This window comes from Musca autumnalis, unplaced genomic scaffold (genome assembly GCF_047663935.1).
Source record: "Musca autumnalis isolate F117 unplaced genomic scaffold, ASM4766393v1 scaffold_1, whole genome shotgun sequence".
NCBI lineage: Eukaryota > Metazoa > Arthropoda > Insecta > Diptera > Muscidae > Musca > Musca autumnalis.
In genome coordinates, this window is record NW_027411644.1 from 254841162 (window position 1) to 254985340 (window position 144179).

A 144179-nucleotide genomic window follows, 5' to 3' on the forward strand; every position below is an offset into this window, starting at 1 on the left:
TCTTGTGGTATACGATCAATTTCATCTTGAATGTTGTCCTTTAGTTGCTGCAAGGGGATTTTGGGATCCCCAAAATCTGTTGTTTTGTTTATTTAAATTTGATTAATTTTCATTTTGATCAACGAGATTTAAAACTGCTCTAGCATATTCAAAGCGCAATACGAAGTCCTCAGGATTTAGTTTTTGGACTAGTTGGATTTTGTAAGGGAAGAGGTGCAAATCGTGTTTTAAAATTCGCCGAAGAGTGCGGTCAGAAAGCTGCAACTGGGAAGATCGTCTTCTCTTGGATGTCTCCGGAATTTCTTCGACGCTCTGTCGCACAGCATCAATATTTTCGGCCGATCTGCCAGTTCGAGGTCTGCCCGTACGTCTTGAATCTCCGACAGTCCCATATTCAGCAAAATTATTCACCAACGAACGAATGGTTGGACCCGTTGGAGCAGTTCTTACACCATAAAATCTTCTGTATGCACGTCTTAGTTCTTTGCGCAATTGTATAGCGTTCCATTTTTAAATATTCTCCCAAGTTTAATTTCTGAAATAGGAAAAAAGAAAAAGTTAAATACTCGCAAGCAAAGAAGTTACAATTGTTTTACATCATATAGTAACTTTAGCCGCAATGGTATCAGTTGAGAACGTCTGGACCGATTTCAATAATTCTTTTTTTGAAATGTTCGTCATAACCCACCTTAGATTTTTGTGCAAAGAAAATTTGACCTCGCCTTCTTTTACGCCCACTTTTTCAATTTTAATCTTTTCTACAAAAACTACTGAACAGATTTTCTAGAATTTGTCTTTTGTTTGTTTTTATAACTCAGGTTTTTAGCCTTAAGACACGCTTATTTGGCCGTTGAGGCTTTTGTATTATGTGTGAATCTTGAAATAAATAAATAAATGTACAGGGATGACCCCCGTTTAAAATAGGCTACATATTTTGTTGAATTTCGGAAGGGGCGGGGTACTTCCCCTATATCCTATTTCTTTCAAAATGCTATCTAAATATAAACAAGTGAACCAAGTCTATAGTCGGGTCGGGGCTGACTATGTGATACCCTACACCACTACCCCTGTGCATAAGCTTTTGACTGGTAAAATTCAAAGTATTACAATTGGGATAGCTTAGCGTCTATGCTCTGAATGTAGTCAATTTTGTTGAAACGCATTAAAGTGCATCGACAGTACAACTCAAATAATACGATATACCTCTTACAGAAGGGAGATATTCCCTTTGAAATAAAACGTTGGCCTTTTCTCCAAATAAGTTTTTTTCACATTCCGAACCCTGAATAATATCCGGCCATTACCAAAATCAAAATCAAAATTTCGTGACGATCCAATCAAAATTGCGACATGTTGCGTGATTACAATAATATTAAAAAATGGGATGTATTACCGACTATTGTGATATCTCCGTTATTTGGGCACCTACGCCAACCTGCTTTACATCATTGTAAATATGGGATTTTCTACTTTCATAGTCGTCATTATACCCTCAGCCTTTAGGCTATGAAGGGTTTTTATAACTCATACGGGCAAAATGTGCCTTATCGAAATATTGGTTTTAGACCCCAAGTATGTTTGGACGAAATGTGTTTCAGACAATTTGGAGTCGATTGAGCAATGTCCGTCCATCTGTCTGTCTGTCTGTCTGGCTGGCTGGAGCGCATGATAACTCTCGAAGGGATGAACCGATTCGGTTCAAATTTAGGCTTTCGTAATATTTTGTCCAAACTTAGTTTAAGTTCGAAGATGAGCTATATCGGTCCACTCCTTCCGGTACCTCCCCCACAAAAGTTCGAAAATGTTCGGAAAATTTGTACGCACGATAACTCTTGAAGGGTGTAACCGATTTGGTCCATACTTTGCCCATCGTGGAGCGTGTACCAGACTTAGATCAGGTTTTAATATGGACTCAATCGGTCCACTCCGTCGGGTACCTCCCACACAAAATTTTGGAAAAGTTCAGATTAGGAACATCTCTCGAATCGCTTTGATTTTTGCTTTAGCAACTTGCATTCACTGCCCTCCATACGACGGTATAAGTTTCATCAGGGGCTAGTCCATACTTCCTGAGAAAATAGCCTGAAAGTTGCAAAAAACCCTATGACACCGTGTGAGGAGGTTGGAGGGCAAAATAACTCTCGAACAGGTCTGCCGATTCGGTCCAAAGTTTGGCCTTAGTAATATTTTGTCCAAACATAGTTTAAGTTCGAAGATAATATCGGTCCACTCCTTCAGGTACCTCCACCACAAAAGTTCAAAAATGTTCGGAAAAATTGTGCGTACTATAACTCTTGATGAGAGTGGCCGTATTGGTCCATACTTTACACATCCTAATATATCTACCAGATATAGATCAGGTTCTAATATGGACTATATTTGTCCACTCCATCCGGTACCTCCCACTCAAAATTTCGGATACATCTTCACTTTAAGACCTGCTTTCGAATCACTTTGATTTTTGTTGAAGCAACTTGCATTGCTGCCTCAATTGCGATAGTAAAAGTTGTTTCAGGGGAAAGTTCATACTTCTTGAGCAAACATCCCTGAAGTTCTAAAAAACCCCTATGGTACCATATGTAGTGGCTGGAGATGCATTCTTTTTAGTATCTCCTCCGCAAAACTTTTCATATTAAATCCTAATCAACATTTTTGTCAGTTCAAACGCCCACAATTTTTAAAACTCCCTAAATACATGCGTTTTTTGGAAAAAATTGTTTCAATATACACAGGCTGAGGGTATATCTCTGTCGGCAAAGCCGACTGATAATTTTTTACTTGTTATCATTAAAATCGCAGAAATGAAAAGTTGGGTTCTATTAGCGGCTATTGCGATATCTTCGTTGTTTGACCATCTACGACAACCTACGTTACGTCGTCTACTTTCATTAGCAGGTTTTGCTTTGATATGCCCCATATAGAAGCGGAGATATTCGCTTTGAAATAAAATGTTGACGTTTTCTCCAAATAAGTTTTTTGCCCATTCCGACCCCTGAATATTATCCGACCATCACCAAAATCAATAGGTTTCTTCCCCTTCAGGACCTTCATCAACACCCAAAATTTGGTAACTGTCGGATAAAAATTGCGACCTGTAGCGTGATTACAAAGTTTAGATGGACAGACGGACACACATAGCCAGATCGACTCAGGTCGTCGAGACATTCATTATACTCTCAGCATTTATGCTAACGAGGGTATATACACTTTCATACGGGCAAAATGTGCCTCATCGAAATAATGGTTTCAAACCCCAAGTATGTTTGGACGAAATCCCTTTCAGCCAATTTGGAGTCGATTTAGCAACGTCCGTCCGTCTGGCTGGCTGGTGCGCACGATAACTCTCGAACGTATGAACCGATTTGTTCCAAAATTTGGCTTTCGTAATATTTTGTCCAAACTTAGTTTAAGTTCGAAGATGAGCAATATCGGTCCACTCCTTCCGGTACCTCCCCCAACAAAGTTCGGAAATGTTTGGAAAATTTGTGCGCAGTATAGCTCTTGAAGGGAGTAACCGATTTGGTCCATTTTTTGCACATCGTGAAATTTCTAACAGACTTAGATGGGGTTCTAGTATGGACTCAATCGGTCCACTCCTTCGGGTAACTCCCACACAAAATTTCGGAAAAGTTCAGTTTAGGATCTGTTCTCGAATCTCTTTGATTTTTGTTGTACCAACTTTTATTCACTGCCCCGCTTACGACGGTACAGGTCTCTTGAGGGGCAAGTCCATACTTCCTGCGAAAATAGCCTGAAAGATTAAAAACCCCCTATGACACCGTGTGTTGTGGTTGGAGCGCAAGATAACTCTCAAACGGATCAACCGATTTGGTCCAAAATTTGGCCTTCGTAATATTTTGTCTAAACATATTTTAAGTTCGAACATAAGCCATATCGGTCCACTCCTTCAGGTACCTCCCCCACAAAAATTCAAAAATGTTCGGAAAATTGTTCGTACGATAACTCTTGAAGGGAGAAACCGATTTGGTCCATCACATCCTAATATATCTACCAGATATAGATCAGGTTCGAATATGGACTATGTTTGTCGACTCCTTCGGGTACCTATCACACAAAATTACGGATAAGTTACGGATCTCCTAATATTTTGTCCAAATTTAGTTTAACTTCTAAAATGGTGGTACCTTAGGGTACCTCCTCCACAAATGTTCAACATTTATGTCTAAGTGCAGTTTAAGGTCTGTTCGAAGATCTTTTGGAAATGTATACCGATGCTGTTCGTTGTTGTCCTGCTTACAGCGGTGTTATGTCTTCCTTGGACAAGCTCATGGTTTCTGGCATACTGGTCCATAAGTTATACGATGACCCACGATATCTATCGAAAAGATATGACTCCCAAAATAAGATCCCCTTCCATAATGGACTATGTCGGTACATTCCTTTAAGTACCTCCTCTGCAACACTTTTAAACTTTAATCCTAATTCATATTTTCGTTTGCAAGTTTAAATGTCCAAAAAAGGCCACAAAATAATGAAAATACCATAAATACATTCGATCTGACCGTAGATGAAAGTTTCAATTCACATAGGCTGAGGGTATATCTCTGTTGGCAAAGCCGACTGATACTTTTTTACTTGTTTTGGTATATATATATGTATGGGTCTACGACCATTATTCCGACGCGTTACAAACTTTTTGGCCAAAACCATGGTAGAACAATAAAAGGTAACAGCAATACGCAGCTGACTGAACTGGGCTGTAATGTTAGTGTCATATTCCATACGACATTTTATATTTTTATTTCAATTTTCAATGTATATTAGGGATATTTTTTTTTTTTTTTTGAGGAAAAAATATATCATTCGGAATAAAATTGATTTCAAAAACAGAAGATCGAAACAGCTTCTCCTTTTTCAATGAATTTTTTAGCGAGTGCAAACATTTTTGCAATAATTCTACTTTCTGCGTAAAATTATTCATTTAGTGGAATGATATGGATACTTTCACATTGAAAATGTAACGATTTTTCATTCATTTTTTTCAAAATATTCAATCAAATGTGAAAAAATATTAGTTTTATAAATTCCAATAATTTATAGAAATTTCCTTGTTTTGTTTTCATTTACCGGTGACACTAACATTACAAACAAAAAGAAATTCCTATGTGGTTGTTGTTGAGTTGTATTTGTTGTAGTATTTACTCTACCTTCTTTGTTCTACCATGGGCCAAAACCAACTTAGAGCTTAGTGCTGAGTGAGTGAGTAACTGAGGGACTGACATATCAGCGCCCAGACGAAATCGCTGAAGCTAGAACCTTGAAATTTTGGGTGTGGGTTGCTGTTGGGGTGTAGGGGTGAGATAAGGCTGGATGCTTGGAAATTCGAACTAGGAGGGTACGAAAGTACTTAAAGGTACTAAATATGGCAAACGGGAAGAACTAGATGCAGATTTATAAAGTTGTGCCAAAGGGTTTTTGGAAATTCGACCTATAATTGTACGAAAAGTACTAAAAGTTACTAAATTTGGTACCAATTGCATATTTTGAACGGATATAGCTAGAATCTTGAAATTTTGTATGGGCATGAAGGTTGGAAATGATTTTGGAATTTCGTAGTTCTGTGTACGAAGAGTACTAAATGGTACTAAATTTTGAACATCTTGGATTTGGGTGAACGGATTGGGCTGGAAACTTGAAATTTCGAATTAAGAATACTGTTGGAGTATATGATTGAGATATGGAGGTAGTTTTGGAAATTCGTACTTATGTGCACGAAAAGTACTAAATGTTACTAAATTTTGTTTGGGTGAACGGATAGAGCTGGAAACTTAAAATTTCGAATTAATATTACTCTTCGTACTGTTGAAGTGTAGTGTATGGGTACGAAGCGTACTAAATGGTACTAAATTTGGTACAATTTTGATTTGGGTGAACGGATAACCATGGAATCATGAAATAAAATTACGGTTGAGGTGTAGGTTAGAAATATGGATATAATTTGGAAATTTGTAGTTATATGTACTTATAAGTATTACATGGTTGTAAATTTGGTACAATTGAGAGCTGGAATCCTGAAAATGTACTAAAGGAATTTTTAAATTCGGTATTGGGATAGAAGTTGGTACCATTTGGATTGTAGAGAACGAATAGAGCTGGAATCCTGAAATTTGTACTAGATGGTACAGAATTTGGTATAATTTTTTACTGTGTAAAGGGGATGAACTAGAATTTTGAAATATTAGAACGAGATTTTGGAAATTCGTACTTATGTATATGAAATGCATTAAAAAGTACCTTAATTCCGGGGAAACATATAGAGCGGGGAAAGAGTGTCGCGGTTGGTATATAGGCTTTGTAAAAGGAGGCATTTTTTGAAGCTTATGTGTACGAATAGTACTAAATTTGGTAGTACACTATTAGTGTACTAGAAGATCTAAAGGGTAATAAACAATAAGTGTACTAGAAATACTAAATAGTACTAAACATTGATTCATTGATATTAAACGAATTTTTAATTCCAACGCTTTAAAATTTGTTATGTTGGAATTAGATCAGAATGGTTATGAAAATTCCCAATTGAAATGTATGAAATGTATGACATGTTTCTACATGTAATACCATAGGCATTAGTTGCACAAGTAGGGTAAAACTGTAAAATTTTAGATAAGGTCCTGGATTTGAAAAAAAAATATTAAGTATTGTACCATTGGTTTTATGTGAACACGAAGGCGTTTTCGGAGAAACATACTGAAATCAAGTATTGAAACGTAAATAATATTTTCAACAAAATGTTTTTTACTGTTCACGCTAAAGGTCGTGGGTTCGATTCCCCGGCCAATCAACATCAATCAGTAATGTTGGCGACATTTTCTGAGTATTTCAGCCTTGTACAACTTCTCTACAAGTGGTGTCTTAGACACGCCGTTCGGACTCGGCGATAAACAGTAGATCCCATATCATTGAGTTAATATGAATCGGGGTGCACTCATTGATATGATAGAAGTCTCCCCTGTCCCGCCTGGGATGTTTGTGGAACAATTATTATTATTATAATAGATTGATATTTTCCTAGGTTTTACCATTTTTGAGATATAGAAGTTCAGATCAAACTTTCAGATTTTGTTCAGAGGTCTTCAGGATTTAGCTTGAAAAATTTAACTCCTTTCGAAATGGGACTAAAGAATATGTTGTTGCCGTAACAATTCTCAACAAGATTGGCTTTCGTAGTTTTTTCCTAGGTTGTACCGTTTGTGAGATATATAAGTTTAAGTTGGGAAATTGCAGTCATGACATTGTTTTATGAGGAGGCGATACAGTCAATCTATAGTCCTAATTTGAGCTTCTATATCTCAAAAAAGGTAAAAACTACGAAGATATCATAAAAATCAATCTTGTAGAAAATTTTTTTTAGTCCCATTTAGCAAGAAATTGCGGTTTCCAAGCAAAATCGTGAAAACCTAAAATACCCTTAACAAGTAAAAAAGTGTCAGTAGGCTTTGCCGACAGATATATACCCTCAGCCAAAGTGAAGCGAAACTTTTACCTCCGGACAGATCGAATGTATTTCAGGTCTCTTCAGAATTTGGCCCTTTTTGGACATTTGAACTTGCCGACAATAATGTGGAATAGGAATTAACTGCGCTAAGACACAAATGTTGAACTTTTGTAGGGCAGGTACTCTTAGGGAGGACCTATATTGGCCATTTTAGAAGTTTAACTAAATTTTGATAAAATACTAGGAGATCCAAAGTGATATATTTTAAATATTGGGGAGAAGTACCGAAAGTTGTGGACCGGTCTTGCCCATGTGACTAAGTTTGGATATAATATGACGAAGACCAAATGTTGGACCAAATCGGTTGAACTGTTCGAGAGCTATCGTGTTCTTCGACCGCCACATATGGTGACATAGGGGTTTTTTACACCTTTCGGGCTGTTTTCGCAAGAAATATGGACTTACCCCTGAAATAACTTTTACCGTCGTAATGGTGGTAGCGTATGCAAATAGCTTCAACAAAAATCCAAGTGATTCGATAGCAGGTCTTAAAGTGAACTTATCCGAAATTTTGTGTGAGAAGTACCAGAAGGAGTAGACAAATTTAGTCCATATTCGAACCTGATTTATATCTGGTAGATATATTATGATGTGCAAAGTATGGATTACATCGGTCACTCCCTTCAAGAGTTATCGTGCGCAAAATTTTCCGAAAATTTCTGACGTTCTGTGGGGGAGGTACCTGAAGGAGTGGACCGATATAGCCCATACTCGAATTTAAACTTTATTTTGGTAAAATATTACGAAGGCCAAATTTTGGACCGAATCGACAGATCCATTCGAGAGTTATCTTGCGCTCCTACCACAACACAAGGTGTCATAGGGGCTTTTTTCAACTTTCCGGCCATTTTCTCGGGAAGTATGGACTTGCCCCTGATGAAGCTTGTACCTTCGTATAGGGAACAGTGAATACAAGATGTTACAACAAAAACGAAGGCGATTCGAGTGCAGGTCCTAAACTGAACTTTTCCGAAATTTTGTGTGGGAGGTACTCGAAAGAGTTTACCGATTGAGTCCATATTGGAACCTCATCTAAGTCTGGTAGAAATTTCATAATGTGCAAAGGATGGACCAAATCGGTTACTCCCTTCAAGAGTTATCGTACGCACAAATTTTCCGAACATTTTCGAACTTTTGTGGGGGAGGTACCGGAAGGAGTGGACCGATATAATCCATCTTTGAACTTGAACTAACTTTGGACAAAATATTACGAAAGCCAAATTTTGGACCGAATCGGTAGATCCGTTCGAAAGTTATCTTGCGCTCCAACCACTACACACGGTGTCATAGGGTTTTTTTTGTAACTTTCAGGCTATTTTCTCAGGAAGTATGGACTTGCCCCTAATGAAACTTACAGCGTCGTATAGAGGACAGCGAATACAACTTGCGTAAACAAAAATCAAAGCGATTCGAGACCAGGTCCTAAACTGAACTTTTCCGAAATTTTGTGTGGGAGGTACCCGAAGGAGTGTACCGATTGAGTCCGTATTGGAACCTCATCTAAGTTTGGTAGAAACTACACGATGTGCAAAGTATGGACCAAATCGGTTATTCCCTACAAGAGTTATCGCGCGCACAAGTTTTGCGACAATTTTTGAACATTTGTGGGGGAGGTACCTGAAGGAGTGGACCTATATGGCCCATCTTCGAACTTAGATCGAATCTGTACAAAATATTTCGATACCCAAAATTTTAACTGAATCGATTGATCCGTTCGAGAGTTATCGTGCGCACCAGCCAGCCAGCCAGACAGACGGACGGACATTGCTAGATCTACTCAAAATTGTCTGAAACGGATATCGTACAAACATACTTGGGGTCTAAAACCATTATTTCGATGAGGCACATTTTTGATCGTATCAAAGTGTAAATACCCTCTTTAGCCTAAAGGCTGAGGGTATAAAAATGTCAACTTGAATCGCGATTTATTTAAAAAGCGCTCCTGCGATTTTTTTAGTTTTTTGATTTTTCTCATCATGCGTTTCAGAATCCGCAAAAACTTCCCAGGTGTAAACACCTTCCTTTTAAATTTGATTCAAGAGCACCGTGTGTGGGTATAAAACATTCCCCCATAGACATAGACATAGACTATTCGGTACACGTCCATGTTATTTATATAGCCTCAATAGAACGGTACCTTCCGATCTTCGGTGATTTCAGGGTTTAAGCCATATTATTCAACCCAAATGGCTATAGTCTCCCTTGGAGTTATAAAATTTTCGGGCAGAGAATTGTCGATATAGGTCCACTTGTTGATACAAAGAAGCATCGGGAGTTTACCGGAAAACAAATTCAAAAATCTTATATAACAGCAATAATGAAGTTGTGTTTAGCACTGAAGAGAAGAAGGTAATATGGATTGAATATATAAAACAGCTATTTACAGACGACAACAGATCCACTTACGAATCCATTTCCCCACCACTCACAGGAACCTCAATTACAAAGCAAGAAGTTGAGTCTGCAATAACGTCCTTAAAATACAGAAAAGCTTGCGGTCCAGACGAAATTCCTTCGGAAATTCTGAAGTTGATAAACGACGACAACATGGACATTCTAACAGTACTGTGCAACCGAATTTACGATACTGGCCAATATCCTCGAGACTGGCTAAAATCAACATTCATAACTATCCCCAAGAAAAGTCATCCAAAATATTGCAGTGATTACAGACTAATAAGTCTAATGAGTCACGCGTTAAAAATATTCCTCAGAATAATTCAATCCCGAATTTATAAGAAATGTGAAAGCGTCATGGGCATGACGCAATTAGGCTTCAAACAATGCATGGGAATACGGGAAGCACTTTTCTTTGTACAGACGCTGGTTCAAAAATGCCGAAACGCAAAAGAGGATGTTTTCTTATGCTTTGTTGATTACGAGAAAGGCTTTGATACAGTGCAGCATGATAAACTGATGGAAATTCTTGCATCCATTGATATAGACCAAAAAGAGATCCAATGTATAAAGAGCTTGTACTGGCACCAATCAGCACAAATAGAAATAAGCGGATAACTGACAGAAACCATCATTATATCTAAAGGTGTCAGGCAAGGATGTATTCTTTCCCTTTTACTCTTTAACATCTACTCTGAAAAAATATTTCAAGAAGCTTTTAGCAACGTTCAAAGGTTTTTTTTATAAATACCAAAAAAAAATTTGTCAAGTCATGATATTAATCTCACAACAAAGCGACGATTTATAAAAACATATGTTTGGACAATTCTGCTATATACCGTTGAGCCATGGATTTTAAAATCAGCAGACATAAAAAGATTGGAGGCATTCGAAATCTGGATATATAGGCGTGTACTAAGAATATCATGGACTGAGACCAGCGTTGCCGACAGTTTTTGATCGGAAATCGTCAAAAAAATCGTCAAATCGTCAACAATATTTGAAAAATCGTCAACATGGTCCAAAACTCGTTTTGGTTACCGTTTAATGCGATTTTTCGCTGATATTTTTGTGAATGTGACTGACAACATAAGATATACAACCTACAGCAATAAATCTAACCCAATATCACTTAAATACTGCTATAAAACAGCTTTCAGAAGATGATAGTTTTCCTATAATTATCGAGTTTGAAGTAATGCAGCATGGTAAAGCTGGGTATACAATAAACGAAAATTTTCAGCCCATGTAATTTGAATGTGGGGCAGAAACTATATAATACCTGTGCCTAGATATGTCAGATATGTGCCTAAATATAGCCAACCCGTCTGGAAATTGCTATAAAACAGTAAAAAAGCTCAAAAATCGAGTTTGGAACATTGCTTTCCCTAAAATCTTTCGTGAAACTTTGGTCAAAATGTAATTATCGTCTTTTATTTCATGCATTTCTGGCTTACGTGAAAAATCGTCATTTTGGACCATAAAATCGTCAAATCGTCATTTTTAAATTTTGGGCCAAAAAATCATCAAAATGACGATAAATCAGCAAATTCGGCAACACTGACTGAGACTCATACCAAATGCCGAAATCCTGAGAAAAATGCACTGCGAGAGGGAGTTGATCGATTTGATAAAGAGAAGGAAGACATCATACCTAGGACATATTATGAGAAACCTCAAATGCAAATTGCTACAAAATATACTACGGACAACTATTGCTGGCAGACCGGAAAGAGGAAGAAAAGGAACTATATGGCTAGACAATATCCATGTATGGACGGGAATTCGGGATTCTGTAAGACTTCTATGTGATGCTAAAGAGATCCTAAAAAATTATAATACCTTAAGCATATAATTAATTTTGCAATATTGTTTTGGTCGCCTATAATTCGAAAACCGAATTGGCAAATAAAGAAGAAGAAGAGAACCGTGCTTAGTCATTTATTAACCGATTTGAACAAATAATAGCTTATTCGAAAGATGTTATTCACCTCTTTAAAAGGAAAAAGGATCAATTGATATCCGTTGTAAAAAAAGAAGATATGCCCGTTTAAATATGAAAATTTAAGAAACTCAGATTTTCACTACTTTTACCTTTATAAAGTAATAAAACGAAGTGATCCAAACGAACCAAAGGTAGTTTCGTTGTCCATGTACTCCAACACGATAGAAATTTGTAACAGAACGCTTCAATATTTTTCTGGCGATATACTAGAGAGGTCTTAATTATTGTGCTGGCTACAATTTTGGTCTTTGTGTTGGGTAGTAAATCTCAGTGGTTTGGCTGTTATATGCAAAAAATATACAAAAAACGCCAATAAAAAACTTCAAGTCAAAATCTCGACTTTCATCGTAGACATATGGTCCAGTGGACTTTTTTGCTAAGTTCAATGCCAGGAATTAGAAACGCGAAGGGCCCGTTAAGGTTTTTTCCTTCCACACAAATCGATCCGGCCTAATGTTTATACATACAAACATAAGTACAATAAAAACCAATTTGGTTTATATGTTACAAAGTAAATAAATTGCAAATCATTAAAAAATTTTAATAGAATTGATTCTCTTGGCTATCAAAGACGTAAAGGTCAGCAGAAATACATATAAATAAATAGAAGTGTTTGCAGAGATTTCTGTTGAACTTTCTTTTATAAAATATTGAGTATTGGCATTCATGAATTTATATTTGTTATAAAAATGTTGTAAACTATATTCAAACATTTACACACAATATTTCAAGAGAAATTTGCATACTTATAAATTCATGGGGATTAATTTGAATTTATAAGTATGCAAAACCAATTACCTTACGTACATTATCTTACTTAAATATACATATGTTATTTTTAATTTTTGTGTTAATAACAACAACCCTATCAATTTTATGTTTTTTTTTTTTCGTTTTAAAAGACCTGCAATTATTTTATTTTCCTATTTTTTTAATTGTTGTGGCTCCTTCAAAATTCTTGTGCTGCTGTTGTAATTCTTCTACTCGTTCAACATAATTACTGTAATTAAAAAGGAGGAACATGTTTTACATGTGTGTGTGTGCGTGGCGGTTATTTATGTATGTGTGGTCATTTTACATAATCGTTTTTGGTATAAATTAACCCATTCGTCGTTATATGAGGCACTCAGCGCCAAAAACGGCCTAACGCACATTCCCAAAAAAAATCAAACTGACTATAAAGATCTAACCGGAACCTTTTGAAATAACTACTCAAAAAACTCTATATTGCATTGTATAACACTAGGTTATAGTACCTGCTAAAATATGCAATATGGAGTTTTTAGTATTTATTTCTAAAGATTCCGGTTAAATCTTTATAGTCAGTTTGATTTTTTTGACATGTGGGTTAGGCCGTTTTGGCCCTGAGCGCCTCATATATGCATACATTTGGCACGTAAGGATGTTTAAGTGCTTGACTTAAAATATTACGGACACTTTAACTGACCGTTGATGTAATTAAGTTTGTACGAGGTGGTAGGTTGTTTTCTTGTTATATTATTATGTGTAAACTGGAGTTTGATAAAGAAAGAAGGCAATTGTGGTGGTACATATTTGTTTAAGGTACATGGAAAAAGTGATATGTTTTAGGGATGGACATTTGTTTCAAGTTGTGGTACAATCACTGGTTTAGCACAATAGCATTCCAAACATTAAGAACTAACAATAAGATCAGAAGGATGGACCAAAAGGGTATCGGATACCAACATTTTGGAAAAATGCTCTTTCCATAACCTAAATATCTGTATAAAACCCATCAGTTTGATGTTTCACTGCTTAATTGTACATTCGAACTTCGTTACGACTTCTGTACTTTTTAACACTCTCGCATTTCCATTTCTGTATTTTCCTTTGGCTAAGATCTTTCTCCTTTCTCACGTGCGCTAAGCGTTGTTAGTTGTTGCAAATTCGCTCTATATACTGAATTTTCTTTTCGGTAGCAGCACGACCCTCTTGATCATGCCATGAATTAACTAAGAAACTGGGTAAGTTGAGTGGAATATGATGTGGCTATCTGTTGTTGTAATAATAATCATCCCTGCGGGGAAATAAATTGGTTTAAAAGTAATTTGTAGCTAATTTAAAAATAACCACAACAGGTTATTTTTCGATTATTTTCCATTGCGCCAACTAACTATTTTAACATGGGGATGGGCTAGTCAGGGGATAATTGTCCATCTCTGCATTACTTTTAACCAGTTATAAACCAACTATTTTTGACTAAATTATATCTAACTATTTATTGACTTTTTATAGTCAGTTTAATAATATTGTTTTTGTCTTAAAGGGGGTGAAAAAAAAAACAATTTTTATACCCTCAGCCTTTAGGCTAAAGAGGGTATTTACACTTTGATACGACCAAAAATGTGCCTCATCGAAATAATGGTTTTAGACCCCAAGTATGTTTGAACGATATCCGTTTCAGACAATTTTGAGTAGATCTAGCAATGTCCGTCCGTCTGTCTGGCAGGCTGGTGCGCACGATAACTCTCGAACGGATCAATCGATTCGGTTCAAATTTTGGGTATCAAAATATTTTGTCCAGATTCGATTTAAGTTCGAAGATGGGCCATATAGGTCCAATCCTTCAGGTACCTCCCCCACAAATGTTCAAAAGTGGCCCAAAATTTGTGCGCACGATAACTCTTGTAGGGAATAACCGATTTGGTCCATATTTTACACATCGTGTAATTTCTACTAAACTTAGATGAGGTTCCAATATGGACTCAATCGGTCCACTCCTTCGGGTACCTCCCACACAAAATTTTGGAAAAGTTCAGTTTAGGACCTGGTCTCGAATCGCTTTGATTTTTATTTACGCAAGTTGTATTCGCTGTCCTCTATACAACGCTGTAAGTTTCATTAGGGGCAAGTCCGTACTTCCTGAGAAAATAGCCTGAAAGTTACAAAAAACCCTATGACACCGTGTGTAGTGGTTGGAGCGCAAGATAACTCTCGAACGGATCTGCCGATTCGGTTCAAAATTTGGATTTCGTAATATTTTGTCCAAACTTAGTTCAAGTTCAAAGATGTATTATATCGGTCCACTCCTTCCGGTACCTCCCCCACAAAAGTTCGAAAATGTTCGGAAATTTTGTGCGTGCTATAACTCTTGAAGCGAGTAACCTATTTGGTGCATACTTTGCACATTATGAAATTTCTACCAGACTTAGATGAGGTTCCAATATGGACTCAATCGGTAAACTCCTTCGAGTACCTCCCACACAAAATTTGGAAAAGTTCAGTTTAGGACCTGCTCTCGAATCGCCTTGGTTTTTGTTGTAACATCTTGTATTCACTGTTTCCTATACGAAGGTACAAGTTTCCTCAGGGGCAAGTCCATACTTCCTGAGAAAATAGCCTGAAAGTTGAAAAACAAAACCTATGACACCATGTTTATGGGAGGAAGCGCAAGATAATTCTCGCCCGGATATGATTTGGCCTTCGTAATATTGTTTCCAAACTTAGTTTAATTTCGTAGAAAAGCAATATCGGTCCACTCCTTCAGGTACATACCCCACAAATGTTAAAAAATATTCAGAAAAATTGTGCGCGCGATAACTCTTGATGGGAGTGACCGATTTGGTCCATACTTTACACATTCTCATAATATCTACCAGATATAGACCAGATTCTAATATGGACTATATTTGTCCACTCCATCCCGTACCTCCCACACAAAATTTTGGATAAGTTCACTTTAAGACCTGCTATTGAATCACTTTGATTTTTGTTGAAGCAACTTACATTCGCTGCCTCAATTACGATGGTAAAAGTTGTTTCAGGGGCAAGTCCATACTTCTTGAGAAAACAGTCCGAAGGGTGTAAAAACCCCCTATGGCACCCCCATGGTCTATGTCGGTCCATTCCTTTAAGTACCTTTTCTGCAAAATTTTTGAACTTTAATCTTAATCAACATTTTTGTCGGTTCATACGACCAACATTTTGACATAACATACATACTTTTTTTTTGAAAAAAGTGTTTCAATTTGCACAGGCTGAGGGTATATCTCTGTCGGCAAAGCCGACTGATACTTTTTTACTTGTTTTATTCCTGTTTCAGTTTCTCTTTTGCTTTTTTTGACTTTTTATTTGGCTTCTCAGTTATGCTTCCTTGTTGTTTCTTCCTTTGGTATGTCGAGTCTATCAAAAATAGATTGTATAATTGTATGTTGCATTTATATAGAAATAATTAAAAAAGTGTATATGCGAATTATTTGCGTCGAAAACACACTATTGAACATTCGACGTTTTCAACTGGTTGATCTCTAGTAGAATAATTGATTTGTAACTGACTATTTTCAAAAAGGTTGATAACTACTTGAAAAGTAGTGCAGAGATAGTCATTTGGCATTGTTTTTAGTTTGCAATCTGGTTGATCTATAGATGACTTTTCAACCAATTTGTAGTTAGCTGTAGAATAATGCATTTATAACTAACTATTTTTTCAATCGGTGGAGAAAAGTCCCGCAGGGATGGTTATAGTTTTCAATTATCTGGTTTTGGTTCTTTCGTGTGAATGCTATCTGAGCCTGCCTGATAGGCTCGTCGATCTAGAGGTTCCCGTTTGTGCCTTTGGACCTCTCTCATTAGATATTGGCGATCTCTCAAGTCTGAAGGGGTAAGACTGACCACAAGATTGTGGCAGGGATGGTCATGGCGCTAACACACAAGCAAGTACAAGATCGACCACACCTTTTTTATGTTGATGCACCGGTCAGATAGCCTGTTTGCAGTTCTCACGGCGGCATTTTGGCATGTGCATAAAAGCTTACCACAGAACGGCCTATTGCTTTACCCCAAGTGCTGATGGCCAGCAGTCGACGTGATTGTTGGAATGTATAAAGGTAGTGGTTAAACAATTGCTGACATATCACCCCGCCTTGGAAAATTCCCTGTTTCACTTTATGGGAATTTGACAAGCGGGAAACGTATCTTCGAACAGCTGATTGACCGTATCGAAGGTCTTTGATAGGTGAAGAGCCAACATGACTGTTGGATTGCATTGTCATTACTGGTTTATTTCTCTACTCTGCCGACATCCTTGCCTGGCTTTAGTAGCCGGACTAACATTCAAACTTTGATCCCGTTGTTTAACCATTTTGATTCCGTGAGGGCCCAACACTACGGATGATTTTGCGTTTCTGATGGCATCTGCAACATCGTTCATCGTAAATTGTGGTCATATCATACTTCTTTTCGGGATTCGAGAGTGATTTAACTTTTGCCCATAATTTACTCATTTCCCGCTTCAGAGATCTATTCAGTCCCTCAGATAATCGAGTAGCTGAGAGAATTTTCTGGGACGTTAGGTTGAAATTTACAGACCAGTAGTAGAGCACAAGAGAAAAAAGTGGAAAGATCAAAATCAGCTACTCGATTATCTGAGGGACTGAATAGATCTCTGAAGCGGTAAATGTACATTTTCTGAACCCTTGTCTAATCAGCATTTCCATGGTTCAGAGAACTACATTGACGACAAGATCGCAATTATATGCATACGTAAAGATCTCAATACCGTCTGTAGGGGCGGAATACAGGAAAGATATAGTTGGAACAGTTCCGGAGATATTACCCCATCTTGGTGCGCTCCCTCTTTCACACACACGTCCACACACATAATCTGCTCGATGTCCTCAAACAGCAGTATCGATAAGTCCAGCGCCACCAACACTCTCCTGTGGCGCGGCTTGTTCTTCCTGAGTCCTCGGCTAATATGTATGAAGATGGCGTGATGCTCTGTTGTAGTGCTGTGCTGCTGCCACGAAACTCATGCTGATGATCTATATCTATTTCTGATGCTGGGGGAGAGTAAAGCCTTAAGAGTACGATACACATTTGCTGCCATCATTGCTTGGGGTAAGCAGCGGGAACACCAGCCGCGGTGGAATTGGTAGCTATCTGTTGTTGCAGCTTTCCGACGTTCTACTTGTGTATGGTGTCTGTTCGTTGTTTATGATACGTTCTATATGCACGGTGCGCGTGAACTAACATTGAAGGAAAGGAGCTTACAGCTGGGAAGTTTTTGCGGATTCTGAAACTAGAATGTTCATAGACGAGAAAAATTTAAAAACAAGTAAAAAAGTATCAGTCGGCTTGGCTGACAGAGATATACCCTCAGATTATGAAACTTCCATCCACGGACAAATCGAATACTGGCTACAAAACCAAAATCCTTTTCCAAAAAAAAAAAAAAAAAAAATAATAATAATAATGTTTTTTAGGGGGTTTATAGAATTTTGTGGCCCTTTTTTGTAAACCATAATATCGCTGTAAACATGAGCACAAGGAGAAGCATCGGTATCATTTTCCAAAGGATCTTCGAGAAGATCCTAAACAGCACTTAAATAAATATTATGAACTTTTGTGGGGGAGACATCCCAAAGAGAAGACCGATATGACAAATTTTCGAACTTAAACTACATTTGGACAAAATATTGGTAGATCCAAATTTGTACCAATTCAGTTGCTCTGTTCAAAAGATATAGCGTGTACATCTATAGTGTCATTTTTTTAATTTTTGTGGAAGTTGTGGACCGATATTGTCCATCTTCGAACTTAAACTAAGTTTGGACAAAATATCACGAATGCCAAATTTTGGTCTGATTCGGTTGATCAGTTCGAGTGCTAAGTGCGATTCAGCCACAACATATGGTCCCTATGACATTTTTCACAGCTTTCAGGCCATTTGCTCAGGAAATGTGGGCTTGCGTCTCGAAAAATGTGTACTGTCGTAATATGGACAATGAATAAAAATTGTTACAATAAAAATCAAAGCGATTCGAGAGCAGGTCATAATCTAATTTTGTGTTGGAAGTAGCCGAATTAGTGGATCGATAGAGTCCATATTGGAACTTCATCTATGTCTGGTAGAAATTTAACGATGTGCAAAGTATGGATCAAATGGGTTACTCCCTTCAAGAGTTATCGTGTGCACAATTATTCCGAACATTTTCGAACTCTTGTGGGGGGGTACCTGAAGGAGTGGACCGATATGGCTTATCTTCGAACTTTAACTAAGTTTATACAAAATATTACGAAGGCCAAATTTTGGTTCATCGGTTCATCCGTTCGAGAGTTATAGTGTGGTCCAGCCAGCCAGACTGACAGTCGGATGGACATTGCTAAATCGACTCCAAATTGTCTAAAACGGATTTCGTCCAAATATACTTGCGGTCTAAAACCATTTTTTCGATGAGGCACATTTTGGCCGTATAAAGTGTTAGCATAAATTCTGAGGGTTTTAAAAAATCGCCGGAGGATTTTTATAATAAATCGCCGCCACAATTCGCATTTGTAGGTTTTTTTAGGTTTTCAGGATTTTGCTTGAAGATGACAAGTTCAATCAAAATGGGAGCAGAGAAAATGTCGTAGCTGTGAAAATTCTCTACGAGACTGACAAATAGGTTTTACTATTTATGAGATATAGAAGATCAAATTGGGACATTGCTTCTCCAAAATGGTACAATCTAGGAAAAAATTATAATCCCATTTCAAGCAAAATCCTGAAAACCTAAAAAACCCTACAAATGTGAACTTTGACCACGATTTATTAAAAAATCCCTTCGGCGATATTTTTATACGCTCCACCATAGTATGGAGCGTATTTTAAGTTTGTTTTTCCGTTTGTAACGCATTGAAATAATCATTTGCGACGGTATAAAGTATGTATATTCTTGATAAGGATAAAATTCTGAGTCGATATAGCCATGTCCGTCTGTAATCACTTAGCGTCCGCAATAATTGAGCTAGAACGCTATATTTCTATATTTCGAGTGTCTCTTTTCCATAGGCAGGTTAAGTTCGAATATGTACTATATCTGTCCATGTTTTGGTATAGCCCCCATATAACGGTACCTCCCGATTTTCGAGATTTTGACAATTTAGCTAGGTTTTTTGACACAAGTACCTGCGATATGACGTTTGAGGGTCCCTGTTGTCACAAAACGACTCTACCAAACATTTTCAACATAGGTCCATGTTTTGGTATAGCCCCATTTGAACGCCCCCATTTTCGGTATTTTCAGGGTTTTAGCTACATTTTTCTACCGAACTTCCTGTTATTTCATATTTGAGTTCCCAGTGCTCACGAACCTTCTCCAACAAAAATTGTCAACACAGTCCATGATTTGGTATAGCCCCCATATAAAGGTTCCTCCCGACTTTCGTTAGCTAAAAGTTTTAACCGAACTAGCTCTAATTTACCATTTGAGGTTGCCAGTGATTATCCACCAAAAATGGTGAACATAGGTCCATGTTTTGGTATGGTCCCCATGTAACGGTACCTCCGAATTATAAGTATTTTGAGAATTTTAACTACTTTTTGGCTACCTGTTATTTGAGGTTCCCATTACTCACAAATCTTCTCCACCTATGTTTTGGTATAATGGTAGCTGCCAATTTTCGTTTTTTTTTGAGTATTTTAGCTACAATTTTTAAACAAACTTGCCGTAATTTGCATTTGAGGTTCCTAGCGTTCACGACACCTCTCAACTGAAATGTTGTCAATATATGTAGGTCCATGGTTAGGTATTTTGAGAATTTTAAATACTTTTTGACCGAACTACCACATATTTGACATTTGACGTTCAAAGTGGTCACAAAACTTCTGCACCAAAAATTGTTAATTGTCAGGTGTTGACCGAACTATCTGTAATTTGATATTTGAGGTTTCCAGTGGTCACAAAATTTCTTCACCACAAAATTGTCAACATAGGTCCACACTTTTATATAGCCCCCATATAAAAGTGACACCCGACTGCAAACAAATTTTGGTACATTTTCTGATCATCAGCAAACCACTTCAGTATATTTTCAGATTTTTTTATGAAAAATTAAAAAAAAACAGTAAGGAAAGGATCCAAGTCGGGCTGGGCCGACTATATAATACCCTACACCACTGCACTATAGGTAATTTGGCCTGTTTTTGAGGCAAAAATTAATAGCGGTGGATATGTGGGCTTTTTATACATTTTTATTGCTTTATATGTAAAAGTAAGATAAAACAAAGAATTACAATGTAAAATTCGGATATAGCGAACATCGGTTATAAGAAACTACGTTTATAGCGAACAAAGTTTTATGTTTCCAAAGAATGTTTCTTAATATTTGTACATACATTGAACTTCTTAAAACGATCACGATTATAAAAAACAAAAATTGTTACCCCGCGAGTAGATTTTTTTACAATTTGTTTGGATTTTCAGGCCCGCTTTAAAACACAAGCGATAGCGACGAATTTAAGCACTGTTTCAAATATTTTAACATATGATATTTAAAAGTAGGCTTTAATAAGAATTTTACAGACGAACTCGTTTACAACGAACACCGGATATAGCGAACAACATTTCTTTTTCCTACCCCCTATTCTCATTTTACCTATTTTATTCGTTCCAACCCAATGAACGCGGTTAAAACAAAAGAAAAATGGTTACAATGAACTAAAGTACTGATCCGCCAAAAGATTTTTATAAACGTTGATATGTTTAAAATATTGATTCGCGAAAAGATTTTTATAAATATATTTTTTTTAAAGGACCAAATAAATCACGCAATCGTGATCCCTAGTTAGAACATATTACGGCTATAATTAACAAAAATGTTGACCACAACACGCCTGTACATTTTTAGAACACCTGGTGAATATTTCTTTAAAGAAAATGTCTTTTTAGTTCAAATCGTATGCTTTTTTGTGTTTAATATTTCCTTCACCAAACAAAAAATTTAAAAAATATATATTTTTCTGCAAGTAGGTCACCTTCAAAAAAGTGATATAACTCAAAAAACGCAAAAAATCGCACCTTGGTAATTATGTAGTTGATTCAGAACCCTTTGCTGAAGATATTCCCGGTAGCAGAATTACGGTCTAAGTTGGACAATTTTGTCAAAGTATATAATATAAAAATATAATTTTGTAAAAAAAATAATTCTTAGGTTGTATCCTATATGACGATTTCTTCTGCTGTAACAAACATTTTGAAGACAATTACTTCTTAAAACAGAAAGTACACACCACCACCATTCCACTGAATATCATATCTTTGTATTTAATTATTACCAAACTCTTACAAATTGCGTTTAAAATCTGCTCTGACTTTTAATCTTTTTTAAAATTTTTTATTTTGTCTTCGAAATTTTGATTTTAACTTCGAATTATACCGCGAGTTTTGAATATTTTTGAAAACAAATTGCACATCCATAGAATTTGACATGTTCTTTCTTCGAATCAAATTAGAAAACTCGCGTTGTTAAAAGTGCAAAAATTGACTTTTTGCCTAAAAACCTGTCCAAATTACCTATAGTGCACTGTGAATATAAAAAATATATATGGGAGCTAAATCCAAATCAGAACAGATTTTGATATAATTTTTCACATTTATTTGTAGACCAAACTCAGTCACATAGTCCAAATTTCATCAAAATTGGACATATATAGCGTGTTTCGTGCATCAAATACCTCAAATCGGTCGAAAATATATATGGGAGCTATATCCAAATCTGAACCGATTTCGATATGATATGCCACAGTTATTTCTAGACTAACCACCGTCACACATTCCAAATTTCATTGAAATCGGACAAATATAGCGTTTTCGTGCATCAAATACCTAAAATCTGCCTAAAATATATATGAGAGCTATATCCAAATCTGAACCGATTTCTAGGCCAAATCCCGGCAAACATTCCAAATTTTATTAAAATCGTACATATATAGCGCATTTCGTGCATCAAATACTTAAAATCGGTCTAGAATATATATAGGAGCTATAGCCAAATTTGAACCGATTTCTATATAATTTGGCACACTTATTTCTAGACTAAATACCGTCGCACATTCCAAATTAAATTGAAATCGGACATATAAAGCGTGTTTCGTGCACTAAATTCCTTAAATCGGGCGAAAATATATATGGGGGCTATATCCAAATCTGAACCGATTTTTATAAAATTTGGCACACTTATTTCTAGTCTAAATCCCGGACAGACAGACGGACACGCGTAAATCGACTCAAAATGTGATTCTATGTATATCCCTAAAAGGAAGTATGGATCTATTCGTTTCCTTTTGCATGTTACAAACTAATGCACAAAGACATAATACCCCTCACCACAAGGTGGTGTAGGGTATAAATAGTAATCATTCGAATCCCACTCCTTGATAGGACTTAACATTTTTGCAATTAATTGTAGTTTAATACAAATTAATACAAAAAAATCAAGAAAATTGATTTTAAATATTAAATCGCCAAAATTGCATCAAAGCCCACCGTGCAAAATGTTATTCTATTTTTTATTAGATAGCTGAAGATTTTTCTGTTTGGACCAATATGAGTATTTCTTTGCACATAGTTTTTACAGAATTCGACTTGTTCAAGGCGATATATCTCCGAAACCGTTGGCCAAAAAATCTAAAAATATACTGAAATGTTTTGCTGATGAGCAGCATCACCACAGAAATCATAAACCTCATCCTGAAAAAGTGTCCGAATTCACTCAGAAATTCCCATATATTCTTGACGACCATAAAATGCTGAGTCATTATGACCATGTCCGACCGTCCGTCTGTTGAAATCAAGATACAGCTCGCAATTTTTAAGATAGACCTTTGTAATTTAGTATAGAATTTTATACTACTCCTAGGATGTTTGGTATTACAAATGGGCTATATCGGTCCACGTTTTAATATAGCCCCCATAGAACGGTATATCCTGATTTTCTGTATTTTGAAGGTTGTGGCCTCATAATCCAACCGAAATAGGTGAAATTTGATACCTACATCTCGTTGGGGGTATACAAGTTTCCACATGAAATTTTTCGGTATTGCTCCATGTCTTCATATAGCCCTCGTATAACTAACCCTCCCACTTTTCGGTATTTTTATCATTTTAGCTCCAATATCCCACCGATGTTGTTTAAATTTGGTATTTAGTCTTTGTTGGGGTCATAAAACTTTCCACCAGAAATTTGTCGGCATAAGCCCACGTCTTCATATAGCTCCCAAAGAACGATACCCTCCGATTTTCGGTGTTTTGAAAGTTTTAGCCACATTAGTCAAACGGAATAACTGAAACTTGGTACACGGTGCTCTTGAACCAACTTTAAATGAAATGAGCTTAAACATGCGGTTTCTGAAACTACAATGTTCATAGACGAGAAAAAACAAAAAATCGCCGAAGCGTTTTTTAAATAAATCACATTTTTAGGTTTATTTTAGGTTTTTACGATGTTGCTTGGAAACCGAAATGGAGCTAAAGAAAATGTTGTAGCTGTGAAAATTCTCTAGAGGATTGACGGTTATGATTTGTTCCTTGGTTTTACAATTTTTGAGATATAGAAGTTCAGGTCACATTTTTAGTGTTTTGTTAGGTTTTCACTGTAAGTCTTATCGAAATGGGAGAAAATGTGATAATTGTAAAAATTCTCTACAAGATTGGCATTCATAATTTTTTCGTATGTTGTACCATTTTTGAGATATATTAGTTTATGTTGGGAAATTGCAGTCATGACATTGTTTTATAAGGAGTCGATACAGTCAGTGAATTGTCCCGATTTCACAGCTACAACAATTTCTTTAGCTCCATTTCGGTTTCTAAGCAAAATCGTTAATACCTAAAATAAACCTGAAAATGTGAACTTTGACCGCCATTTATTTAAAAATCGCTCCGGCCATTTTTTTTGTTTTTTTTTTCTCATCTATGCCATGTGTAAGCTCCTTTCATTTTAGGTTGGTTTAAGAGCACCGTGGGTATTTAGTCTTCGCTAAAGGTACATGAAATGTATGAAGATACAAAACATCCCTTGCAAAAATCAGACAGTATAAGTTCACGTTTTGGTAAGCCCCCATATATGCGTTGCCACCATTTAAGGTTTTTTGAAGATTTTAGTCAAATTTTTCTACCGAATTGTTCCCAGAAGATAGAAAACTTACTCCAAACAAACTCTTCATATATATCCAGGTTTAAGTCTAGCCAGTATTGCCCAATTGTATGTATTTTGAGGATTTTTTTTTCAAGTGTTTGAATCGAGATTGCTGAAATTTAATATTGTGTGTTGCCAGGAGTTCGAAGGCTCAATTCGGAAAATTGTAAATATTGATCCATGTTTTGGAAAGAATTACAATGACGCCCCATCTTTTAAAGTGAGTATTATCAGTTGGGATATATTACTTTGGCAAAAGAGGAAGAGCTTAGTACCTTCATAAACGAAACTAAATTAACTGCTCTTATTCACTTTAATGCAATTCGTGGTCGAGGATATAAAAAGTTAAAACTTAACGCCGTTCTTACTTTTTATACCCTACACCACTATGTGGGGAGGGTATTATAAGTTGGTTTTGCCCAAAAAGTTTGTAACGCATCGAAATAATGGTCGTAGACCCATACTTATATATACCAAAATGAATGTCTCGACGAGCTGAGTCGATCTGGCTATGTGTGTCCGTCCGTCCGTCTGTCCGTCTGTCTGTCCATCTAAACCTTGTAATCACGCTACAGGCCGCAATTTTGATCGGATCGTCACGAAATTTTGGGTGTTGATGAGGGTCCCGGAGGGGAAGAAGCCTATTAATTTTGGTGATGGTCGGATAATATTCAGGGGTCGGAATGGGCAAAAAACTTATGTGGATAAAAATACAACGTTTTTTTCCAAAGCGAATATCTCAGCTTTCATATGGGGTATACCAAAAGCAAGACCTGACAATAAAAGTAGAAAATATCACCTTTCTAATGATGTAAAGTAAGTTCTCGTAGGTGATGAAACAACGAAGATATTACAATAGTCGCAAATAAAACCCAAATTTTCATTCTTGCGATTTTAATTATAATGACGAATATCGCAGCTTTGGTTGGGGACTTTTCAAAAGCAAAGCGTGGCTATGAAAATAGAAGTTCCCATCTTTACAATGATGCAAACTATGTCGGCGTAGGTGACCAAATAACGGAGATATTGCAATAGTCGGTAATACATCCCATTTTTCCATTTTTTTGGAAATCACGCTACAGGTCGCAATTTTGATCGGATCGTCACGAAATCTTGGGTGTTGATGGTGGTCCCGGAGGGGAAGAAGCCTATTGATTTTGGTGATGGTCGGATAATATTTAGGGGTCGGAATGAGCAAAAAAGTTATTTGGAGAAAAAGTCTACATTTTATTCCAAAGCAAATATCTCAGCGTCTATAAGGGGCATATAAAAAGCAAAACTTGGCAATGAATGTAGAAAATATCACCTTTGATACGATGTAACGTATGTTGTCGTAGGTGGTCACACAACGAAGATATCGCAATAGTCGCTAATAGAACCCAATTTTTCATTTTTGCGATTTTAATAATAATGACGGATATCACATCTTTGGTTGGGGACCTTTTAAAAGCAAAGCCTGGCTATGAAAGTAGAAAATCCCATCTTTACAATGATGCAAAGTAGGTTGGCGTAGGTGGACAAATAACGGATATATCGCAATAGTCGGTAATACATCCCATTTTTCCATTTTTTTTGTAATCACGCTACAGGTCGCAATTTTGATCGGATCGTCACGAAATTTTGGTGGTTATTGGGGTCCTACAGAGGAAGAAGTCTATAGATTTTGGTGATGGTCGGATAATATTTAGGGGTCGGAATGAGCAAAAAAGTTATTTGGAGAAAAAGTCTACATTTTATTCCAAAGCAAATATCTCAGCGTCTATAAGGGGCATATAAAAAACAAAACTTGGCAATGAAAGTAGAAAATATCACCTTTGAAACGATGTAGCGTATGTTGTCGTAGGTGGTCAAATAACGATGATATCGCAATAGCCGCTAATAGAACACAACTTTTCATTTTTCCGATTTTAATAATAATGACGAATATCACAGCTTTGGTTGAGGACCTTCCAAAAGCAAAGTCTGACTATGAAAGTAGAAAATCCCACCTTTACAATAATGTAAAGCAGGTTGGTAATACATCCCATTTTTAATTGTTTTGTAATCACGCTACACGTCGCAATTTTGATTGGATCGTGAAGAAGTTTTGGGTATTAATGGTGGTCCCACAGAGGAAAACCCCATTGATTTTGGTAGGATATTATTCAGGGTTGGGAATTTGAAAAAAAAAAACTTATTTGGAGAAAATGCCAACGTTTTATTTCAAAGCGAATATCTCTCTTCTGTAAGAGGTATATCAAAAGCAAAACCTGGCAAGAAAAGTAGAAAATATCACCTTTACAACGATGTGAAGTAGGTTGCCATAGGTGGTTAAACAACAGAGGTATCGTAATAGTCGGTAATGCATCCCTTTTTTCATTTTTTGTGCAATCACAATACAGGACGGAGTTTTGATCGGATCCTCGATAAATTTTTGGGTTTTGATGGGGGTCTCACAGAGAAAGAGGCCTATTGATGGTTGGCGTACATCCCACTTTTGCATTTTTTATTTAAGTTGTACTGGCGATGTACTTAAATGCCTTTCAACAAAATTGACCTGTATTAATGAAGACATTCAGAACAAAGGCGCTAAGCTATCCCAATTTTAATATTTTGAATTTTACCAGTGAAAAGCTTATGCACGGGAGTAGTGGTGTAGGGTATCACATAGTCGGTCCCTACCCGACTATAGCCTTGGCTCACTTGTTTACATGCTGTTTTTGAATTTTTCTCATATATGAAGATTGTAGTTTCAGAATTCGCAAAAGCTTCTTTCGTTCAAAGTTAGTTCAAGAGCATCTTTATTATTTTATGTCTTCGCATCTGAGGAAAAAATTGCATTGAATGTAACTTTCAATACATATCAAAATGCCAAATGTTTGTCAAATATAATTACCTCAATATACCATAGCTAAAAGTCAATTCCAATTTATTTTCCTTATTCCATTACTGTAATGTAGAAGCATCTACTACTCATCCAGCATCTCTTTGTGTGCACCGTCAATCATCATTTTAAGTTATTTTCGAAGTATTGCAGCATTCACCAAAAATATTAACTTGTTATTGTTTGTTGGTATGGGTGTATAAAAGAAAAACGGGAATTCCAGGAAAGAAATAATACCACAAAAATGTTGTTGCTCCATTAAGTCAATGAACAAAGAAAGGAAGGTATTTCGTTTGGAAGGATTCAATTGGAGTTATTTTGCTGTTGTCGATTACACCAAATTTCTTTTGGCATTTGAGAGACTGCGGAGTGTTGTAGTTTTATTGAGTCCATTTTGTTCAAACTTTCATTTTAAAATTGGCAAGAAGTATTTTATCATATTGGATCACACAATTTCGTAAGTTTGTGGAAGGTTTGCTGAATAAGCTTGCTACCTTTATTGATATACAGTTAGACAACAAATGTATTGCAAGACCAAAATTGTAGAAAATTGCATGTTAAGTGTTCGTTTATGGCAACAAATTATGTAAAAATTATTATATATTATAAATTATTAAAATGGGCCAAGTTATGGACAGAGAAGCCATCCCACAGTCGATACGTGTGAAGAGCTACTCAACTAAAACCGAAACCAGGTCACGTAATTTGGTGACTGTGTGAGTTCGAGTCCTTGGCTTTCCTTTTTCACTGGCAAAACATTTTCGATCATCAAGCTTAACTCTAAACGAGAAAATTAATAAAAAATAAGAATTACCTGCTACTTTTAGGTGACAATAAATGTATTGCAAAAATTACCATATCCATTGTTGTTTGGAGAATTACTAAAGTTGTGTTCCTTAATAAGTTGTCTACCCACTTTGGACATTTATTTAAACTTTAATGAACTTAGTTAATCCAAATTTAAGGTTAAGTATGTTACACTCTTAGGATACTGGTTCCCAAATGTTTACTCAATCTTTATCATTCGTTGGAGGATCTTTTTCGAGTTTTTTTTTTCTTAAAATGGATCCAAAAATTTTATAAGGGTTGATATAGAGTTTTAAGCCCGAGGTATTTATGCCGTGAGTGAAAGATGCGCTACAATTCGATTAAAAGCAAAATTCTTCATTCTTCTTCTTTATTTGTGCTCATGCTCCCACTGAAGACAAGAACGAAAAGACCAAAGATATATTTTACGAGCGCTTAGAAGAAATTTATGACCATTGCCCTGCCATGACATTAAAATTATTCTAGACGATTTTAATGAAAAAATTGGAAAGGAGAATATCTTTGGCCCAACAGTCGGGAAATTCCGTCTCCACAGTGAAACATCTGACAATGGTATGAGTCTGATAAACTTTGCAGCTAAAAAAAAAAAAACATGGTAGTTAGCAATACCAGATTTAAGCATCTCGACATTCATAAGGGCACCTGGCTGTCGCCAGATCAAAGAACAAGACATCAAATTGATCACGTTGTGATGATGGAAGACACACATCAAGCGTGTTGGATTCACGATCGTTCCGAGGAGAAAACATAGACTCGGATCACTACCTTGTTGCAGCAAAGGCACGCATCGGTTAAACGTAGCAAACAAAGTACGAACAGACACAATACGAAATGTAGACATCGGTAAGCTGCACAACAGATAGCTACAGCATATTCCACTCAACTAGCCCAATCGTTTAATCAAAGCATTCCTCGTCCCGATAACATATCAGCACAATGGCAAAATATTGCCCACTTCATGCAAACAGCAGGGAAATCCATACTTGGATACCAGAGATCTCCACCGAGGGTTCCATGGTATGACCAGGAGTGTCGTGCTGCTACCAAAAAAAAAAAAAAAATGCGGCATATATGGTTACTACAATCAGTAGCAACGCGTAGCGCACGAGAGAGGTATCGGGAGAAAAGGAGAGAGGAGAAACGTCTTTTCCGCAGGAGAGAGAGATGGAAAAGCGGGGGAGAGAAAAGGGAAAGCGGGTGTGTGAAAAATCGAGATGTACAGGAGACAGAATGAACTCCGAAAATTCTACCAAAGAGTGAAACATCAAACTGATGGCTTTGGCACTGGCACATCCTCCTGTAGAGACCAGCAAGGTAATTTGGTAACTCATATAGATAGTGTGCTTAGGATATGGAAAGAACATTTTTCCAAACTGTTGGTATCCAATAGCAGAGAAGACGACGAAGATACCACAGACCCAATTCCCGAAGATGGTATTGAATTTAAACCGCCCAGCGAAGATGAGGTAAATACAGCAATAAATCGGCTGAAGAATAATAAGGCAGTAGGAGCCGATGGCTTACCAGCCGAGCTGTTCAAAACCGGAGGCGACACGCTGATAAGGTGTATTCATCAGCTAGTTGGACCATCTGGCAGGAAGAACGAGTACCCGACGATTGGAACCTGAGCATCTTGTACCCTGTCCGCACGAAGAGAGATAAGATTGTAAGATCTAACAAAAGGGCATAAGTCTGCAAGTCCACCATTGACCAGATATTTACTCTATGGCAAATCCTGGAGAAGACCCAAGAAAGGCAGATCGACACCTACCACCTTTTTGTCGATTATAAGGCAGCCTTCGACAGCCCCCTGCGTTCAAAGGTATTCCAAGCCATGTATGAATTTGGTATCCCTGCAAAGCATCGGCTTTGTAAAATAACTCTAACTGACACAAAATCTTCAGTTAAAATAGTGTTACGAATGTAACTGATAGGTTTAAGTTAATTTAGTTTAATTTCCGTTAATTTAAAAATTTGAATTGTAACGTAAAGTTTTTATTACGCAGTTACTTTATTTAAGCAACAACAACTACCATGTAGAATTCTCTTCATCGTTCTAGTTCTTACTTTACCTTTTATTAATGTGCTTTTGTTTGTTCTCCATAATCATGTAATTATCGTTTAGTTGTCATTTCTGATTTCATGCATTTGTATGTTGTTGTAATTGTCTTCCCCCATGTATGTGAGTATGGTTGTTCGCTTAGTGCGAATGTGCGTCTGTGTGTTCGCTGCACAGATTCGAGGTGTTGTCAGACGTGTTCTAGAGGACTCTCGAACAGGGAGATTTTGGGGTATAAATACAGGGGGAACTAGCAATGACGAGTTAGTTGTGTTTTAAACGTTGAACTGAACAGATCGGTTAAAGAAGTGATGCGTGCTAAATAGAGACGAGCTGTGTGCTTAGTAATTAAAGTCAGTTCCGAATAAGTGTAATAAAGTAAATAAAGCATTGTAGAAACGTAATCGAACCCTGTTTTATTTGGTACAAATCGTACTGGGAAATAAAACAACGTCTACACGGAGATTAGTTAAATCTAATTCCGTAACAATAGGAAAGAACCTCTCCGAAGAGTTTTGTGTGACCTTTTCAACATCCTGCTGGAAAAGGTTATACGAGAGGCAAACGTCAAAAGAAGTGGCACAATCTACACCAATAGCCACATGTTACTTGCTTATGCTGATGATATAAACATCATGGGAGATCAGTAAAGAAGTAACCGATACCTTTATGAAGGTCGAAGGAGAATCTGCTAAAGAAAACGAATCTGATGATGTCGATGCGCAATGCGTCCACTGAGATCGGACCAACTGTTGAAGTTGGTTCCTATAATTTTGAGGTAGTAAAAGACACAGTGTTACGACCGTTGCAAAAAATGGTCAAAATCAAGTACTTCGGAATACAACTTTATTGATGTGAATTTATAGTAAACATTTCAATTTGAAGGAATTGATTTTTCAAGTAGTTTTATCCATGGGAAGGTTCAAATCAGATAGTTGTTGGAAATATGTATCTTTGTCCTTATTTTACTAAAATTAATAAGTAGTATTATGCTCCATAATTTTAATATTTAAAGTAATTTATCGTTCTAAAATAAATGTTTAAAGTAGCTTTGGATGTAATATACTTGGATTTAATTTTGTTTGGAAGTAAATAGTGATCATATGGTGTTTTCAGCTACCCACGACTGTGGTACTTAGTACATCGATTTTGTGAACCAAATTTTAAAATTAGTGGAGTTGGAAACAATTTTTATGAAAGTGTATATCGATATTATTTAAGTTGTGAAAAGTGAGTACTTCAAACGTGTAAAGGTTCTTGCTGTAGAGGTTTGCAGACGAACATGTTATTTTCTTTTTCAGCGACCACCTCACTCAGGGGTTACCCCCTATTTTAATAAAGCGCTTTGCGCGAAAACGGATGAACCGATCATCATATATTTTTGTGGGTTTATTAAGCACGTAATAATCTTGCTTTAAAACGATAGACTATTAAAAATAATTTTTTTTTACAAAAATGGTGAATAGCAATAATTCAAAATTCAATTTTTTATAAAAAAAGTGTAGCGTTTTTGACCATTAATCGGTCAAAAAACGTTTTTAAAGGAAAATTCTCATATATCGACGCCTCCAAACAATAGTATGCTAAGTCGACTTAGCATGTTTTCAAGTTCTTTACATTTTTACATTTTACGTCCTTTAACTTAAATTCTGTCAAATTTTGGTAATGATCGGTCAATCCGAACAGAAGTTATAAACAAATGTTTACTCAGAATAGTAGTGAAGGTCAAAGAAAACTGTAAACTTTGAGAGCTTCTCCTGCAAAACTCACTTTTCAGACTTAGCATACTATTATTTGGAGGTGTCGATATAAAGACATGAGTTTGATGTATTCAATAAGCTCACAAAAAATATGAAGACTGAACACCAAATTTCAGTCATTTCGGGTGGATATTGAGGCCACAACATTCAAAATACCGAAAATGGCGAGGTACAGTTCTATGGGGGCTATAGGACAGATTTCTGGTGAAAAGTTATAAGCCCCCAGCGAAGACTTAATACCAAATTTTAGCCATTTCGGTGTGATAATCAGGCTAAAACCTCCAAAATACTGAAAACCAGGAGGTACCGTCCTATGGGGGCTATATGAAGTCGTGAACCTATGCAGACAAATTTCAAGGTGAATGTTTTATGCACCCAACGAAGACTAAATATCAAATTTCAGCAATTTCGGTGTAATAATGAGGCTAAAATCTTCAAAATACCGATAATCAGGAAGTACCGTTCTATGGGGGCTATATCAAAACGCCCAAAATTCTCAGTTGGAATGTTTCATACCTCTGCTGAAGACTAACCACCAAATTTCAGTAATTTCGGTTGGTCATTATGACTTAAATCTTCAAAATACTGAAAATAGGGAGGTACGGTTCTATGGGGGCTATATCAAAGCGTGGACCGACCATCCCAGTTTTTTGTCCTGGAGATTGTAAGTCAATAATAGGTACGTGTACCAAAATTGATGCACCTACAAGAACTCCATCTATTTTTGGCCTCAGTTAATATGAACTCACGACATAGTGCGCAGTAAACACAACAAACAACATCAGTTGTGAAATTAAAAGAAGAATTGTATTGGCCAACCGATGCTAATTTGGCTTAATTAAGCAGTTTAAAAACAAAGCCACATCTTGTCAAACAAAATAACGCTTTACAAAACACTGATACTACCCGTGCTGATGTATGGTTCCGAAGCCTGGGTACTTGCGCAAGCAGACATGGCAGTGCTTGGTGTGTTTGAGAGAAAAATTCTTCGAAAGATCTACGGACCAATCTGCGTTAACGGTGAATATCGACGTCGCATGAACCTCGAGCTGCATCTGCTATACAACTACATCAATATAGTTAAACGTATCGAGATGCAACTATTGCGTTGGCTAGGCCATATCATTATAATGATGAACCCGCTTAAAAGGCGTATAAATACGGGTCACATGGCGGTACACGCAGAACTGGCAGGCCAAGACTTCGGTGGAGCAAACAAGGGGATGAAGATATGAAAAGGCGCGATATTTCCGATAGCGAAGCAGCAAACAGAGAGAATTGGAGATCTTTTCTTAGTTCGGCTTTTAGAACAAATGTTCTGTAATGGGCCAGCTAAGTAAGAAAGTAGTGTCGTTATATTACATCAGAAATTTTTTAGACAAATAAGATTAATATGTCATGTTCTGGCCTTTGGAATGGTGGTGGTTGAACCTGTTGGAGCTTTCTCGATCTCTTTTATTGATTTTCAGAATAATGACTATTAAATATTTCCTAATGAAGACAGTGGGGATGTTTTCCAAATCATTACTATGTTCGTGATACTGATTTCGCATACTATTTTGCTTGGTATACAATATAGTACCAAAACATAGGGTTTTCCAGTTTTTCCAGTAGGGGTTTAATTTCCATATTTATTATAAATGATTTATTTTCGATTGCTTGAGTGGAGTTTTCCCCCATTGGCTCAACTTCATTTATTACTCTCTATTACAGAGAGTAATGTTTTTCAAAACGAACTGACAGTGTTGCAAAATTTTACTGATCGCTACCAATATCATGATTTCATCCCGGCGAAGGGAATTATCAATTGGCTTCTCAGTTTTTGAAATGATGCCTTTTTAGCGAAAACCCGAACTCTTTAAGTGTCTAGTATTCTCATATGAATGAGAATCACACTCACTTTTCGGCTTTTCCAAAGAAACACCAAAATCAAAATATTTTGCAACATGTCAGCACGTATCAACTAAGAATTCTTCGAATTCTGTGAGTTGAAAAGAACACCAACACAGTTGCCTGTGAGGTTGTTATTGGAATTTTGTTTTTTTGTTTTTAACAAAGCTCCATTCGCCCGTGCCTCGGCTGTTTTTTGTTTGTTTTGGAAAACAACAATAAACAACAATAAACAACAAAACAAACAATAAATGATTTATTATAAATGAAGTCATTCTAAAACTATTCAGAGAGGAAATAGTGCTCTGCTGTAGGTCATTTCAAAATACTGCACTGAGGGTCTACTTTTTCCCTATACTTTCCAGAGGTACTTTGATGTTTTCAAAGCTAAAATCGGACGGTTTTGCATTGGTCCATTATCCGATACCACATATTGAGCCAATATTCATATTCTGCATACTTTTCTGTGGCCGATTCGTCATTCTTTATTGTTAATATGTTCTCAAACGTTTTTTACCTGTATGAAGACCCTCCATGACGGCTTCTTTATTACTGAACTTTATGATATTCAACACTGTGGGTCAATTACACTGTGCAACAAAATGGAGGTGAAAGTCTGGGGCACGGAAAATTCCTCTTGGGGAAGAAAGGACTTGGTGAGTATATTAAAAACCCCGAAGGACAGATCCGCCTTCATACGAACTTCCGCGTTAAGGCGCGTTTTTGCTAGAGACCCTGTAAGCCATCAGGAATTAGCGTTATATCTTTGTTCACTGTTGCTATAGCTTATTTTTGAGATGACACGTCTTCAGTCAAATCCAATCAGGTTTATTTTCGTAGAGCACTTTGACCTTTTAACTCGCTTCCTTCAATGTCCTTTTCGTCCTTTATTTTAAGAGCCGCTATAAAAGTACCACAAGATGGCGTTTTTCAGCTTCGAAAAGTTCTCCAAAAATGTCGCTTAGAACATTTTAGGTACGGCTCTCATTGACGACTAATCGATTTTGTCGCGTTTTCGTGGTCGTTTTGTGCATTTACCCTGTTTTTGTTCAGAACAAGTAAAAAAGTGTCAGTCGGCTTTGCCGACAGATATATACCCTCAGCCAATGTGAAGCGAAACTTCCACCTCCGGACAGATCGAATGTATTTAAGGTCTCTTCAGAATTTTGTGTCCCTTTTTGGACATATGAACTTGCCGACAAAAATGTGGATTAGGAATTAACTGCACTAAGACACAAATGTTGAACTTTTGTAGGGCAGGTACCCTTAGGAAGGACCGAAATTGACCATTTTAGAAGTTAAACTAAATTTTGATAAACTATTAGGAGATCCAAAGTTTACACCAAATTGGTTGCCCCATTCAAGTGATATCGTCCTAGTATTTTAGTGAAATTTTTTAAATATTGGGGAGATGTATCGATAGTTGTGGACCGGTATTGCCCATGAAACTAAGTTTGGATATAATATGACGAAGACCAAATGTTGGACCAAATCGGTTAAACAGTTTGAGAGTTATCGTGCTCTCCGACCGCCACATATGGTGACATAGGGGTTTTTACACCTTTCGGGCTGTATTCCCAAGAAATATGGACTTTCCCCTGAAAAAACTATTACCTTCGTAATGGAGGTAGCGAATGCAAATCGCTTCAACAAAAATCAAAGTGATCAATTGCAGGTCTTAAAGTGAACTTATCCAAAATTTTGTGTGGGAGGTACGGGATGGAGGGGACAAATATAGTCCATATTCGAACCTGATCTATATCTGGTAGATATTATGAGAATGTGTAAAGTATGGACTAAATCGGCCAATCCCATCAAGAGTTATCGTGCGCACAATTTTTCCGAATATTTTTGAACTTTTGTGGGGTAGGTACCTGAAGGGGTGGAGCGATATAGCTTATCTACGAACTTAAACTAAGTTTGGAAACAATATTACGAAGGCCAAATTTTGGCCGGAATCGGCATATCCGTTCGAGAATTATCTTGCGCTTCCACCCATAAACATGGTGTCATAGGGTTTGTTTTTCAAATTGCAGGCTATTTTTTCAGGAAGTATGGACTTGCCCTTGAGGAAACTTGTACCTTCGTATAGGGGACAGTGAATACAACATGTTACAACAAAAACCAAGGCGATTCGAGAGCAGATCCTAAACTGAACTTTTCCGAAATTTTGTGTGGGAGGTACTCGAAGGAGTTTATCGATTGAGTCCATATTGGAACCTCATCTAAGTCTGGTAGAAATTTCATAATGTGCAAAGTATGGACCAAATCGGTTACTCCCTTCAAGAGTTATCGTACGCACAAATTTTCCGAACATTTTCGAACTTTTGTGGGGGAGGTACCGGAAGGAGTGGACCGATATAATCCATCTTTGAACTTGAATTAAGTTTGGTCAAAATATTACGAAAGCCAAATTTTGGACCGAATCGGCAGATCCGTTCGAGAGTTATCTTGCGCTCCAACCACTGCACACGGTGTCATAGGGTTTTTTTTGTAACTTTCAGGCTATTTTCTCAGGAAGTATGGACTTGCCCCTAATGAAACTTATAGAGGACAGCGAATACAACTTGCGTAAACAAAAATCAAAGCGATTCGAGACCAGGTCCTAAACTGAACTTTTCCGAAATTTCGTGTGGGAGGTACCCGAAGGAGTGGACCGATTGAGTCCATGTTGGAGCCTCATCTAAGTACAGTACAAGTTTCATCAGGGGCAAGTCCATACTTCCTGAGAAAATAGTCTGAAAGGTGCAAAAATGCCAATGACACCGTGTGCAGTGGTTGGAGCGCAAGATAATTTTCGAACTGATCTGCCGATTGGGTTCAAATTTTGGCCTTAGTATTATTTTGACAAAATTTAGTTTAAGTTCGATGATAAGCCATATCGGTCTACTTCTTAAGGTATCTCCCCCACAAAAGTTCAAAAATGTTCGGACAAATTGTGCGCACGATAACTCCTGATGAGAGTGACCGATTTGGTGCATACTTTACACATCCTAATATATCTACCAGACATAGATCAGGCTCGAATATGGACTATTATTTGTCCACTCCTCCGGGTACTTCCCACACAAATCGGACAAATTGTGCGCACGATAACTCCTGATGAGAGTGACCGATTTGGTGCATACTTTACACATCCTAATATATCTACCAGACATAGATCAGGCTCGAATATGGACTATTATTTGTCCACTCCTCCGGGTACTTCCCACACAAAATTTCGGATAAGTTCAGTATAAGACCTGCTCTCTAATCACTTTGATTTTTGTCGAATCAATTTCCATTCGCTGCCTCAATTACAACGGCAAAAGTATTTTCGGGGGCAAGTCCATACTTCTTGAGAAAACACCCCGAAAGTGTTTAAAAAACCATAGGGCACCATATGTAGTGGCTGGAGAGCACGATAGCTCCCGAACTGATCAACCGATTTGGTTAAAAAATTGGCCTTCGTCATATTTGTTCCAAACTTAGTTTCAGCTCGAAGATGGGCAATACCGGTCCTAAGGGTATCTCTCCCATAAAAGTTCAACAATTGTGTCTAAGTGCAGTTAAGGATCTGTTCGTTATCCTTTGGAAATCTATACCGAAGCTGTTCGTTGTGGTCCTGTTTAAAGCTATATTATATTTCCCGTGGACAAGTCCATGCTTCCTGGCATACTGGTCCAAAAGCTAAACGATGGCCCACTGAAATTACTAGTGGGCGCGATATTTGTCGAAAAGATATGACTCCCAAAATACCATCCACTTCCATAATGGACCAAGTCGGTCCATTCCTTTAAGTACCTCCTCGGCAACACTTTTGAACTCGAATCCTAATTCACATTTTTGTCGGCAAGGTCAAATGTTCAAAATGGGTCACAAATTTCTCAAACACTCTAAATACATTCGATCTGTCCGTAGATGAAAGTTTAAATTCACATAGGTTGAGGGTATTGCGTGACACGCCGTTCGGGCTCGGAGATAAGCTGTGGGTCCCATATCATTGAACCAATATGAATCGGGGTACACTCACTCATTGATATGAGAGAAGTCTCCCTTGTCCCCTCTGGGATGTTTGTGAAACAATTATTATATTATTATTTACGATTGGTGTGGTACTGTGAAAGAATCCATAAAGTTATTTCTTAAAATAAGTTTATTTGTTCCACACAGAAATTTTGATTTGTGGAAAGCTAATTCCCAGGGGTAGTGGTGAGGGTATAACATGGTCGGCCCCGTCCGACTATATCCTTGGCTTACATGTTTTTACATAATGTTTTGCCATAAACGAACAATTATTATGCATTTTTTTTTTACAATTTTGGTCTTTGCAATACATTTGTTGTCTAACTGTATTTCTGTGTGGTGGGGAAAATCCACTTTTGCTGATGTTTATTTTTTTAGGTGGGCCCAAAATGCTCATCTTTATGAACATCATAGTCGCTTCTAAAATGTTAAGGGGGGAATGCCAATAGCTGCTATTGGGAACGTGTTTGGTATTTGTTATATTCCTTTCTTTTGTCGTTTTCAATTCACATGCTTGCTGGATAGGCTTTTCATCATCAAGGACTTCGAAAAACTGCTGAAATATTTTTTGGTTTCTGTGTGAAAAACTGGCATTGTTTTGGCAAGTGTTGATTGATTGATTTGGCATTTTAGCGTGGGAATTTTTATTTTCTTTTTTTTCCATTTCATTAATGACTTTCCATTTCACGTTAAGAGGATTTTAAGTTTATGGGCTTAGTTTTTCACCAAAAAAATCCTTTTTAATTTCTAGCCAACATATTGAGTGAGTGATTGATGGGTGGCTCAATGGATGGATATTGGGATGTTTTTATTGATTGTCCTTGAATGGCACACCTGCCATTTGTATTTGTTGGCAGGGATTCGGAGAATTGCCTTTTATTCCCCACCAGTAGTTATCCAATTTTCGAGTTTTATTCTCAAAAAAAAAAAAAAAAAGAAAACTCCACATCCAACCGAACTGGACATCAATTAAAATAGCATCCCCCGCTTAGAGAACGAACGTAAAAGTTCACAGAATGTCACTCTCTGTCATGTTTGTCATGTCATTCTGCGTGTTACGCTTGTCATTACGTTTGTGAATGGTGTGTGTGGTAATTGTTGTCGTTGTTGCTGTTTGTAATTTCTGTTCTGTTGTGCATGTTTATGACTCGAAGGGAGATTTTATGTGTGTGTTGTTAAGCTAAAGTAACATTTGTATCCTTACAACAACACCAATGATATCAGTTTCAACACCAGATGTTAGTTGTTGTTATTACTGGGTTTAAACAAATATTAGCTTAAGTCATTTATCCAGCAGTGTGCTTACCTTAAAGTGAGTGGTATGCAGTAACTTTTGTCATAAGGAAATCTCAATCCCATGGCAGCGGGTTCTTTGTACCGGATTGACCCGGAACTACACAAGATGATTGTTCCGGCCAGCGGCTGCCACCTCAGTGTACATATGTTTGTATTTGTTTCGTTTTTCTGTGTTGGGAGCAGCATATCCCGGAATGCCTGCTCTGAATACTTTTGGTCCGTGCCGGGACGGAGGAAAACCCAGGACCAATATATTTGTGCTCGGTTTGTCACATCCGCATCTTCACCCACATCCAGCCTTCGGTGAGATGCAATAGATGTCAGGAGTGGGTGCATCTAAGAGGTTGCTCTGGACTTGTCCACGTGAGGGACTGCGACAGGGACTATGTTGCTGCATGCTGTGTGAATACAGTCCCCAGTGAGTCGTCATCGGATTACGAAACTCCCTCGTCGTCTGATTATGAGACTCCCCCGCAGTCCCCTCGACAACAACCGCACATGCAGCCTTTAACACCAGCCGTTGTTGTCCCAATCCCGGAAAAAGCATGCTTTTTCCCATTTAATTGCAATGAACTCCGAGGTAAGATCGAGGATCGAGTAGATTCATGAGTCGGAGGAATATCAAGGTCGCTGCGGTGCAAGAAACCAAGCTGAACAACAACTGTAGCTTACAACGTTGCGATGGTTACAACGTGCTAAGGAAGGATCGCACCTGAAGTGGAGGTGGGGGATTAGCTTTCCTATTGCACCAGTCTGTCCAATACATACAGACCTATCTCGCTTCAGCCTCTCTCTAATGACCCGTAGCAGTCAGGTGTGGAACTGCCGAGATAGATTCGCTGAACGTATACATCCCGCCGAGAAATAGCTGTATCTCAGATTACGTGCCTAACATTAGCCCGCTTTTAGAAGGTCATAATCGTCTGGTCCTGGGGGACTTTAATGCGCATCATGAGATGTGGCATTCGGCCCTCTGAAACGACCAGAGAGGTACAGCGCTGTCTGAGCAGTTTGACAGCTCTACGTTTTGCACGGTCAATGAGAACGCCCCTACCAATATTAGAGGAGAGTGTCACAGCTCGCCAGACATAACCATCGTGTCACCTGGTCCGACAAATGGCGTTACCTGGCAACCCGTCATTTTCCTTGGATCAGACCATCTCCCCATAATTGTCTCCATTAACAGACCACCCGATTTCATTACCTCTGAACGCCGCACATTCGTGAATCATAAGAAAGCTGATTGGCCGGGTTTCAGAGAGTTCACCAATCACCGCTTCAGAGAACTGCCCAATCCTTCTGATGTACGGGTAGCGGAAAGGACGTTCCGAGACATCATCACTGCTGCAGCCGCTCGCCATATCCCTGCTGGTCGAATACCCGAAGTAAGACCAGACTTCCCAGCAGAGGCGACGGGATTAGCAAATGATCGTGATGAGCTTCGCCGAACCAACCCCAATGACCCCATAGTCAGGGAGCTGACACTGGAAGTTAACAGGCTGGTCAGCGAGCATAAGCGGAACAAGTGGTTAAATCATCTGAAGAGCTGCAACATTGGAGCCGGTATAGGTGAATTGTGCGCAACGGTTAAGTCACTCTCGAACCCTGGAAGAAGGGAAGATAGGACCTCAGTCACGTTTGGCGACGTTTCGTTGGCTGACCCAAAGAGGTGCGCAAGTTATTTCAATCGACAGTTTGTCGAGCACACCGAGGGTGACAGGGCGAAGAGAAGAGTATTACGTCGCATCAGATCTCTTCCTGCCGAGGAGGAACCACCACAGTTTGCAATGGATGATGTTGCCAATGCCATCAGGAACGCTAAATCATCCAAAGCGTTTGGCCCTGATGGAATCTCCATGGTAATGCTGAATCAGCTGGATGAGACGGGAGTGGATTATATCACTAAAGTTCTCAACTTGTCGCTATGCACCCTCATTGTTCCCGAAGTCTGGAAAATGGGCAGGGTGGTCCCACTACGGAAGCCCGGCAAGGATGCCAGCAAAAGTGAATCGTACAGGCCGATTTCGCTTTTGTCGCCCGTAGCAAACACCCTTGAGGCCTTAGTCCTCCCTAGTATCAGAAATAGCTATCAAGTTGCCGATCATCAGCATGGATTCCGTATACAGCACAGAACGACAACTGCGCTGCACGCCTTTACCACACATATTTGTCAAGGACTCAACCAGAGACGGCCGTGCGATAGAACAGTGATGGTGGCGCTTGACTTATCGAAAGCCTTTGATACAGTCAGGCACTCCACGCTGTTGGAGTACATTGAACAGACAACCCTCCGGCCAAGCTTGAAACGTTGGATAGTCAATTATATGTGTGGACGCCAGTCGTACGTGGAATTCAGGAACAAGAAGTCCAAACCCCGCAGAGTGAAACAGGGAGTTCCCCAAGGTGTGGTGATATCTCCGGAACTGTTTAACCTCTACCTCTCCTGTATTCCGCCCCCTCCAGAAGGCATCGAGATCGTAACGTATGCGGATGATTGCACGATCCTAGCGTCGGGTACCTATCCTGATGACATCTGTGAGAGACTGAACAACTATTTAACCGATCTTACCACCTTTTTCCATTCGAGGAAAATGCAGATCTCCGCCACAAAATCAACAGCCACTCTGTTCATCACATTGGCAGCGCAGTTTGGAAGAGAATTGAATGTCGTGGTCGACGGTAGCAGAATTCTGACCACAAACTGCCACAAAATTTTAGGGGTCACATTCGACACTACTTTCACGTCGTGCTCGCACGCCACAGCTATCTGTGACAAACTGAAAAGTAGGAACAAGGTCCTCAAGTCCCTAGCCGGCAGCATTGTGGTGCAGATAAAGAAACCTTGTTGACCACATATAATGCGATAGGTCGGTCTGTGGTAAGCTATGCGGCGCCAGTCTGGTCCCCGAGATTGTGTGATACGAATTGGAAAAAGATTCAAACTTGCCAGAATGCCACCCTGAGAACAGCAACAGGGTGCCTCCTCAAATCTTCAGTGGACCGTCTACATGAGGAGGCAAAGATTCTTCCAGTAAAGCAACACAATGAAATGCTTTTGTTGCAGTACCTGCTTGGACGTTACCGTGTGAGCCATCCCAATCACCATCTTGTGGGTAGGCCCGACACATTCAGGCAGATCAGGAAGGATATCAATGCTTTAGAGGGAGAGGTCCAACGATACAGGAGAAAAACCCTAGATCAACAAGCATATCAAGCAGGTTTAAATAGTATTCACACGGATGCAGTTGCCAAGGCCTTACGCAATTATAGTGTGAATAAAGTCCTCGAAATACATCCCCCATCTATTGCAGCTGAGGAGCGTCAGCTGCCACGACAAACTAGAGTAGTTTTGGCTCAACTACGCTCGGGATATTGCATTCGCCTAAATTCTTATTGGGCGAAAATCGACCGCGCCGTGCAAGACATCTTCCCAGTATGTGGCATGGGCCCGCAGTTTGAGGAAAAGAGAGGTGAGTGATATGGTAACCCTTTGCCTCTCAACATCCTCTCTCACGAACAAACTGAAAATTCGTCGGTGTCATGTTTAAGTGTTCCATACGTCATTTGCCTGATTCGAAAAAACTCAAGTTAATATTTGACTCTATAGGCCTAAAAGTGGTGCAAAAATCAAATACTTTAAGATCACAATTCTAATAAACTAAACTCAAAGAATATACCAGAAGTTGATTTTAGTCAGATATCTGTTATAGTCTAGAAGTTATGGCCAAATTTTATAATTGCAAAAAGTAGCTGATTTGTTCCATGGTTCTTTTTTTCATGTTTTTGGTAGTTTGCTTCACATGGAACAAGTTATATCACATTTTACCAAACCCACTTTTTGTCAATTGTGTTCCACCTCCCTTACGTTAAGTGTGAACCGGAAATTCTGTGTTTTTTTCGTAGTATACTGCTTTTTCTAGGGGAGTGTTACTAACCCGACGCTCAAACCCAAGTTTTTAACGTTCTTATGGGTAAACGCGCGGCACATTTTAGCTCACTAGCTTTAACGGGTGTTAAAGTCAGCTCCCCAGGTGACACCACGGGGTGGTCAGTGTCCACTTGAGATGAAAGAGTGACCAAGATAAATCCTGGGCTTTGTCATGTTATAACCGGTCAGTACCGTTCTTTGGTATCTTTCATCCCCTACGTCACCCGTCGTTTGTAGTTAAGCACCCCTTAATCAAAAATGTTTAAACTTTTGTGTGAAGTTGAAGTGACGATATAGTCCATCTTCGAATTGTATTTAAGTATAGAAGAAAGAAGTAACAAGTAAAAATGAATCAGTCGGCTTTGCCGACAGAGATATACCCTCAGCCAATGTGAATTGAAACTTTCATCTACGGACAGATCGACACAATTGTTGAACTTTTGTGGGGGAGGTACCATAAGGAGAAGTTAGAAGTTAAACTAAATTTTGACAAAATATTAGTAGATCCAACGTGTGGACTAATTTGTTTGTCCCGTTTAAGGGGTTACCCTACTTGTCAGTTTAAAAAAATCGAAAAAATTTTTATTGGCTAATTTTGAAGTACAGGTAGTGTTCTCGAAATGACATTTTTGAAGTCGGTGCCAACGATAGCTCGAAAACGAATCGACCGATCTTCATATGGTTTGGTGAGCTTATTATATTCATAAAAAGCTTGTCTTTAAGCGAGACAGATTTTTTTAATTTTTTTCCCCCGAATTTTGGGAAAAAGGGTCAATTTTTTTTGTTAAAAACGAAATTTTGATTTTGACAACTCACAATTTGTTTTGAATCATTCTTTTTTAAATTCTGTTTCGGTTAAAGACAACATTTTTAGGTTCTTAAAACGCACACAAAAATAAACGAAGATCGGTCCATCCGTTTTCGAGCTATCGTTGGCACCGCAAAATGCTTTTACAAAAAAGGGTTTCGCAGGTAGCCATTTACCACAAGACTATGCAATATTTTTCAACAACAAAAATTCCAGAAGTAGCTTAAGATGTGCTCTTTCAGGTAGAAAAAAGTTCTGCTTAAAGCTATTAATAGGTTCTTTGACAAAAAAAAAAAATAATGAAAAATGAGTTTTTTGGCCTGCACAACTAGGGTAGTACAGGAAGTTGTTGCCAATCTTCGAACTGACACTATGTTTGGAAACCTTTCCTTTTGGGCTGTTTTCTCAACCGTCGTAATTGAGGCAGCGAATGCATGTTGTTTCAACAGAAATCAAAGTGATTCGAGAACAGGTTTTAAAGTTAACTTATCCCGAATTTTGTGTGGGAGGTACCCGCAGAAGTGGACAAATATAGTCCATATTCCAACCTGGTATACATATGGTATATATTTTAGGATGTGTAAAGTCTGGACCAAATCGGCCACTCCCTTCAAGAGTTATCGCGCGCCCTATTTTTCCGAATATTTTTGAGCTCTTGTGGGTGAGGTACCTAAGAGAGTGGACCAATATGGCTTGTCTTCTAACTTAAACTTAGTTAGGACAAAATATTACTAAGACGACATTTAGGACCGAATCGGCAGATCCGGTCAGGAGTTATCTTGCGTTCCAACCACTACACACGGTGCCATAGGGGTTTTTTTGCACCTTTCAGACTATTTGCTCAGGAAGTATTGACTTGGCCCAGATGAAACTTGTACCGTCGTATGGGGGCGGTGAATACAAGTACTTACTTACTTACTTAGCTGGCCCATTACAGAACATTTGTTCTATAGGCCGAACTAAGAAAGGATCTTCAATTCTCTCTATTTGTTGCTTCGCTTTCTGGAATACCGCGCCTTTTCATCTCATCATCCACTTGTTTGCGCCATCTATTTCTTGGCCTGCCAATTCTGCGTGCACCGCCAAGCGGTCCGTGTTTATACACCTTTTTAGCGGGGTCATCATCGCTCATTCTTATAATATGGCTTAGCCAACGCAATCGCTGCATCTCGATACGTTTAACAATATTGATGTCGTTGTACAGCAGATACAGCTCGTGGTTCATGCGACGTCGATATTCACCGTCAACGCAGATTGGTCCGTAGATCTTTCGAAGAATTTTTCTCTCAAACACACCAAGCACTGCCATGTCTGCTTGCGCAAGTATCCAGGCTTCGGAGCCATACATCAGCACGGGTAGTATCAGTGTTTTGTAGAGCGTTATTTTTGTTTGACGAGATGTGGCTTTGTTTTTAAACTGCTTACTTAAACCAAAGTAGCATCTGTTGGCCAATACAATTCTTCTTCTTATTTCACAACTGATGTCGTTTGTTGTGTTTACGGAGGTGCCGAGGTAGACGAAGTCTTTTACTACTACTAGGAACCAACTTCCACAGTCGGTCCGAGCTCAATGGACGCATTGCGCGTCGACACCATCAACTTGGTCTTCTCACCGTTTACCGCCAGACCCACTTTGGCAGATTCTCCTTCGACCTTCATAAAGGTATCAGTTACTTCTTTTACTGATCGGCCTATGATGTCTATATCATCAGCATAAGCAAGTAACATGTGACTAATGGTGTAGATTGTGCCACTTCTTTTGACGTTTGCCTCTCGTATAACCTTTTCCAGCAGGATGTTAAAGAGATCACACGAAAGGCTGTCTCCTTGTCTAAAACCTCTTTTGGTACCAAACTCTTCGGAGAGGTTCTTTCCTATTTTAACTGAGGACCTCGTGTCAGTTAAAGTCATTTTGCAAAGCGGGATGAGCTTTGCGGGGATACCAAATTCAGACATGGCTTGGAATACCTTTGAACGCAGCGGGCTGTCGAAGGCTGCTTTATAATCGACAAAAAGGTGGTAGGTGTCGATCTGCATATCTTGGGTCTTCTCCAGGATTTGCCGCAGGGTAAATATCTGGTCAATGGTGGACTTGCCAGGTCTAAAGCCGCATTGGTATGGTCCCATTATCTCGTTGACCATAGGCTTTAGTCGTTCGCACAATATCCCTGACACGATCTTGTAGGCAATAGGGAGTAGACTTATGCCCCTATAGTTAGAGCATACAGTCTTATCTCCCTTCTTGTGGACGGGGCACAGGATACTCAGGTTCCAACCGTCGGGTACTCGTTCTTCCTGCCAGATGGTGCTAACTAGCTAATGAATACACCTTATCAGCGTGTCGCCTCCGGTTTTGAACAGCTCGGCTGGTAAGCCATCGGCTCCTGCTGCCTTATTATTCTTCAGCCGATTTATTGCTGTCTTTACCTCATCTTGGCTGGGCGGTATACATTCAATACCATCTTCTGGGATTGCGACTGTGGTATCTTCGTCGTCTTCGCTGCTATTGGATACCAACAGTTTTGAAAAATGTTCTTTCCATATCCTGAGTATACTATCTGTATCAGTTACCAAATTACCTTGCTGGTCTCTACAGGAGGATGTGCCTGTACCAAAGCCATCAGTTTGATGCTTGACTCTTTGGTAGAATATTCGGACTTCATTCTGGCTCCTGTACATCTCGATTTTTTCACACTCCAGCTTTTCCATCTGTCTCTTTTTCCTGCGGAAAAGACGTTTCTTCTCTCTCCTTTTCTCCCTGTATCTCTCTCGTGCGCTACGCGTTGCTACGGATTGTAAAGTAGCCCTATATGCCGCATTTTTCTCTTCGGTGGCAGCACGACACTCCTGATCATACCATGGATTCCTTGGATTCCAAGTATGGATTTTGCGGCTGTTTGCATGGAGTGGGCAATGCTTTGCCATTGCGCTGATACGTTATCGGGATGAGGAGTGCTTTGATTAAGCAATTGGGCTAGTTGAGTGGAATATGCTGTGGCTATCTGTTGTGATTGCAGCTTACCGATGTCTAACTTTCGTGTTGTGTCTGTTCGTACTTTGTTTGCTACGTTTAAGCGGGTGCGTACCTTTGCTGCAACAAGGTAGTAGGCCGAATCAATGTTTGCGCCTCGGAACGATCGTACATCCAACACGCTGGATGAATGTCTTCCATCTATCACAACATGATCAATTTGATTACTTGTTCTTTGATCTGGGGACATCCAGGTGCCCTTATGAATATCGAGATGCTTCAATCTGGTACTATTAAATACCATGTTTTTGCAGCTGCAAAGTCTATCAGCCTCATACCATTGTCAGATGTTTCACTGTGGAGACTGAATTTCCCGACTGTTGGGCCAAAGATATTCTCCTTTCCAATTTTGGCATTAAAATCGCCTAGAATGATTTTAATGTCATGGGCAGGGCAACGGTCATATGTTTCTTCTAAGCGCTCGTAAAATATATCTTTGGTCTGTTCGTCCTTTTCTTCAGTGGGAGCATGAGCGCAAATAAAGCTGATGTTGAAGAATTTAGCTTTTATTCGAATTGCAGCAAGTCTTTCATTCACTGGGGTGAAGCTGGATACCAGATGTTTTAGTCTCCGACTAACTACGAATCCGCAACCAAACTAACGCTTTACGTCATAGCAACTATAATACAGTGCGTCACCTTTAGGTGTTGTTGTGACGCCTTTCCCAATCCATCGTATTTCCTGTATGGCAGTAATATCGGCCTTGTACTTTTCAAGTACGTCTGCCAATGCGAAGACTGCACCTTATCTATAAAGAGTGCCAACATTCCAGGTGCAGATTCGCAGATCATGGTCCTTAAAACGTTTGCGGGGTTCGTCAACTTTAGAGGGGTTTGTTTTTCTTTTCTTTCGTTTTTTCATAGTAGACTGTTTTTTCTAGGGGAGGGTTACTAACCCGACGCCCAAACCCAAGTTTTTAACGTTCTTATTGGTGAACGCGCGGCACATGTTAGCTCACTACCTTTAACGGGTGTTTAAGGCAGTTCCCCAGGTGACACCACGGGGAGGTCAGTGTCCACTTGAGATGAAAGAGGGACCAAGATAAATCCTGGGCTTTGCCATGTTAAAACCGGTCAGGACCGTTGCTTGGTATCTTTCATCCCCTACGTCACCCGTGAATACAAGATGCTACAACAAAAATCAAATCGATTCGAGAGCAGGGCCTAAACTGAAATTTTGTGTGGGAGGTACCCGAAGGAATGGGCCGATTTAGTCAATATTGGAACCTCACCCAAGGCTGGTAGAAATTTCACGATATGCAAAGTATGGACCAAATCGGTTATTCCCTTCAAGAGTTATCGTGCGCATAAATTCTCGGAACATTTTTGAACTTTTGTGGGGTAGGTACCCGAAGGAGTGAACCGATATAACCCATCTTCGAACTTAAACTAAGTTTGGAGAGATATTACGAAAGCCAAATTTTGGACCGAATCGGTTAATCCGATCGAGAGTTTTTGTGCGCTCTAAATCAACTCCAAATTGTCTGAAACGCATTTCGTCCAAACATACTTGGGGTCTAAAATCATTATTTCGATGGGGCACATTTTGCCCTTATGAAATTGTAAATACCCTCGTTAGCATAAATGCTGAGTGTATAAAAACGGCGTTAAGTTCGGCCAGGCCGAGCTTGTTATACCCTCCAGCACGAGTTGTATTGAAGTAAAATGGAACAATTAGTTTCCTTTCGTTTATGAAGAAGACTAAATACCAAATTTCAGCAAGTTCGGTAAAACAATGTGGCTAACTTTCAAAAGATCGAAATTCGGGAAGTACCGTTCCATGGGGGCTATATCAAATAGTCGATCTCTAGCTACAAATTTCTGGCGGAAAGTGTTTAGACTCAAAGAATTTTCCGATATTTCGGTAAAAACTTCAAAATACCGAATATCAAGAGGTACGTTTCTATGGAATACTGATAATTCTCTTCTGCAATATTCTATAACCCCATGGAAGACTAAATAACAAATTTCAGTCTTTCGGAGGGATATTGACGTCACAACCTTCACAATTACGAAAATCAGGAGGTATCGTTCTAGGGGGCTATATCGAAACGTGGACCTATGCCGACGAATTTCTTTTGGAATGGCATATACCTATAACAAAGACTAAATACCAAATTTCAGCCATTTTGGTGGGTTTCTGGACACAACCTACAAAATACCGAAAATCGGGAGGTACCGTTCTATGGAGTCTATATGAAGTTGTGGACCTATACCGACAAATTTCATATGAAAAGTTTAATACCCCAAATGAAGACGAAATGCCAAATTGCAGCCATTTCGGTGGATTATTGTGGCCGCAACCTTCAAAATACCGAAAATCGGGAAGTACCGTTCTATGGGAGCTGTATGAAGGCGTGGACCTAAACCGATAAATTTCTGGAAAAATGTTTTAAACATCTAACGAAGACTTAGCATCAAATTTCAGCCATTTCGGTGAGATGATGAGGCTAAACCCTTCAAAAGACCGAAAATCGGGAGATACCGTTCTATGGGGCCTATATGAACGCGTGGACCTGTACCGACAAATTTCTGGGAGAAAGTTTTGTACCCCCAACGAAGTCTAACTACTGAATTTCGACTATTTCGGTGTGATAATGAGGCTTAAACATTCAAAATACCGAAAATCGGGAAGTACCGTTCTATGGGGGCTATATGAAGGCGTGGGCCTATAACGTCAAATTACTGGGATAATTTTTTATACCCCCAACGAAGACAACATCAACAAAACGTGGACCGATAAAAGCCATTTGTAATAGCAAACATCCTAGGAGTAATAGAAACTTCTAGACCAAATTAATGTGGAGATAGGTCGGCATTTTATATGAGCTGTTCATACGAAATTACGAATTGAAGAATAGATTGAATTGATACTGTTCATTATTGCAGTAAAGGTGTTATTGATCATTTTATGGAGGATATAGCTGAACGTGATTCATTTATTTGTTGAGAAGTAAATTTTTCTCATAATGCAAAACTACAAAAACAGATGTTTACTAACACATCTTAAACAAACTAAAACTTCGTTTTAATAGCCAGACCAAAATTTATGAGCTAGACACGACGTCACGTACAAACGTTCTTGACACCGATGCCATCTTAAATTCCTGCTAGAATTAGAACCTTATCAATGCGTGTTTTTTGACCGGCACGTTTGATTTCACATTGTCATTATTCGTGTTCCCCCAACAGCTGCTTCGATAGTCTTCACTTTCAATTATTAATCGAAAGACATAAAATCCTCAACACCTGTGTTTTGGAAGTTGGTGAAGACTTTATATCCATTGTTGTGTCAATTGATGTGACAATTACAGAAGTTGTAAATGTATTTCGTCCTCCTTTGGAGTTGTTAGATTGATTATAAGGGATAAAATACAAAAGTTCAACTTCGTTAGATGCAAACGAAAGGTCATAAATCGCATTCTTAAAATTTATTTGTTTGTCAGTTGTTGTACGTCATTAAGAAACACAAAGGAATCGTTCCTTTCATATCCGATTGACAGTTTGGAAAAAAAACATAACAAAGGTCATAGAGTATGAATACAAATTTATTTAATTAAATTGGAAAACTCAAAAGTTGTAATGTCGAATTTAATTGATTGATTGGAAGTTTGAATTGCAATTGATAATATTGAACATGTTTTTCGAACATATTTATGTTTGAAAAAAAAAACGAATGAAGAACATAATAACTTTTTTAAATAAAAACTTCTTTTTGTCAAATTTACATGTTGATTGTCATTTTTATGAGAGAATCTCCAACAACCGTTAGCCAAATACCCTCATCTCATGAATTTACCAAACAAAAACAGGAGTGTTTTTATTTAATTGAATTGATTGAGCTTATCGTGACCTAAGGAGTTTTTGTATTAAAAAAGTGATATCTAGCGAAGTCCACACACATCCAACCAATATGCTACGATCGTTTCGCTGGTGGTTTAAGACATCTCATCAGGCATTTTTTGGATTTGGTGCTAGACAAAGGCTGAGTTTGAAAACTTGTATATATATCCTAAAGTTATTGCAAATTTGCAATTGTGAAGTACTTTTTGAAGCCTTTTTACTATCAAGGCAGCCTAGTGTCTCTGGTCTACCGAGAATCCTTCTTCAATACACACACATACATATGTATACAATCGAAGACTTTTTCTTTCATGAATTGTAATACCTTTCAGTTCAGAAGTTTGATAGATTGACTGTGGCTTAGAACGCCAAGATCTCGACAACATTGTCTGTTTGTTGGAGAGGACCCAGGTTCAAACCTTAGCCGGGGCAGCCGGGCTTATGCTATAAAATTGTTATTTAATTGTTATCTTATTAGGATGAAGGCCACTTATTTGTGAGAGTTTTTATTTAATTTAATTAATTGAGCTTATCATGACCTAAGGAGTTTTTGTATTGAAAAAGTGATATCTAGCGAAGTGATATATGATAGTGATATATGCTACGATCGTTTCGCTGGTGGTTTAAGCCTGCTCATCAGGCAGGAGTGGTTGACCTAAATATCCTATGAATAAATCTGTAATTTTAACAAGTTAAAAAGCATGAAGTTCGGCCGGGCTGAACTTTTTTTATACCCTCCACTAGAAAATCTCTGAGCTAATATGGAATTATTAGTTTTCTTTCTGTTGCGAAAGTACCTATGCCACAATTTTAGGTGGAGAAGTTACTACTGACCACTAGAAACCCTAAATGCCAAATTATTGCTAATTCGGCCAGAAAATGTAGCTAAAACCGCAAAAATGCCTGAAATCGAACGGTACCGTTATATGGCGATATAGCCCATATTCGAACTTGATTTATGCTCAGACTAAATACACATGTGTGCAAAATTTCACCAATATAGCTCTACTCGTTCGGAAGATAACGTGATTACAGCGGACGGACAGATGGACGGACGGACATGGCTAAATCTACTTAGAATTTAACGCTGATCAAGAATATATATACTTATATATAAGGACAAACTTAATATACTCTCCATATTATGGTGGAGGGTATCAAAAATATATTCAGCCAGGTGGAAGGTACATCCTACGGGGCTATATCAAAGTGTGGACCTATCTTTACAATTTTTGGTGAAAAGGTTTTATAACGGCAGGGAACCTTAAAAGCCAAATTGTGGGTAGTTCCGTCAAACAATGTAGCTAAAAGCCTCAAAATACCGAAAATTGGGGTACCGTTATATGGGGGCCATACCAAAACATGGACCAATGTGGAAGATTTTTAGTGGAGAACCTTCGCGACCGCTGTAAACCTCAAATGTGACATAACAGTTAGTTCGGTTAAAAATTGTAGCTAAACCCTCAAAACATCGAAAATCATGAGGTACCGTTTTATGGGAGCTATACCAAAATATGGACCTATGTTGACGTTGTTTAGTGAAGTTTCGTGACCACCGATACCATCAAATGTCAAATTCGGTTGAAAATTGCAGCTAAAACCCTCAAAATATCGAAAATCGGAAAGTACCGTTATATAATAATATATAATTGTTCCACAAACATCCCATAAGGGACAAGGGAGACTTCTCTCATATCAATGAGTGCACCCCGATTCATATTAGCTCAATGATATATCGGGACTACCAAAACAAGAACCTATGCTGACGATTTTTAGTGAAGAAATTTCGTGGCCAGTGAGAACCTCAAATGTTAAATTACAGCTAGTTCGTAGCTAAAATCTTCAAAATACCGAAAATCGGGAGGTACCGTTATATGGTGGCTATACCAAAACATGGACCTATTTTGACGATTATTAGTGGAGAAGTTTCGTGACCACAGGGAACCTCTAATGTCAAGCTACAGCTAGTTCGGTTAAAATTTTTAGCTAAATTCCTAAAAATACCGAAAATCGGGAGGTACCGTTATAGGAGAGCTATACCAAAACATGGATCTATGCACATAATTTTTGGAATATTATTACTAGGATCCCTAAATGTCAAATTATTGCTAATTTGGGTCGAAAATGTGACGAAACACGTCAAATTACCTGAAATCGGGCGGTACCGTTATATGGGGGATATACAAAAACGCAGACCGATATGGACCATCATCGAACTTGACCTGACTGCAAACAAAAGACGCAGAAGTTCTGTATGCTAATTTTATTTTTGTAGAGGCTAGAGTGATTACCACACACGGACGGACGGGCGTGCATAGATCGATTCAGAATTATATCCTGATCAAGAATATATGGGGATTTCTGAGTGAAATCAGACACTTTTTTAAAATGCGGTTTTTAATTTCCTTAATTTTTTGTTGTGGTGATGTGGCTCGTTTTTTGAACGTTTGGATTAACAAATGGCTAAGTTATACAAATGGCTAAGTTATAGTGGTTTAAGTCTGAAAACCCCCACAAAAAAACTATAACTGAATTTCTCATAATTTTCAAAAATATAATGTTTTTTTGTTTTGTTCAATATTTATTTTGAAAATTGTGAGAAATTCAGTTATAGTTGCTTTGTGGGGGTTTTCAGACTTAAACCACTATAACTTATCCATTTGTTAACCGATTTAAAAGAATTATAACTAGTTCGAAAGATATTATTCGCCCCTTTAAAAGGAAGAAGGATCAAAAGAAATCCGTTGTGGAAAAAATAAGATAGGCCCGTTTAAATTTGAAAATATAAAAAACCCAGATTTTCACTACTTTTACCGTTATAAAAAATAAAACGAAGCGATCCAAGCGAACTAAAGGCATTTTCGTTCTCCATGGATCCCAACACGATGAAATTTTGCATCAGAATGCTTGAATATTTTCTGGTCAACTTTTGTTGCACAGTGTCATTTATCGACATTTTCCGAAAAGTTTGCTCCTTCTCAAGACCAAAAGTGCCTGAAAAAGCCATTCCAATGTTTTTGCGATGTATTGGAGAGTTCTTAATTACTGTCTTGGCTGCAATTTTTGCCTTTGTGTTGGCTCGAAAATCTCAATGGTTTGGCTGTTATATGCCAAGATGTCAAAAAAACGTAGATAAAAAACTTAAAGTCAAAATCGGGAGACTCGATTTTCATCGTAGACATATCGACACCTCCAAATAATAGTATGCTAAGTCTAAAAAGTGAGTTTTGCAGGAGAAGCTCTCAAAGTGTGGAAATTTTTTTGAACGTCAGTACTATGCTAAGTCAATATATGTTTATAACTTCTGTTCGGATTGACCGATCATTACCAACAGAATTTAAGAATTTAAGTTAAAGGACGTTCGACACCTCCAAATAATAGTTTGCTAATTCTGAACAGTGAGTTTTGCAGGACAAGCTCTAAAAGTTTGGAAATTTCTTTGACCTTCAGTACTATGCTTTGTTTATAACTTCTGTTCGGATTTTCCGATTATTACCAAAATTTGACAGAATTTAAGTTAAAGGACGTTAAATATAAAAATGTAAAGAACTTGAAAACATGCTAAGTCGACTTAGCATACTATTGTTTGGAGGCGTCGATATGGCCCAGTAGACTTTTTTGCTCAGTTCAATCCCAGGAATCAGAAACGCGAAGGGCCTATTAAGGTTTCCACACAAATCGCCCCGGTCTACTGTGGGTCCTTGCGCCATGAGCGAACAATCTCATTCACGTTCATAGAGAGATTAAACAGATTCGGAATATCACCCCTCACCGGTTAATATGTGTGGAAATGGCGTGCAGTGTTGTTGTGGTACTATGCTTCTTCCGGGACCCGTGTTGGTGTAGCACGCTCTGATGCTAGGGAGGAGTAACGCATCAAGTATTTTTGCTGTTGGTGGAAAAAATGAAGTTGGAACCATCCTCTCCATTTTTCCAGACTTTGGGAACTATTAGGGTGGCTAACGATATGTTGAGGACTTTGCTCAGATACTCGACTGCTGGTTCATCTTTAGCACACCATTGAAATTCACTCAGGTCTAGGAGCCATTAAACGATTTTGCACCTCGGAAAACATGTGCAACGTCAACCATCGTAAATTGTCGTTGTTCTTCGTCGACTGAAAGAGAACGCATAAAACACTTCTCTTCGTCCGGCCGCTATTGGGGTGCTCAATAAGTTGTGGGCTAAAATAACTCGCGAACTTTATCGGTCGAGTATATTGATGGAGATGAGGATAATTGGTAGACGGTGCGACCCAAGGGAAATTACAGGTTGCACATTATTCGTCAGACCAGGTTACACGATGTTTGTGCCAGACGAACTTAGATAGCCTCTCCAACGGAGTGTCCTCGATGCAAAATGTGAAGCTATAAATGTGCTGAGTCGACGCTATGCCTCTCTGGTCATTTCGTAGGACTGAATGCCATAGCTCATGATGCGCATTAAAATCTCCAAAGACGGTCAGCCGGTTATCGTCTTACAACAGTGACCAGGTGACAGGTGAATATAACGGGACATAGCGGGATATTCACATTCAGAAGTTCTAGAAGTTTGCGGTTTCACACTTGACCGCTACTTCATCTACTTCAAGTTTGGGTCCCTAGAGTCAAGCTCAAGCGAGACTGGACAGACAGATGCAATAGGATTGCTAGTCCACCCTGTTCTGTTGTTCTGCTTCTTTTCTTGAATTGTGGCAACTATTATTTTTCTCCGACTTGTGAAATCTATAAAGACCATGGCAGTTAAACTGCAGAAATATCACAGTGTCAGAACCTAGAACAGCAATACTCGGTGTTAGTGATTGCGGCTGGTAAAGTTGTTTTGAAGATTGGGGGGGGGAGTTTCATAGTCTGGTGACGATGACGAAGTTTCACCGAAACGCACAGGTGATGAGGCGGTGACAAACGGAGCAAAATCATGGTCATACCACTCCATAGTAAACATAAAGACTAACACAAACATTTAGTTGCTAGGATGACGGCACCTGGCCGAGGTGATGGTTCCTCGGATCAAACTTATACATAGAACCGGCTGTCGCGGGTTTATCGGCAACATTTCGGAAGGTGTTGTCCGATACAGACCTTCTTGGAACTTGAAAATAATTATATGAAATCGGGCACGTACTTAGTTAACAGATTCATCAATTATTTTAGTTGGTGCCGGAAGGGTCATTTTCATTCATCATTTCTCAGGGAATATGCACTTTTCCATAAAAAAATTGTACCGGTGTAAGAGGGGCTGCAAGGACAACTTGTTGCAAAGAACGATCAAAACGATCCGAGACTTGTCCTTCTATTGCACTTTTAGGAAAAAATTTGAAATTTTGTGTGGGAGGTAACCTTCGTGTACCTGACCCCGATCAATATCAGGATCTGACGAAGAGTGACGTTTGGATCAAATCGATTACTCCTTTCAAGTGATATCGTTCACACCATTTTAGCGAAAGGGGCCAAAGTGACCTATTGAGCTATGTTTAGTCTAAATCGATTCTAAACTGTATGGAACGGATTTCGGTATACATTTACACTCATTAGGCTAAGGCTATAAAAAATAGTGGACAGTCAAAGTTAATATTTTGATTTTAACGAAAACAAGTAAGAAAGTATCGGTCAGCTGTGCCTACAGAGATATACCCTCATCCTCGGATCTAAAAAAAGAAGTAAACGCAATACTTCTGATATCTATAGGATTTATTTAAGTTTTTGGGGTAAGTATGGACTTGACCCCGAAAAAATAGAAAAATGAACCTTTCCAAACTTTGGTATATACCCGAAAGAGTAGTTCGATTTAATCGATATTCGGTCATATTCCTAGTCTGTAAGAAATAATACGATGTACAACGTGTGGACCAAATTTAGTTTGCGGCGGCAGGCTTTGTTTGAGCTGTTGGACCATTATCTCAGGAAGTATGGAAAGAAATTGCATCATTGTAATATGGACCGTGAAAACAACCTTTTGCAAAAAATTTCAAATAGATCCGAGGCGAGTCCTCAAAATGCATTTTTCCCAAATTTTGTGTTGGAGGCATCCGAAGGATGGGACCTTTATAGTTCTTACTGCAACCTGATTCATAATAGAGTGAAATAATATGATGTGCAAAGTTTGGACCAATCACAAACTCCCTGCGAGAGTTATCTTGCGGATTTACCATTTCAGTTGCAGCATACCATCGTATAGAGGGCCACAAGGACAACCTGCTGAAAAAATTTCGAAACGATTCGAGGGGAGCTCCTAAAAATCACTTTTTCCGAATTTTGTGTGGGAGCTATCCGAAGCAGCATAGTCCATATTTGAACTTTTTCTATGTCTGGAAGGAATAATGTGTAGTTCAATGTACAAAGTGTAATGTACAAAGTTTGGACCAAATCGATTGCTCCCTGTGAGTTTCATGTTTTCAGTAAATACATAAAATATTGACATTTTATGCATTTTATTCTTAATAAGAATTAACTACTAACAAGTATCAACAATATTAGGTATAGAATATCCCTACTAAAAGGGTTGCCAGATCGACTAAAAAAGTAGCAGACCATATTAACAGTAAACGAGACCAACTAGGTCCATAACTAGGGCTTAAATTTGGTTTACTTAACTGAAATTGAATTAAGGGATAAGGACATCCCCTTAAACTAGCCTACATATGACAAAAAATTAAAAAAATCGCTTAGAAATGCATATGTAAGGTATCGCCAGTTTATATTGATTTTGTTATAGACATAAATTTTTTAACTATTTTCAGCCATTTCGGAGACTTCTCTAAGTTTATTGACTTCCATAGTATTCCATGTACCAATATTTTCACGTGACTTAGAAAAATATGCCACCGTATTACTTCAGTGTACACGAAATCCTCCAAATACACAGAAAAAATAATTACTGCATTTCAGGAATTGTGTTCATAAAGTCTTGCCATGGTTCAAATTTCTGCATTTTATGAACGCCTTTCATTAAGCAAATAAAAATACTGTTTTTTTCTGAGAGATTGACAAAAAAATTAGTTGTTGTTTTTGTTATTATTGGACTAACAACCACCACACACCACCAACCAAACCAGAGACAAATGTTGCTACTTTTATTAAATCTTTTATTTTGTATTATTGTAACTTACCGTTTCTTCTGATGATTTTCATTGTATTTGTTATCGTCTTGGAAACATAGCAGAACAATACGAACCATATGTACATACGTGCTGAGTCTATCAGCACTACGTTGAGCTATTAGATGCTGCCTTTATATTAAAGAAATTAAAAATTTGTAGTTGCGAGCTATACAGACCCAAACACTTTGTTTTTTCGACACCACGGTTTGTCAGTTAACTAACAACAAAATTGTTGCGACCTACAGGTATGTTGTTGTGGACGTACGTAGAGGGGGGGCACGGGGGGCCCGGGCCGCCCCCGAAATGATTTGCTCTGACAAAATTTTTTGAGCTACTTCAACAAATTATTACGATTTTTTCTCTAAAATAATTTTTGTTTTTGAAATTTCAAATGAAAAGTGATATTTTTCTTAAGGTTCTGTACTGAAAATTTACTCTATCAACAAGTTGTCTGAAGAAATATTTATTTTTTTTTAATACGCTCTTTGAGTGAAACTTTCAGCAAAACTGAATTCCTCCCTTATGCCATGCCTGTGTTTTGGAATTCGTATTCAAAAGGATTACAAATTCATTATTGTGCGGATTAGAAGTACATAAAATGAAGTGTCTATTGGACAATATGTACGACATATCAAGGGTTTTGCGTGGAGTGTATCTCGAAAACCAATTAGAAAATTGATTTACTGCCTTATACCCCGGTTACACTTAACTGGATTAACCCAGTGAGTTTGGATTTCAAATGTCAATTCCATAGCGCAAACGTCAAATAAATCCTCTCGATGTGGGTTAAGCCGGCAAAAAACTCTAGTGTAACCGTACTATTAATCAAAATTTTGTATTCCTATTTTATATTAACTTATTGCTAAATAGTGGGAGAAAATAATGGAGAAAAATTTATTGCTGTGCATCATAAAGTGATAATATCTTCTAATATCACCTTTTTCCTATCAGTAACAAATTTGTAGCTGAAAACCACCGTAAACGAAATTCATGCTCAAACTTTGGCTATTTGATATTGTATTAAAATCTGCTGCTATTTGCATTGTATATCACGGTGCTCTTGAACCAACTTTAAAAGAATGAAGCTTACACCTGGGTTCAAAGATGAAAAAAAAGGTTTTGACCGTTTTGCTGGAAAACCACAAGCCCTATCCAAATGGAACTTAAGAAAATGTTGTAGCAGTGAAAATTCTTGTTCTTTTATGATATTTTCCTATGTTTTACTATTTTTGAGATATAGAAATTCAAATTGGGATAATTAACTGACTGTATCGTCTCCTTTAAAAAATGTAATGACTGCAATTTCCCAACTTAAACTTATATATCTCAAAAATGGTACAACCGAGGAAAAAAGTACGAATCCCAATCTTGTAAAGAATTTTCACAGCTATATGATTTTCTGTAATCCCATTTAGATAATAAGACTTACTGTTTTGAGCAAATCGTGAATACCTAACAAAAAACCTAAAAATGTGACCGGAACTTCTATATCTCAAAAATGATAAATCCTAGGAACAAATTTTCAAAGCTATAAAAATGTGAACTTTGACCTCGATTTGTTTAAAAATCCCTCCAGCGATTTTTTTGTTTTTGGAGTTTTCTCATCTATGAACATTGCTGTTTTAGAATCCGCAAGAACTTCCCATTTTAACGTTGGTTCAAGAGCACCGTGATATTGTACCCTCAACCGTTAGGCTAATGATAAAAATGTAACCCGCGTTACAATTTGGTGTCGATTTATCCCAGTTCGCCCGTCCGTCAGTCTGTATGGCTTGAGCCCATTATAACTCTCGAACAGATCAACAGATTTTGACCAAAATTTGAATCTCGCAATATTTTGTTCAAACGTTCTTTGGACACTTCCCCGGCGAGATTTCAAACTGCTTCCCTAAAATTTCGAGCAAAGTCCAATTCGATTTTTTCGAGACCTAGAGTAGGTTCGAATATTGATCGATTCACCTGAGGTCTTGTTTACAGCGGTATTGTATTTTTCGTGGCTGAGTCAATGGTTATATCAAAAGCTCTAAATCTTACGCCGACCAACTAATTTGACTTCCAAAATTAGGTCCACTTCCAAAATGAACTATTTCAGCCGTTTCTTTCAAGTATCGTCTGTTAAAAAGTGCAAAACTTTTGCGCTTTCATCGAAGTCACATTTTGATCATAACGCCAACAATCGAGAAGTTGTACACCCCAAATATTTCAAAGTTATTGTCGGAAAGTTTATACATCCAAAAAAGGAGACGAAATACAATTTACAGAACAAAAATCGTTATGAATTTTCATAAGTTTGCCTCCGCTGTGCCGACAGAAGTGATTGGTTGTTGGAAACCATTGATGTATCAGATGGAGTTTTTCGACATGTTCGAGCTAAAATGTTGCCGTGCTTGCTTTAGAGACATTTTTTCGATCATGTTTTTGCGTAGTCTCAAACAGTACTACGAGTTGGATTCGGAGTCTATGAGTCGTAGATTGCATCGCCCAGCTCCGGATAATTTTTCTTATGTAACTTTCTGAATGTTTAGTTCGCTTTCATTGACTCTATCACTTCTGGTAAAATAGTAAAGCTTTGGTGTTTTTATGCACTTAAAGAATATTATTTTCTTACAATAATACAAAACGTTTTTAATGGCACTGAAATTAGTGTGTAATATACATATGTACTTTAAAGAAGAAACGGCGTTATGTTCGGGTCGAACTGTTTATATCCTCCGAACACTGTATATGGTAATTTTCAAATTTCCTTTAAAATTCCATAGAAAAAAACTTAAATATTTTTTTGGCGAGCACATCCGCCATTTTTGGTACATGGGTTACGAAAAAAATCGTGGTTTCAAATCTGTTCGCTTTCACCAAATTGGATGCTGCACTCAAAAGTTATGGAGGGTTTAAATCTCTTATAAAGAAAAAATATTTAAAAATTCCTATTGTGTTGTAATAAGAACATGTATATATGAATCGTTAGCAGCATTTGATATCTATCCGTAGATACTAAAATAGTTGCTAAATTTATTTTTATTTTCGCGGAAAATCAAAAAATATTGAAGAAATCTTGGAATAAATTTTATTTATTCTAAACCAGAGTCCAAAAAATCTCTAAAAAAGTAATTTAAAAATACGTACAGAATCTAGACAACGCGTAGAAAAATGTGAGACCAAAATTATAAAGATCGCGTTTGTAACTTGCATATTACAGCAACAACAAAGAACGGAAACTTATTGTTGGAAATTATTTCAAAAATATATTTTTGGTTAAATACGAAAAATTTGAAAAATAAATGTTGGGAGTTATTCTATTATATCGCTAAATTTCGATCCAAATCCTGAAGTATTTTGCTTAAACTTGTACGAGAAAAGTAATTAGTCATCGTGAAAGTATATTTGCTTTCTGTGATAAGCAATAGAGTAATATTGAAATTACAATCAAAGAAAAAACATAGAAGTTTAAAACCGTATATTTCGCGAATCCGTTTAAATCAGTTGAGGTGCACGTGATTTTCGGATACGGGGAGTCCATGTCTATCAATATGCATGGATTTTCCCATGTTTCATTCAGCGGCCAAAGTGTGCCATCAGTTGCATCTTACTATTCAAAAAACCTTCAAATGGGCAAAAATTATGCGATGTGCATATGATTATAAGGTGCATCCGATTTCAATGGCCGCCTATTAAAAATACGTCAATATAAATTATTTTAGACAGATTCGCCAAGAACTGCGGATGTGCCACCACATTCTATTTTGGGATAAATAGGGATATTACTCCTGAATCTTTGTAATTTGTGACACACCTTTTTGGCAAATATTATAATCGCATATAAAGGATTACATTTATGCAAAAATAATCAAAGAAATTCGCGGTTCAATTCGCGGAATTGTCAAAATATATTTTTGCAGATTTTCCTACTTTCAGGGTATCTATATCCGGCGTTTTAGTGGATGGATTCGAACGCGGAAGGGCTTATTAGATCCGGCACGTAAAAAAACTAAAATCACGCGGGGTTCAGGGGTACCTGTACGACAGTTGTAAATTTTAAAGCTAAAAAATAGGTTTTTCCAAAAAATTTACGCACTAAATTTTCGCCTTTGGACTCCTATTACTAGGAAGCTGTACGGAGCACACTCATGAGATATACATCGAACGACGTGGAATCGCGAGTTCTACAATCCTATATACTAGTTTCGATTATTATCTAGTTGCACCATCTAATTATAAGAAAAATACGAAAAACACTGAAATAAAAACTTCAAAATGTCAGCATCGATTTTAGGGGGATGCAGTGTATATATCGAAAAGTCATACACTAGAACCATGTTGCCCAAGGGGTATTCTCTAGTTCTCTCTTTGAGCACAGGTTTGAGTTTTGAGTGGTTTGGCCAGAAATCAAGAAAGAACACAAAAAAACTTGTTTACTTCAACACATTTTTCCCATTTTTTTATATTACCACCAACACAGCTTCCATGAAAATTATTTGTTATGGTCCATATTATGAGATCGTAGCTTAAACACTTCAATATATATAAATATATTCATATTTTATAAAATATATTAACAGTTCGCGACTTATTAAATGGTGAACCTCAACTTCAACGATTGTAAAACTTTTTTGAATATTACCATATATCTATTCGACATATTCGCACTTTTTGCATGGAAGTTCTTCCACCAAAAGGATTTCCAAAATCCATATTTTTAAAAATTATGCTAATAGCCTCAACAACACAACACATGGTCGTACGTCTAACTGTCCTGAGTATGCTTAGGCTAAAAACTGACAAACTTTCCAAAAAAAAGAAAAATGTCAAATGACACCTGGCAACACTGCGTGTTGCAGAAGGTTTTTAGTGTCCCTCGTACATAAAATCATCAAAAAAAAACCTTTAAAATAGCGTTACGTAACGATACATAACATTTTTAATTTTCATGATTTTTGGTCAAGTTGGGCCCCACCCGAAATGAAATCCTGCGTACGTCCCTGGTGGTGTGTATGTGTGTCGTGTGGTTTCCCAGCAAACCAATCGTACCGACATCGTAACGAAATCGGAACAAAATTCGGACGATACATTCGAAATCTGATCCGAAATCGTAACGATATCTTAACGAAAGTTGTATGAACTGGTTGACATAATTTCGGAACGAAATGTCGGAGCGACATCGGATCGATTTCGGTCCGATTTCGTAACGAAATCTGAAGAAAATCCTTGGGAGTTTCGGAAAGGAAATTTCTTTCCGACATTCGTTCCGAAATCGGAACGAAATCGGTACAAAATCTGAACTATTTCCTGTCCGAAAGATCGTTTAGAAATCGTAACGAAATTTGAACGACTTTGCTTCCGAAATTGTTCAGACTTGTCGGACATCAGACATTTGGTTTGCTGGGTTTTTGATATAGTCTCAATGTGATGGTGAGACGATGGTGGGGGTTGTGTTGTGGTTTGTTGATACATTGTCAATACGATGGTGAGACGACGAGACAATTCAAAAGAAAACGTGAACAAAGTTGAGAGCACTTACCAACCAAGAGAGGAAATATGAGAGAAAATAGTGGAATATGGGGAAAAATAGGAAAATGATTTTGTATCTCATGAAAATCTTACATATTTTTGAAAAAATAGTGGATTTCGGATAAAAATAAGAAACTGCACATGTATCTTATGTGAGGTACCTGTAGAGTATGAAAAAACTACATCAGGAACGATAATATGTAAAAATTCTTGAAATATTTTTTTCTGTGTAGGTCGTAGTAAGCATTTCTGAAAATTGTCGTAATATAACTTAGTTTAAGTTCGAAGATGGATTATATCGGTCCACTTCTTCCTGTACCTCCCCCACAAAAAATCGAAAATGTTCGGAAAATTTGTGCGTACGATAATTCTTAAAGGGAGTGATCGATTTGGTCCATCGTGCGCATCGTGAAAATTCTAACAGACATAGACGAGGTTCCAATGTGGACTTAATCGGTCCACTCTTTCGGGAACATCCCACACAAAATTTCGAAAAAGTTCAGTTTAGGACCTGCTTTCGAATCGCATTGATTTTTTGTTGTAGCAACTTGTATTCTCTACAAGTGAGGTACGTTATATGGGAGCTATACCGAAACGTGGACCTATATTGAACATTTTTTGCAAGGAGGTATGGTGTTCCCTCAGAACTTAAAATGCAAAATTACAGCCAAATCGACTGGAAAATTTGGCTAAAATTGTCAAAATATAAAAAATCGGGGGGTACCTTTATATGGGGGCTACACCCAAATGTGGACCTACATCCAATAAATTTGTTTTTCTCCCATTTGGGCTCGTTATACAATTTTGTTTAAAATTTCTAGGCGTTAACTCGATTAGAACTATTTTTGGCACTCCTTTCCATACAAGTGGGACCACTGTGCAAGGGTGGTGTTTAGAGTGCAAGATAAGTTTCGAACGGATCTGCCGTTTTGGTCCAAAATTTGGCCTTCGTTATAGTTTGTCCAGACTTAGTTTAAGTTCGAAAATAAGACATATCGGTCCACTCCTTCCGGTACCTACCCCACAAAAGTTAGAAAATGTTCAGAAAATTTGTGCGCACGATAACTCTTGAAGGGAGTTACCGATGTGGTCCATACTTTGCACATCGTGAAATTTCTAACAGACATAGACGCGGTTCCAATATGGAATCAACCGGTCCACTCTTTCGGGAACCCCCACACAAAATTTCGGTAAAGTTCGGTTTAGGACCTGCTTTCGAATCGCTTTGATTTTTGTTTTAGCAACTTGTATTTACCGCCCCCCATAAGACGGTACAAGTTTCATCCGGGGCAAGTCAATACTTCCAGAGAACATAGCATGAAAGTTGCAAACAATGTTCGGAAAATTTGTCCGTACGATAACTCTTAAAGGGAGTGACCCTATCTATCTACCCGATATATATCATGTTGGAACATTGACTATATTTGTCCATGTTCATTTGTTTACTTTAAGACCTGGGGCTCAATTCGTGTTCTATGAAAATTTGAAATGAAAACTTTTATAAAGGAAATAAATGTCAAATGAAAAAAAATTATAAAGAAAATATTTTTCATTTCAAATTTTCATAGAGCATTTTAAATGAAAAATATTTGCCATATAAAATTTTTCATTTGACATTTATTTCCTTTATAAAACTTTTCATTTCAAATTTTCATAGAACAAGAATTGAGCCCCTGCTCTCGAATAAATTTAATTTTTTGTGATGGTAAAAACTTTTTTCAGGGGCAGGTCCATACTTCTTGAGAAAACAGCCCGAAAGGTGTAAAAAACCCCTATGGCACCATATGAGTAGCTGGTAGTAGCTGGAGAGCACTATAACTCCCGAACTGATCAACAGATTTGGTCCAAAATTTGGTCTTTGTCATATTTTGTCCAAACTTAGTTTTAGTTTGAAGATGAGTAATACCGGTCCACAATTTCCGGTACTTTCCCCCAATACTTTAATCCTAATCCACATTTTTGTCGGCAAGTTCAAATGTCCAAAAAGAGCCACAAAATTCTGAAAATACCCTAAATACATTCGATCTGTTCGTAGATGAAAGTTTCAATTCACATACGCTGAGGGTATATCTCTGTCTTTTTTATTTGTTAAGAACTAAATTCATAAAATGTCATAATTTTTAAGTACTTAAGGAAAACATATGTATTTTGGAATCTCCATTACATTTTGAAAACATTTCCTTGACACCTTGCATTACATGTTAATTATTGGTTTTGGATGTCATTATTGAACTACGTAGGGGATGGAAGATACCAAGGAACGGTCCTGACCGGTTTTAACATGACAAAGCCCAGGATTTATCTTGGTCCCTCTTTCATCTCAAGTGGACACTGACCTCCCCGTGGTGTCACCTGGGGAACTGCCTTTAACACCCGTTAAAGGTAGTGAGCTAACATGTGCCGCGCGTTCACCCATAAGAACGTTAAAAACTTGGGTTTGGGCGTCGGGTTAGTAACCCTCCCCTAGAAAAAACAGCCTACTATGAAAAAACGAAAGAAAAGAAAAACAAACCCTTCTAAAGTTGACGAACCCCGCAAACGTTTTAAGGACCATGATCTGCGAATCTGCACCTGGAATGTTCGCACTCTTTATAGAGAAGGTGCAGTCTTCGCATTGGCAGACGTACTTGAAAAGTACAAGGCCGATATTACTGCCATACAGGAAATACGATGGATTGGGAAAGGCGTCACAACAACACCTAAAGGTGACGCACTCTATTATAGCTGCCATGACGTAAAGCATGAGTTTGGTTGCGGATTTGTAGTTAGTCGGAGGCTAAAACATCTGGTATCAAGCTTCACCCCAGTGAATGAAAGACTTGCTGCAATTCGAATAAAAGCTAAATTCTTCAACATCAGCTTTATTTGCGCTAATGCTCCCACTGGAGAAAAGGACGAAGAGACCAAAGATATATTTTACGAGCGTTTAGAAGAAACTTATGACCGTTGCCCTGCCCATGACATTAAAATCATTCTAGGCGATTTTAATGTCAAAATTGGAAAGGAGAATATCTTTGGCCCAACAGTCGGGAAATTCAGTCTCCACAGTGAAACATCTGACAATGGTATGAGGCTGATAGACTTTGCAGCTGCAAAAAGCATGGTAGTTAGCAGTACCGGATTTAATCATTTCGATATTCATAAGGGCACCTGGCTGTCTCCAGATCAGAAAACAAGAAACCAAATTGATCATGTTGTGATAGATGGAAGACATTCATCGAGCGTTTTGGATGTACGATCGTTCCGAGGTGCAAACATTGATTCGGACCACTACCTTGGTGCAGCAAAGGTACGCACCCGCTTAAACGTAGCAAACAAAGTACGAACAGACACAACACGAAAGTTAGACATCGGTAAGCTGCAATCACATCAGATAGCCACAGCATATTCCACTCAACTAGCCCAATTGCTTAACGCGAGCACTCCTTGTCCCGATAACATAACAACACAATGGCAAAATATTGCCCACTCCATGCAAACAGCCGCAAAATCCATACTTGGATTCCAGAGACCTCCACAAAGGAATTCATGGTATGACCAGGAGTGCCGTGCTGCTACCGAAGATAAAAATGCGGCATATAGAGCTACTTTACAATCAGTAGCAACGCGTAGCGCACGAGAGAGATATCGGGAGAAAAGGAGAGAAGAGAAACGTCTTTTCCGCAAGAAAAAGAGAGAAATGGAAAAGCGGGAGTGTGAAAAAATCGAGATGTACAGGAGCCAGAATGAAGTCCGAAAATTCTACCAAAGAGTGAAACATCAAACAGATGGCTTCGGTACAGGCACATCCTCCTGTAGAGACCAGCAAGGTAATCTGGTAACAGATACAGATAGCGTGCTCAGGATATGGAAGGAACATTTCTCCAATCTGCTGGTATCCAATAGTGGCGAAGACGATGATACCGCAGATCCAATCCCAGAAGATGGTATAGAATGTATACCACCCGGCCAAGATGAGGTAAAAACAGCAATCAACCGGCTGAAGAATAATAAAGCAGCAGGAGCCGATGGCTTACCAGCCAAGCTGTTTAAAACCGGAGGCGACGCGCTGATAAGGTGTATGCATCAGCTAGTTAGCACCATCTGGCAGGAAGAACGCGTACCCGACGATTGGAACCTGAGCATCCTATGTCCCGTCCACAAAAAAGGAGATAAGACTGTATGCTCCAACTATAGGGGCATAAGTCTACTCCCTATTGCCTATAAGATAGTGTCAGGGATACTGTGCGAACGAATAAAGCCTATGGTCAACGAGATAATTGGACCATAGCAATGTGGCTTTAGACCTGGCAAGTCCACCATAGACCAGATATTTACCCTGCGGCAAATCCTAGAGAAGACCCAAGAGATGCAGATCGACACATTTCATCTTTTTGTCGATTATAAAGCTGCATTCGACAGTCCCCTCCGATCAAAAGTATTCCATGCAATGTCTGAATTTGGTATTCCCGCAAAGCTCATCCGGCTTTGTAAGATGACTCTAACTGATACTAGGTCCTCAGTTAAAATTGGAAAGAACCTCTCCGAAGAATTTTGTACCAAAAGAGGTTTCAGACAAGGAGACAGACTTTCGTGTGACCTATTCAACATTTTGCTGGAAAAGGTAATACGAGATGCAAATGTCAAAAGAAATGGCACAATTTACACCAATAGCCACATGTTACTTGCCTATGCTGATGACATAGACATCATGGGACGATCAGTAAAAAAAGTAACTGATACCTTTAGGAAGGTCGAAGCAGAATCTGCGAAAGTGGGTCTGGCGGTAAACGGCGAAAAGACCAAATTGATGGTGTCGACGCGCAAAGCGTCCATAGAGCTCGGACCAACCGTAGAAGTTGGTACCTACAATTTTGAGGTAGTTAAAGACTTCGTCTACCTCGGCACTGCCATAAACACAACAAACAACATCAGTTGTGAAATAAGAAGAAGAATTGTATTGGCCAACAGATGCTACTATGGATTAAGTAAGCAATTTAAAAACAAAGCCACATCTCGTCAAACAAAAATAACACTATACAAAACGCTGATACTACCCGTGCTAATGTATGGCTCCGAAGCATGGGTACTTGCGCAAGCAGATAAGGCAGTGCTTGGTGTGTTTGAGAGGAAAATTCTTCGAAAGATCTACGGGCCGATTTGCGTTGACGGTGAATATCGACGTCGTATGAACCACGAGCTTTATAAGCTATACAAAGACATGCATATAGTTAAACGTATCGAGATGCAACGATTGCGTTGGCTAGGCCATATCATGAGAATAAGCGATGATGAACCCGCTAAAAAGGCGTATGAATACATGCCACATGGCGGTGCACGCAGAATCGGCAGGCCTAAGCTTCGATGGAGCACACAAGTGGATGAAGAAATGGAAAGGCGCGGTATTCCAAAAAGTCAAGCGAAAAACAGAGAGGAATGGAGATCTTTTCTTAGTTCGGTCTATGGAACAAATGTTCTGTAATGGGCCAACTAAGTAAGTAAGTAAGTATTGAACTACGTAGGTTAATTCTTTATTTATGCATTCAATCTGGTCTTAAATAATTCGACCAACTACCCAGCAAAATAAATTGGAAGTAGTGCAATGTGGACTAGTTCTTTCACGACATGTTCTGATGCAGTTCAAACGGAGTCGTGGAAAAATCACTTCATTCCTTACATTTTAAATGCATTCGGATGCGATCCAATGAATGACATCCTTTCCTAACATTTAAACAGCATCTGGATGCAGTTCAATCGGAGTCGTGAAAAAGACACTCCAATTCCTTACATTTTAACAGCATTTGGATGCGATCCAACGATTTACATCCATTTCTCACACTTAAATTGCATTCGCAGGCAGTTGAAGGGAGTCGTGAAAAAGTCACTCCGTTCGATACATTTTACAAGCAGTTGCTTAGTGATCCCTAGCAAGCAAGCCAATTTGTAGATACCTACAACTACAGAATTTTTTCAAAGATAGAAAAGTGTGCATCCGTTTATAAACTTTTTATATAAAATAAAAAATACAACCAATAGTTGGGAATATTTTTACGGTAACTTACGAGAAATAAATTTCCTAATGAAGTGCTGTTGCGAAGAGTGCCTTTAAATTAAATCCAAAGCACTGCATCAAAACACGTGCTTTGGATGCAAATTGGACTGCATCTTATTCTACCCTAAAGGGTTAGTTAAAATGCAGTGCTAATGGAGTGCATCTTTCAGTAGTCACGCTCTTGTAAAAATCATGAGTGAAAATGCATAATTTGATGCACTTCCAGATCACTTATTATTATTATTATATTATGAGTATGATATTTGCATTTGGTTTGTGTCTCTTCTTCCACGAATTAAAAAGCCTATCTGTATTTTATGTTTATTTTTTGCCTTTGCTTACATTTTAACCAACTTCATTTGCATCATCATCGTCACTGACAGGCTTCTGAATATCCTTTAACCACAATTAAATATTTGCCATTTCCAGCAATAACTGCAGAAAGTAAAAAAAAAAACAATGAAAAACATATAAATTATTCTTTTTCTTCTTATGGTCCGTTTGAATGGCAAACAAAAACGTATTGCCAAGAACTTGTATGTGTGTGCATGTGGCAATTGTGGTTACCCCAAAATAAGTGATTTAAATAGCATATCCTGGACCATAATCATCTCATTTGTTTAAGTTTTTGTTTCTCACCGTAAGCTGTCCTTTGATTAATATGATTCTTTAATGAAAATAGCAACCAAATGTTATGGATTGGTGGGTTAGCATTAACAGTGACAGTAACACATAAATGCTGTTGTTATTCACACACTACTAACCCACAAATACCAATGCAAAAAAAAAAAAGAAAAAAAAAACAAAACACAAAGAGAAATTAAGGGAAGTTAACATTTCGCTCTTTAGTGGTATAATGGAAATTGTTTTTGCTCTTTATTCAGCAAAAGCTTTCCCGCCAAGAGTAAATCAATTGTTATTCCTTAGAAGCTTTCTGACTTTGCGCTAACTTTGTGCATTGTATCAACCTTATATTGATTGTGTTGCTTAAGTGTTCCGTTATTGTTGCTCCCGTGATGGATCCTTAATGTTTGGGGACTGACTGGTTGGTGTAAGAAAATTGTTGGGGGTGCTGTCATAAATATTAATGTACGTACTTATCTTTTATCAATTGTATATTAGAGGGGTGTTCAGTGTTAATGCACACAAGTATTATTTTGATTGATTTGTTTGATAAAGTTGTGAGCCAATTGTGGGTAGATTGATTATGTGTAAAATTTAATTGAAAATAAACGGTTTATTTTTTTAAATATATTACAATTTCGATTAAAACTCCCAACTGACAAAACTATCTGTACGGTAGAACAAAACAACAGGACAGGACGTAAGCTTCAGTTAAACATTGACAGTGATTGGTACAATCGAAATTTATCTATACAAATTGCCCACTACTTCGTATGCGGAAAGCATATACAAAAACGAATAATTAATATTCAATATGAGAATGGTGAACACTGAAAATTTGGTTGTACTAATTAATACAAATTTTAATTAATATTTATTTTTATTTAAGTACTGTTCGTACCACTTTAGTTCGATTTAAAAAAAAATCAATCGTACACAGTAACAGCGAGCCAAATTTTTTGAGGCTATTTAATTATGGGCTTTGTATCCTCAGAAAGTAAAACATTTTTGTAAAAAATAAAACCAAAAAATACCTTCTTATATCACCATATATGAGGCGTTCAGCGCCAAAACGGCCTAACCCACATGTTCAAAAAACCAAACTGACTATAAAGATTTAACCGCAACCTTTAGAAATAAATACTAAAAAACTCCATATCGTATTATTTAAGCAGGTAGTATAACTTAGTGTTACACAATGCAAAGAGGGAATTTTTATACCCTCAGCATTTATGCTAACGAAGGTATATACACTTTCATACGGGCAAAACGTGCCTCATAGTCCGGTCAAAATAGACATTGAAATAGCAAAAATTCCCACAAAGCTGAATTTTGGTGGAGAGCTAGGGTTTGCCATTAGAAGCGAAGTCCTAAAAGTCCCCATCGATCCCATGTGTGCAAAAAAAATTATTAGGGGTCAAAGGTCAAAATTTAAGGGTTTTTAGGTTTTCGGATTTATTTTTTGAAAACGGTTGATCTAATCAAAAAGTGACTAAAGTAAATATTGTAGACATAAAAATTATCTACAAGTTTGACCCTTATAATTTTTTTCTTAGAAGGAACCATTCTTGAGATATAGCTGTTCTAAAAAACACATGATTTTTATGCACTTATAAGGGAAATATGCACATATTCAGACGAACCGGCTAAAATAAGCGAAGTAATCGGGTCTGTCCCCCCAAAAAATATATATTTTCTTGAAGAGCGAAATTATAGCTATCTTCTATTCCAACAAATTCGGAGTGTGTTTAGTAGAGTTATTCAATGTTATAGTCATTTTATGCAAAAATAGCCCATTTAACCCACATGTATAATCGAAAGCCCAACGGGAACGACCCCAACGAAAACTCTCCGATTTTTTTCAAGTTTTGTCCGAAGGTAGGGTTTTTTGCGCTGATTACGGAAATGAATAATTTTCAACGGTTGCGAATCCGGTTCGCCGGTTATTAGACCCGAAAGGCCAAATTTAAAAACCGGGTTAGACCCGGTTCTACTGAACCGATTACTGCAAAGTGGACATCGTTTGAAAGCTTACGGAAGTATCTAACACATAGTGTCGTTACTTTAACCGGTTCGCCTCATAATGTACTTACGCGGCTAATTTTTTATTTGACCTTTAGATCGAGATATCTCGAAAATGGTAAGTCTTTTTTAAGAATCATAAAGACCAATCTTGTAGACAATTATTGATTCTACAACTTTTACTTTAGCGAGCTTTTGCTTAGTATTACCGTTTTTGAGAAAAATTAAAAAAACTGAAAAATGCCTGCAAAAATGACCTTTGAGCCCGAATAACTTGTTTTGCACACATGGGATCGATGGGGACTTTTAGAAAGTTGCTTCTAATGGCCAACCCTAGCTCTCCACCAAAATTCAGCTTTGTGGGAATTTTTGCAAACAATTTGGTCCAAACTTTGGATCTCCTAATATTTTTCTAAATTTAGTTTAACTTCTAAAATGACCCATGTCGGTCCTCCCTAAGGGTACCTCCCCCACAAAGGTTCAACATTTGTGTCTTAGTGCAGTTAATTCCTAATCCACATTTTTGTCGGCAAGTTCAAATGTCCAAAAAGGGCCACACAATTCTGAAGAGACCTTAAATACATTGGCTGAGGGTATATATCTGTTGGCAAAGCGACTGACACTTTTTACTTGTTTAGTATTAATTTCAAAAGGTTCCGGCGCCGTTTTGGCGCGGAGCGTAAACTACATTTTATACCGAAAAATTGTGGGACGGGGGAGGTCGTACTATGGTGGTTGTATCAACATCGGGAGGTTTCGTACTACGGCGGTTGTATCAACAAGTGGACCTATTCGCTCGACAATTCTCTGCCCAAACATTTTATATCTCCAAGGCAGACTAAATACCAAATATAGCCATTTGGGTTGAAAATACCTTGAAAATACCGAAGTTCGGAAGGTACCGTCCTATGGAGGCTATATAAATAACATGGACTTGTACCGGGAGGCGCTTCTCTACAGGGCTATATAAAAAACCTGGACCTTTACCGGCCATTCTGAGCTGGACTGTTGTAAACCCCCAACGTATACTAAATACCAAATTTATGCAATTCCGGTACCAATATGCCACTAAAACCATGAACATTTTAAATATATCGAACTGTATCTTGAATTCAACATACATCTACTTTTTTAATGCTGATCAAGAATATATCAGGAATATTGTCAATTATTTCATATTCCATTTCAGAAAAAAAGGATAAATTTTTTTCGCCCTACATCAACGATTTTTGATATGTAGGTTAAGAAAAAGATTCCCAGTACGAATCTGGTCGCGAGCCAATTTTTGGTTGGTGCGGACAAAAGTTATGGCGCTTTTATTTCGCTTTTTAAGAAAGAAAATATTATAAAAACGCTAATTATTTTAATGAGTACAATTGTTACAAAAAAGTTCTTTCGAAGTGACTTCAGCGAGTAGATTGCATAATACCTGCAAAATGTTACACAGAATTCGCGGAATGTACATAAAATTGCTAAATTATTGAATATAAGTCTACTTTTTACAAAATTAAAGCACATTTAGTGGTCATATAATTACATAAAAAATTGTTGTGGATCCAAACTTCACGGCGTATCAAATGAGACTGCAATCATACAGATTCGTGTTATAGTTTGGATGTTACAGCCAAAATAAGCACATATTTTGGTCAAAAAATAATGTTTTGTTTGAAAAAATATTTTTTTCACATGCATTATGTAGTAGAAAATATTGTAAAAATTTATAGGAATACTTCCTTCATTTTGCCTAAATCTCCTAACAAAAAAGACGGATTTTGCATTATTGACATTCATATTAAAGCTTTCCCATTAGGGATGCTAATTGCGTTAATGAGGATATATGTCAAAGCTTCTGAAATGGAAATAGAGGTCAAATAACCCATCTTTATTTATATGCATTTTAAAATACGTGTAAATCGCGTAATTATCAAAATCATTTTGTCCGCATGTGATTTTCATGTACAGCAAGACCATATCTGTTAATTTGTATATATTTTTCGAAATTTAATTTGGAGGATAAGATGTAGCATCAGCTGCATCTTAGCATTAAAATACTTATAAAATATCGCTAATTTGCGCAAAGTGCATACAATTTTTGTCCGCATCCGATTTCAATGTCCGCCATGAAAATCTACATCGATATATATCTATTTCAAGGCGATCAATTAAGAACCGTGGATGTAGCATCACACACTATTTTTTGTGATAAAATGAATGTAGCTCCCTTATCAGTGAAGTTTTCAAAACTCTGTTTCCGCTAAAACGAAGATGCTGTATTAGTTGTTTCATTGTAGTGGAAACGAACCGCAGAAAACGCGATAAAATACGCGATATTTCCAAAAAATTTTAGGTGATTTTTCTACTTTGGACTTTCTTGTAACTCGCGTTTTAGTGGATGGATTTTCACGGGGAATGATTTATTAGATCCGGAACGTAAAAAACTAAAATGTGCAATCAAGTACGAGGAAATCAAATGACAATTGTAAAAATTAGGCCCGAAAAATATGATTTTTAGAAAAATGTTCGCACAAAATTTCCGTATTTGGATGCAGATTTCTATGAAACTGTGTAGACTACATTCACGACACATATATCAAATAACTCAGAATCGCGAGTTCTACAATCCTATATAAGATTTTTTGTAATACCTGTTTGCGGAATGGAATTAGAAGAAAATGTCAAAAAACACTGTAAAACTGGCTTCAAAATGTCAGCATCATTTAATGGTAGAAGCAAATTTTGAAAAGTAATACATTCGTGAGATGTTCCTTATTTAGTTTGCTTCTACTTTCACTTTGACAGGAAAATCGAGAGAAGTGTGGTTTACTCACAAATCGAGAGAAAACAAAAAAAGACATGGTGGCTTCAACCCATTTTTACCCATTTTTTAACATAAATATAGCCACAGCTTCCACACAAATTTTTTTACCAAAAACGTATGTATTTAGACGGCTTTAAAAATTTAATTAAATTAGGAGGAAATACTTAAATGATCTCCAGCCACTACATATGCTGCCATAAGGGGGTTTTACACCTTTCGAGCTGTTGTCTCAAGAAGTATGGATTTGCCCCTGACAAAACTTTTACGAATACAAACAAGTTGCTTCAACAAAAATCAAAGTGATTCGATAGCAGTGAAGTGAACTTATCCGAAATTTTGTTTGGGAAGTACCGGATGATGTGGACAAATATAGCCCATATTTGAACCTGATCTATATCTGGTAGATATATTGGGATGTGTAAAGTATGGACCAATTCGGCCACTTCCTTCAAAAGTTACACTAAGAACAATTTTTCCGAACATTTTTAAAATTTTGTGGGGGAGGTACCTGAAGGAGTGGACCGATATGGCTTATCTTCGAACTTAAACTATGTTTGGACAAAATATTACTAAGGTAAAATTTTGGACCTAATCGGCAGATCCGTTCGAGAGTTATCTTGCGCTCCAACCACCTCACACGGTGTCATAGGGGTTTTGTGCAACTTTCAGGCTATTTTCTCAGGAAGTATGGACTTGCCCCTGATGAAACTTGTACCGTCGTATGGGGGCAGTAAATACAAGTTGCTAAAACAAAAATCAAAGCGATTCGAGAGCAGGTCCAAAACTGAACTTATCCGAAATTTTGTGTGGGAGGTACACGAAGGAGTGGACCGATGGAGTCCATATTGGAACCTCATCTAAGTCTGGTAGACATTTCACGAGTTGAAAAATTATGGACCGAATCGGTTACTTAATTCAAGAGTTATCGTACGTACAAATTTTTCGAATATTTTCGAACTTTTGAGGTTGAGGTACCGGAAGGAGTGGACCGATATAACCCATCTTAGAACTTAAACTAAGTTTGGACAAAATATTACGAAAGCCAAATTTTGGACCGAATCGGTTGATCCGTTCGAGAGTTATCGTGCGCTCCAGCCAGACAGACAGACAGACGGACGGACATTGCTCAATCGACTCCAAATTGTCAAAAACACATTTCGTCCAAACATACTGGGGTCTAAAACCATTATTTCGATGAGGCACATTCTGCCCGTATGAAAGTGTATATGGGCAATATTATTGAAAATTTAACATCGTTGAAGCCAAGGTGTACCCCTTTATAACTCCCGAATAGTGGTTGTATATTGTACAATTTAAATGCTTTTGGATAAAATGAAATGTTTTTAGACTTGGCAAAAATATTGGCCTTCAAATTTGATTTGCGTGGAACTGTGTCTATATTTATGTTAAAAAATGGGTAAAAATGGGTTGAAGCCAACGTGACTTTTTTGTTTTCTCTCGATTTGTGATTAAACCACATTTTTCCCGATTTTCCTGTCAAGGTGAAAGTAGAAGCCAACTAAATAAGGATCATCCCACCAATGTATAACTTTTCAAAATTTTATCTGCGTCTACCATTAAATGATTCTGACACTTTGAAGCCAGATTTTAAGTGTTTTTTGAAATTTTCTTCTTATTTCGTTCCGCAAACAGGTTTTTTAAAAAATCATATATAGGAATGAAGAACTTACGATTCTGATTTATTTGATATATGTGTCGTGAATGTAGCCTACACAGCTTCAGAGAAATCTGTATCCAAATACGAAAATTTTGTGCGAACAAATTTCTAAAAATCATATATTTCGGGTCTAATTTGTACAATTGGCATTCGATTTACTCATGCATGATTGCAAATTTTGGATTTTTACATTGCGGATCTAATAAATCATTATTCGTTAAAATCCATCTACTAAAACGCGAGATAGAAGAAATCCCAAGGTAGGAAAATCACCTAATATTGTTTTTGAAAATATCGCGCATTTTATCGCGTATTCTGTCGGCCGCTTCCACTACTATAAAAAAAATAGTGCAGCATCTTCCTTTTTGCGGAAACATAGATTTAAAAACTTCACTGATAAGGGAACTACATTCATTTTATCCCAAAAATAGTGTGTGATGCTACATCCACGGTTCTTGACTGATTGCCTTGAAAGAGGTATATATCGATGCAGATTTTCATGGTGACACTAAAACCGGATGCGGAACGAAATTGTATGAACTTTGCGCAGATTAGCGATGTTTTATAGGTTTTTTAATGCTAAGATGCAGCCGATGCTACATCTTAGCGTCCAAATTATATTTCGAAAAATATATACAAATTAAAAGATATGGTCTTGCTGTACATGAAAATCACATGCGGACAAAACGATTTTGATAATTACGCGATTTACACATATTTTAATAATGCATATAAGTTAAAGCAGTTTATTTGAACTCTATTTCCGTTTAAGAAGTCTAATGATCATTTCAACAACCCGATACCTTTCCTCAATGGGAAACCTTCTATGTGAATATAGATAAAGCAAAATCCGCCCATTTTGTTGGGAGTTTCAAGAAAAATAAAAGAAGTACTCCTATAGAATTTTTCCAATATTTTCAACTCTAGAATGCATGTGAAAACTATTATTCCAAACCAAAAATTGTTTTTTGTAACACAAATATGTGCTTATTTTGGCTATAATATCCTAACTACTATCCCGATGATTATAAGTTTGGTCTCATTTGATTCCCCGTGAAGTCTTTCTTTAAAACTGTTACTTTTTTGTAATTTTTGACGGGTAAATGTACCTATATTGTCAAAAAATTCGTATTACATTTAAAAATTTACAACATTTTACAAATATTATGCAATCTACTTAATGACGTCACTTCGTGATAACTTTTTAGTGACAATTGTGCTCAACAAAATAATTAGCGTTTTTATAATAATTTTTTCTTAAAAGCAGAAGTAAAACCGCGATAACATTTGTCCGCAACAACCAAAAATTTGCTCGCGAGCGGATTAGTACTGGGGAATTTGTTCTTAACCTATGTACCAAAAATCGTTAATGTAGCGCGAAAAGAAAAAATTAAATTTTTTGGAAATGTAATATGAAATAATTGGCAACATTTCCCATATACCCTCGTTAGCATAATTGCTGAGCGTATAAAAAGCTAGTAAAATACTGTTAATGTGGTTAATTCTTTTTTTGAATTTTCAACGGTTTAGCATCTTTGAGCAGAAACCGAGAAAAGTGGATAAAATCGCAATTGTATTGCTATTTTGACCATTAAGAAGCGTTTCTACAGAGTTCGTATCTTCTAGAAAGTTGGTTAAAGTACATTTTTGCAGATGTTTGTTTGCTTCAATTCTGATCGGTTTGATATCTGTAGTCTAAAATCCGAGAAAAATTATAGGGGAAATTTGATCTTGACGATATGGACCTTAAAGATGAGGTTGAATGGATTTTATGTGTTCACAATTATTATTCCTTAAGTCAAGAGCTACAACTTTGCTTCAACGGGTAAACTTAAATTCTCAGCATCAAGGCCTCGGGTTCTTGGGGGCCCATAACCGCGAAAGTGGAAGTGATAGGGAAAAACGCAGGGACACGAGTCTTCATATTTTTGGTCTTCTATCACGCTGTGGTGTCAGAATATGGTTAATAATTTTCGTGTTGCATAGTGTAATAAAAAATATTATTTTGATTTGAAATTTTATATGACGTCAAATTTTAGGTATGTAAACAGATTTAGCCGACTTGTCTCAGCCTATGATCCGAAAAATGTACATAAACTCAATTAAAGCACAAAAGTGTTGAGCTGTAAGGTACCTGAAGAACTAGACAGTCCATCTTAGAACAGAATTTAATTTAATGCTTGGTTTACATTTACGAAATCCACTCGATATCAACTGGCAATTCCTTTGCGTATACGTCAAATGAAAACTCATCTGAAATCCATTGGATTTCGTTTGACGTTTAATCAATGGAATTGACAGTTGAAATCGAGTGGATTTCGTAAATGTGAACTTACTATTAGAGTCATTCCTTTCAATAGTTTTCATGTCAACCAGCCATTTCAGTAGGTGCTAAGATATTCAACTATTTAGTCGCCAACAACAAAACAGGTAAAAAAAAAAAACAATTTCTTCCGATACCTCAATATGAAATTGCCATCTCCCTAAAAAGTCATCCGTGTCACTTTCATCTTCCTGGACACCATAAATAAACTTAGAACAAAACATACATCTAGTCACACGTCACATACATATGTATATAAAGTAGAAAGTGGTAGCTTAGAATTCAACCCTCAAAACACTAGCTGTTAGATCCTGGGTCAGGGAGAAGCGAATTGACGATTAGGGTAGTCATTCCGTTACGCTTTTGTCCGGATTTAGCGTTACACCACGGAGAATTTTGCAAACAGCGCAAAAACGCTACAAGTTCCTTCGGGCTGTGTCCAAATGTTCGCGAGACCATTAGGTTGTTTGTCAGGTAACATAATGCGTTGCTGACTAGAGAGTCATCTCAACCAACACACACTTATGGAATATCAAACACTCCGAAATTCAAAGGTAAACAGATTTTCGATTACGAACTCCATGAAAACCGTGCGTCACCAGAAGGTCTCGGAAGTCCCAAACGACTATAATTGTTAAATCAAAATACTCTTGTGATTTCAAGGGAGCGGCAATTTCCCAGGCAAACGCGTTCATTTATGGCATAACTTCGGCTCGTGTATAGTAGCGTCCTCAAGTTCTATAGAAAAGATATAGTACCTTAAACAAGTACCTTTCAGATCCCAAAGTCACCATGCTCATCGAGTATATAATCACACGGCATCGGGCTTTTCGATTCACGGAATGCCTGCTCCAGGTTCTTTAGGTTCATGCCGGGTCGGAGGAAAACCCATCAAAAATACGGATGTACTCGCTCACATCCGCATCCATCACACTCAACCTTCGGTGTGTTGAAAAAGATGCCCCGAGTGGGGCATCTCAGGAGTTGCTCTGGACTACTCCAAGTGAGTGACTACAGCATAGACTATGTTGCATCATGCTGCATGTACACAGCCTCCTGTGAATAGTCGTCATCATAATACGAGAATCCCCTGCAGTTCCCCCTCATACAAAACAATGCAATGAGAATAGCCACTGGTTGCCACTCAAATGCACCTCAAAATCATCCCCACCATGAGACCAAGATGCTCCCGGTTAAAGAGCACTACACTCTGCTCACGAGACAACATGTAATAAAGTGTCAAAACCCAAACCACCCTAACCAAAAACCCATTAAGCTGTAGAACCGAGCCCATAAGACAAGACTACCGCGCCGAACTTAAAAATATACACCAAATGCCCCCAAACCCGTCCCCCGAAGACATTGAACTAGCCATGAAACAGGTCCACACAGAGATGGTGCATAACTACACATCATCATACACAAGCAGTATTGTGCTCGGTGGAATACCACCACCCATAAGTGATGATGAAATGTCACTGCCCAGAGATACCACATCGGTACTATCACAACTCCGATCTGGTATCTCTAGGTACCTAAATAGCTACCTCTCAACCCTGAACCCGGACATCTCGGATGTTTGTCCACAATGCGGAGGTACCCCACAAATTACGAGACACATCTTTGTATGTCCAGCTAACCCGACTAACCTTACAGCAGAAATGTTATGGACACATCCAGTCGAGGCAGCTCGCTTCCTCGTACTGGATGTGGATGCTTAATGTCCCTCTAATCTTATATTACTTTCTTTCTATTTTCTTTCTTTTTTGTATGCAATACTTTACATATTACACCTGTAGAGGCTACAACAACAACTGCAGCTTACAACGTTGTGATGGTTACAAAGTACTGAGGAAGTATCGCACCAGAACCGTACATGGAATATATGGGCATAGCAGTCAGGTGTGGAACTGCCGAGGTAGAGTTGCTTAACATATACACCCCGCCGATAAATAGCTCTACTCCAAGTATAGGTCCAACATTAGCTCACTTTTGGTAGGTCATAATCGTCTGGTCCTATTGGATGTTAATGCACATCATGAGATGTGATATTCGGCCCTCGAAAACGACCAAAGGGGTACAGCGCTGGCTGAGCAGACTGATAGCTCTACGTTTTGCTCAGTCAATGAGGACACTCCTACCAGAAGTAGCGGAGAGTGCTAAAGTTCGCTAGACATAGCCATAGTGTCACCTGGTCTGACAAATGACGTTACCTGGAAACCCGTCATTTCCCTTGGATCAGACCATCTCCCCATAATTGTCTCCATTAGCACGTCAATCGTGGGAAAGCTGATTGGCTGAGTTTCATAGAGTTCACCAATCGCCGCTTCAGAGAACTACCTAACCCTTCTGATGTCCGGGCAGCGGAGAGCACGTTCTAAGAAATTATCACTACTGACAACAACGCTGCACGCTATCTCCACAAATATTAGTCGTGGACTTAACCAGATCAAAAGCTTTTCATACTGTCTGGCACTGCATACCAGGGACGTACGCAAGGTATTTTCATCTGCGGCCGTTTTGTTCACCACATGGACTGCAGAGGTGAACACTGTCATGGTCGGTGGTAGCAGAATAATCCCACAGCAGCGGGTTCTTTCGTAACGGATTGACCCGAAACCAAAAGTGTTTCGGCCAGTGGCCAGTATCATATGCTGCTACAACAATAACATGGCAGCAAAATTACGTCCTTTAACTACCCTAATATTCTGTCCGCGCATGCCACACCTATCTTCGATAGACTGAGAGGTGAGAACAAGGTCCTCAAGTCTCTAGCCGGCAGTTCTTTGGGTGCAGATAAAGAAACCTTGTTCACCACAAATAATGCAATATGTCCGTTTGTGGTAAGCTATGCGGCGCCAGTGTGGTCCGCTAGTATAATTGCAACGCGATGGAAAAACATTTAAACCTGTTAGAATGCCGTCCTTATAACTGCAACAGGTGCCTGCATCCTCATGAGTTCAATGGACCATCTACATGAGGAGACAAGGATTCTTCTGGTGCAGCAACACAATGATATGTCCTAGTCGCGGCCTGTGACATACTAAAAATAAGCATACTCAGTATTGATTGTTTTTTTCTTTTTTTTTTCAAAACATTAATGTTACAATTAGTACTGCGAGAACTATCCGAGATAAAATTTAAATTTTATCAGCGAATACGCCTGAACCTGTTCTTAAGTGTACCGAATCTTCGAATTTTAAGTATGTTTGGAATAACGATTACAATGTGCAAAGATTCGACCAAATCTGGACGCCCTTCAAAAGCCAGTCACCATAGACTTACCTCCGATTAAAATTGCACTGCCGCTATATGAGCCCGGAGGACTACCTGCTGTTAAAATTTCAAAACGATCCAGACATATCGCTAAATTTCACATTAGCGAGAAATGTATAAATTTTGGTACCAGACCAGAGTGGACCGCTGTAGTCCATATTCGAATATTTAAGCCAGAAAGAAATATTACAAAGGTTGAACCAATGTCAGTCACTCATTTCTATACTACTCTATGAAAACATTATATCGCTAAGATTATACCTGCTAACGATCCTCGAACAGCCCTTGACCTTGAACTTCACTTAAGCAAAAATGTTGAACATTTCTTGGAAGTTGTGCCGTTCTAAAGATGACGCGAGTACAACCAGCTGACGATCTAAGAAGAATTCTTAAACCAAAGGAGTGGACCGATATGGATCGATGTGGGGAAGAAATATTACGGTGTGCAAACTTTGGTCCTAATCGGTGTAACGTGACTTTATTATCACGTACATATGACAACAACTACTATCAATGAGCCCTTTGGGCATGGGGAAACAGTGCTTTGACAACACTCCACCATACATTGTCTCTACCTGACACTAGTTGTATAACAGTGTGAAAAACGTCTACATTTCTTATAAAGAGCTTGATGTTTTGTTCAATAAAATGGCTTTTCCGCGAAAAAGTCTGTTGTTTAAAGTTTTGGAAATATGCTCCAGATTTAGAGGAAAATAATCTGATATGAAAACAACCGCTATTTTAATACACTGAGGGAAATTTTAGTACTTTTTTAAACAACGTACGAAACCTAAAACCGCAATTTCCATGACTGTGTTTTCCCGCGAAAAGGGGGCTTTTATATTTGCGAGTTCAGTTAAAAAAACTACTAATTCGTTAAATCCAGTATGGAGAGCATAACCTGGTCCATTTATATTGGAGCATAACACAGTTGAGAACAGTCGCGGACAGGGAAATACGAACACATATAAAATTCAAGGTCCAAGACGGGTGTTCAATTTGAAAAATGTGCTGAAATTTCCATCAGTGTATTAAAATAGCGGTTGTTTTCATATCAGATTATCTTCCTCTAAATGTAGAGCATATTTCCAAACCTTTAAACGGCAGACTTGTTCGCGGAAAAAACATTTTATTGAACAAAACATCATGGTTTTATAAGAAATTTTGATGATATCCGTCGAGGTTGTCTGTGTCATATTCTATCTTATTGTGAAGAAATATGACATAACTGCGCGACTTCTATTGATATTAGGAGATGTTTCAAATATCTGTCAATTTAAACCCTTTTACGCTGTTATTACGGTGTTCGTGGAACTATTTATAGGGTTTCTTTGGTGAAAAATGATTAGAAAGCCTTGCTTTATCGACTGAAAGAAAACTCGGCGTTAATATCCCGAAAATTAGCGAAAACAAAGAGACTGATCTATCCTGATGACCAAAAACAAATGCCTATTTTTCATAGTACTATCGGAAAAATGATCAGAAAATATTTTCGCGAAAAGCTAGAAAAATAATTTTTGCTGTGTTTGATATGGAACATCATAGACTTTAAATCCCTTCAAGTTAAAAAAAACGTAGATTCATTCGTTTTTGCATAAATAACCTAACATAACAAAAATTTAGGTTTCTATTCTACTCATGTGGAGTGTAGTTTTACAGGGCCTGCGGGCCAGCTGTTCTACAGGGTCTTCGGGTCAGTTATTCCACTGTTTGGGTAATAGAAGTACATGGTAGAAACTAGACCGTAGCCTTTGACTAACACCCGAGCGATAAATCCACCGTGTCAATACCCGAACGCCGTATCCCTCGTATTCCCGAATATCAACAGCCGAACGCCGAATCCACAGCGTTCCCGAACATCAACAGCTGGACACCAAATCCATCGTTTTCAAGAACATCAACACCTAGACACCAAATCCATCGGTTCCACGAGCATCAGCAGCCAAACGCCGAATTCATCGTATTCCCGAACATCAACACCTAGACACCAAATCCATTTGCTCCCGAGCATCAGCAGCCGAATGACGAATCTACCGTGTTCCCGAACCTTATCACCCGGACACCGAATCCACCTGGTTCCTGATTATCTACAAACCGTCATCGCGATTACCTGCGAACCGTCGTAATTACAGCAGGTCCCCGATCACCTACAAACCTTCATCCCAATTATCTACAAACTGTCATCAATACACCAGGCTCCCGGTTATCTACGAACCACCTGCGAAACCGCCAAGTCAGAGCACGCCCACTTATCACAAAACCCCCAACTGACAGTCCACCTAGCCACCTTCACTCCAACCATCGATCCATAATCCATACTCCATATTGAACATATGTATTATTATCGTAATCAATCCCGAGTAGATTGTAAACTAGTTCCTAAATCAATAACATCCGTATTAAGTCCCCAGGAAAGGGAGAATACTAGTCTTCTTATTTCGTAGGGCTTAGTGAGTCCTTATTGAGACCCCGGACGCGACTGAGCTTACTCCAGCCAACGAGAAAAATACGTAACATCGGGTTCTCCCTTCGAGAGTTATCGTGTCCAACATTTTGCCGAACATTTTTTAACTTTTGTGGAGAGGTACTCTGGTTTTACCTTCGAGAGTTATCGTGTCCACCATTTTGCCGAACATTTTTTAACTTTTGTGGAGAGGTACTCGAAGTAGTGGAACGAAATGGCCAATGTTCGAACGTACAACGTTATTATACCTATGTCCGTCTGTCCATCTAAACCTTGTAATCACGCTACAGGTCGCAATTTTGATCGGATCGTCACGTTGATGGGGGTCTCGGAGCGGAAGAAGCCTATTGACTTTGGTGATGGTCGGATAATATTTAGGGGTCGGAATGGTCAAAAAACTTATGTGTATAAAAAGACAACGTTTTTTTTCCAAAGCGAATATCTCAGCTTCTATATGGAATATACCAAAAGCAAAACCTGACAGTGAAAGTAGAAAATATCAACTTTCTAATGATGTAAAGTAGGTTCTCGTAGGTGATCAAACAACGAAGATATCACAATAGTCGCAAATAAACCCCAAATTTTCATGTTAGCGACTTTAGTTATAATGACAAATACCACAGCTTTGGCTGGGGATTTTCCAAAAGCAAAGCCTGACTGTGAAAGTAGAAGATTTCACCTTTACAATGATAGGTGTAGGTAACCAAATAGCGGAGATATCGCAATAGTCGCAAATCCATTTTTTCCCATTTTTTCCATTTTTTTTTGGAAATCACGCTACAGGCCGCAATTTTGATCGGATAGTCACGAAATTTTGAGAGTTAATGGGGGTCTCAAAGAGGAAGAAGCCTATTGATTTTGGTGGGGGTCGAATAATATTTAGGGGTCGGAATGGGCAAAAAACTTATTTGGATAAAAAGACGTTTTTTCCAAAGCGAATATCTCAGCTTCTATAAGATGTAAAGTAGGTTCTCGTAGGTGATCAAACAACGAAGATATCACAATATTCGCAAATTAAACCCATATTTTAATTTTGCGATTTTAGTTATAATGACGAATATCACAGCTTTGGTTGGATACTTTCCAAAAGCTACTATGAAAGTAGAAGATCCCATCTTTGCATTGATGCAAACTAGGTCGGCGCAGGTGACCAAATAACGGAGATATCGCAATTGGCGATAATACATCCCATTTTTCCATTTTTTTTTTGGAAATCACGCTACTGGGCGCAATTTTGATCGGATCGTCACGAAATTTCGAGGGTTAATGAGGGTAAATTGGGTAAATACCGGGTAAATACCCATTTGTGGGTATTTATTTGGGTATTTACTATATTGAATCGCTAATACAACATCTTAGACCCTATTTCTGGGTTTAGGTTATGAAATCGATTCAATATGGATAGTTTTACAATAATTTAAACAAGTGGGTAAATACTTGGGTAAATACCCGAGTATTTACCCAAGTGTTGGGTTAAAACTCATTAACTGACGAACCACTTGACGTAGTATGACAAAATTTGGCTCAAATCTTACGTATGTCAAGAGAATATCTAGCATTGAAAATGGGGTCTCTGGGTCCATGTTTTGATATAGCCCCAATATAGCCGTACCTCCCAATTTAAGGTATTTTTCACCTATTAGCCTCATTGTACAATCATATTGGCTGAAATTTGACATAGTGAGTTCTCAATATATAGAAAATACCCTTGCAAAAACTTGTCAACATAGGTCCACGTTTTCTAATAGCCCCCATATAAGGGTACCCCGATTTCGAGTATTTACCCAAATGTTGGGTAAAAACTCTTTAACTGCCGAAGCACTTGACGTAGGCTGACAAAACTTGGCATAAATCTTTCTTATGTCAAAAGAACTTCTGGTACTGAACATGGGGTCTCTGGGTCCATGTTTTGATACAGCACCAATATAGCCGTACCTCCCGATTTAAGGTAAGCCACATTTTATAACCAAATTGGCTGTAATTTGGCACAGTGAGTCCTCAATGAGTATAAAATATCCTTGCAAATATTTGCCAACGTAGGTCCACGCTTTCTTATAGCCCCCATATATGGGTACCCCGATTTCGAGTATTTACCCAAATATTGGGTAAAACCTCTTTAACTGCCGAACCACTTGACGTAGGCTGACAAAACTTGGCATAAATCTTGCCCAAGTAAATATTTACCCAAGTATTTACCCACTTGTTTAAAGTATTGTAAAACTATCCATTTTTACACGAATTTACAACCTAAACGTAGGAATAGGGTGTAAAATGTTGTATTTGCCATTCAATATAGTAAATACCCAAATAAATACCCACAAATGGGTATTTAACCACCGTGTGGGTATTTACCGGGTAAATACCCGGTAAATACCATCTCTATATATATAGGACACACAAAATTCTTGCTAATTTGATATGTTATGTTTTCCAAAGTACCGTTTATTTTGGTGATATACTCAGTACACATCTGTAGCTCTTGGGATATTATGTGATTCCATTATTTTGAGCTACTATTTTTGAGTCTTGAGGTCTAGTTCATCGAAGTTGCCACCTATCGCTTAGTTTTTAAAATGATTTGCGTTATGACCGATTAATTTTTGGGTAGTTTTATAACGAAAACATACACGATGTGGAGCCTACTACGAAAAAACGTTAACTAGATGCCGAAAAGGTGTCTTTGGAATATATGTCAAATGTTTTGTGTCCCATAACTCACAGTTATAAGATAAAACCCTGTGTCCAAAAGTGGCCTCAAAAACCACTTTTTTCAAAAATTTTTTAAAAAAACATATAAACATACTGTTATTATTTCACATTTGCTTCCAAAATAATATAAAAATACTTTTAAAATGATCACGATCAAGCAATGGGCATATCTGGGTTAATTTTAATCGTTTGTTCTTAAATAGGAATGTCCCTTGCATATTCTAATATGAATCCTATGTAGCTTTGTATAAATTTCTCACGATTTTGTCTGATTTGACATTACATATTTTTCTTCATGTGTATATTAAAACCTAATATACTTAAGACTATATAATTGTTCTGTCCTTTAGGAATATTTTAACTCAATCAATAATTGCGATCATTAGGTATGAAGTGAGCTGCCATCTGAAATACCTTCTTAATGCACCACTCTTATATGGTTTGATTGATTGGTTATTCTAAGCAAAATTATTCGAGATGACAGACATCAATTTGCACCTTAATGTAGATTTCGGTGTCAATTGAACGAACAAATAAATTGGAAGATGGCACAGTGTTTCGAGGCAGCGACGAAAAGTGTGCAAAGTAAAGGAAATTCAAATGAAAAATTCGAATACTGAAATTGAATCATACTTTAAAAATGACATTAATAGAAAAATAAAACTAAAAAATTGCTTTGAATAATTTCCATCAGAATGTTAGTCCATATTTATATTAGGCAATTTTCCTTGTGGCAATTGTCAGTTTGAGGCAGAGCGAGGTGAGGCATATAGTAACCCTTTGCCTCTCAACAGCCTCCCTCACCGATAAACTGACAATTGCCGCAAGGAAAATTGCCTAATGTAAATATGAACTTACGAGTACTTGCCATTGTACTGTTGTATTCCATCGCTCACCCCTATGCATTTTTATTGTTGAAAATTTTTGTTTTGCATATTCCACATCATAAATATTCTCACAAATACTTGTTTACATATTTCAGGTTTTGTTGTTGCTGCTACCGTTGTTGTTGGTGAAATATCAAAATGCCATTGAATGGTTAATCACGACTTTATGCTATGCTGGCTTACCCCATTCTAGTAAGATTGATGATGCCGAACACGACGCTGAATACGATGATGATGATGACGATAGACACCATTGTTCAAATAAAAATATCAAATTGCATTAAATATAAAGTACAACGAAGAGAGAAAGGGAGTGCGATAAAACATTTTGCAGGATTCATTATGAAGGTGAGTGAAAGATAATTTATATAAACTTTTTTGTTGTTTTTGTTGCAAAACTTTTTTATTTCGATTAACTGGTAATCTATGTAAATGAGTAAACTTTTTCTGTTTCTGTTAAACAAAATCCATTCATTTGCAAACCCTACTGTATGTAAACACTCGTAAACAAATATGTAATCATATCATTTAAATAATTTAATATATTATTAACTGGGGCTTATTAAATGCCAATTACTCAATTTATATCAACATTTGGAAAAGTTTGTTAAAATTTAACGAAATTTAAGGACTGTATTTATTTTTAGATATTCAACATTCTGAGCGTTTGCTTTTTTACGCCAACGCACTTCGCTAGTTTATAAACAAAAAATCCACATGAACACAAATGAGGATAAAAAATTCTGTCCAAACTGCAGATGGTAGCATTTTTTAAATTACTAGCATGTGCCCGCTACTTCGTTAGCGAAAAGTTCACATTAATAGAAAGGAGGATGCAAACAGATTTTTTTATTTACCCCGTTCATATTTTGAGCATTGAAAATTTATACAGTAAAATATGAAAATATGTGCCTAATACTAAGTATAAAATTAATACTATTCGTACACTTATTTCGGGTTTCGGTAAAACTCGAATTCAAATTCGTTCTTATTAATACCAAACACATCAACGGTGACATTCATTCCAAAGTTCAGAATCCCAAATTTGCAAAATTTATAGTACCTATTTCAAAATCAACTTAATCAAATCAACCTGACCCTAATATCAGAATTCCACCTTTATCTTTTCATCTAAGTTGTACCAAATATAGTACCATTTATTACTTTCCGTACGCTTATAGTACTTATAGTTCCAAAACGGCCTCATTACTTACTTAGCTGGCCCATTACAGAACATTTGTTCTATAGGCCGAACTAAGAAAAGATCTCCAACATTCTCTATTTGTTGCTTCGCACTCGGGAGTACCGCGACTTTTCATCTCTTCATCCACTTATTTGCGCCATCTATTCCTTGGCCTGCCAATTCTGCGTGCACCGCCAAGCGGTTCGTATTTATACGCCTTTTTAGGGCGTTCATCTTCGCCCATTCTTATTATATGGCCAAGTCAACGCAATCGCTGCTTCTCGATACGTTTAACTATATTGATGTTGTTGTATAGCAGATACAGCTCGTGGTTCATGCGACGTCGATATTCACCGTCGCCGTAGATCTTTCGAAGAATTTTTCTCTCAAACACACTAAGCACTGCCATTTCTGCTTGCGCAAGTACCCAGGCTTCGGAGCCATACATCAGCACGCGTAGTATCAGTGTTTTGTGGAGCGTTTTTATACCCTACACCACTATGTGGGGAGGGTATTATAAGTTGGTTTTGGCCAAAAAGTTTGTAACGCATCGAAATAATGGTCGTAGACCCATACTTATATATACCAAAATGAATGTCTCGACGAGCTGAGTCGATCTGGTTATGTGTGTCCGTCCGTCTGTCCATCTAAACCTTGTAATCACGCTACAGGTCGCCATTTTGATCGGATCGTCACGATGGTACATATTTTGATGGGGGTCCCGGAGGGGAAGAAGCCTATTGATTTTGGTGATGGTCGGATAATATTTAGGGATCGGAAAGGGCAAAAAACTTAGGTGGATAAAAAGACAACGTTTTTTTCCAAAGCGAATATCTCAGCTTCTATATGGGTATACCAAAAGCAAAACCTGACAATGAAAGTAGAAAATATAACCTTTCTAATGGTGTAAAGTTGGTGCTCGTAGGTGATCAAACAACGAAGATATCACACTTCTAACAAATAAAACCCCAATTTTCATTTTTGAGATTTAATTTATATTGACGAATATCACAGCTTTAGTTGGAAGCTTTCCAAAAGCAAAGCCTGGCTATGAAAGTAGAAGACCCCGTCTTTACAATGATGTAAACTAGGTCGGCGTAGGTAACCAAATAACGGAGATATCGCATTAGTCGGTAATACATCCCATTTTCCGATTTTTTTGTAATCACGCTACAGGTCGCAATTTTGATCGGATCGTCACGAAATTTTGGGGGTTAATGGGGGTCCCAAAGAGAAAGAAGCCTATTGATTTTGATGATGGTCGGATAATGTTCAGGGGTCGGAATGGGCAAACACTTATTTGGAGAAAGGTCAACGTTTTATTTCAAAGCCAATATCTCTGTTTCTTTAAGAGGTATATCAAAAGCAAAACCTGGCAAGGAAAGTAGAAAATATCACCTTCACAATGATGTAAAGTACGTTGTCGTAGCTGCTCAAACAACAGAGATATCGCAATAGTCGGTAATGCATCCCATTTTCCGATTTTTTTGTAATCAGGCTACAGGTCGCAATTTTGATCGGATCGCCACGAAGTTTTTGGAATTTTATGCGGGTCCCACAGAGAAGAAGCCTATTTATTTTGGTGATGGTCGGATAACATTCAAAAGTCGGAATAAGCGAAAAGCTTATGTGGAGAAAAGTCAACGTTTTTTTTTTCTTATGCGAATATTTCCGCTTCTAGTAGGAGTATTCCAAAAGGAAAGCCCGCCAATGGAAGAAGAAAAGATGTCCTTTATATTGACGCAAAGTATGTTGGCGTAAGTGGGCAAACAACCAACTTTTCCATTTTTTGTAATCACGCTACAGGTTGGAATTTTGAACGGATAGTCACGAATTTTTGGTGGTGGATGGGCGCCCCACAGAGGAAGATGCCTATTGATTTTGGTGATAGTCGGATAATATTTAGGGATAGGAATGGGGAAAAACTCATGTGGAGACAAATTCAAAATTTTATTCTTTGTGAATATATCGATTTCTAGTAGGGTTATTTCAACGACAAAGCCTGTCAACGGAAGAAGAAAATATTACCTGTACATTGGTGTAAAGTAGTTTGGCGTAGGTGGTCAAACAAGGGATATACCACAATAGTCGGTAATGCATCCAATTCTTCCATTCTAATTGTTCCAAAACATCCCCTAAGGGACATTCGACAGGTCGAAATTTTGATCGGATGGTCACAAAATTTTGGTTGCTTATGGGGGTCCCAGAGAGAAAGAGGCATATTTTTTTGATTAAAAACCAAAATATGTTTGGTGTTAGTCGGATTATGTTCCCTAAAATAAATGTTTACCAGTGAAAAGCTTATGCACAAGGTTAGTGGTATAGGGTATCACATGGTCGCTCACTTGTTTTTTGTTTGACGAGATGTGGCTTTGTTTTTAAATTGCTTACTTAAACCATAGTAGCATTTGTTGGCCAATACAATTCTTCTTCTTACTTCACAACTGATGTTGTTTGTTGTGTTTATGGCAGTGCCGAGGTATACAAAGTCTTTAACTACCTCAAAATTGTAGGTACTATGGACGCTTTGCGCGTCGACACCATCAATTTGGTCTTTTCGCCGTTTACCGCCAGACCCACTTTCGCAGATTCTCCTTCGACCTTCCTAACATAGGTATCAGTTACTTACTTTACTGATCGTCCTATGATGTCTATGTCATCAGCATAAGCAAGTAACGTGTGCCTATTGGTGTAGATTGTGTCACTTCTTTTGACGTTTGCCTCTCGTATAACCTTTTCCAGCAGGATGTAGAACAGATCACACGAAAGGCTGTCTCCTTGTCTGAAACCTCTTTTGGTACAAAACTCTTCTGAGGATCTCGTGTTAGTTAAAGTCATTTTACAAAGCTGGATGAGCTTTGCGGGGATACCAAACTCACACATGGCTTGGAATACCTTTGATCGGAGGGGACTTTCGAATGCTGCTTTATAATCGACAAAAAGCTGATATGTGTCGATCTGCATCTCTTGGGTCTTCTCCAGGACTTACCGCAGAGTAAATATCTGGTCAATGGTGGACTTGCCAGGTCTAAAGCCACATTGGTATGGTCCAATTGTTTCGTTGACCATTGGCTTTACTCGTTCGCACAATATCCCTGACACTATCTTATAGGCAATAGGGAGAAGACTTATGGCCCTATAGGTGGGGCATACAGTCTCATCTCCTTTCTAGTGGACGGGGAACAGGATACTCAGGTTCCAAACGTCGGGTACTCGTTCTTCCTGCCAGATGGTGCTAACTAGCTGATGAAATACCTTATCAGCGTGTCGCCTCCGGTTTTGAACAGCTCGACTGGAAAGCCATCAGCTCCTGCTGCCTTATTATTCTTCAGACGATTTATAGCCGTATTTACCTCATCTTGGCTGGGCGGTATACATTCAATACCATCTTCTGGGATTGGGTCTGTGGTATCTTCGTCGTCTTCGCTGCTATTGGATACCAACAGTTTTGAAAAAATGTTCTTTCCATATCCTGAGCACACTATCTGTATCAGTTACCAAATTACCTTGCTGGTCTTTACAGGAGGATGTGCCTGTACCAAATCCATCAGTTTGATGCTTGTCTCTTTGGTAGAATTTTCGGACTTCATTCTGGTTCCTGTACATCTCGATTTTTTCACACTCCCGCTTTTCCATCTCCCTCTTTTTCCTGCAGAAAAGACGTTTCTCCTCTCTCCTTTTCTCCTGATATCTCTCGTGCGCTACGCGTTGCTACCGATTGTAAAGTAGCCCTCTATGCCGCATTTTTTCTCTTCGGTAGCAGCACGACACTCCTGGTCATACTATGGATTCCTTAGTGGAGGTCTCTGGTATCCAAGTATGGATTTTGCGGCTGTTTGCATGGAGTGGGCAATGATTTGCCATTGCGCTGATATGTTATCGGGATGAGGAGTGCTTTGATTAAGCAATTGGGCTAGTTGAGTGTTACCATGTTACCAAACTTTGGGCATGCCAGATATATTTCATTCCAGTACATTTGGTACGCTTATAGTTCCAATTTTCTCCTCACATCACCTGTGTCCCTAATGCAAAATTTTAGGATCCCAATTCTATCTCTTCACCAAATACCAAAATTGCTCCAAATGTAGTACCATTTAGCATGCATTTAGTATGCATTTACACAAATCAGAAATCCAAAAAGACCCAATACCACATTTTGTACAATTTATTACTTTCGTAACCTTATGGTACACATTTTCATAACCACCTCCATATCTCAACCCCACACACTAACGTGTACCCTTTCGTAATAATATAAAGCATTTCCAAATTAAATGAAACCTTTTCCAAATTGAATGAAACCTTTTCCAAATTGAATGAAACCTTTTCCAAATTAAATGAAACCTTTTCCAAATTAAATGAAACCTTTTCAAAATCAAATGAAACTTTTTCCAAATGAAATGAAACCTTTTCCAAATCAAATGAAACCTTTTCCAAATTGAATGAAACATTAATTTTTATTGAAAGAAAAAAGCCAGAATATTTTGAAAAGAGAAAGAAATAAAAAATTGTATAGGTTTTCAACAATTTTTTATTTAAATTCTAATCTAAGTAATGACATAAAAGTGTAACTCGCTGCATATTTTGCTACCTTGAACTTAAACATTTTATAATTTTTGGGCATCAATTAAAGTTATAGCGAAATAATGCTAACGACAGAATTAAGGGTTAAAGAATTGCTAATAATAACAGGGACTAATTGTATTACCTAATGAAGTGGTTCACGATTTGCTGCTATAACTCGGATCTTCGACTCACGGCGGATCTGTCCTTCGGGATTCTTAATATACTCACCAAGGGCTTTCATCCCTAAAAGGAATTATCTCACCTCCATTTTGTGTCACAGTGTTATTAGTAATTTTATAAGCCTAAATTCTCTTTTTAGGATTATTTCGCTATAACCTTAATTGATTCCCAAAAATGATGAAATGTTTAAGTTCAAGGAAGCAAAACATGCAGGGAGTTACACTTTAATATCATTACTTAAGATTAGAATTTAAATAAAAAATCGTTAACCCTTTCGGCCCCGAACTTTTTTCCTCGCATTAGTAGTTACTTTAAAAACATAGAATTAAAGTATAAGTCAAAACTAAGACATAACATAAATTGGTGGGCGTTACCCCACCTATTTCGAAGATACAGTACATTTAATCTAAAATTTATTTGCTCATTATTATGCGCAATTATGTAAATATAAATGTTATAATCGTATAGAAGTATACCTCTGACCTTACTTTTGAAGAATCAAAACTAAAGTTTAACATAAAGCTCATACATTTTGATTTAGAAACGATTTAAATAATTTGGACTGTACACATCGATTTTTGACATGCCGTGATTTTCCAGACTTCACAATGAATAATGCATCCTAGTTCTGTTGATCGGGATACATCTGGCACTTTTTTATAATTTTTGAATTCTTAGGACTACAATTAGCCAAAGCAATGTGTTCTTTGAAGGAAAAATTCCGTTAGTTTTAAATAAAACGACGTTAAAATCGAAGTTGCTTATAAGCAACGTTGGGGCCGAAAGGGTTAAAACCCCATATAATTTTTATTTCTTTCTCTTTTCAAAATATTGTGACTTTTTTCTTTCAATAAAAATAAAGGTTTCATTTGATTTGGAAAAGGTTTCATTTAATTTGGAAAAGGTTTCATTTAATTTGGAAAAGGTTTCATTCAATTTGGAAAAAGTTTCATTCAATTTGGATAAGGTTTCATTTAATTTGGAAATGCTATAGTACATATTTCAAAAACATTCCCTGCACCCAATTCAAAATATAGTATCATTTGGTACCTTTCGGACACATAAGTGCGAATTTCCAAAATTACCAGCTCTATCCATTCACCCAAATTCAAATTTTACCAAATTCTACGCTCCAACAGTAATCTTAATTCCATATTTCAGGATTCCCGCTCTACCCTTTCCCCAAATTCAAATTGTACCAAATTTAGTACATTTCGTACTCATAAGTGCAAAATTTCAAAATTGCTTCCATGTCCCAATCCTACACTCCAAGAGTAATCTTAATTTCAAGTTTCAGGGTACCAGTTTAATTCTTTTACCAAATTCCAAATTGTACCAAATTAAGCACCATTTAGTAGAAATGAGTACGATTTTTCAAAACCTACCTCCATATCGCAATCTTACACTCCAACAGTTATCTCAATTCCAAATTTCATTATTTCAGCTCTATCCGTTCCTCCAAATTTGTACCAATCTTAGTACCATTTAGTACTTTTCATACACATAAGTACGAATTTCCAAAACTTCCTCCAAAAAGTACAACTACATCTATCCTACATTCTAACAGCAATCTCAACTCCAAATTTAAATTGTACAAATTTTAGTACCATTTAGTACATAAGTAAAAATCTCCCAAAACATTTCCTTATATCCACGCCGCTTCCCAACCTCGATTACTTTTAGTACTTTTCGTACACTCATGGTTCGAATTTTCATAAACACTTGGTACATCTTTCTAACTCTTCATCATTCCCAATTTCACAATTCTAGTTCTACCGCTTCGCCTAATACCATATTTATTAGCTTTTTGTACTTTTCGTACCCTTTTATTCGGAATTTCTAAAAACCCAGCCTTATCTGACCCCTTCGGACCAAGAGTGATCCACACTCAAAATTTCAATATTCTAGCTTCAGCCGTTTCATCTGGGTGTTGATGAATCAATCAGTCAGTCAGTCAGGCAGTCACTTCACTCTTTTATTAATGTAGATATTTTATATGCTGTTTATATTAGAGCTTTTTGGGAGGTTAACTTTCATTATCAGGATTTGTTTGACGTATATGTAATGGAATTGACATTTAAAACCCAGTGGGTTTGTTAAATCCGGTTATATATAAACGTACTATTGTGTTTTCTATTTTGTATTTTATATTTTATAATTTGTATTTTACATGTTAGATTTTATATTTTATATTTTATGTTTTATATTATATATTTTATTTAGGGTGACGTAGGGGATGGAAGATACCAAGGAACGGTCCTGACCGGCTTTAACATGGCAAAGCCCAGGATTTATCTTGGTACCTCTTGGGAATTGCCTTTAACACCATGTACCGCGCGTTCACGCATAAAAACGTTAAAAACTTGGGTTTGGGCGTCGGGTTAGTAACCCTACCCTTGAACAAACGGCCTACTATGAAAGAACGAAAGAAAAGAAAAACAGACCACTCTAGAGTTGACAAACCTCGCAAACGTTTTAAGGACCATGATCTGCGAATCTGCACCTGGAATGTTCGCACTCTTTATAGAGAAGGTGCAGTTTACGCATTGGCAGATGTACTTGAAAAGTACAAGGCCGACATTACTGCCATACAGGAAATACGATGGATTGAGAAAGGCGTCACAACAACACCTAAAGGTGGCGCACTGTATTATAGCTGTCATGACACAAAGCATGAGTTTGGTTGCGGATTTGCAGTTGGTCGGAGATTAAAACATCTGGTCTCCAGCTTCACCTCAGTGAATGAAAGACTCGCTGCAATTCGATTAAAAGCAAAATTCTTCAACATCAGCTTTATTTGCGCTCATGCACCCACTGCAGACAAGGACGTACAGACCAAAGATATATTTTACGAGCGCTTAGAAGAAACTTATGACCATTGTACTGCCCATGACGTGAAAATTATACTAGGCGATTTTAATGCCAAAATTAGAAAGGAGAATATCTTTGTCCCAACAGTCGGGAAATTTAGTCTCCACAGTGAAACATCTGACAATGGTATAAGGCTGATAGACTTTGTAGCTGCAAGAAACATGGTAGTTAGCAGTACCAGATTTAAGCATCTCGATATTCATAAGGGCACCTGAAGTAGTAGGCGGTACCTTTATGAAGGTCGAAGGAGAATCTGCTAAAGTGGGTCTGACGGTAAACGGCGAGAAGACCAAGTTGATGGTGCCCATTGAGATCGAACCAACTGTTGAAGTTGGTTACTATAATTTTGAGGTAATAAAAGGCTTCGTATACCTCGGCACTGCCGTAAACACAAAAAACGGCAATAGTTGTGAAATAAAAAGAAGAATTGTATTGGCCAACAGATGCTACTTTGGCTTAAGTAAGCACTTTAAAAACAAAGCCACAACTCGCCAAACAAAAATAACGCTTTACAAAACACTGATACTACCCGTGCTGATGTATGGTTCCAAAGCCTGGGTACTTGCGCTAGCAGACAGGCAGGGCTTGCTGTGTTTGAGAGAAAAATTCTTTGAAAGATCTACGGACCAATCTGCGTTGACGGTGAATATCGATGTGGTATGAACCACGAGCTGTATCTGCTATACAACGACATCAGTATAGTTAAACGTATAGAGATTGCGTTGGCTAGTCCATATAATAAGTAGAGTTGTGTAGTTCCGGAACGAACTAGTTCCAAGGAACTATTCCGGACAAGGAACTATTGGAAATATATCCGGCTTTCATTTATATAGTTCATTTTCTTCCTTCAATTCCACACTCACTTCGATCTTTCTCGTTCGGTTCATTCACCACTCAGATGCGGTCACATTGTAAAATAAACGTAAAGCACATTTTCGTTAAATGGTTACAATTTATTTATTTGTACGTCAATTCATCCCCCATAAGATGAAAAAAAAGGAGAAAGATTCGTTAAACTACTTCACCCTCGGAACTATTTGGGACGATGGATGAGAAAGATCCATTGAACTATATCGCTCTCGGAACTATTTGGAACGAAGGAAACATAAAGAACGATGAAAGAGGAAGATTCATTGAACTATATCGCTCTCGGAACTATTTGCAACTATGGAACTATATTAAGGAACTAGTTCCTTTTGGGAATAGGAACTAGAAAGATCGATCCGCTCCAGGAACTAGATTACCCAGCTCTAATAAGAATGAGCGATGATGAACCCGCTAAAAAGGCCTATAAATTCGGGCCACATATCGGTGCAATCAGAATTGGCAGGCCAAAGAATAGACGGCGCAAACAAGTGGATGAAGTGACAAGGCGCGCTATTCCAGAAATCGAAGCACTAAACGGAGAGAATTGGAGATCTTGTCTTAGTTCGGTCTATGGAACAAATGTTCTGTAATGGGTCAGCTAAGTAAGTATTATATATTTTATATTTTATGTTTTGTATTTTATATTTTATATATTATATTTTATGTTTTGTGTGTTGTATATTTTAAATTTTGTATATTTTATATTTAAAATTTTATATATTATGTTTTATTTTATTTATTTCATATTTTGTATTTTGTATTTTACCCACTATGTGGGGAGGGTATTATAAGTTGGTTTTGGCCAAAAAGTTTGTAACGCATCGAAATAATGGTCGTAGACCCATACTTATATATACCAAAATGAATGTCTCGAAGAGCTGAGTCGATCTGGCTATGTGTGTCCGTCCGTCTGTCCGTCTGTCCATCTAAGCCTTGTAATCACGCTACTGGTCGCAATTTTGATCGGATCGTCACGAAATTTTGGATGTTGATGGGGGTCCCGGAGGGGAAGAAGCCTATTGATGGTCGGATAACACTATGCAACACTGAAAATATAAACAACTTCTAGTATGCATTTTTTGAAAGTACATATTTAGACTACAAAAACCCTGGTAGGGTTTAGCCCTGTCAGATCCAGTTCGGATTTTATGGCCTCATCTAAACCGGGCTAAATCAGCACTCTTTTGCATTTATCAGGCCTTTATCTCAGAAACGAATAGGAATTTGGCCTTGCTGTCTTTAGCAAAATTGTAGCCCTAAACTAGTACAACATATCCTTTGAAAAAACCACACAAGAAAAACTCCATCCAGGGCATCAAAATCTATAAAATATAGACAATTTTACATAATTGCTGAAATTCTGGTCAGTATCGGCTAAACTATTGGGAGTTGAACCAAGTAACCTTTTGCAAAAATCTTCAAAATAAAGTTCTCAACAATTCTTTAGAACATTCTGAAACTCTAAAATGCTTACTTCATGTTGTTTCAGCGGTAATTCGCATCATATCTTTTACAACACGTATTTCAAACACAGTTCACACCAACAGTTTATTCTCGCATTTTGGATTTCACTACATTATTGACATTTTTATTAAATCGTCGTTGAAAAATGTACTGAAAACAACGGCATAGAGGCATTTTACAACAATGACATGTTCTGACGAGTTGTGTATCACATTCCAGGGAATAATTTTCCAAAAGAAAATATTCAGAGAAAATTAACGGTTTTGGAGATGCGGTGCGAAATGTATAAAAATTGTGGAATTTTTGCATATATTTTGAAAATTGAGGCAATATCTCCAAATATTTTATTCTTGTCCTTATCTACAAATTTTCTTCAGAGGTCAGAAGAAGATTCGCATTGGTTTCAGAGATATGGCCCAGAATTTCGTTAAAAACTCAATATTTAACCATGTTTAGAAGGGGCCATAAAATCTGAGCTGGATCTGACACAACAAAACCCAACTAGGGTTTCTTGTCGTTTGGGTCTGTACTTTCAAAACATCCTTAGTTCGAATTGTTTGCACAGGATCACCTTAAAAATGTTGCACAGTGTAATATTTAGGGGTCGGAATGGGCAAAAAACTTATGTGGATAAAAAGACAACGTTTTTTTTTTCAAAGCGAATATCTCAGCTTCTGTATGGGGTATACCAAAAGCAAAACCTGGCACTGAAAGTAGAAAATATCACGTTTCTATTGATGTTAAGTAGGTTCTCGTTGGTGATCAAACAACGAATATATCACAATAGTCGCAAATAAAACCCAACTTTTCATTTTTGCGATTTTAATTAAAACAAGTAAAAAGGTGTTAGTCGGCTTTGTCGACAGATATATACCCTCAGCCAATGTGAAGTGAAACTTTCACCTATGGACAGATCGAATGTATTTAAGGTATCTTCAGAATTTTGTGGTCCTTTTTGGACATTTGAACTTGTCGACAAAAATGTGGATTACCAATTAACTGCACTAAAACACAAATGTTGAAACTTTGTGGGGGAGGTACCATTAACGAGGACCGATATGGGTCATTTTAGAAGTTGAACTAAATTTTGACAAAATATTAGGATATCCAAAGTTTGAACCAAATTGGTTGCCCCATTCAAGTGATATCGTACTAGTGACATTTTTTAAATATTGGGGAGAAGTTGTGGACCGGTATTGCCCCATGAAACTAAGTTTAGATATAATATGACAAACACAAATGTTGGACTATATCGGTTGAACAATTCGAGAGTTATCGTGCCCTCCGACAGCCACATATGGTGACATAGGGATTTTTTTACACCTTTCGGGCTGTTTTTTCCAAAAAATTTGTACTTGTCCCTAAAAAACTTTTACCGTCGTAATGGAGGTAGCGAATGCAAAACGCTTCAACAAAAATCAAAGTGATTCGAGAGCAGGGGCTGGATTCTTGTTCTATGACAATTTGAAATGATAAATACATATTTCCTTTAACATTTTTTTCATTTGACAGCTTTCTCCTTTATAAAAGTTTTCATTTCACATTTCATAGAAACAGAATTGAGCCCCTGGTCTTAAAGTGAACTTATACGAAATTGTGTGTGAGAGGTAACAGAAGGAGTAGACAAATATAGTCCATATTCGAACCTGATCTATATCTGGTAGATATATTAAGATGTGCAAAGTATGGATTTCCGAACATTTCTGAACTTTTGTGGGGGAGGTACCTGAAGGAGTGGACCGATATGGCTTATCTTCGAATTTAAACTATGTTTGGACAAATATTACGAAGGCTAAATTTTGGACCGAATCGGCAGATCCGTTCGAGAGTTTTCTTGCGATCCATCCACTACACACGGTGTTATAGGCGCTTTTTGCATCTTTCGGGCTATTTTCTCAGGAAGTATGGACTTGCCCCTGATAAAACTTGTACCGTCGTATGGGGGGCAATGAATACAAGTTGTTGCAACAAATATCAAAGCGATTCGGGAGCAGGTCCTAATCTGAACTTATCCGAAATTTTGTGTGGGAGGTACCCGAAGGAGTGGACAGATTGAGTCCATTTTGGAACTTCATCTAAGTTTAGTAGAAATTTCACGATGTGCAAAGTATGGGCCAAATCGGCTACTTCCTTCAAGAGTTATGGTGCGCACAAATTTTCCGGACATTTTCGAACTTTTGTGGAAGAGGTACCGGAAGGAGTGGACCGATATCACCCGTCTTCGAACTTAAACTAAGTTTGGACAAAATATTACGAAAGCCAAATTTTGGTTGATCCGTTCGAGAATTATCGTGCGCTCCAGCCAGCCAGACAGACAGGCGGACGGACGGACATTGCTCAATCGACTCAAAATTGTCTGAAACACATTTCGTCCAAACGTACCTTGGGTCTAAAACCATTATTTCGATGAGGCACATTTTGCCCGTATGAAAGTGTATATACCCCCGTTAGCATAAATGCTGTGGGTATAAAAAATGTGGATACAATTTTCAAAATACCCATACCGTTGTAATAATACATGGACTGGAATTTAAAATGTAGGCCGCTGTTGAAGTGTAGATGTATTTTTTTGAAATTCGAACAAAGCGGGTACGAACAGTACTTAAATGAAATTAAATATCAATTCAAATAGGAATTAGTACATCAAAATGTTCAGTGTTTTTCATATGAAATATTGTTTATTTGTATATTATTCCTTTTCCGCATACGAAGTAGCGGGCATTTTGATAGTATTTTATATTTAAAATTTTATATTTTATGTTTTATTTTATAGTTTATGTTTAATATTTTATATCATAGATTTTATATTTTATATTATATATTTATTTTTTTTAGTTTATATTTCATATTTTAGATTTTATATTTCATATTTTATATTTTTTATTTTATACTTCATACTTCATATTTCATATATATTTTACTTTATATTTTATATGTTTCATTTTTTTTTTATTTTGTATTCTATATCTTATATTTTATATTATATATTTTATATTTCGGGTGCCACCGTAGTGCAATGGTATGCACACCCGCCTTGCACGCAGAAGGTCGTGGGTTCGATTCCCCGGCCAGGCAACATCAAACTTTTCAACGGTGGCAAAATACCCCTCAGTAATGTTGGCGACATTTCCTGAGTATTTCAGCCATGTAAAACTTCTCTATAAAGTGGTGTCGTAAGACAAGTCGTTCGGACTCGGCGATAAACAGTAGGTCCCATATCATTGAGCTAATGAATCGGGGTGCACTCATTGATATGAGAGAAGTCTCCCTTGTCCCGTCTGGGATGTTTGTGGAACAATTATTAATTATTATATTTTATATTTCATACTTCATAATACATATTTTAAGTTTTATGTTTTATATTTTAAATATTATATTTTATATTCCATATTTTATATTTTTTATTTCATATTCTAGTGTTATCATTTTCCCTTTTAGCTTCCTCTTTAATTTTCTTAAGTACAATTGTTTGCATTAAGTGGATTAAATTATTTAATTCTTTAATAAAAATTAGGAAAAAGGCCATCTGTTAATCTTTTAGCCCTGAGATGACAAATTGTTGCTTGTAAACGTTGCCAACACATTTTTGAGTATTTTTACTTGCAAGCCGCGAGTGAGAGAGTGACACAAACTTAACCACTGAATTTTAACAAAGTCAACAAAAACCACTGCCACCCGCTGCTTTTAACCAAGCCACCTAAAAGCGTCACTTTAAAATGTTTATGTGTTTTTCTTGTTGTTGTTTTTGTTTGCTTTGTTTTATTTCCTTGGCTTGTGACATTTCCCAGTTTATTTTTTTATGAACCTCTTTGTGGGAGATGCCGCCGAATAAAATGCTTTTGAAAAAAAAAATAGAATGTTATATGGCTCCTAAGTCTTAACTAAGTACCGAACAGGCATCAAAGTCAGATATAAGGGTGAAGACGAGTAAGCTCACAAGCTTAAGGTTATTTTTTTTTGTCGGTGTTGGTTTTTGTCCCTAGTCATTTCCATTTTGAAAACCATTGCGCTGCTATCCCAAAGTTGACGACATAGTGTTGATGCTTAAAATTGTATATAGCTGCTGTAGTAGCAACTAAGGATATTGTTGTTGTTGTAGCTGCTGTGATTTTGGTTATGCCGACAAGGCCATATTTGAATGACTGACTGACTGGCTGCCTGACTTTGTTGTCTTCGACAGTTTTCATGGTCGTGTTGGGGCCTTGTTTGCTTATAGTGAGCACCATGCCTAAGCTTAATCCTTGTAAATCCTTATAAAAGACATAGATGAACACAAACGAAACAAAAATACACAAGGACATCAGTAGAGAGGCCTGTGAACGGAAGACATCATTTTGAGGATTGGGAATTTTTCAATTTTATTATAAAAAAAGTTGTCTTCCTTTAGCCTTTTTTCGTTTGGTTTTACCAAGACCAAAGACTGTTTTAACTATTTTACATACATATGTAGGTTTAGTTGAGCTTGGGTGTAGGTGACTGACATGTATGTGTGTGTTGTTTTATTTTAATTAAATAGAATATAACAGTTAGGCGAGTGTTATGTCTGTGCATTAGTCGAAATCTGTGCAATATATTACAATAGTTACAGTATAACTATGTATATTCAACGATTCCAAAGCAAATTGCTCAGAATTACTACCAATTTTTTATTCTGAAAACTATTTTATTATTTTTTATTTTCAATCAAACAGTAATTGGAGTTTGGCAGTAATTGGACGAATTTAGTTTCCAATTGTCTTGGAGAAAAAGCCCAGTAATTCTCAGTCTAACGTTTGAATATAATTTTCAACTGGGTCCCAAATATAAAGCACATTCAGAAATAACAATTCCTATGTTACTACCTCCCACTTAAAAAAAACTTTGGATTAATCTACATTACTCAAAATAATAGGTAAGACACATATCAACGAAACCGCCATAGTGAATCTGGAATTTCTTGGAAAATCAATAAAATCTTATTTATTTTCTACCAATTAAATTTCCCTGAATTGCTGATTTTTCATAATCTTAAAAATAACTTAACAATGATGAATTTATTCTTTCTTTCTTTATTCTCCCAAAAAGCATTTCTTAGCAAGCATTAGACGATGTTAATGTCCACTGAAATAATCTGCAACACCTTTTTTGAAGAAAGAGAACAGCAGTAGGGAATGAAGTCTGTTTGTGAAAGAAAATGTTCAAAAAATTTAGGTTTCTGTGTCATTAAACGCGCTACGGCTGACACATCATTCTACAGATGATGTTTGAAGAATTTACACAATTCAAATTGTTGTGGAATACAAAACAGTCTGATTTGCTGAAAGAGAAATTCAAATGAAAAAAAAAAATTATTTTGTGATGTTACTTCAAGAGAATAGGAGGCTGTGTTTTTTGTACAAAATTCAATGTCATAGTAGGCTTTTATAAATAGGTGTTTTATTTACTGAAATTGTTATTGTTGCATTTTGAGGAATATGAATTCTTAAATTTGATGCGAGAATAAAACGTGAACAAACAATGCATTACAATAGAAGATAATATACACTAATACCTCGATTTGCGTTAAGAAAAAAAAAATAATAGATTTATTTTAATTTGAAAAATTTCCCTATTAGGACGAAGATCATTTTTATACCCTCAGCATTTATGCTAACGAGGGTATATACACTTACATACGGGCAAAATGTGCCTCATCGAAATAATGGTTTTAGACCCAAAGTATGTTGGGACGAAATCCGTTTCAGACAATTTGGAGTCGATTTAGCAATGTCCGTCTGTCTGTCTGTCGGTCTGTCTGGCTGGTGCGCACGATAACTCTCGAACGGATGAACCGATTTGGTCCAAAATTTGGCATTCGCAATATGATATTCCATAAAAAGGCTTTGTGATCTTCCATAAGTAGACCTTAGCTGATCTTAGTAGACCTTAGTGATCTTCTATAAGACCTTGTGGCCTTCAAGAAAAAGACCTTGTGGTCTTCTTAAGAAGACATTTTGATCTTCCATTAGAAGACCTTTGATTATCCATAAGAAGATCTTTTGATTTTCCATAGGTAGACCTTGTGTGTGGTCTTCTATAAGAAAACATTGTGGTCTTCTATAAGAAAACCTTGTGGTTTCTATAAGAAACCCTTGTGGTCTTCTATAAGAAAAACTTGTGGTCTTCTATAAGAAACTCTTGTGGTCTTATATAAGATGATCGTGTCATCCTCTATAAAAAAACCTCGCGGTCTTCTATAAGAAAACCATGTGGACTATTATAAGAAGACCTTATGGTCTGCTATGAGAAGGTTCTTGTGGTCTTCTATAAGAAGACCACGTGAACTTCCATGAGAAGATCTTTTGATTTTCCATAAGAAGATCTTTTGATCTTCCATAAGAAGACCTTGTGGTCTTCTATAAGAAGACCTTGTGGTTTTCTAAAATGGGAACTTATGGTCCTCTAAAGAAAACCTTGTGGTCTTCTATAAGAAATTCGTGTCGTCTTCTTTAAGAAGATCTTGCGGTCTTCTAAAAGCAGATCATGCGGACTATTTTAAGAAGACCTTCTGGTCTCCTGTGATCTTCCATTAAAAATACTGGCCTTCAATAAAAATACCTTGTGCTCTTCTTAAGAAGACATTGCGATCTTCATTAGAAGGCCTTGTGGACTATTATAAGAATACCTTGAAATATTCTTTCAGAGTATATTGTAGTCCCCCATCTATAAGAAGACCTCGTGGTCTTCTATCAGAGGACCTCATAGCTCTCTATCAGAGGACCATGTGCTCTTCTCTAAGCAAAGGCCTTCTGTGGACTTCTATAAGAAGACTTTGTGGACTTCTTCTTTATGAAGACCTGTGGTCTTCTACATATGTATTTGAAGACCTTGTTGTCTTCTATCGGAGGACCTTGTGGTCTTCTATAAGAGGTAACTTGTGATGTTCTGTAAGAAGATCTTATTGTCTTTTATAAGAAGACCTTATTGTCTTTTATTGTCTCTTCTATTGATCGTATGGCTTGTTTAAAAAGATCTCTGCCCTTCTTTAAGAAAACCTTGTGGTCTTCTGCAAAGAGGCTTTGTGGACTTCTGTATGAATGTATTGTGGCCTTCTAGAAGAACTTGTGACCTTCTATAAGACAATGTGATCTATAAAAATACCTTGTGGTCTTATTCAAGAAGAAAGGATATTCTAATCTTCAGTAAGAAAAAGTTGTGATCTATAAGAAGGTAATCTTTTATAAAAAGTTTGGTCCAAACTTCGATCAAGATCCAAGACGGGACATATCGGTCAACACCTTCGCGTACCTCCCCCCACAAAAGTTCAATGTTTGGGCTAATATAATGGAGTGTAGAACTCTCGAAGTGTCCAAATTTAAATTCGCATAAAAATAACAAAAGAACAGTCTCAGTCTGTAGGTACCATAATGTGGGGCTATACCAAATCATTGACATACAAAAGATGTTCAATAAGAAAACTTCTGATTCAAAGAGAAGTTAAAAAATTATTATTGGAAGATACAAAGCAACGGTCCTGACCGGTTTTAACATGGCAAAGCCCAGGATTTATCTTGGTCCCTCTTTCATCCCAAGTGGAAACTGACCTCCCCGTGGTGTCACCTGGGGAACTGCCTTTAACACCCGTTAAAGGTAGTGAGCTAACATGTGCCGCGCGTTCACCCATAAGAACGTTAAAAACTTGGGTTTGGGCGTCGGGTTAGTAACCCTCCCCTAGAAAAAACAGTCTACTATGAAAAAACGAAAGAAAAGAAAAACAAACCCCTCTAAAGTTGACGAACCCCGCAAACGTTTTAAGGACCATGATCTGCGAATCTGCACCTGGAATGTTCGCACTCTTTATAGAGAAGGTGCAGTCTTCGCATTGGCAGACGTACTTGAAAAGTTCAAGGCCGATATTACTGTCATACAGGAAATACGATGGATTGGTAAAGGCGTCACAACAACACCTAAAGGTGACACACTGTATTATAGTTGCCATGACGTAAAGCATGAGTTTGGTTGCGGATTCGTAGTTAGTCGGAGGCTAAAACATCTGGTATCAAGCTTCACCCCAGTGAATGAAAGACTTGCTGCAATTCCAATAAAAGCTAAATTCTTCAACATCAGCTTTATTTGCGCTCATGCTCCCACTGAAGAAAAGGATGAACAGACCAAAGATATATTTTACGAGCGCTTAGAAGAAACATATGACCGTTGCCCTGCCCATGACATTAAAATCATTCTAGGCGATTTTAATGCCAAAATTGGAAAGGAGAATATCTTTGGCCCAACAGTCGGGAAATTCAGTCTCCACAGTGAAACATCTGACAATGGTATGAGGCTGATAGACTTTGCAGCTACAAAAACATGGTAGTTAGCAGTACCAGATTTAATCATCTCGATATTCATAAGGGCACCTGGCTGTCTCCAGATCAGAAAACAAGAAACCAAATTGATCATGTTGTGATAGATGGAAGACATTCATCGAGCGTGTTGGATGTACGATCGTTCCGAGGCGCAAACATTGATTCGGACCACTACCTTGTTGCAGCAAAGGTACGCACCCGCTTAAACGTAGCAAACGAAGTACGAACAGACACAACACAAAAGTTAGACATCGGTAAGCTGCAATCACAACAGATAGCCACAGCATATTCCACTCAACTAGCCCAATTGCTTAATCAAAGCACTCCTCATCCCGATAACATATCAGCGCAATGGCAAAGCATTGCCCACTCCATGCAAACAGCCGCAAAATCCATACTTGGATACAATCCGTAGCAACGCGTAGCGCACGAGAGAGATACAGGGAGAAAAGGAGAGAGGAGAAACGTATTTTCCGCAGGAAAAAGAGAGAGATGGAAAAGCGGGAGTGTGAAAAAATCGAGATGTACAGGAGCCAGAATGAAGTCCGAAAATTCTACCAAAGAGTGAAACATCAAACAGATGGCTTTGGTACAGGCACATCCTCCTGTAGAGACCAGCAATGTAATTTGGTAACTGATACAGATAGTGTACTCAGGATATGGAAAGAACATTTTTCAAATCTGTTGGTATCCAATAGCAGCGAAGACGACGAAGATACCACAGTCCCAATCCAAGAAGATGGTATTGAATGTATACCGCCCAGCCAAGATGAGGTAAAGACAGCAATAGATCGGCTGAAGAATAATAAGGCTGCAGGGGCCGATGGCTTACCAGCCGAGCTGTTCAAAACCGGAGGCGACACGCTGATAAGGTGTATTCATCAGCTAGTTAGCACCATCTGGCAGGAAGAACGAGTACCCGACGATTGGAACCTGAGTATCCTGTGCCCAGCCCACAAGAAGGGAGATAAGACTGTATGCTCTAACTATAGAGACATAAATCTTCTCCCTATTGCCTACAAGATCGTGTCAGGGATATTGTGCGAACGACTAAAGCCTATGGTCAACGAGATAATTGGACCATACCAGTGCGGCTTTAGACCTGGCAGGTCCACCATTGACCAGATATTTACCCTGCGGCAAATCGTGAAGAAGACGCAAGAGATGCAGATCGACACCTACCACCTTTTATATCGATTATAAAGCAGCCTTCGACAGCCCGCTGCCCGCTGCGTTCAAAGGTATTCCAAGCCATGTCTGCATTTGGTATCGCCGCAAAGATCATCCGGCTTTGTAAAATGACTTTATCTGACATGAGTTCCTCAGTTAAAATAGGAAAGAACCTCTCTGAAGAGTTTGGTACCAAAAGAGGTTTCAGACAAGGAGACAGCCTTTCGTGTGATCTCTTCAACATCCTGCTGGAAAAGGTTATACGAGAGGCAAACGTCAAAAGAAGTGGCACAATCTACACCAATAGCCACATTTTCCTTGCTTATGCTGATGATATAAACATCAAGGGACGATCAGTAAAAGAAGTAACTGATACCTTTATGAAGGTCGAAGGAGAATCTGCTAAAGTGGGTCTGGCGGTAAACGGTGAGAAGACCAAGTTGATGGTGTCGACGCGCAATGCGTCCATTGAGCTCGGACCGACTGTGGAAGTTGGTTCTTATAATATTGAGGTAGTAAAAGACTTCGTCTACCTCGGCCCCTCCGTAAACACAACAAACGACATCAGTTGTGAAATAAAAAGAAGAATTGTATTGGCCAACAGATGCTACTTTGGTTTAAGTAAGCAGTTTAAAAACAAAGCCACATCTCGTCAAACAAAAATAACCCTCTACAAAACACTGATACTACCCGTGCTGATGCATGGCTCCGAAGCCTGGGTACTTGCGCAAGCAGACATGGCAGTGCTTGGTGTGTTTGAGAGAAAAATTCTTCGCAAGATCTACGGACCAATCTGCGTTGACGGTCAATATCGACGTCGCATGAACCACGAGCTGTATCTGCTGTACAACGACATCAATATTGTTAAGCGTATCGAGATGCAGCGATTGCGTTGGCTAGGCCATATCATAAGAATGAGCGATGATGAACCCGCTAAAAAGGCGTATAAATACGGACCGCTTGGCGGTGCACGCATAATTGGCAGGCCAAGGAACAGATGGCACAAACAAGTGGATGATGAGATGAAAAGGCGCGGTATTCCAGAGTGCGAAGCAACAAATAGAGAGGAATGGCGAACTCTTCTTAGTTCGGCCTATAGAACAAATGTTCTGTAATGGGCCAGCTATGTAAGTAAGTTAGTAAGTAATATTTATTCAATCATTGTATGGCTTTCATGACAAACGCTTAGCGCAGCTCGATTTTAACGAAAAAAGTTTTCTTTGGGATGACCACCAGGTCTTCCACTTCTATATCAAGGCAACGAAGGACGAAGTGGCTCTATATGAAGTCTACTTGGTCTTCATATAGAAGACCTGCTGGTATTTATATGGAAGACGTGCTATCTCCAGTACCAGCGATCGATTTCCGCCCAATAAGAATTTAGGCGACTGCAATATCCCGAGCGTAGTTGAGCCAAAACTACTCTAGTTTGTCGTGGCAGCTGACGCTCCTCAGCTGCAATAGATGGGGGATGTATTTCGAGGACTTTATTCACACTATAATTGCTTAAGGCATTGGCAACTGCATCCTTGTGAATACTATTTAAACCTGCTTGATATGCTTGTTGATCTAGGGGTTCTCTCCTGTATCGTTGGATCTCTCCCTCTAGAGCATGGATATCCTTCCTACCCACAAGATGGTGATTGGGATGGTTCACACGGTAACATCCAAGCAGGTACTGCAACGAAAGCATATCATTGTGTTGCTTTACTGGATGCCTCCTCATGTAGATGGTCCACTGAAGATTTGAGGAGGCACCCTGTTGCTGTTCTCAGGGCGGCATTCTGGCAAGTTTGAATCTTTTTCCAATTCGTATCATATAATCTCGGGGACCAGACTGGCGCCGCATAGCTTACCAAAGACCGACCTATTGCGTTATATGTGGTCAACAAGGTTTCTTTATCTGCACCACAATGCTGCCGGCTACGGACTTGAGGACCTTGTTCCTACTTTTCAGTTTGTCGCAGATAGCTGTGGCGTGCGCGCACGACGTGAAAGAAGTGTCGAATGTGACCTCCAACATTTTGGGACAGTTTGTGGCCGGAATTCTGCTACCGTCCACGACCACGACATTAAATTCTCTTCCAAACTGCGCTGCCAATGTGATGAACAGGAGGCTGTTGATTTTGTGCATATTCCTCGAATGGAAAAAGGTGGTAAGATCGGTTAAATAGTTGTTCAGTCTCTCACAGATGTCATCAGGATAGGTACCCGACGCCAGGATCCTGCAAACATCTGCATACGTTACGATCTCGATGCCGTCTGGAGGGGACGAAATACAGGAGAGGTAGAGGTTAAACAGTTCCGGAGATATCACCCCACCTTGGGGAACTCCCTGTTTCACTGTACGGGGTTTGGAATTCTTGTCCACACATATAATTGACTATCCAACGTTCCAAGCTTGGCCGGAGGGTTGTCTGCTCAATGTCCTCAAACAGCGTAGAGTGCCTGAGTGCCAAAGGCTTTTGATAAGTCAAGCGCCACCAACACTGTTCTATCGCACGGCCGTCTCTGGTTGAGTCCTTGACAAATATGTGTGGTAATGGCGTGCAGCGCGGTTGTCGTGCTGTGCTGCTTACGGAATCCATGCTGATGATCGGCAACTTGATAGCTATTTGTGATACTGGGGAGGACTAAGGCCTTAAGGGTCTTTGCTACGGGCGACAAAAGCGAAATCAGCCTGTGCGATTCACTTTTGCTGGCATCCTTGCCGGGCTTCCGTAGTGGGACCATCCTTCCCATTTTCAAGACTTCGGGAACAATGAGGGTGGATAGCGACATGTTGAGAACTTTAGTGAGATACTCCACTTCCGGCTCATCCAGCTGATTCAGCATTACCATGGAGATTCCATCAGGACCCAACGCTTTGGATGATTTAGCGTTCCTGATGGCATTGGCAACATCATCCATTGCAGACTGTGGTGGTTCCTCCTCGGCAGGAAGATATCTTAATACTCTTCTCTTCGCCCTGTCACTCTCGGTGTGCTCGACAAACTGTCGATTGAAATAACTTGCGGGTCAGTCAACGTAACGTCGCCAAACGTGACTGAGGTCCTATCTTCCCTTCTTCCAGGGTTCGAGAGTGACTTAACCGTTGCCCACAATTCACCTACACGGGCTCCAATGTTGCAACTCTTCAGATGATTTAACCACTTGTAGCGCTTATGCTCGCCGACCAGCCTGTTAACTTCCAGTGTCAGCTCCCTGACTCTGGCGTCATTGGGGTTGGTTGGGCGAAGCTCATCACGCTCATTTGCTAATCCCGTCGCCTCTGCTGGGAAGTTTGGTCTTACTTCGGGTATTCGACCAGCAGGGATATGGCGAGCGGCTGCAGCATTGATGATGTCTCGGAACGTCCTTTCCGCTACCCAAACATCAGAAGGATTGGGCAGTTCTCTGAAGCGGTGATTGGTGAACTCTCTGAAACCCGGCCAATCAGTTTTCTTATGATTGACGAATGTGAGTTAATGGAATCGGGTGGTCTGCTAATGAAGACAATTATGGGGAGATGGTCTGATCCAAGGGAAAAGGCGGGTTGCCAGGTAACGTTATTTGTCAGACCATGTGACACGATGGTTATGTCTGGCCAGCTGTGACACTCTCCTCTAATTCTGGTAGGGGCGTCCTCATTGACCGTGCAAAACGTGGAACTGTCAATCTGCTCAGCCAGCGCTGTACCTCTCTGGTCGTCTCCGAGGACCGAATGCCACATCTCATGATGCGCATTAAAGTCCCCCAGGACCAGACCTTCCAAAAGCGGGCTAATGTTAGGCACGTAATCTGAGATACAGCTATTTCTCGGCGGGATGTATACGTTCAGCTACTCTATCTCGGCAGTTCCACATCTGACTGCTACCCCCATGTACGGGTCATTAGAGACAGGCTCAAGCGAGATAGGTCTGGTGCAATAGGAAAGCTAATCCCCCACCTCCACTTCTGGTGCGATCTTTCCTTAGCACGTTGTAACCTTCGCAACGTTGTAAGCTACAGTTGTTGTTGAGCTTGGTTTCTTGCACCGCAGCGACCTTGATATTCCTCCGATTCATGAAATCTACTATTTCCTCGATCTTACCTCGGAGTCCATTGCAATTAAATTGCAAAAAGGATTCATTTTCCGGGATTGGGACAACAGCGGCTGGTGTTAAAGGTTGCATGAGCGGTTGTTGTCGAGGGGTCTGCGGGGGAGTCTCATAATCAGACGGCGAGAGAGTTTCGTAATCCGATGACGACTCACTGGGGACTGTATTCACACATCATGCAGCAACATAGTCCCTGTCGTACTCCCTCACGTGGACAATTCCAGAGCAACACCTTAGATGCACCAACTCCTGACATCTATTGCATCTCACCGAAGGCTGGATGTGGGTAAAGATGCGGATGTGACAAAACGAGCACAAATATATTGGTCCAGTTTTTCTTCCGTCCCGGCACGGACCAAAAGGATTCGGAGCAGGCATTCCGGGATATGCTGCTCCCAACACAGAAAAACGGAACAAATACAAACATATGTACACTGAGGTGGCAGCCGCCGACCGGAACAATGATGTTGTGTAGTTACGGGTCAATCCGGTACAAAGAACCCGCTGCCGTGGGATCGTTGGTCTTAATATAGAAGACCAGGTGGTCTTTCTATAGAAAATCAGGTGGTATTCATATAGGAGACCAAAAAGTCCTCCAATAGGAGACCAAGTAGTCTTCATATAGAGCCACTTCGTCTTCTATATGAAGACCATTTGGTCTGCTATAGGTGGACTACTTGGTCACCTGTAGGAAGACTACTTTTTCTTCCATATGAAGACTATTTGTTCTTCTATAGGAAGACTTCTTGGTCTTCTATATGAAGACCGCCTGGTTTTCTATAGGAGGACCACCTGGTTTTCTACTTCTATATTAAGGCCAATCTAATCTTCTATATTAAGGCCACTCGGTCTTCTATATGAAGACTACTTGATCTCCTATAGGAGAATTTCTTGGTCTACTACCTCGTCTTCTATTTGAAGACAATGTGGTCTCCTATTGGAGAAGACCACTTGGTATGCTATATGAGCGCAAGCCATTCTTATATATGATCGCCAGCGGTCTTATATGAAGGCCACTTCTTCTTCTCTATGAAGGCCACTTGAACTCCACTTGGTCTTCTTTATGAAGGCCACTTGGTCCTCTTTATGAAGGCCACTTGATCTTCTCTAGTCTTTTATATATAGACACTTGAACGCCACTCGGTTCTTCTATATGAACGCCACTTGGTCTTCTTTATGAAGGCCACTTGGTCTTCTTTATGAAGGCCACTTGATCTTCTCTAGTCTTTTATATGAAGACACTTGAACGCCACTTGGTCTTCTATATGAAGGCCACTTGGTCTTCTCTAGTCTTTTATATATAGGCACTCGAACGCCACTCGGTCATCTATGTGAAGGCCACTTGGTCTTCTATATGAACCCCACTGGGTCTTCGATATGAATGCTATCTCATCTTCTGAAGACACTTGAACTCCACTTGGTCTTCTATATGAAGGCCACTTGATCTTCTCTAGTCTTTTATATGAAGACACTTGAACGCCACTCGGTCTTCTATGTGAAGGCCACTTGTTCTTCTATATCAAGGCCACTTGGTCTTCTGAATGAACGCTACCTGGGCCTTCTCTATGAAGACTATCTGGTCTTCTTTATGAATGCTATCTCATCTTCTGTATGAAGAACACTTTATATTCTATATGAAGACATTGTGATATTTTATATGAAAACTTCTTGGTTTTCTTTATGAAGACCGTATTTTATAATTTTGCCTAATTGTATTTTCCTTTTACTATAACCCTTAATAGACCACATTCAAATGAATTATTTGTATAACAATAAATTGATTAAAATACAACTGTGCGTATACGTTTCCCCAAAGCGTAGAGTATTGTATTGTGTACACGCAGTAATGTACAATTGTTTTTCATGTGTGTGCGAGTTTTCTTCACACCTAATTCATATTATAAGATAAATTCTTCTCAACATTACATGAAAAACTACTAAACGCAACACACACACACAACCCCATACGCTTATCTTCACAACTGTAGTTGCCAACAAATTGTGCTGCAACTTTAATATCAGCTTAACACTTTGCGGTGATGTATCATTCAGCCACATCGCAGAGGTAAATAATATCTTAAGTGAATATCCAGCATACGAATATCTTGGTAGTAGTAATCGTGGTAGCGGTTAAAGGCGCTTGTTGAGCCAAAACTCTGAAAAACGTATCAAAATAAAACTTGGAAAATTTATTGCTTTCGAAGATTAATACGAACACATATTTTTTGTGGTGGCGGTGGTGGTGGTGCGAACCAACGAAGCAGCAACACTTGTTGTTTGTTTGTGCTTCGTTTTCGTATGTCGGTGTAGTGCAACATAACTTAACAGACTTATAAAACTTTTAAAATATTGTTTCGTATAAACATTATGCAAACGAAAATGTAAAAAAACACCATAATAAATTTTCAAGTGGAAATTCCTTGAACTGGAAAAATAAAAACGTTATTTGTTGATGGTTTTCTTAAAGGTTAGCCAAGTGCATAGCCGAAAATAAGTTTGAATGTTTATAATCCTGCAACTATTTTTTGTAAAGAAATTGGGATCACTGTTTGGTGGCGTAGGGGTGGAAAGAAAGTATTAGCCAATAAAATAGGAATGGCGTGGCTATAGAAATATATGGCGGTTGTTTAGGTTAAGAAAAAATATTTTCAAATGTGAAAATTTTCAAACGTTCCTAGGTTTTTCTATTGTAAAGAAAAACAAGTAAGAAGAAGATATACCCTCAGTCACTGACAAACAAAACAAGTAAAAAAGTATCAGTCGGCTTTGCCGACAGAGATATACCCTCAGCCTGTGTATATTGAAACAATTTTTTCCCAAAATACGTATGTATTTAGGGGGTTTTAAAAATTTTGGACATTTGAACCGACAAAAATGTTGATTAGTATTAAAGATCAAAAGTTTTGCGGAGGAGATACTTAAGGAAATGGATCGACATTGACCATTATGGAAGTGGATCTCCAGCCACTACATATGGTACCATAGGGGGTTTTTACACCCTTCGGGCTGTTAGCTCAAGAAGTATGGACTTGCCCCTGAAAAAATTTTACCATCGTAATTGAGGCATCGAATGCAAGTTGCTTCAACAAAAATCAACGTGATTCGATTGCAGGTCTTAAAGTGAACTTATCCGAAATTTTGTGTGGGATATACCAGATGGAGTGGACAAATATAGTCCAGATTTGAACCTGATCTATATCTGGTAGATATATTGGGATGTGTAACGTATGGACCAATTCGGCCACTCCCTTGAAGAGTTACTGTACGGACAGTTTTTCCGAAAATTTTATAAACTTTTGTGGGGGAGGTACCTGAAGGAGTGGACCGATATGGCTTATCTTCGAACTTAATTTATGTTTGGACAAAATATTACTAAGGCCAAATTTTGGACCGAATCGGCAGATCCGTTCGAGAGTTATCTTGCGCTCCAACCACCTCACACGGTGTCATAGGGTTATTTTGCAACTTTGGGGCTATTTTCTCAGGAAGTGTGGACTTGCCCCTGATGAAACTTGTACCGTCGTATAGGAGGCAGTGAATACAAGCTGCTACAACAAAAATCAAAGCGATTAGAGAGCAGGTCCTAAACTGAACTTATCCCAAATTTTGTGTGGGAGGTACCGGAAGGAGTGGACCGATTGAGCCCATATTGGATACTCATCTAAGCCTGGTAGACATTTCACGATTTGCAAAGTAATGACCAAATCGGTTACTCCCTTCAAGAACCTCGTACGTACAAATTTTCCGAACATTTTCGAACTTTTGTGGAGGAGGTACCGGAAGGAGTGGACCGATATAACCCATCTTCGAACTTAAACAAAGTTTGCACAAAATATTACGAAGGCCAAATTTTGGACCGACTCAGTAGATTCGTTCGAGATTTATCTTGCGTTCCAACCACTACACACGCTGTCATAGGGGGTTTTTTGCACCTTTAAGGCTAGTTTCTCAGGAAGTGTGAACTTGCCCCTGATGAAACTTCTACCGTCGTATGGGGGGCAGTGAATACAAGTTGCTACAACAAAAATCAAAGCGATTCGAGAGCAGGTCCTAAGCTGAACTTTTTCGAAATTTTGTGTTGGAGGTACCCAAAGGGGTGGACCGATTGAGTCCGTATTTGAATCTCATATTACTCTGGTAGAAAGTTTACGCTATACAAAGTATGGACCAAATCGGTTAATTCCTTCAAGAGTTATGGTGCCCAAAAATTTTCCGAACATTTCCGAACTTTAGTGGGGGAGGTACCGGAAGGAGTGGACCCATGTAACACATCTTCGAACTTAAACTAAGTTTGAACAAAATATTACGAAAGCCAAATTTTGGACCGAATCGGTTGATCCGTCCGAGATATCGCGTGGTTAATGGTTTAATTTTGGCCCCTTAATTTGTGAGAAAATAGCTTTATATCTCTGTTAAGCGTTATTGTAGCTTCATTTTGAGATTACTTGTCTTCAGTCAAATCGAATGGTGAATCTTTTTGTAGAATATTTCATCCCCCTAACTCAATTCCTTCCATTCTTTTTGGCGTTGAAAGTCGATTAAGATAATATTATAAATTTGAAAAAGACAGTTATGCCATAGGTCAAACTTCTGAGTTATGGCGAGATGAATTTGTGTTATGTTGTTTTTTGCACTTAAAGTTCATCAAGAATGAATTAATTTCGCCATAACTCGGAAGTTTGACCTGCGGCATAACTGTCTTTCCAGATTTATAATATTATCTTAATCGACTTTCTTCGCCAAAAAGAACTTTTCACCCCAGTGATATTTTACATCAAAATCGGTTTAAGAAAGCGGTTTTCTTATTCTAGCCTCGGAACCAACAAAGATGTAATCAGCTACTCGCTGTCATTTGATAGACCATTTTATTAGCTTTCTAGTGATATACATATACGGTTAATCGGTTACTTAAAACCGGTTCCAAATCGGTTTTAATATCAGAATATCCGGTTCGAAAATTTAGATAACCGGAACTATCCTCCAATAAAATTTGTTATTAACGTGTTCGTCATTACAAGAGCAATTTATGGTAAATATTTCAGAAGCACCACAGACCAATAACCAACATACATAAAAGACAAAACATAGTTTTCTGAACTAAAACCGGGTGAATGTCAAAAAGGACCATGAAAATGCGGAAATATAGATTGGTCATCAATGAGAACCGTACCTAAAATCTTCAGAACAACATTTTTGCAGAATATTTGGATATTTGGAATATTTGTAAAATCTCGTATTGTGGTACTTTTTTAAAAATAAAGGACAAAAAGGACATGGAAGGAATTGAGTTAGAGGGATGAAATATTCTACAAAAAGTTTCACCATTCGATTTGACACCCAAAATAAGCTACAATAACGGTTAACAGAGATATATAGCTATTTTCTCACAAATTAAGGGGCCAAAATTAAACCATTAATCACGCGATATCTCAAAAACTTGACCTATGGTGAAAATTTCCTTTTGGTTTCTTAGTACACTCACTAAGGGCTTTCATCTCCACAAGGAGTTTTCCACCCACTGACTTTGAGTCCCATTTTGTAGCACAGTGTCATTTATCGATATTTTCCGAAAATGTTCACCTTCTCGAGGTCATAGCTACCTCAAGGAGCATTCTAATGCTTTTGCGATGTACTAGAGAGTTCTTAATTATTGTCTTGGCTACAATTGTACTCTTCGTGTTGGATCGAAAATTTCAGTGGTTTGGTTGTAATGCCAAAATGTCCAAAAATCTTTGAAAAAAACTTCAAGTCAAAATCCGGGGGCTCGATTTTCACCGTAGACACATGGTCTAGTTAACTTTTTTGCTCAGTACAATCCCAAGAATCAGAAACTTCAGGCGCCCGCTAACACTTTTTTCCTTATATACAAATAGCCCCGACCTAGTATATACACTTTCATACGGGCAAAATGTGCCTCATCGAAATAATGGTTTTAGACCCCAAGTATGTTTGGACGAAATGTGTTTCAGACAATTTGGAATTGATTTAGCGATAACTCTCGATAATAATATTAAGATAATATTATAAATCTGGAAAGACAGTTATGCCGCAGGTCAAACTTCTGAGTTATGGCGAAATTAATTCATTCTTGATGAACTTTAAGTGCAAAAAACAACATAACACAAATTCATCTCGCCATAACTCAGAAGTTTGACCTATGGCATAACTGTCTTTCCAGATTTATAATATTATCTTAATCGACTTTCAACGCCAAAAAGAATGGAAGGAATTGAGTTAGAGGGATGAAATATTCTACAAAAAGATTCACCATTCGATTTGACTGAAGACAACTAATCTCAAAATGAAGCTACAATAACGCTTAACAGAGATATAAAGCTATTTTCTCACAAATTAAGGGGCCAAAATTAAACCATTAATCACGCGATATCTCGGAAACTTGACCTATGGTGAAAATTTCCTTTTGGGTTCTAGTACACTCACCAAGGGCTTTCATCTCCACAAGGAATTTTCCACCCACTGACTTTGAGTCCCATTTTGTAGCAGAGTGTCATTTATCGATATTTTCCGAAAAATGTGTCCATTCTCGAGGCCATAATAACCTGAAAGAGCGTTCCAATGCTTCCAAAGAAACGGCGTTAAATTCGGCCAGGCCGATTTAAACTGGAACAATTAGTTTCCTTTCGTTTATAGTGAATACTAAAACTAACATACCGAATATCGGGAGGTACCGTTCTATGGGGGCTATATGAAGGCGTGGACCTATACCGACAAATTTCATATGGAACGTTTAATACCCCAAATGAAGACCAAATACCACAGTTCGCCAGACATAACCATCGTGTCACCTTGTCTGGCAGATGACGTCACCTGGCAACCCATCGTTTCTCTTGGATCAGACCATCTCCCCACAATTGTCTCCATCAGCAAACAGTCCGATTTCATCATCTCTTTCAGCAATCATGGGAAAGCTAATTGGCCGAGTTTCAGAGTGTTCTCTAAGCACCACTTCAGAGATCTGCCCAACCCTTCTGATATTCGGGTAGAAGAAAGAAAGTTCCGTGACATCATCTCTGCTGCATCCGCTCCCCATATGAATAGCAGGTTGAATACCCGAAGTGTGACCAAACTTCCCAGCTGAGGCTACGGGATTAGCAAATGAGCGTGATGAGCTTCGTCGCGCAAACCCCAGTGACCCCGGAGTCAGGGAGCTGACACTGGAAGTTAAGAGGTTCGCCGGTGAGCATAAGCAGAACAAGTTGTTAAATCATCTGAAGAGTTGCAACATTGGAACCGGAAAAAGTGAATTGTGGTCAACGGTTAAGTCACTCTCGAACCCTGTAAAGGAGAAAGATAAGACCTCAATCATGTTTGGCGAAGTAACGCTGACGGGTCCGAAGAGGTGAGCAAGTTATTTCAGTCGACAGTTTGTCGAGCACCCCGGGAGTGATAGGGCGAAGAGAAGAGTACTATGTCAGGGTAGATATCTTCATGCCGAGGATGAACCACCACAATTTACAATGGATAATGTTGCAAATGTCGTCAGCAACGCTAAATCATCAAAAGCGTTGGGCCCTGATGTAATCTCCACAGTAATGCTGAAAAAGCTGGATATGCCGGGAGTCAAGTATCTCACTAAAGTTTTCAATCTGTCGCTAGCCACCCACATTGTTCCCGCAGTCAGGAAAATGGACATGGTGGTCCCACTACTGAAACCAAAAAAGGTGAATCGTACAGACCGATTTCGCTTTTGTCGCCCGTAACAAAGACCCTTGACAAATTGCCGATCATAAGCATGGGTCTTCACATATATAACGAGGACTCAAGCAGAGCAAGTCGTGTGATAGAACAGTGATGGTGTCGCTTAATTTATCAAAAACATTTGATATTGTGAAGCACTCTACGTTGTTTGAGGAGATCAAGCAGACAACCCTCCGTCCATGTTTGAAACGTTGGATAATCTGTTATATGTATATGGGGATGCCAGTCGTATGTGGAATTCGGGAGCAAGAAATCCAAGCCCCGTAGAGTGTAACAGGCTGTTGTCCAAGGTGGCGTGATATCTATGGAAATGTTAAACATTTTCCTTTCCTGTATTCCGTCCCCCTCCAGACAACATTGAGATCGTAACGTTCGTGGATGATTGTACGATCTTGGCGTCAGGTATCTTCTCTGATGTTATTTGTGAAAGGGTAAATTCGGTTTGAATGATTTCACAGCCTTTTTAAGGCGAGAATATGCAACTATCCACCCCTAATTCGACGGCTTCTCACCTCACCACATTGACTGCTGTGGTTCAATGTAATAATGGTCGATGGTAGTAGAATTCCGACCATAAACAACCCCATATCCTAGGGGTCACATTCGACAGCACGATTTTGCCGTCCGCGCATGAAGTAAATTCTAAACAACTAAATAACATTAAGTTTGGTCCATATTTTGCACATTGTCAAATTTCTACCACACTTAGATGAGGTACGAATATGGACTCTGTCGGTCCACTCTTTCGGGTACCTCCTACACAAAATTTCGGAATAGTTCCGATTAGGATATGCTCTCGAATCGCTTCGATTTTTGTTGTAACAACTTGTACTCACTGCCCTCCATACGAAGATATACATATGTTTTTTACGGGCAAGTTCATACTTCCTGAGAAAATAGCCTAAAAGTTGCAAAAAACCCCTATGACACCGTGTGTAGTGGTTGGAGCACAAGATAACTCTCGAACGGATCTGCCGATTCGGTCCAAAATATGGCCTTCGTAATATTTTGTTCAAACATAGTTTAAGTTCGAAGATAAACCATATCAGTCTACTCCTTCAGGTACCTCCCCCACAAAAGTTCAAAAATGTTCGGAAAAATTGTGCGCACGATAACTCTTGATAGGAGTGATCGATTTGGTCCATACTTTACACATCCTAATATATCTACCAGATATAGATCAGGTTAGAATATGGACTATATTTGTCCACAACTTCGGGTACCTCCCACACAAAATTTCGGATAAGTTCACTTTAAGACCTGCTCTCAGATAACTTTGATTTTTGTTTAGGCAACTTGCATTCACTGCTTCAAGTACGACGGTAAAAGTTTTGGTCAGGGGCAAGTCCATACTTCTTGAGACAACAGCCCGAAAGGTGTAGAAACCCCCAATGTCACCATATGTAGTGGCTGGACAGCACGAAAATTCTCGGACTAAACAACCGATTTGGTCAAAAATTTTGGCCTTCGTCATATTTTGTCCAAACCTAGTTTCAGTTCGGAGATGGACAATACCGGTTCCTAAATGGTATGCACGATATCTCTTGAACGGGGCAACCAATTTACCTTCTAAAATGGCCCATATCGGTCATATCCTTAGGTACCTTCCCCACAAAAGTTCAACATTTGTGTCTATGTGCAGTTTAGGGTCTGGTCGAATATCCTTTGGAAATGTATACCGATGCTGTTCGTTGTGGTCCCCTCCTGCTTCCAAACTGAAATCACTTGTGGGCGCGATATCTATTGAAAATATATGACTCCCAAAATAAGATCCGCTCCCATAATGAACTACGTTGCACAGTGGTTCAGAATCGTATTTTTCCTGGTCAAAATTCTGTAACTTTTGAACGGATAGAGATATTTTCACAATTCTTTTTTTGTTAGACAGATAACACAATCAGCTTTTCGGTGAATTGTATGCGGAATTCAAGGAGGAATTCAATGTCAAAGTTAAACTTTTGAATTTTTTTACTATTTTTCATCCAGTGTTTTTCTGTTTTTTTATCTTCTTATATATTAGAGATGGTCAAACGCCAATAAATAAATTATAAAAATACCAAAAAAAAGTCCACAAAAATTTTTAAATTTTTTTCACAAATTTTTCACAAGAAAAAAATATAAAAAATTTAATTTTTTTCAAAAATTAAAATAAGCTGCTCCTTGGGTTTTCATAAAACTTATATAATTCTTATGAAAACTCATATACTCCAAAAAATGTTAATTTGTGTAAAAAAGCTGTAATTCATATGGGAAATGGTATGGAAAAACACACATTTTTACCCAAGTAATTTCAATAAATTTAAAAAAGTGTTATCGCACGGAAAGGGGCGGGAAAGAAAGTATATGTGGGCTCGGGCATATTTCTGTGGAAACAGAACATTGTTCCATGTTGTTCCACAAAAGTTCTAATCCACTAAATTTGGAATTTTATAAAATTTAGTACCTGAGAAAAATAAAATAACTCATGTTGTGTAAACACTACGGTATTTTGTTTGATTTATTTTTAAAGGCCACAATCCTACCTACCTAACAAAAAACAGCGAAAGCAGTATATGTTATAGTTTCCGAGAAATAGATATTTCTTTCTCCAGAAGTTTTCAAAAATTACGTATTTCTCAAACATGGGAAAAATGTTCGTTTTTAGGGGCACCTCACGCCCGCACCTTCCAATATTTTTACCTAATTTTGATTTTGGCCAGGACAATCGTTTCATTAACCATTGTGCGTTGGTCATTACTTTATGTACCTCCTACTGTTCATACGCCCATAGTTTGTATATAGGCTGATATAGTTTGTATATAGGCTGTCGGCGAAGCCGTCTGATACTTTTTTACTTGTTTTTTAATTTATTTGATCGATTTTTTACACATCGGATTTTGTGCATGGTCGATTTTAAAAAGTTGTGCATTATTCAAATATTATACGAGTATATGTGAATGAAATTATTTTATCATATGCTTTCAGTTACATATATAATATTTGTATTTGCAATAAATATATGGACATAGTTTTTATACCCTCAGCCTTTAGGGTAAGGAGGGTATGTATATACTTTGATACGATTAAAATGTGCCTCATCGAAATAATGGTTTTAGACCCCAAGTATGTTTGGACGAAATGTGTTTCAGACAATTTGGAGTCGATCTAGCCATGTCCGTCCGTCTGTCTGTCTGTCTGTCCTGCTGGCTGGAGCGCACGATGATTTTCGAACGGATGAACCGATTCGGTTCAAATTTTGGCTTTCGTAATATTTTGTCCAAACTTAGTTCAAGTTCGAAGATGAGCTACATAGGTCCACTCCTTCCGGTACCTCCCCCACAAAAGTTCGAAAATGTTCGGAAAGTTTGTGCGCACGATAACTCTTGAAGGGAGTGACCGATTTGGTCCATACTTTGTACAGCGTAAACTTTCTACCAGAGTAATATGAGGTTCTAATATGGTCTCAATAGGTCCATTCCTTCGGGTACCTCCCACACAAAATTTCGGAAAAGTTCAATTTAGGGCCATCTCTCGAATCGCTTTGATTTTTGTTTTAGCAACTTGTATTCCCTGCCCTCCATACGACGGTACAAGTTTCATCAGGGGCAAGTGCATACGTCCTGAGAAAATAGCATGAAAGTTGCAAAAAACCACTATGACACCGAGTAATATGGTTGAAGCGCAAGATAACTCTCGAACGGATCTGCCGATTCGGTCCAAAATATGGCCTTAGTAATATTTTGTCCAAACATAGTTTAAGTTTGAAGATAAGCCATATCGGTCCACTCCTTCAGGTACCTCCCAAACAAAAGTTTAAAAATGTTCGGAAAAATTGTTCGTACGGTAACTCTTGAAGGGAGTGGCCGAATTGGTCTATACTTTACACATCCTAATATATCTACCAGATATAGATCAGGTTCAAATATGGACTATATTTGTCCACTCCATCCGGTACCTCCCACACAAAATTTCGGATAAGTTCACTTTAAGACCTAATATCGAATCACTTTGATTTTTGTTGAAGCAGCTTGCATTCGCTGCCTCAATTACGATGGTAAACGTTTTTTAGGGGCAAGTCCATACTTCTTGAGCAAACAGCCCGAAGAGTGTAAAAACCCCCTATGGCACCATATGTTGTGGCTGGAGATCCACTTCCATAACGGTCAATGTCGATCCATTCCTTCTAGTATCTCCTCCACAAAACTTTTGATATTTAATTCTAATCAACATTTTTGTCTGTTTAAACGCCCATAATTTTTAAAACGCCCTAAATACATACGTATTTTGGAAAAAAAAATTGTTTCAATATACACAGGCTGAGGGTATATCTCTGTCGGCAAAGCCGACTGATACTTTGTTACTTGTTAATTTTATGTTCAATGGTACGAACAGGGTCCAATTACATTTTTTTCTTTGTACTATTCCACCTGATGAGAGAAGTCTCCCTTGTCCCTTATGGGATGTTTGTGGAACAATTATATTATATTCCACCTAGATCCTGAAAGAAAGCATTCTTCTTATTTTATATTGTTTTAAGAAAATATTTTAATATCGCCATCATTTTTATTAATGGACACATGCCATAAACTTAATCTACTGCATTTTTGTTAAAAATATTGCAAAATATTTTTCTTATTTATACCCTTTTAACATTTGTAATAATACATATTTACAAAAGAATGAATAAATATTCATCTACACACACATACATACACATATATGTATCTTGGCTCCACAAGTTATCTTCAAATTGAACAAATATGAGCATGTCCCAAATAGCATTCACAAGACGCATTTTTCAAATACCAACTCAAACTTTTTCCAAATATTAATCAAGAAAACAAAAGTTAGCAAATATCCTGTCATTATTCTTATCGTTGATTGTTTTGCATTTAAAGTTCAAGTTCAGGGACAACAAGAAATCCCCACAACAAAAGTCAATGCGACAAAATACTGTCTGCCAAAAGTGGCACAACTCATAGACATTGAGAGAGGCACCCAAAAGTGTCAGTCCAAAAAAAAAAAAAAGAAAACAAAATATATGCAAAAATCAATGATTGCCTTCAAATGCCAAGGACCCAAATATGCATATTTAGAAAAGAATTTAATATCGTATGATTTTTCATACGAATATCTCGATGATAAATGTCAAAATATTTATTTGTCGAGCGTTATTTGTCTGCCAAGATGTGTAAACAATTCAATTCCATTTGACATTATGTACGACATTGTTGACAGTGAAAGTTTTTCATCTATCAATTGGAACTCAAGTTCCATATAAATGTGTATGGCTTGTTGATGGACATCACGATGGTGATGATGATGAACTTGGGTGTTCTCCATTTGATTGACTTGGATTTTAAAAAGTACATTTCACTCAATAACAAGGCAAATGTTAGGATGGACATAAATTGTCTTGCTGTTTATTTATTTTTGAATGGAAGGGGTTATATTTATACTGTGAGTAGCATTTTCAACATCAATGTTATCAATGGATGTATCAAAAATTGTTTAGGATGCTTAAATATGAGTGATGTTGAGGTAATGTACCAGTAATATAATGTGTGAAATTATTCACAATAATAAATAAAAGTTGTTTTTAATAAAACAACACTGTGTATATTTTTTTGAGTCATGGTTTATTAACCATATTCTGACACCTCAGCGTGATAGAAGAAAAAAATAAGTAGATACGTGTCCCGGCGTTTTTCCCTATCACTTCAACTTTCGCGGTTGTGGGTCCCCAAAGACATGAGGCCTTGATGTCATAAGGGATCTTTTTGTCAGGCACATATCTTTTAAACCACCAAGAATTTGGGTTTACTCGTAGAAGAAAAGCTGTAGCTCTCGTCTTAAAGAATAATAATTGTGAACACATAAAATCCATTCAACCTCACCTTCAAGGTCAAAATCGTCAAGGTCAAATTTCCCCTTTAATTTTTTCTCGGATTTTAGTTTACAGATATCAAACCGATCAAAATTGAAGTAAACAACCAAATGTACCTTAGATCTTAGTAAACAACTTTGTAGAACATACGAACTCTGTAGAATTGTTTCTTAATGGGCAAAACAGCAAATCAAATGAGATTTTTGTCCTCTTTTGTCGGTTCCTGTTCCATAGATACCCAGCAAAATGAATTGGAAGTAGTGCAATGTGGACTAGTTCTGTCACGGCATGTTTTGATGCAGTTCAACCGGAGTCGTGAAAAAGGCTCTCCAATTCCTCACAATTTAACAGCATCCGGATGCAGTCCAAACGGAGTCGTGAAAAAAGGCACTCCGTTCGCTACATATTATTAGCAGTTGTTAGAGATCCCTACATGTACATTAATCAGTTTGTACATCTCTACAGGCAGCGGCATACATTTTCCAATAAGAGATAAGCGTGTTAACATTTTCAAACATTTGTTAATACAAACTAAATAATATTTAATTTGTGAACATTTTTCCGGTAACTCAAGAGAAGAAAATTTCCGAATGGAGTGCAGTTGGAGTAAATGTCGAAATCTTAACTGGTGATGGGAAGACAACCCATTTAGCAAATGAAGCAAAAACAGTTCAGCTTGGAACAAATGGAGATCGGAGGAAACACGCATGTTTGCGATTGAATTCAATGGAGAATTTTCATAATTTGTGTTAATGTAATAAAGTTCTTAATATTTTTGTTTTACACAAATAATGCATTTTATTTGTTCTGGCATATTTTGTAATGGCTTGCACAATTTCCGCAGAATGCCTGTATCAAAACACGTACTTTGTACTGCTTCCTATTCTACCCCAAAGGGTTAGTTAAAATGCAATGCCAAAGGGTCAGTTAAAATGCAGTGCCAGAGGGTCAGTTAAAATGCAGTGCCAAAGGGTCAGTTAAAATGCAGTGCAATGGAGCGCCTCTTTCCGTAGTCACGCTCTTGTAAAAATCATGAGTGAAAATGCATAATTTGATGCACTTCCAGATCACTTGTATATATCATTTAACTGCCTCTTTGGAGGCAAACTTTTTGCTGGGTACTCAACCGTTCAAAATTCAAGAAAACAATGGACCACAATAAAGTAGCAAAGATATCAGCAAAAAAACTTTCTGGAACATACGAAATGTCTATGACCGGTTCTTAAATGTGAAAATAGCCAAAAAAACGTTTGAAAATATTCGATTTTTATACTTTTTTCTCCGATTTCGGTCCACAGATACCGAACCGTCCAAAAATTAAGGATACAGTCAACTAAAAAAATGTACCTAAGATTTCAATAAACAACTTTCTAGAACATAAAAAGATTTTAGGAACGGGTTTTCAAGCACAAAATTCGATTATTTTAGATCATTCTTTTCCATTCAGGTCCGTAAATAACAAAACCTTTCAAATTTCCCTGAGTTTTGAACAATGTGTTAATTCCAGACCTGAGCTGAAGAAACGTTAAAAATAATTTAATTTTTTTTGTGAATTTCCGCTTGCAAACCCGTTTCTAGAATCTTTTAATGTTATAGAAAGTTGTTTACTGAAATCTTAGGTACATTTTTGTAGTTGACTGTATCCATAATATTTGGGCAGTTCGGTATATGTGGGCCGGAATCGGAGAAAAAAAGTATTAAAATCGAATATTTTCAAAAGTTTGTGGCTATTTTTACATTTAAGAGCCGGTAATAGACATTTCATATATAATATAAAGTTCATAGCGCCCACGATTCGCCCATAACCTAAAAATCGTCATGAAGACTGCCATTGGAAAGTAAATGGCATATTTGGTAATGATATCACGAGTAAATGATTTCCCTTTAGCAGTCTTCATGACGATTTTTAGGTTATTGGCGAATCGTGGGCGCTATGAACTTTATATTATATATTTGAATACAGGACTATATAGTAGACACCCTGAGCATATCCGGAATGCCATATGAAGCTCCTATGACTTCCCCCGATGACGTAATTACAGGTTAAAGTACTCAAAATATGCAATTTTTACAAGATGCATCGTATGTTTTCTATATTTTTTGATATATATTCGCCACAATTATTTCAAAAAACGTTTTGTATCGAGCGTATAACATCTTCTTAATATATTAGTGTCGAAAACCCGCAAAAAAATATTTGTTTGTATCCGAAAATAACGAAATTCTGGGTGAAACTCGTAAAAACCGATTTTGAGCTATATCTCATGAACAAGAGCTGATGGAGAAAAACCGTGACCAGATTTGAAAATAGCTCGCCGATTTCATTTAGAAACAACAACAACTTCGGTTGAAACAAAAGTCGTGTTGACCAGTGTAATTAATAACACTGCTCAACAAAATTAAAAAAGTTGAATGATTCAACCGATTTTTTTTTGTTGTTTCTAACTGAAATCGGCGAGTTATTTTTAAATCCGGTCGCGGGTTTTCTCCATCAGCTCTTGTACTTGAGATATAGCTCAAAATCGTTTTTTACGAGTTTTACCCAGAATTTCGTTATTTTCGGATACAAACAAATATTTTTTGTGGATTTTTCGACACTAATATATCAAGGAGATGTTGTACGCTTGATACAAAATGTTTTTGAAATAATTATGGTGAATATACATAAAAAATATAGAAAACATACGACGGACCTTGTAAAAATTGCATATTTTGAGTACTTTAAGCTGTAATTACGTCATCGCGGGAAGTCATAGGATCTTTATATGGCATACCGGATATGCTTAGATTTTCTACTATATAGTCCAGTATTCAATTATATAATATAAAGTGCATAGCGCCCATGATTCGGACAAACCCTAAAAATCGATTAAGTTCACCCATATTGAAACTTTAGAGCTTTTCAGAGCATTTCATGGCTTTAGTTGTATTTACAGATGGCCAATTTTTCTGGGTTTTACGATCCAATGTGCGTTGGATTTGTCACTATAAGTACTATAACTGCCATTAAAACTAAATAATACCCTCTTGAGGATCTTTAATACAGATTTAGTTTTATTTTGTTCAAAAATGTCAAGAATTTTTTACACATTTCCACAAGGGTTCTGCGGTGCATGGGATTCGAACCATACATTTTCTAATGAACGCAGATATTGCGCACTTTTCATTGTTACCACCGAAGACTATCTTCGTGTCTATCAAATAAAACTAATTGTTTGTTGTTTTCAATAAGTTTTTTTATACCTTCAGCATTTATGCTAACGAGGGTATATGGCGAAAACCAAAAATATTTTACAATCGATGAATCCGAGTTTCACCCATTCAGAATTCGCGAACTTTTAACATATTCTATATAGTATGATTGAAATTCTTTAAAATGAAGTGTTTTATGAGGAATCCCATAAGGTCGACCATTAAAATTAATTTACGTGGAAGCATCAATGTAGAAAAATAGGTAAAAATGGGTTGAAGCCAACAAGTTTTTTTATCCTCCCTTCCGATTTCTGGCTTAACCTTACATTTTATAGACATATGCCCAAAGAAGGACTCAAAGAATACTTCATGGGCAATATGATACTAGTGTATCATTTTTCGATATATCCACTACATCCACCTAAAATTGATGCTGACATTTTGAAGCCGGAATTTCGAGGTTTTTTGATTTTTTTTAATAAGATAATATTCGAAACTCATAATAGGATTATAGAACTCGTGATTTTACGTCGTTTAATGCATATCTCATGGAGTCTAAAAGCCAATATTTGATGCGTGATTTTTTTTTTAAAAACTTATTTTTTGCATTTAAAATATAAAAATGCCATTCAATTTCCTTTGTATCCCGCGTGAATTTAGTTTTTTTACGCGACAAATCTGATGAGACCTTCCGCGATCGAATCCATCCACTAAAACCGCGGATATATATACCTTGGAAATACGAAAATCGGCAAAAATGTATTTTGACAAATCGGCGTATTAAACCGCGATTTTCTTTAAAAATTTTTACATAAATGGAATCCTTTATACGCTATTATAAAATGTGCGAAAACGCGTGTTATAAGTTACAGAGATTCGCGAGTAATATCGTTTTTTTACCAAAAATAGAATGTGGAGGCACATCCGCGGTTCTTGAAGAATCTATTTGAAATATGTGTATATAGACGTATTTTTGATGTCTGCTACTGAAACCGGATGCGCGTCAAAATCGTATGCAAATTGCGCGATTTTTGCCCACTATAAGGTTTTTGGCATTGTGAGATACAACTGACGGCACACAATGGCCGCTGAGTGAAACATCGAAATATGCATAAATATAGAAAGAGATAGATTCGCTGTATCCAAAAACTGATTTTAACTAATTCGCGAATAATAGGCTTTTTAATTTTCACATTTTTTGAATGATTGTAATTTCAATATTACTCTTAATTGCCTATCCTTATAAGTTATCACAGTAAGCAAATAAGCTTTCACGATGGTAAACTATATTTCTTGATGAAGTTTTAGTTGTACACATTAATTATTGTATCGGATTTTAGCGAAATAGTTGGAGAACTCCCAAATATTTTTTTCTAAATTTTTCGAATCAAACCAAAAAATATATTTGCAACAATATTTTCCAACAATAAGTTTTTCTCTTTTGTTGTTGCTATAATATGCAATTTACGTACCCAATTTCTATAAATTTGGTATCATATTTTTCTACGCATGGTCTAGATTCCGCAGATATTTTTGAATTTATTTTTTGAGGGTTTGTACGGACTCTGGGACAGGATAATTTGGATTTACTTCAAAATGTTTTATTATTTGTTGATTTTCCGCGAAAATAATAATAATTTTAATAACTATTTAAACATCTACGAACAGATGTGGAAATCTGTTAACGATTTATGTATACATTTTCTCATAAAAACAAATAAGATATTTTTAAACATTTTTTCTTTATCTGAGAATAAAAACCGCTATAACTTTTGCGCGAATCGTCCAATTTTTTGAACGCGAATAGATTTGAAACCCGAATTTTTTTCTTAACCTCTATGCCAAAAATTGTAGATGTGCTCGCAAAATTTTTTTTTAATTTTTTTCAAATGGAGTTGCAAAGTATTTTTGTTTTTCGCCATATACACTTTCATACGAGCAAAATGTGGCTCATCGAAATAATGGTTTTGGGGTCTAAATGTGTGTTTGGACGAAATCCGTTTCAGACAGTTTGGAGTCGAATTAGCAATGTCCGTCTGTTTGTCTGTCTGGCTAACTCCCGAACGGATGAGCCGATTTGGTTTTACTAATATTTTGTCCAAACTTAAAGTTCGAAGATAGGCCATATCAGTCCACTCCTTCATGTGCCTCCTTCACAAAGTTCGAAAATGTGCTCCATCTTGAATGGAGCAACCGATTTGGTCCATACGTTGCACATCGTGAAATTTCTACCAGGCATAGATGAGGTTCCAATATGGACTCTAACAGGTACCTCCCACACAAAATTTCGGAAAAACTCAGTTTAGGGCCTGCTCTCGGATCTTTTTCATTTTTGTTGTAGCAACTTGTATTCGCTGCCCCATTACGAAGGTACAAATTTTATCAGGGGCAAGTTGTAAAAATACCCTGTGGCACAATGTGTAGTGGTTTGAGCGCACGATAACTCGCGAACGGATTTGCCGATTCGGTTTAAAATTTATGCCATCGTAATATTTTGTCTGAACTTAGTTTAAGTGCGAAGGTGAGCCATATCGGTCCATTACCTTAGGTACCTCTCCCGCAAAAGTTCGGAAATCTTCGGAAATTTTGTGCCCACGATAGCTCCTGAAGGCAGTAACGGATTTGGCCATACATTGCACATCGCAATATTTCTACGAGATATTGCTCGAGCTTGAATATGGACTATACGTATATGTCAACTCCTTCAGGTACCTCCCACACAAAATTTCGGAAACATGCAGTTCAAGGCCTGCTTTCGATGCCTACATGACGACGGCGCAAGTTTTTTCAAGGATAAGTCCATACTTCCTGAGAAAATCCCTATGCGTACGATAAATTTCAAACGGATCAGGCCATTCCGTCCAAAATTTGGGCTTCGTAATATTTAGTCCAAATATTTAGTTAAGTTTGAAGATTGGCACTGTCGGTGCGCACCTTCCGGAACCTCCCCCCACCCCCAAAAGTTAAAAAATTTCACTAAAATGGTACGCGCTATATCTGCTGAACGGAGCAATCGTCCTAACCATGGATCTCCTAATATTTTTTCCAAATGTAATTTTACTTCATAAATCGGTCTTCTCCTTAGGATACCTCCCCCACAAAAGTTCAACATTTTTGTTTAAGCGCAGTTTAGAATATGATCGAAAAACTTTTGGAAAATTATGGGGATGCTATTCTTTATGGTCCTGTTTAAGCGATTTTATGTTTTTCGTGGGCAAGTCCATGCTTCCTTACATCGTGGCCCAAAACCCCTAAATTTTACGGTGGCCAATTGAAATTACTGGTGGGCACAAAATTTATCAAAAGGAATGAATCTCAAAATAAGATCCATTTCCAAAATTGACTATGTCAGTCCATTCCTTCAAGTACATCCTCCGCAACACAGTTGAGCTTCAAACCAAATATATTTTTTGTCGAAATCCGTAGATTCGATATTGTCAATAGATGAATATTCCAATTAACAAAATTTTCTCTAGACCAACATTTTATAGAGAAAATTTTTGATTTTAGTTTTTTGAACAAACATTCATTTAAATAGCTTATTTAATAGTGATATGCTATTATAACAAAAACATATGAGAAAAACCTGCAATGAAAAACTTGTATGCAATCGGTGCCGAAACTTTTTTAACAGTGGGGAAAAGTGATAATGGATTTCTTAATATTTTTCCATGTTCTATTTGGCTATGTGGTGGTATTTTTGTGGTATTTTGAAAATGCAGAAAAGTGTTAACCCTAAAGTATACTCTTTCCCGCTTTCAATATTATCTAATGTTTCCCTTTTTTCATTTTGACTTCATTTGTAACCGCAACACTCCATACATACGAGTAGTGCCATCTTATAGCACAGGTGCCTGATGACTGTGTAGCCTACAAATTTTCTCTGCACTTTCCCACAATACATAATTTAATTTTTGTGTAAATATACATAAATTATCCATTGCAAATCATAAAACCTAAATTGCAACTAAATTATGCATTAAATACGAATGGTTAGTTAAATCAAATCATTTATTCATTTCATTGCAGTTCAGTTTGAATTGGGGGCAGACCAACAACATTAAGTGATCATTAATTAATGTCCGTTTTGTATTTCAGTTTGTAGTGCAGATTGCGGTAGTGGTAATGGTGGGTAGTACTCCAAACAAATCACAACTAGTGGTTTAATAATCCAACAACAACAATTGTAATAACATCAACAACTACATTTGCTAAACTTTTACAAATCACTTGGAGTCCTTGCTTGAGAAAACTGCTTGAAGATAAGTTATCCTTTCTTTGAATTGGCAATGAATGATAACTTTCAAGGGTTCTTTATAATTGCCAAGATGAAATCGGATACAATGTTTGTTTGTTTGTTGTAGTGCTGGATAGATTGCCAGTTGATATTGTTGTTATTGTTTTAAGTATGCTACCTCTGGCACAACAATTTATCCTAGAGCCAATCATGATGATTGTCATATTTTGTTGTTATTTCAATCTAAGCAGTAATGAATTATCATCGTTTAGACCAAACGGACGATTATGAAATGTTTGGCACAGTGGTGGCTAGAGTGAATAGAATATTGAACAAGTAAAAAAGTATCAGTCGGCTTTGCCGACAGAGATATACCCTCAGCCTATATGAATCAAAATTTTCATCTACGTACAGAATTTTGTATCTCTTTTTGGACATTTGAACTTGCCAACAAAAATGTGGATTAGGATTAAAGTTCAAAATGTTGCGGAGGAGGTACTTAAATATTGGGGGAAATATAGATATTGCACTGAAACTAAGTTTGGACAAAATATGACGAAAACCAAAGTTTGGACCAACTCGGGTGATCCGTTCGAGAGTTATCTTGCGCTCCATCCACTACAAACTGTGTCATAGGGGTGTTTGCACCTTTTAGGCTATTTTCTCAAGAAATATATAAAAAACTCTTGTCGACGTAAAGGAGGCAGCGTTTACAAGTTGCTCAACAGAAATAAAACTGATTCGAGAGCGGGCCTTAAATTTTGTGTGGGAGTTACCCGAAGGAATGGGCAAATATAGTTCACATTCAAACCTGATCTATATCTTATATTAGGATGTGTAAAGTATGGGCCAAATCGGTCACTCCATTCAAGAGTTATCGTGCGCACAATTTTTCCGAACATTTTTGTGGGGGAGGTACCTGAAGGAGTGGACCGATAGAGCTTATCATCGAACTTAAATTAAGTTTTTACAAAATATTACGAAGGCCAAATTTTGGGCCGAATCGGCAGATCTGTTCGAGAGTTATCTTGTGCTCCACTAGTCACTTTAGTGGGTTTTTTGCACCTTTCAGGCTATTTTCTCATGAAGTATGGACTTGCCCCTGATGAAACTTGTACCGTCGTATGGGGGGCAGTGAATACAAGTTGATAGAGCAAAAATCAAAGCTATTCGAGAGCAGGTCCTGAACTGCACTTTTCCGAAATTTTGTGTGGTAGGTACTCGAAGAAGTGGACCGATTGAGTTTATATTATAACATCATCTAAGTATGGTAGAAATTTCGCGATGTGCCAAGTATAAACCAAATCGGTTACTCCCTCCAAGAGTTATCGTGCGCACAAATTTTCCGAACATTTTCGAACTGTTGTGGGGGAGGTACCGGAAGCAGTGGACCGATATAACAAATCTTCGAACTTAAACTTAATTTGGACAAAATATTACGAAAGCCAAATTTTGGACCGAATCGGTTGATCCGTTCGAGAGTTATCGTGCGCCCGTGCGCCAGACAGACGGACATTGCTCAATCGACTCCAAATTGTCTGAAACACATTTCGTCCAACATATGTACTTGGGGTCTAAAACTATTATTTCGATGAGGCACATTTTGCCCGTATGAAAGTATCGACCAAATCGGTTAGTCCTTTCGAGAGTTATCGTTCTCTTATTTTTTGCGGAACATTTTGAACTTTTGTGGGGGAGGTACCCGTGGGATTGGACCGATATGGCCCATCTTCGAACTTAAACTGAATTTGGACAAAATATTACGAAAGCCAAAATTTGGATCAAATCGGGTAATCCGTTCGAGAGTTATCGACTCAAATTGTATGATACCGATTTTGTCCAAATATACCTCGTGTTTGAAACCATTATTTCGATGAGGTACATTTTGCCCGTATGAAAGTGTATATACCCTCGTTAGGGTATAAACATATGCTGTGTACCACTGTACATTGAATCTTCTGCAAAGCCGAAATGTGAAGATCTGGTAGATGGTCCATATATTTAATTGAACATGTGTTCGATTCCCAAATCAGATAACATTACATTTTCAACAGGGGCGAAAATACCCCTCAGCGTAATGTTAACATTTCCGGACTATTTCAGACTTGAAATACTTATTTACAAGAGGTGATTTTTGAAATCAAAATACGGCTCGCAATTTTTAAGATAGAGCTATATAAGTTTCTATTACTCCTAGTATGTTTGGTATTGAAAAAAGGCTATATCATCTACCCTTTTATATGGCCTCTCATAGAACTGTACCTCCAGATTTTCAGTGTTTTGAAGATTTTAGTCTCATTATAACACCGAAATGGCTAAAGTGTGGTATTTAATCTTCGTTGGGGGTATACAATTTTCTATCTGAAATTTGTCGATATAGGTCCACGTCTTCGTATAGCTCCCATAAAACGGTACCTCTCGATTTTTGGTATTTTGAAGGTTGTTGCCTCAATATCCGACCGAAATGGCTGAAATTTGGTATTTAGTCTTCGTTGGTAGTGTTAATCTTTCCACTAGAAATTTGTCGGTGTAGGTCCACGCCTTCGTATAGCTCCATAGAATAGTAACTCCCGATTTTCTTTATTTTCAATGTTGCGGCCCTAATACCCCAGCGAAATGACAGAAATGTGGTATTTAGTCTTAGCTGAGGGTAAACATTTTTCGTCCTGAAATTTGTTGGTGTAGGTCTTCGCTTTCATATAGCCCCCATAGAACCTCCCGATTTTCGGCATTTTGAAGTTTTTAACCTCATTAACGCACCGAAATAGCTAAAACTTTACATCTAGTTTTCGTTGGAGGCATACAACTTTCCACCAGAAATTTGTCGGTATAGGCCCACATCTTCATAAAGCCCCCATAAATCGGTACACCTCGAATAACTTCTCTACAAGTGGTGTCTTAAGTCACGCTGTTCGGCAATAAAAAGTAGGTTCCATATAATTGAGCCAATATGAATCGGGGTGCACTCATTGATATGATAGAAGTTCGCCTCGTCCCTTCCGGGATATTTGTGGAACAATTATATTATATATTAATTCTAGCCGGTATTGCCCAATTTTATGTATTTCGAAGGTTTTTATTTTTTCAAATTTTCGAACCGAGATTGTTGTAATTTAATATTGTGTGTTGTCAGAAGTTTAAAAGCATAATACGAAAAATTGTAAGTATTGATACACGTTTTGGAAACAACTACGATGACGCCCCATATGAACTCTTTTGAAGTGAGTATTATCAGCTAGGATATACTACTACTGCAATAGGAGAAAGAGCTTAGTACTTTCATAAACGAAAGGAAACTAATTATTCTTATTCACTTTAATACAGATCTTGGTGGAGCGTATAAAAAGTTCGGCCCGGTCGAACTTATCGTTATTATAACCATGTGATGTTACTCTTGCCTTCTCATTTCTTATGGACGGAACAGAGGGTGCTTAAGCTCCAATAATCGGATATGCATTCCTATTGCCTGGTAACCCATCTGCATCTGCTGCCTTTTTATTCGTCGGTTGATTTACTACCTTATATACCTTATTCAGACTGGGCGGTATACATAACAATTGTTGTAAAAGCCGAACTAAGAAAAGATTCCATTTCTCTCTATTTGTTGTTTTATTTTTCTAATTTGAAATATCGTATTTTTTGATCTCGTCTTGTTTGTTGTTGTTTACTCCATTGATGGCGGTACGTATTTACTCGTAAATAAAAATTAAACAAGTAAAAAAGTATCAGTCAGCTTTGCTGACAGAGATATACCCTCAGCCTGTGTATATTGAAGCAATTTTTTCCCAAAAAAAACGTTTGTATTTACCCCTCATACCAATTGCGGATATTATTCGAATGTTCGACACAACTTTCAAAAACGATATCACATTCGAAGAATTGGCAATTGTTTTTCGGGTGTACACAAGCACGTTGTTCTTTTGTTCGTCAAAAGTTTAAAAACGATATCGTTTTCGAACATTTGGCGAATGTTTTTTCTTCACAAGAAAAATTGTTTCGAGAAACATTTTTTACTTTGAAAATTTTTTTGTTTCAAAAAAAAAATTTACGTTGTTTGTAAAAAATTCCCATTTGCTTTTTTCAAATAATTTCGATATAAATGCTACGTATAATATAGACAATAAGTGTTGATAAAGACAACATATGGGTAGGTTGCCAAACACAAGACAACAATGTTTATCAACAGTTAAATATCGCGTCGCAAACATAAAGAAATAAAAACGGAAAAAGTACATAACAGAAACATCAAGAAACTCCACAAAAAATGTTTTTCGCCACTATCGTAAAACTGTCGTCAATCATTCGCTAATAATATTATTAACGATATTCGAAATCGAAGGATTTCCTGCCACAAACTGAGCGACGAGTGAATCGTTTTTAATTCATTCTCGTGTGTCGTTCTCGAACAAAATATCCGCAAAACTCTCGAGAAACATTCGAAAACGATATCGTTTTCGATAGCAATGGTATGGGGGGTAGGGTGTTTTAAAAATTTTGGATGTATGAACCGACAAAAATTTTGATTAGGATTAAAGATCAAAAGTTTTGCGGAGGAATGCGGAATGGATCGACATTGACCATTATGGAAGTGGATCTCCAGCCACAACATATGGTGCCATAGGGGTTTTTACACCCTTCGGGCTGTTTGCTCAAGAAGTATGGACTTGCCCCTGAAAAAAATTTTACCATCGTAATTGAGCCAGCGAATGCAAGTTGCTTCAACAAAAATCAACGTGATTCGATTGCAGGTCTTAAAGTGAACTTATCCGAAATTTTGTGTGGGAGGTACCGGATGGAGTGGACAAATGTAGTCCATGTTTGAACCTGATCTATATCTGGTAGATATATTAGGATGTGTAACGTATGGACCAATTCGGCCACTCCCTTCAAGAGTTACCATACGAACAATTTTTCCGAACATTTTTGAACTTTTGTGGGGGAGGTACCTGAAGGAGTGGACCGATATGGCTTATCTTCGAATTTAAACTATGTTTGGACAAAATATTACTAAGGCCAAATTTTGGATCGAATCGGCAGATCCGTTCGAGAGTTATCTTGCGCTCCAACCACCTCACACGGTGTCATAGGGTTATTTTGCAACGTTGGGGCTATTTTCTCAGGAAGTGTGGACTTGCCCCTGATGAAACTTGTACCGTCGTATAGGGGGCAGTGAATACACGTTGCTAAAAAAAAATCAAAGCGATTCGAGAGCAGGTCCTAAACTGAACTTATCCCAAATTTTGTGTGGGAGGTACCCGAAGGAGTGGACCGATTGAGTCCATATTGGAAACTCATCTGAGTCTGGTAGACATTTCACGATTTGCAAAGTATGGACCAAATCGGTTACTCCCTTCAAGAGTTATCGTACGTACAAATTTTCCGAACATTTTCGAACTTTTGTGGGGGAGGTACCGGAAGGAGTGGACCGATATAACCCATCTTCGAACTTAAACTAAGTTTGGACAAAATATTACGAAAGCCAAATTTTGGATCGAATCGATTGATCCGTTCGAGAGTTATCGTGCGCTCCAGCCAGCCAGACAGGCAGACAGACAGACGGACGGACATTGCTCAATCGACTCCAAATTGTCTGAAACACATTTCGTCCAAACATACTTGGGGTCTAAAACCATTATTTCGATGAGGCACATTTTGCCCGTATGAAAGTGTATATGAGGAAAAGTCAAAATTTTTTAGTTTCCATGAAGCCAAGGTTTGCACTATTATAATACGCGAACTATCGTAGTTTACCAGTAACTATGACTATTGCTGGATTATTTTAGATGTTTTTGTACAAAGCTCTCAAAAATTTAGCAAAAAAATTTAATTTACGTGGTAGTTACGACCGCGTAAAGGAAAAAACATAGGTAAAAACACGTTGAAGCTAAACAGGTTTTTTACATTGCTATTCGATTTCTGATTAAACCATTCAAATGACGGACATCTGTCCAAAGTAAAAGTAGGAGAATGCAAAATGAAGATTACACTTCTAATGTATCACTTTCCAAAATTTCCACTGCATCCACCTTTTATGGATGCTGACATTTTGAAGCCGGATTTCAGGTGTTTTTTGTATTTTTTATGTAACTGGGACGCGCATTCGGATATTTCGAAAAACCAATTATAGGATTAAAGAACTCGCGATTTCGCATAATCTGATATGTATATTGAGTATGTAGCCCACACAGCAGCAGAGTAATCTACTGCCAAAGGCCAAAATTTAGTGTGATATTTTTTCTAAAAAACCTATTTTTTGGGTACAGTATTTACAATATAGTTTTGAGTGTGCTGGTACCCCGCGATATTTTAGTTTTTCGACGATCCGGATCATATGAATCACAGATCATAAAAATCCATCTACTAGAACGGCGGAAATGGCTACTGCAAAAATTGAAAAATTTGCGAAATGTGTTTTTCAAAATATCGCTGACTAATTCGCGTTTTATGTTGATCGTTTCCATTTCAATGAAGAAAGTGAATCATCACTCGCGTTTGTGCGAAAACAGCGGTTTGAAAAAATTAGTGGCGTGGGAGCTGTATCCGATTTATCCAAAAAATACTGTGTGATGCTACATCCACGGTTCTTGATGGATTTTATTGAAATATGTTTAGATCGATGTATTTTTTCACGGTTGATAGTGAAATCGGATGCGCATAAAAAGTGTATGCACTTTGTGCAAAATATAAGCGTTATACAGTTTGTTGCACACTAAACTGCAGACGATGCTACATCTTAGCGGCCAAAGTAAATCCTGGCAAATGTGTACAAATTAAAAGAGAAGAATTCGCTGTATTGGTAAACCGCATGCGCATCAAGTGATTTTGAGGATTTCGCGATTTACACGCATTTCAAAATGAGCATTACCCGATACAATTTTATTTCAAGATTATACCCCATTTAAAGGAACCAAACATTTATTTGAAAGATATCCATATCTTCTGCTAGATGTTAGCGTGTTTTCGAAAAGTGATTAGAATAAAAAATGTGATTTATTGCGTGAAATTTAACTAAAATAGAAGAAAAACTCCGACCTATTTTTCTTACATTTTGTTCAACTAACTCACAAAATAAATTTTAATAAATATTTTCTCTTACAAAAATTTTATAAATGTCCTCAATATATTTTTTTGTTTTCGCTATAATATGAAAACCACTAAACGGATTTACATAGTTTTGGTTTCATTTGAATCTTCGCGATGTATAGATACGTACATATTTTTATATATTTTTCAGAGGCATAAGCATGTTGAATTTTATTAAAACAAGGTGCAAACTACCAATTGTTTGGAATTCTTTCCTTATTTCCGCGAAAATGCACAACTTTTTCACTAAAGTTATGGGACCTCAGTAAGCATATAGTATGTAGGGAGCCCCTAATTAAGACAGTTTCTCAATATAATGATTAGAGTCTTTTAAAGATTTTTTTCTTTTTATCAGAATTGAAACCGCTATAACTTTTGCGCGCAGCAACCAAAATTAGTATCTCGAACAGATTTAAGAATGGGATTTTTTCCCAATCTATGTACCAAAAATCATTCATGTAGCTTGAAAAAATTTTTTTAATTTTTTTTTTTATGGAAAACTAAAAAATTTTGTCTTTTCTTCATATACCCTCGTTAGCATAAATGCTGAGGGTATAAAAATTCCATCTTAGTTCCTGTTTAGGTAGGCGAATGTTAAAAAAGGGAGGCAAAAGCAAAACGGCATAAGTATTTTGACACGTCATAATTATGTTACTTTTGGTACTTAATCGTACCTTTTGGTACCAAAATTAATTGCTTTAGCTAAAATATTAACTTCTAAGTGAAAATGTTCTTGCCAGTACTATATTTAAAAATTAAAATAGGGAATGTTGTTTTCAAAAGTTGTAACGAAATTTGAAATTACAGTTTCGGTGATAAGTGTAACTAATGATTAGGTATTGCTGCAGTTATCTATTTATTTTGTAACGTATAAATATCAAAATACTGAAAACGCTGTAAATATGCACGATCTAGGCAGAAAAATGTGAAATTACAGACGTTGCTCTCCGCTAAATAGAGTAGAATTACAAATCTAATCTTACTTATGCACACAAATCCTCATCTTCTGAGCAATTTAGATGTCAAAACAAGTTCTCTATTATGACTAGAACCTCTAGACATTAGAACAAAAATTAATTTGAAGTCATATTTTGCCATTCCAGTCGGTTGATAAGGCATAGCTAAAAAAATTGGTTATTAGATTGTCAATAAAAATCATTTACGCCCCACAATCATTGTGGCAGAGCATATTGTAGACTGATAATATATTTGAACGTAATTCATCTAGAAATACAGTTTTCAGTAAGCTTGAGTCAAAAAACCACCAAAAAGTTGGGTATTTTTTGTGAAATAAGTGTCCTTGTGATGCCATTTCCATGCTCAAATGCTGCCAGGCATTAGAATAGTCTGATCCACCATTGAAAATACTGCGATATTGCATTTTTCTCGTTAATGCTGTGGACTATAATGAATATTTTGGCATTTTGAACGGTTTTTCATAACAACATGATAGTAAACTGATCGAAGTGTTATGTATTCATTTGCAGAACACTGCTGTTATGGTAAGGCTGGATTTTGTGGAGCACGTTTGAAGAGTATTTCGCGTTCAAACTTAAAGTTATTTCCTTCAAATATCACATTTTAAGAGAAAAAATGTTCCTACTCTCATAAAAGGTAGAAATCCGCGAAATATTCCATGATAATGGGAGAAAACCCATCGAAAATGTTGTTTAATGATAAATCTCTTGAATATCCCTATATCCTTGAAAAATCGATCCGTAAATGGGTTCATAATGGTACAGATGTGTGTGAAATATATTATTTTTACCGTAACTAATAATAATCAAACATATAAATAATACATTTTTAATTGTTGAGGTCTAAAAATCAATGTAACAATTTTGTCAAAATACTTATGCCACGCAGTGAAATTTTATTTCCCTTACAAATGTGCAAGCGTACATTTGAATTGATAAAATTTATTACTAATTTTAAGTACTCTAGTAAAGGATTAGCCAGAATATTTTTTCATATTTTTGTAGAAGACTAATACGGTAAAAAACCAAACACATCATTTTTCCAAACTTGTCAAAATAATGTTCTGTGATTACTAGGAACTTTAACTGTCAATTTACAGGTAGTTCGGTCAATAATTGTACCTAAAATCCTCAAAATACCGAAAATCTATAGGTACCGTTATATGGGGGCTATTGCCAAAACATGGACCTATGTTGACGGTTTTTGGTGGAGATGTTTTCCGGTCACTGGGAACCTCAAATATTCAATTGCAGGTAGTTTGGGCAAAAAATGTAGTTAAAATCCACAAAATACCGAAAATCGGGAGGTACTGTTACCGAACTTGACCCGCCTATGGAAAAAAAACATTCGGGTGCGAAAATATAGCGCTCTAGCTAAATTTTTGCGAATGCTAGAGTGACTACAACAGACGGACACGGCTAGATCGTCTTAAAATTTTTTGTCTGATCAAGAATATATATGGTAAATTTCAAATATCCTTTTCAATACCATTGACAAAAAAATTAATTTTTTTTTGCGAGCATATCCGATATTTTTGGTACTTAGGTTAAGAAAAAAAAAAATCGTGGTTTCAAATATGTTCGCGTTCACAAAATTGGATGCTGCACCCAAAAGTTATAGGGGGTTTTGTTCCCTTATAATGAAAGAATTTAAATATTCGAAATACGAGAACTATATTGTCCCGTCGTATGGACATGATATTAAGGACCCTAGTGTAGAGGAATGGGACCGAATCAAAAAGTGCATGTAACATATGGGCAGGAATCTGGAGCGTTCGCTCATACTAATGAATCCGATGCTTCTATATTTTATTCCTAT